At 37.1% G+C, this 144,179-nt stretch overlaps 1 pseudogene; it reads right to left on the reverse strand.

Annotated features, from left to right (window-relative positions):
- Positions 1 to 140,288: 140,288 nt before the first annotated feature.
- On the reverse strand, positions 140,289 to 143,557 carry LOC100734639 (probable ATP-dependent RNA helicase DDX23; annotated as a pseudogene).
- Between the last annotated feature and the right edge of the window lie 622 nt (positions 143,558 to 144,179).

Below are 144,179 nucleotides of genomic sequence, written 5' to 3' on the forward strand. Positions count from 1 at the left end.
ATTTGATAGGAAAATAGAAGGTCCACATTTTGAGCGAGTTTGAGAGGCTGGAGAAACTTGTAGGGAGAAGGTGAAAACCTGAGAGATTAAAGGGGGAGCATGGCAAAGCACAGACGGAATGAAAAAGGTAACCTGAAAACTCCAAAAAACACTCATTGCGGTGTACATAAAGACTAAGAGGTTATTTTTTTTTAAACTAATAGAATGCCATGCCTTCATGTACAGTAGTGAGACAGAAGGCAGGTAAAGATATTTAGTGGAAAACAAAATCATAGTGAAAACCTTAGCTCTAGTTCGTACTCTGTTGTCACCAGGGACCTTGGGAATCATGTATTCTTCAACTTTTCTGTAAAACGTGGAAGTCACACTTTACCTCTATATCACATAAAGTTGTTCTGTGTGGGTTCTTGTAGTCAGGGTCTGTGCCACTGTTTTCCATGTAATTCATTTCCTGCTTGTCTCAGAGAATGAAAGCAGTCTCCTACGGTGGTGAGGGCAGTGGGGTGAGCTATTATGTGCAAATAAGCACACTGTAGATCGAAGTCCTCTAGCTTCTTCCCAATAGAACCAGGAGAAGAATAGCTGAAATGGAATCTAGCAGTTGTCTTCCATTCACTGACACATCATCACACCATGTCCTAGAGGTGGCCATGTGGCCTCAGCTTACAGCTTTTGGCATCAGCAACCATTACTTTAGCATTTTCTGGGAGTTGTCCTGATCTCACTGTGCATGGCTGACCTCACCTAGGCCTGGGGTGCATTTACACTTAGCTAGCAGGTTGGTGAGAAGAATTATGACCTCACTGTATCACCCAGGAACTCTGCTCAAGGCGATTCCTGAAGGGAGTTGTGAAACTTTCTGTGCCCAGGCTGTTTTTATAATTTTCTGCATCCTCAGCCTTTTGCACTTTATTAAAATCCTTTTATTTTTAAGCAGCATTCTAAATGTGTATGTTGTTAATTTTGTTGTTTTACAAACTGAGTAACTACTTTCTTAGACTACTTGCTTATTTATGAATAGGATATTGATTACCAAAACAATGTCCAAGTAAACCACGGTATATAAAGAGTACATTGGGAGGAAATTTATGATGATTTGATTTCATTATAATGCTTCAATGACTGCCATTCTTTAAAAAAACATAAATAGAATGTAATAAAATAAAATCAGTTTTTTTATTGAATACAAAGAAAGAAATGTAGTTGCAAATGTTCGCCATCCATAATATTATATAAAAGTAACAAAATAAAAAAATCTTATAGGAATATTTGCATTACCTCAGTCTCAAAGACTACATTACATTTGGTTTAATTAAAAGTCTGAACTATTTGATAAAATCTTATTTTAAAAGAACTAAAATATGTTGTTGTCTATATATAATAAAACTGGAGTTTTAATATTGATAACTATATCTTAAAATATAGGGTTTGATATGCTATGGCATTCTATCTTGCTTATGTCACTACCTGTTGTATTTTTCTACCTTCATACCTTGTTTCTAACTTTAATTTGGTGATAAAAAGACTTAGTCATATGTCTCTTTCTTGGGTACTGTAGCAGAGAACCATAGACTGGGCGGCTTAGAAACAACAGACAGTTACGCTTTCTGATTCCAGAGGCTGGACATTCAAGATCAAGGAGTTCATAGGTTGGTATCTGGCAAATTGTTATTCCTTTTAGCTGGTTGCTTCTAATTGTGTCTTACTGTGGTAGAAGAGGTACAATACCTCTGGGAGGAGCAGTGTTTTAATTATTATTGTTGAGACCAAATACTCAAAACCCACAGTTAAAGTATGAAAAGTTTTTTTTTTTAGACAGAGTCTAACTATGCAGTTCAAGGGTTGAGTTTGAACTAACTGTGTAGCCCAGGCTGGCCTGGAATTTATGGTGATCCTTCTGTCTCAGTTTCCCAAATCCTAGGGTTATAGGTGTGCACCACCATGCCTGGTAGGAAAAGTTTCAGTCCATCATCAGCTAGCTCCAAGGCAGGGTAGTGTGGCAGAGGGCATCACAGAGGAGAACCAGTTCATGGCAAAGCAGGCTAGTCAGAAGCAGCAAGTAGCAAGCCAGAAAGAGACAACTGGTAAGTGACATGAGGAGACTCTTTCTGTTCTTTATATGTCTTATCCAGGTTTCCTGCCCTACGCACTCACAACCTTAATTCTAGCATTTTGATCCCACTGCCACACACCCTAGATCCAGCCATCTCCAAGAAGCCCCACCTGTGACTGCATGAAGCTATGGGGTGACGTCTTGATACAAGTCATAACAAGGTTTTTTATTTTATCTTTTAATAAAGTCATCTAGAGAGCCTCATCACAGTCCAGAGGAGTTTACATCTGTAATTGCAGGGAAAAGTTATTGGAATTCTTATGAGTAAATTCCAGTCTACCATTTCCAGTGCAACCCATGGTTATGACAAAGAGACAAACATATATCTGTAGTTGGTGACTCAAAGGGGTACTAAATCTAGTCAGAACAAAGGCTAACTCTAACAAAGGCCCTGACCCAGGGCTGAACAGTCACCTGGTTGACATGGCTCTTGAAATGGTGAGAAGTTGGCTGGTGTACATAACTCAACCTATGGCAGAAAGACGACTTACTTGGTGGACGGGTTCTCAGTTTTGAGCTGTCCTCCGAGTAGCCACTTCCAAACTCCTTTTCATACTAGGTTAGAAATACCTGTCAAGTGAAAAAGAAAAACTTGACTCATATTTGGATGAAATGTCCTCCTAGCTTAGAAATAAGATGTCATTCTCGTTCAATTGCAGAGTGATCAGTCAACTAGTAAAGCAATCATTACCCACCAAAACATAAATAGAACTGCCCAACTCTTAGACGGTCAGCCACACTTACGTTGTGTTGTTTTGACTTTTCTGCACCAAGTACAGTCTCTGTGTGGAGAGCACCAATTGGGCCATAATGAGTGATAGAGGACAGGCCATCATTACATGCCAAGAACTTCAGCACAAATGTAAAACTTTTTATGTGAAATTAATTCTTTACGTGGGCAATAATATTTTTTAATGAATATGCAGAAGCTTTTTAGGGGAATTTTGTTTTGTAATACTTGCAAAAAGTTTCAAGTTAATCTTCTAAGCAGAAAAATCTTGATAGATGAACTAGCTCCAAAGTTATTACCCATAATCTTCCTTTTGAAACTTTAACAAGAATGAAAGTAATTTAAGTTTTATTAACAAAAGGACACAAAAAGTTAAATAGAAATGTTTACAGAAAGATTCACGTTATTTCTGCTGCAGAGCAGAGCATTGCAAATACTCTTGTACATGATCAGGTTGCCTGCATCCTTGGCCTTTCCACTCTTGAACAAATCATCAAATAAATTGGATAGGTTTAGACTTGTTTTTCAGGGCAGACTTGCCCTCAAATGAATTTTAAGTTGCTCTGAAAGATCTGGTAAAAGTTTGAAAGTGTCAAGCTTTGGATTAAAATGTGATAAAAGTTAGCCGCAATTTCTTTGTCCAACAAAACCAGTGAATAGGTTAATGAGAAACCAAATAAGATACAGCAAGAATTCTGAGTTCATCAGCTACCATGATGAATTGCTAAAAGATTTTGCATTTTCACAGTGTAAATTTACCATGGTAACAAATAAGAATGCACCCCAAAACATGGCAGTTGCCAAACTTTATAATTTCAGGAAAGTGGAGATAACCTGGTTGGAGTGATGTTTAGTTCATGATATAAATTAACAGTGCTCAATAAAAGCCTCTCATCTGATAGTGTTGATTCAGGAGAAACGAAACTCCCAACCTGCTAGATGTTAGCTGTGCTGAGCTCATGTCCCCCTAAATTAAAGAATGAATTCTAAAGAACAATGGAGGTTAAGAGTAGGAAAGACTTATTGGGACATAGCCCTTCAGAGACAGGAACAGTCCCCAAACTGGGTCAGTTGGCACTGAGGCTCTTTCTCAGGGGTAATGTATACAGCAAAGTTACAATGTGAGTACAATGCAGGTCAAACTGTAATGAAACTATAGGATTGCATGCTCAGCTGCTTAGGTAATATTCATCCAATAGGGAAGCAGGTCACCTAACAAGGGTATATGGGAACAGCAAAGGCATTTGGGGAAGGGATGGGTCCAGATGTGCTGGTGATCCACCTGGGTGGCTGATGCCCAGGTGGTGGTAATTATAGTGTAATTCTAAGTTATCATTATCTCTTAGGGATGCACGAAGGCCTGGCCATGGGATCTTTATCTTGAGGCCTGGCCTTTTTCAGATGCACCTCCAGCCACATTTCTGATGTCTTTATTTTTTTCTGCTGATTTCCTTAAGAGCCCAGTCCCTCTCTGACTGTATATTAATTTCTATATTATTGAGCTGCCTATGATGGTATTAAGTATCAGATATTTTTTCCGAAAGAGAATCCTTTCTTTTCCAAAAGATGCTTTCCCTATGGGAGAGGTACAGGGAAGGAAATGAAATGGTTTGTAATTGTTAGAGCTGTATAGTACACTTGTTGAACTACAGAATAATATATTTTTCTTCACATACTTTAACTATATTTTATTTATCACTTATCCAACATTTAATTATCTTATGTTAATGACTAAATGGTGTGCTCTTAAGGTTTTTGATGAAGCCCAATGTGCCTGCATTTGAAGGTGGAGCTTTTATGAGGAAGTTAAGGTTGAGTTAAAAAGTATTAAGATCTCAAACTGAGAGGTCAGTGATTTTGAAGAAGAAGAAGGAGGAGGAGGAGGAAGAAATAGATATGGAGAAGGGGGTAGAGGAGGAGAAGAAGGAGAAGGAGGAGAAGTAGTAATAGCAGCAGCAGCGGTATGTAGTGTGTATGCATCATCTGGGAAGAGGTGGAGATATTATTGGAGAGGAAGCCGGTGTTATATACATACTGCAGTGCTCTCATGATCTTGATAAGAACACAAATACTCTGGTTGGGAAGCCTCCTCAGGCTTAGATTGTAAGCACATGGGTTTGTCTGGCAGGCATGCGTAGAGCAGATCTGAGACAATCCAGATGAGTCAGGGAAGGAAAAGCTGCAGTAGTGCCCACAGAGAAGGTGGAAGCTTAAACAGAGACAGTGAGAACCGGATCCGGAGAAATTCTGCTTAAATGGTTATGTTTTGATCTGCGCTGTTTTGCTGTTATGCCCTCTTTTTTCTCAATCTCCACTCCATTATTTACTTTTTTATTTTTATCCATTTAATTAAAGGGAAAAAATAGCAGGATATAATATAGTAACCCACTTTGACTTTCTATTATCTCGATTTGAAGCCCTGTATTACTCTCACCATCTTGTTTTTGACTGATGTTCCCCTATTCTGTTTTGATGGATAGTATCAGGTTCGAAAGTTTAGGCATCAGCTGAGAAGATAATGAGATTCATTATAATGCCCATTCTCGTTGACTTTTATCTACTTTTGAAGACCTACAATGTCTCCAATGTTTTGGTTTTGTCAGTTTTGTTCTTTACTATTTTGTTCAATTGTATTATAACTAATGATATAGGCAATTCTATTAGAGATAGCGGGAGGCATTATGGTAACCATTGTTGATCACCTTGTATTATGTTTTTATATTATCTATTATGTCCACCCTTTTGACTTGACCGATTCTGTCCTGTTATGTCTCATTTGGTTTTACTCTCTTCCAAAAAAGCAATAAGAACCGTGGGAGCAATGAAACCCAAAATGTGTAATAGTCATTGTACAAAAGAGAGGAAAAGAAAGTGATCTAAACTATATAACTGCATGTATATTTAAGTGTATAAGATAGAAAATGATATCACAGAGTTTTATTGGATCATTGAACAGAACTGTTTGCAGTATCATTGTTGGAATGTCCACTCTACAAGCTTTAATTTTGTGACTTGAACAATTATTTTTAAGATGGCAATATGTAATCCATTAACTAGTGATTTCCTACTGTTCATTTTTTTCTTCTGTAAATCTGTATAACTTGTACCCTTTCACTGTTTTTTTCTTTTCTCCTTAAATAAAAAAAAATTCATAGGCAGGTAATTGAATGGATTTAGATGGAAAGAGAAAAGAGATAGGCATGAATGCTTAGTTCTTAATTTGGGAAAACGGGAAGGGTGGCAGAAATATCAAAGGAGGGAAGGGGTAAAGAGTGTGAGAGCAGGGCAGCTCTGTCACTCAGGTGTCCCCTCAAGGGTCCTGTTGCAGGGAATGTAGTGACTGCAGCCTCCACTGTGGTGCTTTTGGATCTGTCACAGCAAGGGATCCCTCAGCTGCTGTCAGCCAGTCCTGACCACTCTGGCAGGGCTAGAGCAGGACATTCCAACCAGCTGTGAACCGTCCATGAACAGTTTTTTCTAAGAGTTTCCCATCAATTTGACCAAGACTGCTCTGCCATACGAGGCTTTTCCTGTGCAATCCTTTTTCCATCTTTTTGTTTCACAGGAATCAGGCCCACACTGTGGTCTCAAGGTCTCACTGGCTGTGCCACCTCCCTCCCCTTTTATCCTTCATAGATAGTTCTTCTGCAAATCCCTTTCACATTTGATCCACTGTGTGGAGGACCTCCCCTCCACTCATGGAGGTTAGGCATGGGTGGGATTAAAGGGGTGAAGCCCAAGAAGATCAGTTACAGAAATACGGAGTTTGATGTGACTGAATGACATCTGATTGCAAATGTCCTGTAGATGGCTAGGTGAAGAAGTTGGATGAGCAGAAGTAGAAAAGGGCTTGACATAGATTTGAGATGTAATGTGTTATCAAAAGCAATGGGTGATCAAAACCGTAAGTGTGAGGGAAAGCACTCAACGAACATAATTCATGGAAAAAGTGCAAATTTTTACATTAATCTGCTATAGTCTGAGTGTTTATATTCCCATCCCCCAAATTCACATGTTGAAACCCTAATCCCCAACATGATGATAAGAGGAGGTGAGGCCTTTGGAAATGGGATTAAAGTCCATTATAAAAGATCTGTGGCCCTTCTGCCATATGAGGGCAGTTTGTATGTTTGGAAAGGGGTCTCACCAGAACCTGACCATGCTGGCATCCTGATCCTGGAGTTTTACAACTGTAATCAGTAAATTTCTATTTGTTACAAGCAACTCATTTATGGTGAATTATTACAGCAGCCCAATGGACTAAGACACGAACAAAATAAGGCACGTTGGCGCACACACACATTAGACCGGGGACACTCACCTCGTGCTTGCCCATCCCACCCTATCTACATTCCCTCTCTTCTTGCTCATGCTGTCTGTGTCATTTAGCTCATATGAGCCTTCAGTGTACTTCAGGCTCTTTGCTGCCAAGATTCACACTCAACTTGTGGTGTTGTGCTTTATGCCTCCATCTTTTCTAGAAAAGTGGCAATTCTTAATTGTCTTCTGGAGGTCACTGCTCTAGGATTCTACTTACAGGCAATTGATAAAGGTCTGATGTCCTTACCTCTCAAACATTTTATTCACTGATTTCATTCCTTTTTGCTTTGATTTTGTAGAGTTTCTAACTTTATTTTCATCACATGGGGTAAGAATTTCCATGTATTCACTGCTAGTGATTACCCTGGCTTTATAGTCAGCCTGGTCTCCGAGTGTGGCCAGATCTTCTGTCTCGGGCTGAAGTTTCTGACAGAGAGCTCATTTGTCACAGCTCTGTTTGATATCCTCAGTGGTTTTCTGGGAAGAAGTCTCAGCTTCTACTCTTGTACGGTGAGCCTTTTATAGTTCTTTGAGCCACTGTGGCTCCTCCTGTGTTCCTACTACTTAGTGTTCCAAAGGTTCTTGTCTTGCTTAAGCATAGGAAGTGTGATGTGAACCCTGTATCTCATTTGTGGCAGAATTATAGGCATTCAGCAAGACATATGTCTGAATTCACTTGCCTTCTGGTCTGGCCTTATGTTCTTGGCATGTTTTCCAGCATAATTAAAAGTCTGACTACAGATGTACCAGGAATGGGTGGGAGGTTAGAAACATACAGTGTCTTTCTTTATGAACTTGGGAAACTCGTTTTCAAAATTTCACAGTGAACAGAGTAGATTCTTAGCCAGGTTAATCCCAAATAAGGAAGGGTCCTGAAGTTGTTTTTGGTTTTGAGTTCCTGTATAATAAACTACAGCCTAACAACCCTATGGTCAAATAAAGTTTGATACTAGTTATAGCCAATCAAGTGATTTCTCTTCTTCCATGTTCTGCTTATGAAAGCTTACTTATCTTTCTGGTTGGAGCTTTCTCAGCATCTGGTTCTGAATGCTACCTGATTCATGAGTCATTCTTTGCTCAACTAAACTCTGTCTAGCGTAATTTGTCCACCTCAGGGAATACATAAACTAGAAATAATATGATCACAATATTCTTTCAATGTTGGCTGACTTCTAAGGGTTGGGATAGCAAAATAATTACTTAGTTCTCATTAATATAGTATATATTTTTGATGACCAGGGATAAATGAAATATGCATACCAATTCTAGAGACTTATCTCTTGCCACCTTCTTTGAGTGAGATGATTTAATTTGCAATACAGTCAGTTGCACACTAATTTCAATTTTGTTTACATTTATCTATTTTTCATTTTAGGGCTAACAGAATCTCTTCTGCACACTGCATATAATCTACTCAAATGCAGTTCATTTAAACTTGAAATGTTGTACAAATTCCCTTATGTAGTTAACTTTGTGGAGCACTGATCAGTTCTTTATTTCTTGTTGTGAGGATTTCTGTCAATATGTGAACTAGAAAGTAAATATTCTTATTAGAATATTATATTAAAGTACTAATCAGTATGGAAAGTCATATCACATTCTATGTAAAATATTGACCTCGTGGTAGGGAGCCAATGGAGAATTTGAATAATAAGTGACCAGATTAGAGTAACTAAGATGAATTTCAGAAAATAAAAACGTGAATTATTTTGAGTGAGAATCAGTGAAATAGCTTCAAGAGACTGAAGCCTAAACAGTGTCATATTCAGGTAGTTTGGAAGCAAGTTACAGGCAAACAACTGATATTCAGCAACCAGGAGTGATATGACACAGGTGGCCTCAGGCACAATACAGTTTCATGTGGAAGTATTTTGGTGAAAACATAGACCTCTAGCTTTTTAATGTATCTTTGTACTTAAGTAATGGCCATAATAAATACTGTTATTTCTGAAACTAATAAATAATAACTCTAACGCTTTCTAGGCTAAAATTTACAAGCATCATGATTTAGAGATATTTTTACCTGTGCTGATAGCTACATTTTAATCGTAATTATTTATTTATTTAACTGATGACCCTGGCTCTTAGGTCTCTGTTAGTAAATTAGAATGGTCTGTCAACATGAGAAATTGCTCTCGTGTTTACTTTCCATCTGACTGCTTTTCTCTCCTTTCCTGCCACCTGTGAAGATAATTGCTAGGTTTTTAAATACCCCATGAAAATAGTTAAACAGAACTCCAAGTTAAGGAAAAAAAGTTAGCATGTATATCACCCAATAATTTGCTCACTATTGATGGTCATCAGCTAGGTGATTAACTTTATATCATATGTGCTCTGAATAGAATTATTTTAATATTATCTAAATGCTCACCCATTTTCAGGGGTTTTTTTTGTTTGTGAGAATGAGGCTTTATGACTCATAATTAGATCACCTTTTTAAAACCTGGATTAGTTTAATCATCTCTTTGTCCCAAATCATCTTATGGTAAATTAAACTAATGGAAACTAACTGGAGAATTTGAAGGAGTGTGAATTTGGTAATGAGAGGTAAAAGGATTAAACACACACTTTTTTCTCTTGGTCTCTTCCAATGTTTTCTGTAGTTGTAGCAATAACATTGACCTAGGCAACCCTGGGAGCTTTCCAAAACCCAGAGACACAACAGGAAGTGCAACAAGAGGAACTGTTGGTATCTATGTGTTTTCTCATGAACAAAATGAGGTTAGAATCAAGTAGGTGACTTCCCTGCAGTTGTGTGGATCTATGGTATTAGGAACAAAGATTCCTTGGAAGATTGGTGGATTTATTCGTTTAAAATTATGAGCACAGTAGAATCTTTCCTATGTCAGCCTCATGTCTTTCACCAACGAAAATAAAAGCCTCTTTACTTAAAATTATTACTTTTCAAATCTATGCTCAGTTCTGCACAACTTCTTTGGATTTTGATAATACAGAGAAGGCATCTGAAAAGTATCACCATGGCTTAGCTGATTTGACACTTGCTTTGTTAAAGCAGCCTTTCAATGAGTCTTTATTCTTACACTTTATGTCTGCAAGTTGAGTGTGTTTCTATTAATGAACGTATTTCATTGAGTTCTTTCACCAGTGCCATTTGTCATCTGCATGAACAAGTGGAATACAGACTAAATCAAGTTACTTCCAGTTCCTATCAACACACACTCACTAAAAAGGGGACTATTACTCAACTGGAGAAATGACATGGAATATCATATAAAAATATCACTTCCTCATATGGTATACTCAAATATAGAGGGTCCCTATTAAATGTTTGTCTGTATTTCCATCTTTAAAGAGAGAGCCTATAGTCTTTCTTGGATAAATAAATGACATTGTGACCATCCCAGGTGTTGAGAATTACTGCTGGAGAATATAAGAAATATAAAGAAAATTTTAAGAAATTATAATGAAATTTAGTTCTATATTAAGTATTATTAATACACTTCAATGTTTAATCTGAATTTTTACTCTGAAGTCCTGCTGTCATTCAGATGTATAACATTTAACGGTGTATTATATTACATAAAGTTCTAAAATAATGGTGTTCAAAGGTTGCTGTGTTTGAGATATTAATTTTATATGCTCAAATTGAACAAATAGAATTATTTTGTTGATATTCTCTGGGGGAAAATCCACAGGAGAAAAATCCACGAATTAAATTTCACCTTTCTCTTATGAAAAAGAAACACAAATCAGCTTATAAGAATGAACCTAAGAAACTCTTAAATTTTATATGTGATTAAAGTATTGAATTAATTTTTAATTATTCAAAGCAAGACAAACATTTTTTCAACTCATCTTTTGAATATTGTCTTAATATAACATGGTCTTTAAAACTTGGCACTCGAAATAATTTACTGTATTTTCAAGTCTCACGTGCAATACTTACTGTCCATGTAAACTTTAGTCAAACAGGCTAAACTCTGTTGAATAAATGAGGTAATGCACACAAAACCTCTGCCAAGTGCCTGGTAAATGTCACGGAGGTAGTATTTCTTAGACAGGGCACAGAGGCTTTATAAATAGTAATAAGTATAGTATTCTTCCTTAAAGAGAGTGCAGAGGGGCTTGGCGTGTACGAGAGATTAGTTGCCAGGGGTTATAAAGGGGTCCTAGAGAGGCTGAGTCACCTAGGAATATAAATGAGGCTTTAAAACAGCAAGCTGGCAGACATCCTCCGGAAACATTCTCTGTTTAGCGGTAACTACATCGAAATAGGTATCTTTATTTGATATCTTCCCAGGGCTGAATAAAGAAGATAGGACGAAAGACTGAAATGACAAATTGTGACTGTGCATGAATTTAGATTAATGACAAGTTATCAGTGAACAATCATGAAAAGATCTCAGATACAGTACAGAATCTTCTGAAGATGGCTGTGAAACATGGCTATTGAGCAACACTGTTGATAACATAATTCATAATCCACATAGGCACATATTTTGTGAGACAATGCAAAGTTGTGTGACTATATTTGTGTTTAAAATTGTTTTCCATATTATTTTTATAGGTGAGAGAATTCCCCCTTTAAGATCATTATGAATATACACTAGAGGCATGGTTGCTATACTTACATACTCTATTATTTTTGTGTTTGGGGTATCCATTGAAAAAGATACCCTTATTTAAAACATACTTTGATGATAACTCAAAAGTTGCTGTCCCTTCCCTGTATCTGTACATGTACAGGTAGGTTTTTATTAAATATTTTGGGCCTTTCTGGTATCTGTCATGGAGTTAGTATTGATTAGAGCCAATTATTCAATGCTTCTCATGTGGGCACTAAGAGTTATACCAGGATTATTTTGCTTAATCTTTTCAATAAACTTGTAAGATGGAAACTTCTGTTATTTCTACATCATAAATGAAGGAACTAGATCTTAGGAAGGGCATTTATTTTGCTAAACTCACATAGTTAGTAAATGGCAAAACCAATATTCAAACTCCTGTGTGATCCCAAAGTCCATATGCTACAACACAATATTAACCTCAGGAGTGAAAGTGATGTTTGCGAACACATTCATTGGCTACAGAATTTTGTACCAGTAAGGATCACTTGCACCTGTGTACCCTGGAGCCACTTATAAAAAGATTTTGCCAAAAGTTAGCAAGAATACTGTTAGGTCTCAAGTCCATTATGTGCCACATGGATTCTCTCCAAACTTGAATATTTGTAAATCACAACATCCTCACCATCAGAAAAAATACAGTTCATTCATTGACTTCACCTCTATTGGATGTCTGTAGAGCCCAGCAGTGTTCTTGCCAGTTGGGATTCATTTATTCCTGAATGAAGCATGCAAGACAAAGAAACAAATAAAAATAGAACAAAATAAACTTTACTGTATTGAAATAGTAATTTGTGGGATTCAAAGTAAGGAAATTAACTGCACCTTGGGAAAAAAGAACTTTTAGCAAACAAGCACAAACTGAATAATCATTAGTGGGCCTATGATCACAGTTCATTTCCTACATGTTGTGATATCTGAAGTTAAATACTCCTGGATAAGAATTTCTTCCTTTTTGATTTCACAGGTTATCATCATTTTTTCACAGGTTTTACCTTTTCACCTATGAAATGGTTTTACTACAGTGAAACTGTATTTTCTTCTTAGCATATTTAGTCTTTGTCTTTTCTATATTCTGACACATTGCCTTAGATTTGTGGTGGAAATGGGAACAATCAGTAAACAAAATTGTTAGTTTGAAAATGTCAAGTGAAGCTTCAGCCCTGTAGACACAGCTCTTTGGTCTGTGCATAAATGCAAGATGCCACAAGACACTGCACATATGAGAAAAGGCAGACTAGGGGCCCTTCAAGCCAGAATGGCTGGATCTTTTACAAATCTGTCAATGATAGTTCTGCTCTTTATCACAGTATATGAGTGTTATGATGTGATTGGATGACTAAACCATGAAGAGAACTGAGAAACTTTGTAATGACAGGACTTTCTCTGCAAAATCATGTGGTCAAAAAATTATGCATGGTTTGAGTCTCCCATAACTTTGTATAAGGTTGTACAAATGCATATTAATACATTTTTAAAATTTGCATGACTAAGTATGGTTCTGTCTCTTCTGCCTAAAATGAAAATTTTGGCTACAATAACTCATTAAAGGGTAATAATCTTTATGAGCACTGGGAAGAGAAAAATGAACAGCTAACCTATAGCAACTTGGTATTTCTTTCTTTGAGTTACATTCTGGTATTTGTACACCTGAACTTTTGAAGAATTTCTTATGCCTTTATAAAAAGACTCACTGTACTTTATTGAACCCTTAAAAGCTTGTGCACAATACACAATGAAAGCCTATGACTATACTCAGTATTATTAGGTATATGTGCAACAGTGAGCCATTTCTCCACTTTGTGGTTAGCAAAACTTTGTTCCAACAAGACAGTGTGACCTAGGGCTTGAAATTGAAAGCATTTTAACTGGGCACATAGAAGGTAAGGGGAAATATAGGGCAGTGAGCACCAGAGGTTCTGGAAAAAATTGAATCCTAAGAAAGATTTCACATTTTAAATCAATGAATATTACTGCTTAATAATTCAAACATATGGCACAGGTAAAGATGGTGCATCTCATATTTATTAATTGATCAATCAACTTAATTATTTCAACAACACTAAGGTTAGGTTCCCTTACTACCCACGGTATACTGATGAGGAAATGGAGGTATACAGAATTGAGGTTATTTGGTGAATCATATACATGATGGGTATTGTAGTCAGGATTTGAGTCCAGGCATCCTTACGTCAGAGTTCATACTTTTAACCACTAGATACACTATTTCTTAGCAGGTTACCTATTTTTGTTTGCAGATTAGATTGTTCATTAATAGCCTACATCAATATCTGTCCTAGTGTAAGTATTATGCAGTTATGTTGAAAATAGATGTTTCCTATTTTTGATGACGTAGTTAAAGAAGCTGGTAGATTAATTGCTTACTTACAACCAGGTTTATAGTAGCAGGTACGAGGGTTGGGCAATGTCTGAGTTTTAGCTGCAAATCAAAATTCTTGCTTGTTGCTCTAAGAGATGTGGCTACTTTTTTGCGACATGAGTTATTTTGGAAAGTAGCTTAACTTACGATTACCATGTTATACATTACAATTTTGGAAAATAGTTTACTTTAGCAGGAAGCATAACATGGTTAAACTTGGAAACTTTGGGGCATATTTTTAATGGTATAAAGGATAAAGAAAATTGAGAGTAGTTTCTGATCTGAACATGGTGTTTAGGAAGGATATGCAAGGACAGTAAAAGTATTCAGCTATATACTGAAGCCTTTCAGCTAATAATAGAAACTCTGGAGTCAAGTCTAATCACTTGTACGCATTTGGTGGTACACGAAGGTGAGAGTGGAGAATCTGCCTCACTGAGCATGTTTCTCCAAGGGTGGTTTAGCAGTATTGGCATCACCTTTAGAAACACAGAATCTCATTCTCCATCTAGATCTACTGTGTTCATCACTTCCTGTTACTGTAACATTATACCTTATACAATCAACTTAAAAGGAGCAAAGGTTCATTTTGACTCTTGGTTTCAGTGGTTTCAGTCCAATATTACTTGGCTGTTGTTTGGGGGCTGTGGCATAACAATATATCATGGCATCAATGTGTAGTGGATTAGGTATATACTCCTCAGAGGGACCTACAGGGCAGCAGTGAAAAAGTGATGGAGACAGATTCCCCTTTGAAGGATGCATCCCCAGTGTCCTAACGTCTTATACTAAGTTTCACCACCTAAAGCTTCTATAGTTTCTTAGGATGTAGTGTCACTGGCTGGAGATCCAACATTCAACACATGAGTCTGTGGTGCATCCAACACCCAAACTATGGCACCTACTACACTAGAGCCTGCATTCTAACAAGACTTCCATGTGATTATTTTGCACATTAAAATTTGATAAACATTGTAATAGAAAGGAAAAGATAATTTTTAGGTTCCTGTTCTGTCTTGGAAGAAAAAGATGATCTTAAGAACATTTTAGCATAAATCTCATGTGTTTGAAGAATATTCTGTTTAGCTGGCTGATTTCATTTGCACTCAAAATTCCCTCCTTTTGATTCTCTAAATAATAATGATGACACTAACATTGATGATGACACAAATAATAGCTAGGATTTATTGCGTGTATATGGTGTGCCACCCAGTGTTCTGCTTTATGGTTGTTTTAATCTTGTAGTTAACTAGTGAATTTAATATTTTTATCTGTTATATTTCATACATGAAGAAATAGAGGCATGAAAGTTTAAATAACTTGAACATGATCATAAAGGCAACTGAATCTAAACCCAAATCTGAATCTTGCCCAAATGGCATCCTTTGGCAGCTGTTATGGTTGACACATTGGTCAATTTGAGTTTAGAAGTTTAACTGAGAGACTCAGCAGGGAGCCAGGATCCTTACTTTGTAAATATCCTCATCTTGTGCAAGAGGAGGGCACAGAGATTTTGTGAGTGCTGCATCTTCCCTGAGGGGGTGGCCTACATACACTATAAGGGACGAAAAGAGGCTAATGTTCTCCTCCATTTTGCTCCTGCTTTTTCTACATGCTGCTTTGAAGCATGGCCCCTCAGCTATGCAACCCTGCCTTCAAGCCAGGTGTATGGACTGAAACCTCCACAAATAGTAAGCTAAATAAACCTTTCCTTCATTAATGTTTGGTGTCAAGTATTTTGTTCAAGCAATGAGACAAAAGTAACCAAGACATCAGCCCAAACTGGCTTTCACTAATGAGTTCTACTCTACTTTTCCTGCAGGAATTTAATTTCTCATCTGATTCTACTATTTAAAAGGGAAACTGTATAGAAACCCTATATAGACACTCTTTCTCTAGCAAAAGATTCCAAGCAGTGTATGAATGTTTTCAACCAAACTTTAGAAAATCCCTTATTGATCTATGGCTGGCACATTTGCTTGGCATAGATGAAGACATACATTTGCACTATAGAAAATATTTTAGAAAAAAGGTAGAATTTTACATTTAACATCAAACATTAAGGCAATATTTCAAGCATTAGCACATGTGTTTTATTTCTTTGATATAATTTTGGTCTTCTGAAGAGGAGCAGCACTGTTCTGGTGTTCTGGTGGAAGTCTCTGACAGAAGCATGCACACCCATCTCAATGGGTAACAGAGGAATCATTTCCGAATGAAATGCACACTCTCCTCTGCTAGGAGAATTCACTCATTAACTTCAGAATGCCTTTTTATCTAATTTTGATAAGTTTTCCAAACTGTGGATTCAACTTAGTGAAAGTCATTTCTTTTTTTGTCTCTCTCACTTTTTTATTATATGTATTTATTTTTAAATTTTTTTATTTTAAAGAGAAAAAGTAGAACAAAATTTCAAAACAAGATAATTAGAGGATAACAATCATAAATACATTGTGTATCGTTATCTTTAAATTGGTTACTCAGAGTACAAATATCTATTTAATTGTCCAAACAATATTAGCACTAACTTATCAATGAACTAAGAGAAATTAGTAGTCTATCTTTTTTTTTTTTTTGTACTAGGACTTGAAGTCAGGATCTTGTGTTTGCCAGACAGGGGCTTATGCCACTGAGTTATATTCCCAGTCCCAGTAGTATAACTATCTGTCTATCTATCTATCTATCTATCTATCATCTATCTATCTATCTATCTATCTATCTATCTATCATATAATTTCTCTCAGCTTCTCACACTAGGGAGACAATATGATGCTTATACATGTGGGTCTGATTTATTTTACTTGTAAGTATGGTCTCAAGTAACATCCAACTATAAAAGTCTCCAGTTTATCTTTCTTTATGGATGAGTAGTACTCCATTGTATAACAAAACCACATCTTTTTTATTCATTCTTTGTTTGATGGTCATTTAGATTGTTTCCAAAATCTAGGTATTATTACAAATTGTGCTGCCATAAACATGGGTGCACATATGATTCACTGTGGTATGATGTCTGTAATTCTTTTGGGAAAATACTCAGAAGGGGAATGGCTGGGTTAAATGGAACCTCAAATTCTAATTTTTTGAGGAATCTTCACACTGATTTCCACAGCGGCTGTACCAGTCTACACTCCCACCAACAGTGGAGAAGTGTTCCTTTTTTACCCACAGCCACTCCAGAATTTGTTATTAGTGGATTTTTTGATGATAGCTATTCTTTCACGGGTGAGGTGGAATCTGAGTGTTATTTTAATTTGCATCTCTCAAATGACCAGTAATGTTGGGCATTTTTTCATGTATTAACTTGTTTGTATTTCTTCATCTGAATAATGTGTATGCATCTCAGATGCCCATTTTTAGATAGATTTTTTGAGTTCTTTGTATGTTCTTAATAGTAATTCTTTGTCTGAGACATGTCTGGCAAACATTTTTCTTACATTGTGGGTTGTTTCTTCATTCTGTTCATGTGTTTCTCTTGTTGTGCAACAACTTTTGATCAAGAGGAGATCCCAGCCATTGATTCTTTCTAATAGTTTCTGTGCAATTGGGGTTTTATTCATAAAGTCTTGCCTACACCAGTGTCCTCAAGATTTTTATGTATTCTATCTTCCAGCTGATTTAGTGTTTCTGTTTTAATATTTATATTTTTGATCCATTTAGACTTTAGTATATGGTGAAAGATATGGGTCCAATTTTAATCTTTGACATGTGCAAAGCCTGTTTTTCCAGCACTATTTATTAAAGAGGCTCTATTTCTTCCAGTAAATGTGTTTGGCACTTTTGTCAAAAATAAGATGACTTACTATGTTTGGAATTCTTTCTGCATCTTAATCTTTTCCATTGATCGTTGGGCTTATTTTTTTTTGCATTACTATGTTGTTTGAATCACAATAGCTGTATAGTATGATTTCAAGTCAGGGATTGGGATGCCCCCTGTCTTGATGTTGCCCTGAATTGTCTTTGCTATTCTAGGTCTCTTCTGGTTCTAGGTGAATTTTAGAATTGTTTTCTCCAATTCTATGAAATATGATATTGGAATTTTGATTGTATTATTGTATTACAGTTTTGGAACTATGACCTTTTTCACTATATTGGTTCTTCCTACCCAAGAGCAAGGGATGTCTTTCAATTTTCTAATAAGCTCTTCAATCTCTTTTTTTCAGAGTACTGTAGTTTTCAATTTAGAGGTCTTTTACATTCTTTGTTAGATTAATTCTGAGGTATTTCATTTTTTGGATGCTGGGATGAAAGGTGTTGTTTCCGTGATTTTCTCTCAGTGAATTTGTTATTCATATACAGAAATTCATATGATTTTAGCTAGATAGATTTTTAGATAGCTAGATAGATGATAGATAGATAGTTAAAGTTAAGATAAATTCTTATGATTTTTGAGTGTTGACTTTGTATCCAGCTATGCTACTGAATTTGCTTATTAAATCTACCAGTTTTTTTAGTGGAACTCTTGGGGTCTTCCATGCAGAGTATCATGTCATCTGCAAATAATGAAAATTTAACTTTTTCCTTTACTATCTTTATTCCTTTTATTTCTTAACAAAAGACATTGCTAATGTTCTTCAAATAATATGATTTTTATTTCCTCAAGAGACAATGCAGCAGCCACAATTCCTTACTAGCTACAATTCTTCCCTATTTTATTGCAGTTTCCCTCTAAATATTCAGTGTTTTATAATATATTTTTTCCTCATAAAGTCTTAACTCAAAGCATTCAAACACCTTAGCCTTGCACATTAAATACTATCATCAATAAATTCAAATGAGGTTAACCTTGGAGTGACATCTTCATTTCTATTGTAATAGACAATCTGTGAATTATTTTGTATCATTGGCCAAGGCCTAATCATGCTCTCATATGTAAAGACCTTGGAACTGTAAATAAATTACTTCTTTATCATCAACCAATTGAATTCATTTATTTATAAATGGTTATTTCAGTTGGTTGAAACTGTTGATTGATGCTTTATGCAGCCATTTCCCTTTTTGGAAAGTGTGATGATAGCTGGGACATAACTTCTCAGTAGCCCTTTAATATGAAAGCCTATTTTGTGTATGAGTCTTTCTGTAACCACTTGTGCATGACTGAGCTTAAGTGGGTTGTAGACCTTGTTGATGCATTATAGAATGGAAGTGCTGAACTGGCAGGTCTTTTATAAGGGAGAAGATGCTGCATTGTGGTGAACTGTGCATAATGTCCCTCATTTCATTTTTTCCTAGGTGCTGTTTGGTGATTAATTTTATGGGATATAATGTGGAATCTCCTAGATGAGCATAAGGCAAATGGTACCTTCTGGTGGAAATGACGTTCTTGCCCAGTGGTGAGGGGACTGGTGTAGTTGTTGACGGAGGAAGGGATGAAGAGCTCAGTTAGGGAAGAGGGAGCTGCATGCCATTTCAGCCTTTAATAGGTTCGTGGAGTTCCATGGGGACTGCAGCCTGACTGGGGTCCACAAACCATGCCATGGCAAAATCTCAGCAGCAAGAAAATTTGTTTCACTGTCATGCCCTTTTGACGGTATTTTTTTGTTTTATGTTGTCTGGTGATTTATTGGTGAAAAAGTACTGTTAGAAGTTTGTGTAGCACAAGAATTGATCATAATCTGAGTTGCTTATCTCAAAGCTGTGATTGATCACAGGGGACTCAGATTTTTGTTATGTTACAGGAAAGAAAAAAGATTTTTAATGAAGAAAAGATACATATTTTGTTTACATCCCCAAAAATAAACAATCAGGCAATTTTCGAATTCAATTCTATTTTAGCTTTTTAAAATGTATGAAGAAAAAAAGGGTAGTAAAGGGAGACAGACCAGCACTAAAAAATCAAGGAAGAAAGAGAAAAATAAAAATAAGTATGTGTAGATGAGACAGTTAAGATAGCTGTGCAGCTAACTTCTCTCTTTTCCTTGGGAGGACTGTTTTGTGCTGATATTGTTTAGACAATGTACCATGGCTACGTCCTGTACTCCGAATAATTGTTAGCAAGACAATAATACTCAGTGTATCGACTGTTGTAATTGTCCAACTAACCTGCTTTGTAAATCAATTTCATTGTTTGTTTATCTTTTTTCCCCCTTAAAAAAAAGAAATAATGAACAAAGATAGCTGTTTTACTTTTGGTTGAGAAAGTATACTGACAGGCTTCAGAGTCTGGGTACTTGATGTTAAAGCCGAGGCAAGCTCTCTAAACATTCTTGAAAAATGGAGATAATAAGACACCTACCTAATGAATTTGTGGTGAAGTATGAGTGAAATGTAAATTAATAAACATAGTACACAGTAAGTTGTTTTAGAATGTTGGCTACTATTTTAAGTGCCTAAAGCCATGTCAAGAAGACTTTATATAGCTTTATTTTTTTCATTTTATACCTGTAAAAACTCAGATACTTTGAAAAGTCAAGTAAAAATGTACAAAGTCATGGCTAATGGGCCCGGGCTACCTCATACACAATTTTATGTGCCATTTTTCCCATAATTTTATCAGGAAACTCAGACTCACAGGGTGCATACACTAGGTGAAAGATCACTAAGTTATTAGGTTGCAGAGCTGGGATTTAAATGTGCCTCTGCCCCCACTTCAGATGTTCTGTGCTCTCACTCTGCTGCTCTGAATACCACACGGGATTATAGTATTTGAGAAAGGCCTTACGTGTGTACACAACACTTTTCCTTTCTCCCCTCCTTCCTTATTACATGTTCGTATCCAGTAGTTCTTCCAGTGATGCTAAAAAAGCAAATTTTAAAGTACACAGGCAAATATAGTAATGAAATGCTACCATATTACCAGAACATCCAGAAATAAGACAGATAACATGAAAGGCTGGCAAGGAAGTGAGTAACCTGAACTTTCAGATTTTATTGAAGTAGAAATGATATAACCTTTTTGGAAACAGCCCTGACAATTGCTTTTAAATATACACCTACCCTATGACCTGGCAATTCTAGTTATAGGTATTTACCAAGAAAAATGAAAATATATTGGATTGTCACATGGTAGAATATTACTTAACAATGAAACTGAGTATTATATGTGGCTAGATGCGTGACTTTCAAAAATGTGGTAAGTGAAAGACACCTTGCATGAAAGCACCTTTGTTTGATTACATTATATGATTTTCTAGAACAGGAATGGCCTCCCCTCCCCAAATACAATAACCTGATTCTTCTAGGTGGTTCTGCAAGTGTTTATGAAAACACCGGTAGCTCATTTAACACTCAGATAATCATGATGGTTTTCATAAATGAAACTACCTTTGGTTACTCTAGGACACTTTGAAGAATGGTGACATTATTTATGTTCATCCTGTGGGAAGTTTTCTCTGTAACTCAAGTTAACCGATTAGACAAGCAGAAAAGAAATTTGTCTTATATTTTGCTAAAAGGACCAGTGACATCACTTTGGCCCTGAAGATGTGTAGATCAGCTTGAATTCACTAGCTTGGGGATTTATTTATTGCAGTACTAAAGATTGAACCTGGGGTCTCTGCACTGAACTATGTCTCCAACCTGGTTTTTTTTTTTTTTTTTTTTTTTTTTTTTTAGTTTTGAGGGAATATCTCACTAAGTCAGTAAGTTCCCCAGACTATGGTCAAACTTACAAATCCTCCTGCCTTAGCCTCCCAGAGTACTGTGACTATGTGTGGGTTACTACATCCAGCTCTCCGTAGTCTTGAATGATGGAATTATTCTTTGATTTCTTTCTTATGTTCCAAAGGCAGAATGTTCTATGCAATCACTAATCATCCTTCTGTACATGGATTAGTGACTTGGGACAAGCATAAATGTCAATACCAAGAGTTGAAAAGAAAGCCACTTGGATTCTAAGGCAATACGTTACATTACATTTGTTTGGACGTGGGGTCTTTACTCAGGGATGGTTGAGTTCTTTTGATAGGAGATTTAGGTAAATGCTGAGACAATCTAAATTTAGTCTGGGCTTTGAATTAGTGACTGACAGAGAGGTGGAATCCTAGGATAATTTATCAGAAGCCAAGACATCATAGAAATGAGGAGTAGAGATTGCTGTGGGACAATTCTCCACATGTCCATGTCTTCAGAGTAACACAAGAAGTTCCTTTGTACCAGATTATTTTTTTCAAGGATGTAAATGTGCATTTTGGTTGCTTCTTATAAAAGATTCAGGTTTTTAAAGGAACCAGCATGAATCTTGATGCTATTTGTTGCAATGGGGCAGCATTAGGGCTGGTGGTCAGGAAGTCATTCCACCTAAGGAGAGCTGGCACCAACCAGGGCACTGTTCAGGCAGTGTGAAACCCTTTTTGACAGCTGCTCTTCTACCGTCTCCCCATTTGCTCTCCCTGTACTGAACAGTGCGTTGGAGGCTGTTTGATATCCATAGACTAAAACATTAAAACTCTAGATGTTTGCTACAAATTTGCATAGTCTTGCCTCATATTTTGTTAAATATCTACATCATTCCTCTTAGAAACTTGTTTTTTAGTGCTGCATTACCATTTCCCAGACTGACAAGAACATAAAGGGTTTGAGCTTATTTGCAAGTTAATGTGTTAACTTGGTAGTTTCATCCCTGCTAATAGAAGATCTGAAACCCCTGAGATAAGAGACATTTTATTACCTACAGCAATAGCACTCACCAAAGCATTACCATTTCCCCTGGTTTTCCTGATGAAGAAGGCCAGACGATACCTGAAAATGGAGTAGGTTGGATATTAGAAGGAAAGCTCAGAGGTTAAGTCCTTGCATCTTTTATAAGAGGAAGGTAACATGCTTGCCTGTTGCTCCAGAGGGAGATGCTATCTATGTCCTTAAGGGCTGTTTATGCTATAAACATCCTCAGAAAGATATCACAGAATAAAGAGTAGTTGGTGCATAAGTCAGAATAAATATAAGAATGTGAGTACCCCAGAAATTCTTTCCAGCACAAGTTTTTATGGTTCACAGCATGACCTGTTCACAGCAAGAATGTCCAATCTGTTTGGCTTCACTTTCCTCTTCTTAGGACTTTGCCCTTGGTCTTGTCTTCATCCGGAAGTATCTTTCTGTAAGATCTTAAAAGTATGAAATGTCAAATGGACTCAAATATCCCATCTCTCTGTCTCTGTCTCTATCTCTGTCTCTCTCCCTGTCTCCCTCCCTGTCCCTTTATCCCTCTGCCTAAATACTTTCTGAAATTGTATTAGATTTCTCTCCTATAAACTCGGAACCCCTTATTTTTTGTGCTTTGTACTTTACTTTTCCTTTCTGGCTTTGTTCCCTTCCTGTATCAGGCTAACCCCAGCTATTCTCTCTCATTGCATCTTGAGTGGTTTTGTCCCTTGTCTGATTCTTCAAAGTACTATGATTATCTACTATTGGCTTTCTCTTTTTTGATGCTAGACTTTCAGACGCGGTGAACATTGAATGACCTTATTGACGAAAGCATTAAAAACAGTGATTTACAAATTTATCAGCTTCAGTCTGTCTCCCTAGTTCATGATTCTTACTTGTAAAATGTTTTGGAGTGATGGGGTGCTAAGTATCATAGCAATCGTCCTCAGATAATGGTCACAATAAAATGCTTATTGTAACACTAGTAATAGTTATAAGAGGCATGTGTCTATCTCACATACACCTGGGTAATGGTGGTTAAAAATGACCAAAATGAAAACAATTAATCCTTTCTTTAAGGCAGATTAAAATGTAACTGTTAGGTCTGAGAAGAAGAAGGAGGAGGAAGAAGGGAAGGGAAGAGGAAGAGGTCCGAGGTCCGTGGAAGGAATGGAGTGGAGTGGACGGCCGTGAAAGTAGTGGGCAGCAGTGGCTTTATTTCGGGAATGCGGGGAGAGGCTCCCCCCCCCCCCACCGCCGGCCCCAGGGCGCAGCATCTCCGCTGCACCCAGGGGCTGGTGGTCTCTCCTGGAACACGGGGAGAGGAGACTGGAGCACTGGCTGCTGGAATCTGGCGATCTCTCTGGGACACGTGGCGTGGGGGAATATAAATAGCCTAAGCTTAGGGCAGTGCCCTAAGGCCATTAGAGATGTACAGGTATTTCATTGGCGCACAGGTTCTTAGGGATGGGGGTATAGGGTTACAGTCAAGTCTATAAGGGGCGGAGGAGGCAGGAGTCCCGTAACTTGGCTGCAGCTTTTCCTGGTTAAAGGGTCCGGTTTGGGCCAGCAACTCTTTCATATGTTTCATAGATTCATATTGCAATTTATCTTAACTGAATTTCAGTCCAAATTCACAGAAGTAGCCTTCCAAGGTGACTTTACATTTTTCTGGTTTTTATTTTACTTTCTTTCAGACAACTAACGCCATTACTGAGTGTCAAAAGCTTTTGCCATTAAGGTGGATGATAAGCATACAACAGTGAATACTCTGATGATGGTTTTAGTTTATGTTGCTTTTCAAGCTGTGCCTCTCCAACAGTTAATTCCTACAGCACTTTCAGTGGGATGAACCATTGTATGCTTAAAAAACTTAAGTACTTTTGTTTCAAAGAGAGAAAAATAAAGTCTAATTTCACTTGGTAAAGGAATAAGAGATTATACTGGGTTTTTAGCAAGACCTGGGTTTGAACAATGTAAAAGCATTTTGATATTTTTCCTGATGATGTTTCCTCTCTCTGGAAAGTTTTTGTTCAAAGTTGAATTTGTTCTAACACTTCCAATGTCTACATTCAAGATAATAATTGAAGAGGAAAATTCAAAGGTAATACACATTATTCTACATGGGGGTAAAGAGGAGAGGAAACCACAAGGCAGAATGAAGATAAGAACATCTGTATCATTAAAACACAAGAATAAAGCTGAATACTGATGTTATGAAGGGTTTCTTTGCTAGTAAGTTTTCTTAAAATTTAGAAACTATTTTTTTCCTATGAAATATGGTAGATCCATTTCTGATAAGTCTATTCAACTTGCCATGAATATGAACCATAGAAACTATGGCACCGCTAACATAACAAGAAACCTTACAGTAATGGAGCCACCTATCGATGATGGGGTGAGTTTTAGACTTGATTGTTATTCCTGGCTCCTCTGTGAATTTAGATGAACTGGTTAATCTTTAAGCCTCTTGAAATAAAGAGAGTAGATTACATAATCTATGAATTAACTTCCACTTCTAAAATCCTTTGTTTTCCTATCCCTATTAATTGTTTTCTTTCCTTTCTAAAAACAGGCCTTACATAATTCTCTAAAAGCAATGTGCGTGTGTGTGTGTGTGTGTGTGTGTGTAGACTGGCATTAGGAAAAAAAATATTAACTCAGTCTCTTTCTCTTTTTTTCACTTCTCTCTCATCCAAATAGAGCTCAGCTCTCATTTCATGTGCTGTTGTGTATTGGGTGGTATTCACTTCCTTTATGCTTTTGGAGTAATGGCAATGCTGTATTTGTGCTCACTTTCTTTTGACAAGGATAAAAGCATATCACAGAATGTAGTGATCATCTCAGTGACATTCTCTGCGAATTTTTTTAAAACAGTAATTTATTTAAAAAAAAAAACCTCAGTGATTTAATGTACATTAACTCACTGCCACCCACATGGGTCTGCCTAGGGAGAGGGGAAGGCTGGTATTTTAGCATTATGTGCTCCTGCAGGTGGGCACAGAGGAGCTACTGAGGTGGACTGGCATGAAATCACCTGACTGAAAGGCACCCCCTCCTCTGCAGGGCCTAGGAGAACACCCAGGGCCAGTGCCACCACACAGCACTTAGTGCATTGCTCTGTATTTACTTATTTATGATCTTTTCTCATCCACTGGGCTTTGAGCTTCTCCAGAGCACTGCCTAAAACATCGTGTCATTTCCCGAAATGATGTGAATTTACCTTCGGTGTGATGCAGGTTCATGTCCCTGGCCACCTAGTTAGAGAGGCAGTTTTTCCAGATCTTTGATATTTACCAAGGTAGATTCTTGAGACCTTCTAAACCCCCCATTTCAGAGAACATGAAAGTTAATACAAGTGATTAATGTCTGTAAGTCTTGGGCAGTGAGAACACCTACAAGTAGGATGAAACAGTTAAGGTTGAGATGCAAACTGTATACATCAAACTTTATAGTTCCTGTAGTGGTATCAGAAATACTTAATGCTTCATTAGAGAATGCTTATTTGTGCGTTATTGTGTTTTGCATGCATTATTACTTATTTACTTCTTAAAATAACCCAGTGAGATATACAACAGCTTTATTCTTTATAAGAAAATTATAAACAGAAATTTAACATAATTTTGTACAAAATCAACAGCTAATTGGAAGTAACAGGCTTCAAACTGGAATATTTTTCATTTGGAGTCTATCATCAACTGTTTCTTGGATGGAAATAAATTTCAATATTTTTTATTTTAATTGATTTGATGCAAGGAAAATAATCAAAATTTTAACAGAGATATCAGAGGATTTTGGTAATTGCTTAGTCCTGTGTCAGGAGCTCTAATGAAGAAGACAAAGTTTAATTGGAGGTTACCATTTCACCACCAATGACTTACTGTACATTTTTGTATTTGAAATTTTAACATGTGCTGTGTTGATTATTTGACTGTTCACTCATAGAGGGTTGATACATAATTCTTGTTATGTGTTTGAAGCAAGAATTTGAGCCTTCCTTGCTTTGACGTCCTATGTGGGAAGGAAGCAATTGCTGAGGAAACATTTGAGCTTCAGGGGAACCATGATTGCAGTTTAAGAGAAGCAGCTGAACTTATTCAAGAGATGGAAAATGTAACTGAGGTTCTTCCAATCAGTCATCTTTTCCGTTACAAACAGTGGTTAATGAGGAGCATTGCACCCCCTACTGTGGACTTCACAGCTCAAGCAGGCTCTCATGCTACCCTGCTTATGTTGCCCTTGACACTAGTGTACTTAGAAGGCTAGAGGAGAGAAAACAGTTGCTAGTGAAGTGGAATTAGACTTCCTTGACCCTGCCAAGATTTCTACATAGCAAGAGAATAGCAATAGCTGAGGCACAAAGAGATCCAGGTAAAAATATCACATATATAAAAGTTAAAACAGTTGATCCCAAGAAAGAAGAGGGTAGAATTGGGATTATGGAGGACTGAGATGGGGGAGAGCACTGGAGAGAAGCTGATAAGTACCAAAATACACTTAAATTCTAGTGTTGCATAATACAGTAAGGTGATAGGGATTATAACAACCTATTTGGTAGTTTTTGAGGAACTAGAATAGAGAAGATTGAAGACTCCAAACACAGAAATAAGGAGATGCAAATGTTAATTATCCTGATTTGATGGTTACTCATTATACACAAGTATCTCATTAATGAAATACACTCTATCAATACTGTATGAATAATTATTATGTCAATTAAAAATAAAAAAGATCCATATTGCATACAGGAAGCCATACTGATGATAACCAAAATCTTTTTGTTTTTTTTTAATCCACAGGCTTATTTTCAAGGAAGAAATATCAGAGAAGTACTTGCATTCAGAAGAGCCTAAGGCATGGTAGTTGTACCAGGTACTTAGCTTGAGTTCATAGCTTTTCCAAGCTTGTATGTAATTTGATAATCTGGGGGATAATTTTTATTGTAAACAAGCAGTGTTGTCTAGTAGTGCACTTGGCCTTCAGAAAGTGAAGATTACTAGGTTAAATTTATGCAACAGGACACTCATGTAGGAAGCAGAAGACCCAATGTTGGGGGAGGGGGCAGAGCAAGGAGCCAAGGGCCTGAATCTGGGGACCCTCTGGGTTTGTTCATCTGTGCACTATCAAGAGTCTGAGAGAGGCCTACAGAAGTGGGGAAACATCCCAGTTTTTTCAGTTTCAAAGGCCAAATTGAAAAGGCTGCTATTTGTGATCTTTCTTCCTTCCTCAGTGCACAGCAGCAAAACACTTCAATTTATAGGAAGGGTAGAACAAAAGCCAGAAAATGTACATATGTTGATTTCACCAGAAGGCCCAGGAAATGGAAGTCTGGTTCTATTGAAGCCTCACTGGTGTCCAGGCTGATGGGGGCTGTGTGCCCTCACGGAATGAGGAAGCTAGAAAGACAGCTTAAATTTGAAACCTTTTCTAATTGTTAAAGCTCCCTTTTAATCTCTTGGAACAATGAACACACATCCTAGTCAGAGAACAGAGGAAGATGAGATTCCCAGCTCAATCCAACAAGCCGAACAAAGAGGGTGACTTCCTGCTCACGCAGACTTGGGGCTCCTAAAGGATTTGGCAATCCTCCCTCATTGTTGGGGGAGGGCGATGTCCTGAGATCAGAGACATACATATGCAGAAAGATTGTTGAGTCTAGGCACCCCGTGGCCCATGAGGTAGACAGAAAAAATTGGTCATGTGGGGAAAAGAGATCATGTGTGTGAACCTTCTGGCTGTGGTGTCCATGTGCATGGTCCTGTTGTGCCTCTGCCTGGCCCAGCTACTTTTCATCCATCATGTCTACTAACCAGTGCTGAAACTATTCTTTGGATGAGATAGAACAAGAAAGCAATTTTATTTTAGTCTTCTTTAGTCCTTTCAAATTCATTCAGTGGGAATAATTTCCTGCACCTTGCAGAAAGTGTGGGGGATACTGAATTCTTGATTTTAAGTAAAAGCTTCTTTCCCCGACTCAAGCTTTCTGACAGCTGGCTGATTGCAGTTACAAAGGGAGTCTACTGACAGCTGCTGCTCCCTTTCCATGCTTAATGTTTTCGGGGTCTGTGCCCCACTAACAATGTTGTCTGGGTCCCCCAGGATCAGAACTTGATGGAGGTGGGGTCAAGATCTAAGGGAAAGCAGGACAGTTTTTTTCCTTCAGGAGTACTACAAAACCTGCCCTCATCTTCCTTGAGTTTGGTTAATGTTTAAAAGTGATTTTTTTTCAACTATGGGACTCATTTGTGGGTACTTTGGGGATCATTTAGCCCCTGGAGACCTCTTGTTTAGAGCTTCCTAGACGAGGGAAGTTGCTCTTCTGTGGCACTTTGTCTTACATAGCTGCTGTTAAACCTCCTGAGAATTAATTTCACCATTGATGCTAGTGACTTCCTGCTGAGGACTCTGCATGGTTCCAGCCTATTCTCTTGGACAAGACCTAAAATGACTCCATTCTAGTGCTCCCAGAAAACCTTCTAAGATCCTTTCTTTTAATGCATCTATGAGATCAGGATAATTAGCAAATTGTCAGCTCACATTTGCTCAACTACCAAGGCTGGTTAGTTTGTGACCTCAGATTTTTCAAGTGTGAATCAGGCAATTCAGTGTCTCTCCCACTGGCATGGCAGTTATGAGGTTTTTTGAGTAGTCCTGCTGAGGCTTTTTCACTAGATTCAGAGAAATGAAAGGTATACTCTTCCGTGCTTTTTGGAAAACTTGGGGTCCACAGGATTCCAGAAGCTCCATCAAAAAAAGTTAATAAAATAATTGTCTTGACCTTTTATATCCTGTATGGTACTAAGTAGCCTCTTTTTAAAAACTGATTTCATCAAGGTTTCTTAATATATTTTTGAAAAAACAATATTGTCTTGGTTACTTTTCTCTTGCTGCTGAGACAAAATACCTGATGCCCAGATTAGAGAGGGAAAGGTTTATTTAGCTCACAGTTTGTGGAGGATTCAGTCCATGATCAGTTGGCTCCAAAGCAGGTTGGCATGACTGAGGGGCAATTGTTCATCACAGTGAAAGACAGCAAAAGTGACAGGAGCAAAAGCAAAGAACAAGCCTGTTTTCCTCCCTAATATTGTATGCAGGCTACCTGCCCTCAGGTGGGTATAGCATTCACACCATCTCTGCGCCCTCCTCCTGCATAGAACAGGAAGTTAAAGAAGTGAGGACTCTGATCCCTGAGTCCCTTAAACTTTTAAACTTCTCAAGTTGGCACAATGTAGCAAACATTAAAAAATACAATAAATGTATCATTTTAAATGTAAAGTTTAGTGAATGATTAAAAAATGGCTGCACTCATGTAAGCCCTATCATAATTATTGGAACATTTTCATCACCTCCAAAAAAGTTTCCTGTACCTCTGTGCAGTTAGTTCACCTCCTACCCTGGGACTAAATAATTTCTCATCTATTTCTCCAATTATAAATTAGATTGTGTTGGAATTTCACATATCTGAAATCATACAATATATAATCTTGTATGCCTGACATCTCTTGCTGATCATGATATTCTTGATGGTTAACAATGTTCTTTGTGCTTCAGTGGCTCATTGCTCTTTTTTTTTTTTTCAGAATAGGTGTTTATTGCATGATTATGCAATAAAATGAATTTGTTTAATTATATATTGTTTATGGGTATGTAGGTTGTTTCTAGTTTTTAACTATTACAAATTCAGTGGCTATGGCACGATCTGGTGATATGGTTATCTATATGGTACACATTTGCATTTATCTTTGCTTTAAGCTTTTATTTTTGTTTAAACTTGTGTACTTTTTATATTACCAAAGAAAAACTGTACATAAGATTTATCATTTAAGAAATTTGTCTTGCTTACTCCTCTGCTGTCATGTTTCATAGCCCCTTGCAGGCCGTACAAGTATGTCAGCTGCCTGTGTGATACTGGGCCATTCGTAGTAAACAGGTTCTTTAGGATCTTGTGTCAGGCTCCAGGGTGTGTACCTCTCTGTCTTCGTGAGGAGTTTGGTATTAGTTAATAAAGACAAACCACCAATACACTCATTGCAAGATACATTCCTAAGTGTCATCAATCTGCATTTGTGTTTGCCTGCCATGGATCTAGGCTCTGTTTCTTATTAATCTTGCTCCTGCCATCCTAGACTTAATTCTCCTTTGAGGATTTCGCTTACATACAGTCACCTCAGGGAGGTCATTGCCCCTTGGCTCTGTGTAAAATCTAATTCCCAGTTAGTCCCTAAAGAGGAAGAAGTTTAGACGTAGACACTTCAACTCATAAAAGTCTGGAAAAAACTAGGTCTATTTTGCACAACAGAGTAAAGACTAAACATAAGTAAGATGGTTGTCTTCAAATATTTGAATGCCTCTTGAAAATAATAAATCACTTATTTTTCTTGGGAACTGGGATAGGCTGCAAGACATAGGAAGATGGTTGAGTTGAAGATTTGAGAATTGCATGTTTTCAATTTTGTGTAGTCAAACACATTCAGAAGTTAAAAGAAAGTGAACTAACCTCACTGCAGGTATTTTAAGGTTAGCTATTTGGGTACTAGAAAAGTGCTTGGATTAAGAATCCTTTAAAGTTCCTTCTCCTTCTGAGAATTTGTGACTATGAAACGTATTTGAGGGTCTGCTTATGGAAATGTTCTAAAACATATGTGGGTAGTATAATCTGTTAAGTTCTACAGTTGTATAGTAAAATACTACTAGAATTTAAGAACTAAGAAGGTTAAGAGTTGGAAGGTGAAAACAAGTACATGAATAGCACCTTAAGATCCAAAGAGGCTATGAGTAAATTATTTGTCACCTTAAAGTGATGAGATGGAAAGTCCAAAAGCAGCCAACTGAATAAAGTTAGAATAAAAATAAACAGATTTCTCACTGCAGACCTGCATAGTCTCTTCTTCTAAGTTTTATTTTATTTTGTTAAATGAAGATCACTCTTTTTTATTAAAATTCAAAGTGGAGTTTCTGTTATTAGATGACCTATAAAATTTTTATAGCAACAATGAAAATAAATTTTATCTCTTTACTAAATGAGCTCCAGGCTAATCAGATTCTAGAGAAATGCTGTAATAACTTTGACTTGGTAATCAAGATTCAATGACTGAATAAAGTAGATGAAAAACAGGAGTTTTTTGCTTTCCTATACTTTTGGATCAATGTTTTTGAAGCTTCATTAACCAATTTTACACTGTTAGTCACTTGACACAGAGTTAATATACAAATGCTTTTTTAAACAGCACAGTGCAGTTTAGCAATATGCTCTTAAAATTGCCTTCCAAGATACATGTTGTACTGTTTTAATTTTAGAAAATCAATAGCAATAATACTGTTTAGTGATCACCGGTGACATTTATTTTTTCAGTTAAGCCAATTGTGCTCTCTTTCTAAAAGCTTCTTTGTGAGTATTTTTTCTTCCCTTTTTACTATGATAATTTCTTCCTGATCAGCTGAGTTTGGAATTTCATAGTTTATATATGTCTCAGCACAATTTTGTAGGCATGGCTAATTAATAAAATAGTAATTGGGCTTCATAATTCTGATACTTTACAAGAGGATGCATTTCATTTCATTGGCAGTATATCTTCAAGCATGGTACATGAAGAGTCCTGCCAAATGATGCATTAGAATTGAGTAATAGTCAAGAGATCAACCTTTGGACCTCAGCATCATGTAGACTGAAGGTGGAGAGACACCCTGGGCAAGCACACTGGAGTAGCGGGGTTTACTGTCAGCAGAAAAAGGTGGAAACCACTCTGAGCACTGGGGACAGTGTAGTTAGGGTAGTTTGAAGCTGTTCTTGGACTTTACCTAATTGATTAAAGCATAGCAGCAGTAGAAGTGTGATAACTGTGCACATACAAGTATTAATGTTGGATGATCATGATGAAAACATGTTAGATTTATATTGCCAACTTAAAAACATATATTAAAGAATAACATTTAGTCATAAATAGTGATACAAACTTCTACTTTAGAGTTGTTTTTGGTGCCAACTTTAATCACTTTTTCCGTAAGCCCCACAGTAAATGGATAATGAATTATCCAGACCAGGTCAAGGTCTCCGCTATGGTGTTAGAAACTCATGTGCTCAGGCTTATGTCTTTTCAGTTCCGGGAAAGAAAGAGAAAGAGGAAAGAGAGAAAAAGAGGCAGAAAGAAAGGAAAGGGAGGAGGAGGAGGAAGAGGAAGAAGAGGAGGAGGAGGAGGAGGAGGAGGAGGAGGAGGAGGAGGAGGGAGTTTTCATGGAAATCAGACTGGATCCCAGATGGTGGCTGGAGGATGACTGCTTGGTAAACCTAGGCAGGTATAGAGGAGAAAGCTCTTTTAAAGTAGAGATTGTAAGTACCTGTAAGTCTGAATAGATATGGCCATGGGTGAGATGAAATCACCCAGTGAAAATAAAAGTTAGGCATCTGACTTATGCTGTTATATTTCATTTACCATTATTTTAATTATCACAAAAATTTACTACAGGAATAATTTTCATGTGTTGAAAATAGAACTAAATATAGTCAAGTGTTGCTTTCTTTGATTCTTAGGTGATTCTTCCATTTGGTAGCAAAATGTTTTGGCGATTCTTTGCTTTAATGCTAAAGAGTTAGGTTTGGTTAGTACAGAGCTTGTTCAGTGTGTGTATGCAGGAGTCATTGCTATAGTCTCAGTAGAAATACATGAAATGTAGTGAAAAAGGAAGGAAAAAGGAAATCACTTTTGTGTTTTACAAAAGCATTTGCTCTTCATTTGGAGATTAATAAATGTACTCTAGTTCAAAAGCTGGAATCATGTATTTTGTTCATTGTTTAGTTTAAAAGTCCATATTTTAAAGGGAATTAATCTTCCAGTTTTTCATTCTGTAGTACCTGTGAAGCACTTAATCTTTGATGAACAAAATGCTTTTTGATTTTTTTCACCTAATATTAATCCTTCTAAAAATTACAATACACTTTGTGTCGAGTCATCTAACTGGAATTCCTAGCAAGTCATGATTCTGATGGACTTTAACTATGACAAAAGTATTTTTCTGAGAAGCATATTACATTTCACACGATGAGATATTATTTCAGAAATAACTTCATGAAGTTTGAATTACATGTTTTTAATTATCCTCTGTGTGGGACAGGGTTTATGTCTAATTTATCTGAGAGTGTCTACACTGGAAGTAAGAAATTTTCTTGTTTTGTTGTTTAGGGACTTTATCAATGCAAATTATGCTAATAATAACAAATTTTTTCTGGAAATCCTTCATGCATAAAAGACTGATTTAGTATCAAAAAGTCATTAAAAAACCTGAGGTGTACAATAACTTTATCTAGTCCAATGTTAGAATACATATAAAGGGTATCTGGTATAGCAAAGGCATGTTCTTTAGTAGACATTTCTATCGACAGGAGGATAGCTGAAGAATATTTTACCTAATATGATATAAAAACATTTTGATCTTATTATCAGATGCAATATGCTCCAAACCAACTGTATTAGTCAGCTTTTACTGCTGTGACCAAAATATTTGCCAAACACAGTTTAAGGTTATTTGGCTCATGTTTTCAGAGGTTTCAGTTCATGCTCTTCTAGCTTCAAGGCAGAAACAACATGGTAGAAGATCACAGCAGAGAAAAGTTATTCACTTCACAGCATCTCAGACGCAGAGAAAAATAAGAGCCAAAAAGAGAGAAGGGCCTTCGGGCAGAACATATCCATCAAGTGCACACCCCAGTAGTCTACTTCTCCCAACGGGGCCCCATCTCCTAATAAACCTGTTCAGCTATGTAGTATTTAATGGATTAAGCCATAGCTGATGTCAGCACCCTCATGATCCAATTACCTCCTTAGCCCAATCTCCAAACATTGCTGACTTGGGAATCAAGTATTTGATACCTGAGTCTTTGCACACTTTATGCTATCAGGACAGTGGGCTGTGTTCTAAAATTACATTTATGTCTGTGGCTGAAGTGGCATTTTTAACTTGTGTCATTATCAGCTGAGAGAAAATCCTTACTTCTCTTATTTTTCCTCTCTTCAACTTTCTTTCAGATTTAGAACTAATTCTGCATTATGTTGTATGAAAGAACATAAGATGATTGGGCTCAGAGATGTTACCAGAAAGCCTGAGATTCTTGACTTGTAGTTCTCCAGTAGAGAAAAGTCTGTATATAGCACCTAAACATATTTGGTTTGAAATAATTTTAACTTTTTGGCTTTTGGTGAGTTATGCTTTTTTGTTTGTTTGTTTTGGTACTGGAAATTGAACTCAGGACCTTGCATTTGGCAGAAAGGTGCTTATGCTACTGAGCTATATCTCCAGTCCCTTGGCTTTAGATGAGAATCCCTGAGAATTTTAGTAGATTTGGTTTGGGTTAATAGCTAGGAGGAAGGGATAGGGGAGTTGTTCCCAAAATCTGATTCTCAGGGAATGCTCGAATGAATGCCTTTGGTTCTTATGGCTAATGGATCTGAAGGGAGAAGATAATGTTTTTAGGAGAGGACAAAGTTTTGTTGTTTAGTGTTGATGTGGAATGGGAAAGTTCCAGTGTACATATTGAATACCAAAGACTGAAGGGGGAAGAGATGCAACACAACACCGTAGGAAGAAAATTATGTGGTTCCTGCATTGGCTCAATCTTTTAACTAACTACATAGCCATGAAAGTATACCAGCCCCAAGTTCCTTTCTTGTTAAAGAAGACCGGTCTATATCACTGGTTTGACTGCCCTGCAGGTATTTTGAAAACATGTGGGGATGTTTTTAATTGTAGAAATGATTGGAAAAGCTCAGATCATATTTCTAAAGTGGAAATCACAAGTGCCCAATGTCTTGAAATGGGTAAAGAGTTTTACATCACAAAAGTTACCCTTCCTGAAGCATGGCTTTTGAATGTCCCACTGAATATTCATATAAGCAGAAGAAACCTGTTTATAATTTTCTGAGCCCAAGTACCTAAGTGCTTTTACATACACAACAGTGTGTTTTATGTACGGTTTTATGAAATACAGGTAAGAAATTTAATAGATGTTCTATTTTACAGGAATCAGTATGTGTACCTTGGGAGAAAGTTTTAATTTTTTTCTTTGGGACTTAGAAAGAGTTGCTCACCAGTGGGAAAATGATGTTCTAACAGCATTCTCCTTATGGAATTTGTGTTGCCAATGGTGTTGTGTCAGTTTGCATTTGTAACAGTGGCAGTTTTGGTAATTTATGAAGAGTTTGAGTGTCTGACTACTTTATCACGCGCGCGTGTGTGTATGTGTGTGTGTGCAAAAGAGAGAGGGGGGCTTGAAAGTACATCTTTCATCCTTTAAAGTGAGCCCTATAATTTATTTTTTACTTTGTATTTTTAAGTACTTTATTTACAGTCTCACAAAACTGCTAAACTTCCTAGGCTGGGCTTGAGCTTGTGATATTCCTGCCTCAGCTTCCGAATGCTGGAGTAATGGGCATGTATCATCATTCTCAGCTTTTGTTTTTCTTAGTATAGTTCACTTATTTTGTTTGAAATTAACTTATTAATCATTCTCCTCTTTATTATAGTATATAATTATGACTACATGTTTGAAATTGTATGCCAGTTGGTTATGTTATTTTGGAATTTCAACTGCAAGATAGTAAGGGGGACTCTTGCTAAATATTTGTCACCAAAAGAAATATTAGCTTTGATGGGGTTAGGAACCATTGGATTACATGATCTTCAAAATCACTCCCACTGTCATCAGTCTATGTCACTAAAAATCTGACTTTAATGCTATCAGATCACTAGATGTCTACATTTACTCCTCCCATTTCAATGAGAAGAGATAATATCATGAAAAAAACAAAAGGTATATTGAGGAAATTATTGGAAAAGGGTGTGAATAGAGGAACTAGAGGTGAGTTTAACATCTTTTATTACATTTCAAGCATTGTAAAAATCACTGTGGTGAGCTTGGTACTTATCACTAAGTAGAATTTAAGAGAAACTAACACAGGTTTATTGAATATATAATTAAGAAAACAGATATTTCTGGAACATTTATTGTCTTCTCACATACATATTCATGCAAGCCCACAATTTTCTACTTCTTTTATCATGTGAAAATTACTACTGATGATATAGCACATCTTCTCATGTGCTTATGGGCCATTTGTATTAGATATACTATTCCTAATCTGTTAACCTATTGCTATAAATCCTAATGCAGTTATGGGAATGATTCTCTGAAATTTAAAATGAAATGTAATATAAAATATTGTATTATAAATTATTTTTGAGTTATAAAATTTTCACAGTAGAGATAGCCTGGATTAGACAAGTTAGCACTCTCTCATGTTTTGTGTCTCTGTTTAAATGTCATTTTCTGGGAAAGGCCTTCCCTTCCCTTGCAATTTTATCTAAATTAGTTCTTTCCTGACACACTTTAAAAAAATTTTTATTTTGAGCTAATGCTAGACTGGCCAATGAGTCATGTGTATTTTGGTCAATATTCACTTATTTTGGACTTGATCTTTTTATGTTCTGCAGTGAAGAAATTGTTTGTTTATCCTTACATGAAATTTCCAGATTGCTCAGTGATTGCCTGACTGACTAAACATAGAGCAGATCATATTTATCTACTGTTGTCCCACCTTTTTGTAATTCTTTTCTTCATTTATGTATTAAATTTTGCAATCATATTCACTCATTAAAGCATTTAGTGTTCTAGGGGCTAGAAATAACAAAAGCACATGCTAGAGAAAAGTTTCTGCTCTCAAAGAGTTCCCATTACAGTGAGGAGCTTTCTTTAAAATCAAAACCTAAACCTATTTTTCCATAGAGAGCATATGTAAGTATAATATATTCTTGTCTTGAAAGTACCAGGATCATAAGTACCAGTATCATAAATGCCCCTGAAACTGACCACTAAGAAGTATCATCCTGTTAGTGACTAATGATGTAAATGCTACTAAGTACGAAACAATGTAAATATCATGTGTTTTAAATGAACATACTCCTATCTGTTCCCAGGGTTCCTTTGGGTGATGATGTTACTGGATATGATACAAGTACGAAAATATTGTATCTCCCAAACTGTTAGATGTCTGACAGGCCAATTTTGTGTTCTCTAAAAATCAAAGAATGAATTTGAGGAACAGCAGAGGTTAAAAGTACAAAATATTTATTGAGAGGGAGAGACACAGCTCCTGAGAGGAAGGAGGGGTCCTGAACAGTTAGCCAAAGACCCCACTTTATGGGGAAATTTTATAAAGCAATAGCCATGTGGGTACAGTGTGGGTTACAGCTATGATTAACTAAAAAGAGCACAAGTACAGTCACTTAGGTGATAGTGATTCAGTGGGAAACAAGTCACATTACAAGGGGGTATGAAAAGAATGAAGCCTTTTCTAGGAACTGATGGGTCTAGAGGTCTTAGTCACCTGCTGGGGTGGCTGATACCTCTCTAGGCTTCATTAGGCCTGGATTTTGTCCTTCGAGGAAGTGTAAGGCCTGATCATCTCAACTTTATCTTGAGGCCTGGTCCCCAATGTGTGTGTCTCCTGCCACAGCTGAAATGTGTTTTTCCTTGTTCTCTCAAGGGCCTATCCATATCTGATTGCCTACAATATTTCTGTCTAGCTTAGCTGTCTATAATGGTGGCACTGAGGGCTGTGTTCCCCAGGTGTGTCTGTAAGATGCTAGAACAGGGTCATACATTTTGCCAGAGATAAATGAGACAAATTTTGCCTCATGTAGGGCTAAGTACATATGTATGAAAGGAGGAAAGGATGGCCCATGTCCCCTTCAAAATCCCAAAGGAATATACAGCAACACTACTGAGATTTGATAGTTCTGTCATAAATACAGGAGACCAACAAACAAATCATGAAACCATTTTAACTGTATTATGTTTATGTGTCTCCTTGTTTTATATAATTGCGATATTTTGTGCTAATTTTATAGCTTGAGAGAAAAGCCTTTCCTGTGTTTATTAAACATATTTGTATTCCATGACATAGTATATTCAAATTGTTTGGTTCTTTAGAAGAATATATTGATATATATGTTATGAATAAATTTATGTTCATTTCCACATTTGGTAATTATCTATGACTTTCATAATCAATTTCTTACGTATTCTTTCATTACTGTGAGCAATCAAATTATAGACTGCACAGGAAAAATGAGGAGTGATCAGTTTCTATTACACCACAAAATAGTTGCTTTTCCTTTTGTGAGGAAGTCCGTGCCCTGCCAGTTCACATTGATTCAATAAACCAATTAGCCAAGCAGTAATGAGCACGTAGCAATGGAGACAGCGCCAGGTGATTATTATTTGGTTCTTAAATTCTGATGTGTTAATGGCTCACAGCGTGGGGGGGGGGGTTCTGGAAAAGGAAGGAGGCCTGTATCGTTTGAAAGTCTTACTGTAAATTAGCATTCGGAGCATGCTACAGGCTGGGGAAAGGCAGTGAGTATTTAGCTGAAGCCGTTACTTCTGTCTACAGCTGTTGTTCTGGAATTGCTTAATATTTTATTTAAATAAAGCTTTCTGCATGGAAAGGGCTTTAAATCTCTCCTATTTATGTGCTTATGTTTTATCAACAGGAGATTATATATAAGATTTTTAAAAGAACTACCCTACAGTTGGTGATAAACTTGAAGGTTCACGCTTCTCTTTGAGGGGTAGTCATGGACATTTCTGCAGGGAAAATGTGTTCTTCTGCTTGTTATCTGTTTACTTCAGGAACTGTGACTTTTCCAATGATCTTTCTCTTGGCCTGTCAGTCTTCTGTGCAACCCAGGGCTAGAATACAATGATGCTGAGAGGAGTGAGATCGGGCTGACTTTTATTGTTAGCAAGGACAGCACAGCGCTCGTTGTGAAGGACAGAGTGTTAGGAAGCGTGGGTTGGGTAATAGATGACCTTGTACTCTGGGGTTGTGGCTATCTAGGCTCATAGTAATACACTGGATTGGATGTGTTAATTTAGTTTTCTTCTGGCTTTAGAGTTCTTTGGTTTCTGCTGCTCCTGACTCCATTGATTTTCTTTCTTTCATTCTCGCTTTCTTTCACTGGTATATATTTACAAAATAGCAGAATTGCATTCATTTTGGGGAATCAATGCATATTGTTACTGGGATGTTTTTGAGTAATACTATGTAATGTGTGTTCATCATATTCAAACTGCTAAGCCTAGTATCTTCTTGCCTTTTAAGGATTTCGCTAATTTTATTTTTTCTGTAAGTGATAAGCTGATATGTTTGGAGTTTGAGGGAGACTTTGAAAAGGCTGTTTTGAGAGTCTGCTGATCTCTGGATTCTCTTTAGAACACCGAATTTAGAGGAAAATCCAAAAACCGGTACTCAATTGGCAAATGGCCAATGGAAAAGAGAATTGAAAGTCCTGGACATTTCCCATTGCTATCTCAGTGGCACTGAAGTTTATTCTTGACCATTTAGATCAAGGCCACTAGCTGTGTCACTGAAATTCAGAGTCCCTCTCTTACATAGCTCTGCCACTTGGTTTGACTTTGCTTTAATACTGACCACAAGTCACCTTCAGGCCAAAGGATTCAGTAGCAACCAGCTGTACTAATCCTCGGGCACTGCATTCTCTCTTGTGGCTCCTTATCCTCTGGCCAGTCCCTTTATTTAGCTGTCCTCAAATTGATCCATTTGATTATGTCATCTGTCCCACAGACACTGTTATGGGTCATAGTGAGATTGAAAAACCTTAGCAACCAGAAAGCAGAGAGAGAGAGAGAGAGAGAGAGAGAGAGAGAGAGAGAGAGAGAAAGAGAGAGACAGAGAGAGAGAGACAGAGAGAGAGAGAGAGAGAGAGAGAGAGAGAGTGCAGGATCTAGAGGAAGAACATACCCTTCTTCTAGGTCACATCCTCAGTTACCCATATGCCAGGTCTCACCTGGCATATTTATCCATGAACTTATCAATGGACAAACCCACTAATGAGCACAGTACCCCCATGATTCCATCATCTTCCAAAAGCTTCACCTTTCAACATGACACTTTTGAAGATATTTTAGATCTCTACCATAACAATGATTGTCACTCAGAGGCTGCACATCCTCAGATGAGACATTGATGTTGATGAGACTCACACCATGGGAGTTGGTAGTATATGAGTAGGTATTGTAGCTAAGGGACACCAAAGATGTCCAGGTACTAGTTCCTATAACCTGTGACTATTATATTGTGAAAGGAACTTTACAGATGTGATTCAGTAAACAGTCTTAAAATGGGAAGATTGTCCTGGATTATACAGATGAGTCCAAGGTAATCAGCAGAGTTTTTAGCTGTAAGTGGGAAGGTCAGAGTTTGAGAATATATGACAACAGAAGTGGAGGATACAGCACTGTCACTATAGAGACCTAAGCCTAATTTGAAGGATGCAAGCAGTCTCTAAATGCTGGAAGAGACAAGGAAACGGAGCGTTCTTGATCCTTTGGAACCCACCTGTTGGTTTTAGAACTGCTAACCTCTAGAGCCATAGATTATAAATCATGTTGTTTTAAGCTAGTAAATTTTCAGTACATTGTTATATTTAGCAGTTGGAAACTAGTGAGCCAGGGATTAGGATCGATAATTAGTTTTTATAGATGTGCTAGTTTATATTGTAAAAATATCTTTTGATCTCATAAAAATAGAAGTGTAATCAATTATCTCAGTGATGATTATTTAAAAACCTCAGTTCAGCTTCTTTTTACTTGCAGTGCGTATTTACATTTTTTAAATAAAATGTTGGTTCCTTAACATCTGAACCGCTTAAGTTTTGAGGAATTTAGCATCATATGAGTTCTTGGTTGGGGCAAGAGTACCAAGTCTAACCCCCAGTATCACAGATGAAAATCCTTGCTACTTAACTTCAAAACATTCCTTGCTTCTGGGCTACAAACCTCAGAGTTGAACCCAATTAAGTGACATACCGTGCCATTCTTCAGAATTGTGGGCGTAGGGACAGAGCAGTCGCATGTGGAGTTCCCAGCACAGAAAGGGAGTGGACACAAGCAGCAGGTCTGAGTTTCTCAACAGTTGTGCGTGTGATATGAGGTTTGGCTGATGGTTATAAGGCTTTGAGCCTAATTTGCAGATGCAGAATGATTTTAACAAATCGTATTTGACCTTAAATTAGCTAGAGTTTTGTGTTTGTTAAATCTAAGAAGTATAGCCAGACACATTTTCCATTCTGTCATATTTATTGTGTTCAGATCTCAGGCAAATTTCTCTCTTGACCTCATGATAGCTGTACTTGTCATAGAAGACATAATACCCAGAGGCACACACACACGCACACACACACACAAACACACACATGCACACATTTCTCTTTTTGGAATGAATGCCCCTTTGTTCCATGATTTTTAGAAGATTTTCTATTAACACTCACTGGCTGCAATATGTAGCATCTTGGGGTAGTACATAACCCCAGTCACTAGTCAGAGGATAGAGACCACCACAATCAATAGAGTCCTAAGTTTTCAGTTACATGGCTTCATGCAGGAGGGCAAATGCCTGCAGAAAACAAGTTTTACTTCAAAATAAGAAGAGTGAGGATGTTTGAAGTATAATTTATTGATACCATTCATTACAAATGAAGTTTCTAGAAAAAAGAAAGGGAATAATAGGTCTAAGGTTTTTCACAATGCATCTAGCATATTTGAAAACACTTGGAAAACTTGCTGTATTTAAGAAAAAAAAAACCCATAGGAAATTCTACAGAATGCTAAGAACTCAGACTTCACCCAGACCTACTGAAATAAAACATTTAGATGCAGGACCTTCGCAGCAGTATTTCTAAAACTTCCACAGGAGATTCTCAATATGGCATTGGTTAAGAATCATCAAAGAGGGATGATTGTAGCATTTAAATGACACAGAATAGTTTTCCCAGCGGGGTAGTTTCTCAGAGCAGAATGAGCAAGAGATCTATTTATTAACTATGTCAATATACCACAAATGGATGGTGACAAACAAAACCGAGAAGATGTGACTCTATTATCCTTCATTTTAGGCACGAATTTCAGAGTTATTTGACCTGAGTTGTTTTATCAGAGGAACTTTCTATCTAGGTGAAATTTCCTACTGTTTCTTTCTCTTAGGTCAGGACTTACTATCAAATGGTTGACAACTTAAAGACTAAATAGTAAACGGTATCTTCTCCATAAAGAGCTATTGAAACTATAGAAAATAAAGGCTTGAAGTGCCCCCAGGCTAGGCTATTTGCCATGTTCCTGTGATAGCTGGATGGGTTTTCTGCCTCTTCTGAGTTACTCAGCCCAGTGGTTTTTAATTTAACTGCCATCTTTTTAATTGGCTGGCATTATTGTTCAGAGTTGCACCTGGAGGTCTAGTGCAGGAAACTGGTAGGAGCTATATCAGCAGCAACAAGAAGGAAAACATTTAACCTTATGTACTTTGGATGTGGATAAAAACTGTGCTTTTCGCTGGTCAGGAATAAAAACTGAAAAAGTGGTGATAAAAGTAGTTGCACTTTTGGTGCAAAATATAGTAAATTAAAATGGATACAGAGAAGAAATAACTAGATGTCTGAGGGCCAGTAAGTGTTCACACAGGACTTTGAGGGTGCAGGATGTAAACTAGGTTGCAGGTTGTTGACTAGTGGGTTAAGAGTTAGTAGGAAGAAGCCGACCCACGAGCAAACTAGCTAGCCTTTCTGGTAAGCCATGCAAGTCATATTGGGCCCGGGAAGAAAAGTCAGACAGTGCCTCCTGTGAGCCTACCAACTTCCTGCCTCAAGCAATTGGCTGATTCAGAGGACAGGCTGAGTTGATAGCAACTGAGGTACAAAAAGGAACTGAATGCTTATACTATTTGGTTGACTTTGCAAACCTAAGGCTGGTAGTCTGAGCATCAGTTAGGAGGATGACAATATGCAAGGTAGCAAACAGGGAATTTCCTTCTGTCTTGTTTTTGAAATCCAGCATTATTCTCACTGTATTGTTCTGATTGTTTTGCTTTATTCAATATTTTGTTCTGATTGATTTTATTCTGGTTTGATTTTGCTATATCTGATGGAATGGACAACTATTGTGAAGATAACAAGATATACTATGGTAGCTTTTGTTGTTTATCCTATTATCCTGCTTTGAGTCTCTGTACCAATGTCACTGCTTTGTTTTGACTGGATTTATTCTGTTTTGTTTTGTTGTTTTTTTTTTTTATTTAAAGAGAAAAAAAGAGAAAGGAAATAAAATTAAAAAAGCAATAAAAGGGTACAAATAATACAGAATTTCAAGGAAAAAAATACAGTAAGATATCACTAGTTAATAGGTTACATACTGCCATCTTTGAAATAGTTGTCCAAATTATAAAATTAAACCATGTAAAGTGAACATTCATACAATGAGATTGCAGACAGTGCCGATCAATGATCCAACCAAAGTTCAGTAATATGGATTTCCATCCTATACACTCAAACATACATGCAGTTATATCCCTTAGACCACCTTCCTTTCCTCTCTTTTTAATAACAATTACACTTTTTGGGTTTTTTTACTCCCACAATTCTTATTTTTTTGGGGAGAATAAAACCTAATGTGGCTAAACAAAACAGAGTCGGTTAGAACAAAAGGATGGGAATAGTACATGATGTAAAAATAGAATATCAGGTGATCTAAAATGGTTACCATTGTGCCTCTTGCTATTTTTTTAAAAAGTTTCCTATATCATCAGGTATAATAGAATTGATCAAAGCAGTACAGAACAAGACCAATAAAACCTACACTGGAGACCTTACAGAATTTCAAAAAAAGATAATAGTCAAACCATAATGGGCATCTTAGTGAATCTTATTGCCTTCAAAGTGGTTGCCTTATACCCTCAAAACTGATACTATCAAACAAAATGGAATATAGTAAAATCTGACAGAACAAGATGGGGAGAGCAATACTGGGAATCATCTCAGGTTAATAGGAAAACAAAAAAGTTACTATAATATATCCTGCTGTTTTTTAATTTAGTTTTCCCTTAATTGAAAAAAAGTAAGAAAAAATAGATTAATTTTAAAAAAGGGTGGGATTGAGGTAAAAGAGGACACTGTATTAGAACAACATAGGTCAGAACCGAACAATTTAAGCATCATTGTGTTTCACCCCCAGATAATCTAACATGATAGTAATCACCATAGTGCCTCCTTCGTTGAATTATTTGAGTATAACTTCATATACTATAGCATCAAGCATATCAAGTCAGTCTGAAGCTATTCAAGAGAATGAAGAAATTACAGGGTATTTAGAACCAGTTAACAGAAAACGAACAATGGTTTCTATATTATCTCTTTGCCTATAAAAAATTTTGTTTATACTATCACATATAGTAAAATATAGTAAGATGCCACATGTTAAAACCAGTGGAAACAAGTGTACAACAGCTTTATGGGACTTCAAAACAAGATGATATTAAATCAGCACTAGCTTTTATGATGTGTTTTTTTCTTCAGAATAGCTATTTGCACTATCACTGATACTAAAATAGAAAAACCCATGTTAAAACCATTGCAATTAATGAGTGATAACATTATATGGATTCAAACCAATATGATTGGGAATCATGATTACCACATACTTTTATGTATTCTTATCATTTCTTACACTAGGGAAACTATTCGGTATTTATACATGTGAGTTTGATTTATTTCACTTATGAGTATGGTATCAAGCTACATCCATTGATTTATAAATATCTCAATGTGATCATTCTTTATAGCTGAGTAGTACTCCATTATATAAAAATATCACAACTTTTTTATCCATTCCTCAGTTGATGGACACTTAGGTTGTTTCCAGGATCTGGCTATTACAAATTGTGCTGCTATAAACATGAGTGCACATATATCACTGTGGTATGATGCTTTCAGGTCTTCTGGTAATATGCCTAGAAGTGGAATAGTTGAGTCAAATGGGGCTTCCAGTCCCAGCTTTTTGAAAAATCTCCAGACTGACCTCCACAATGGTTGTACTAGTCTATACTCCCACCAAGGAGAGTTCCTTTTTCCCCACAGCCTCTCCAGCATTTATTGTTGGTGGTTTTCTTGATCTTGGCCATTCTTTCAGGAGTGAGATGAAATCTTAGTGTGGTTTTAATTTGCATTTCTCTAATGACCAGTGATGTTGAACATTTTTTCATGTATTTATTTGCTATTTGAATTTCTTCATCTGAAAATTGTTTATTCATCTCAGATGCCCATTTTTGGATTGGGTCTTTGAATTTTGGGTGTCTGATTTCTTTTAATTCTTTATATGTTTTAGACAGAAGTCCTTTGTCTGAGGGGCAGTTCACTAAGATTTTTCCCAGTTTGTGGGTTTTCTTTTCACTATGCTGGAGATTTCTTTTGACATGCAGAAACTTTTTAATAAGAGGCGATCCCAGTTATTGACTCTGGGAAGTATTTCCCGTGCGGTTTGAGTCCTGTTCATGAATTCTTTACCTACTCCTATGTCTTCAACGTTTTTACCCAATTTGTTTTCCAATAGATGTGGTGTTTCTGTTTTAATATTAAGATCTTTGATCCAGTTAGATTTTATTTTAGTACATGGTGATAGGCATGGGTCTAGTTTTAGTTTTCAGCATATGAAGAACCAGTTTTTCCAACACCATTTATTAAAGAGACTGTCGTTCTTCCAGTGAAAATGTTTGGCCCCTTTATCAAAGATAAGGTGGTTGAGTGTGTTTGTAGTTGTGGTTGTATCTTCTAATCTATTCCACTGATCTTCGGCTCTGTTTTGGTTCCAGTACCATGTTGATTTTACTACTGTTGCTTTGTAGTATAACTTCAAGTCAGGGATTGTGATACCTCCTGCCTTGCCTTTGCTGCTTAGAACTGTCCTTGTTATTGTAGGTCTCTTCTCGCTCCAGATGAATTTTAGGAGTGATTTCTCAAGTTCTATGGGGTATGTTGATGGTATTTTTATTGGGACTACATTGAATCTGTATAAAAGTTGTGGGAGAATGGCCATTTTCACAATATTTATTCTTTCTATCCATGAGCAAGGGATGTCTTTCCATTTTCTGAGATCATCTTCAATTTCATTTTTCAGTGTATTATAATTTTCTCTGTATCGCTCTTTCACTTCTTTCGTGAGAGTAATTCCTAAATATTTCATTTTTTGGTTGCTAGTGTGAAGGGTGTTGCCTCTCTTATTTCTCTCTCTCTGACTTCGTTGTTAGTGTATAAGAATGCTATTGATTTTTGAGTATTGATTCTGTATCCAGCTACATTACTTAATTTATTTATTATATCTAGGAGTCTTTCAAAGAAGTTTTGGGATCTTCTATATAGAGTAACATGTCATCTGCAAATAATGATAATTTAACTTCTTCTTTTCCTATCTTTACACCTTTTATTTCTCTCTCTTGTTTAATTGCTCTGGCTAGTATTTCCAGTACTATATTAAATAGGAGTGGTGATAAGGGACATCCTTGTCTTGTGCCTGACTTTAAAGTAAAGGCCTTCAATTTTTGGCCATTTAGTATGATATTGGCTGTTGGTTTGTCATAGATGGCCTTAATTATATTGAGGTAAAGGCCATCTATTCCAATTTTCTGTAAGGTTCTTATCATGAATGAATGTTGGACCTTATCAAAGGCTTTTTCTGCATCTATAGAAATGATCATATGATTCTTACTTTTGGATTTATTGATATGGTGGATTACATTTATTGATTTACATATGTTGAACCATCCCTGCATGCCTGGGATGAATCCCACTTGGTCGGGGTGTATGATCTTCTTGATGATTTGCTACATCCTATTTGCCAATATTTTATTGAGGATTTTTGCATCTGTGTTCATTAGGGAGATTGGTCTTTAGTTCTCTTTTTCAGTTGGGTCCTTCTCTGGTTTGGGTACGAGAGTAATATTTGCTTCTAGGAACGATTTAGGAAGGATTGCTTCCCTTCGAATTTCATTGAAGAGTTTGAGGAGTGTTGGCATTAGGTAATCTTTGTATTTCTTGTAGAATTCTGCAGTGAATCCGTCTGGGCCTGGGCTCTTCTTTGTAGGTAAAGATTTAATTGTGTTTTCAATTTCATTAATAAAAATTGGGTTATTCAGTAGTTTTACATCTTCATGACCTAGCTTTGGTACTTCCTATGCTTCTAGGAATCTGTTTATTTCCTCTGTTATCAAACCTTTGAGAGTAGAGGTGTTTGAAATAGGTGTTGATGATCTTCTGTATTTCTATAGGGTCTGTAGTAATTTTGCCTCTTTCACTCTTTATTGCATGAATTTGAGCTTTTTCTTCCCTTTTTAAAATAAGGTTGGCTAGGGGTTTGTCGATTTTATTTATTCTTTCAATGAACTAGCTCTTTGATTCGTTGATTTTTTGGATTTTTTTTGGTCTCTATTGCATTGATTTCTTCTCTGATTTTTATAATTTCTTCTCTTGGCTTTGGACTTGACTTGCTCTTCTTTTTCTAGATGTTTGAGGTGTAACATCAGGTTATTTATTTGTATTCATTTTGTTTTCATAATGTGTGTACTAGGTGCAATAAATTTTATTCTGAGGACAGCTTTCATTGCATCCCATAGATTCCGGTAAGTTGTATTTGTGTTTTTATTTGTTTGTAGATATTAATTTCTTCTTTAACTTCCTCTGTGACCCACTGATTATTCAAGAGTGTGTTATTCAGTTTCCATGTGTTTGTGGTATTTTTGCAGTAGCTTTTATCATTAATTTCCAATTTCATAGCGCTATGGTCCGATAGCATGCAAGGGATAATTTCGACCCTTTCGCATTTATTTAAATATGTTCTGTGAATTAATATATGGTCTATTTTAGATAATGACCCATGTACTGCTGATAAGAATGTGTATTCTCTTGTTAATGGGTGATATACTCTGTATATGTCTATTAAGTTCATTTGTTCATTGGTGCAATTCAGTTCTTTTATTTCTTTGTTGATTTTCTGTCTGGTTGATCTGTCAATTGGAGTCAATGATGTGTTAAGATCTCCTGTTAGAATTGTGTTACTGCTAATTTGGTTTTTCATTTCTGTTAGTACTTGTTTAATATAACAGGGTGCTCTGGAGTTTGGTTCATATATATTTAAGATAGTTATCTCTTCCTCTTGAAGTTTTTCCCTAACCAGTATGTAGTGTCCTTCTTTATCCCTTTTGATCATTATTGGTTTGAAATTCAGATTGTCTGCAAACAGAATAGCTACCTCCACTTTTTTTGGGCTCCTGTTGCATGAAGTATTGTTTTCCATCCTTTGACTTTTAGTCTGTGAGTATCCCTTTGGGTTAGATGGATTTCTTGTAGACAGCATATGGTTGGATTCTGTTTCTTGATCCTTTCTGTCAGCCTGTTTCTTTTAATTGGTGCATTGAGACCATTTATATTAATGGTTAGAACTGTTATATATTGGTTTGTTGTTGACTTGTTATCTTTTTGCTGTTGCATCTTTATCTTTCCACTCTATTTAACTGTCTGCTTTGTTTGGTGGTTTTTTCCTAAATGTATCTAGGCTGTCTTTCAGTATTCTTTGCTGGGTTAGCTTGGTGATCATGAAGTTTTTCAGCTGTTCTTTGTCATGGAAGTATCTTATTTCTCCATCGATTTTGAAGGACAGTTTTGCAGGGTACATCAGCCTAGTTTGGAAATCATTTTCCTTTAGGATCTGAAATACTTCACTCCATGCTCTTCTTGACTTTATTGTTTGTGCTGAGAAGTCTTCTGTGATTCTGATAGGTTTTCCTCTATAGGTGATCTGTCTCTTCTCTCTGACAGCTTTTAATATTCTATTCTTTTGTTAGATTTCTGGGATGTTCATTATTATATGTCTGGGTATAGATTTATTTTGGTTATGGATATTTGGAGTTCTGTATGCTTCATTGATCTTAATATCAGTTTCTAATCTCGTGTTTGGGAAATTTTCAGCTATTACTTCTCTAAATATCCTCTTGACATCCTTTATGTTGTCTCCTTCTTTTTCATTTATCCCTATCAACCTTATGTTGTTCCACTTTGCAACCTCTTGCAGGTGTTGAATTGTTATTTCCTGATTTCTTGTTATTTTTAAAAGATCTTTCCTTTCCTGTTCGCTAGCTGCAATCTTGTCTTTGAGGTCTGAGATTCTATCTTCACATTCATTGAGGCGGTTTTTACAACTTTCAGTGGAGTTTTTGATTTCCTGTATATCTCTTTGCATCTGCTTTATGTATTCTGTTTGTTTCTTATATTGTTCATCCAGGGATTCTATCTTTTTGTTTAGGCCCTCCAATTTTTAAACTGTGTCTTCTTTAGATATGTTCAGCATCTCCTTCATTTCTTTTTTTACCTGAGAGATTATTTCTAGTTTGAATTCCTTTAAGATTTCTCAGAGTTGCTTCTTTATTTCAGTTACTATTATTTCAGGTATTTCAGGTATGTGCAATGTGTTTTCTTCTCTGCATGTGATTCCTAGGCTTTCTTGGGATGGGCTGGATGTTTGATGTTGCCTTTTGGTCTTTCATTTTGTCATTTTCCTATATTTTTGAGCATCAAGTGTTATTCCAAGTGAGGGAGAGAGTTCCCCCAGACTGTATCTAGGCCTGACTGGCTGGACCCACAGGGAACCGCGGCCTGGCCCCTCAGGCGAGGAAGAGTGTTCCCCGAGACTGGGATGGGATTCTGTGCCTAGGTCCCACTTGCTGGTCCTGGCAGGAAACTGCGCGCTGGTCCCTAGCCGACAAAGAGAGTTCCCCTGTTTTGTTGTTTTCTTATCTTTAATATAAAATTTAAAAAAATTTTTAAAGTTAGTAGGAAATGAGAAAATGACTACAGCAATCCTAAATTGGTCTAAGAAGTTTGGCCAAATAAAACAATAAAGAAGCCTAAGGTGATTATTGAAGAAGAGGAGGTTTTGTTTAGAAAATAGCAAATTTTGTTGTGTTTTGAGGACAGTCAGTTTCTTGGTATGCTTATGGATGAACTGTCACTAAAGATGAGGTAGTTAAGAAAACAAGTAGTCACAGTGTTGTGTCTGAAAGTCTGCCAGGATTATGCAAAGACTGGGATGAAAGAAGTGAGGACAGCTGGACACGATATTACTCTTTACGAAACTTTTGTGCAAAGATTTGACTATTTAATAAACTTTTGTCTGAAGGCTCCTGACAAGGACTCACTAGCAGGCGGTGATGTGAGTAGATGGCAGATGCAGGATATTAAGAGCTATTAGAGTGAAAGTTCTTCCTGTGGTATAAATATTTATGTGTCCTGAAAATTCTTATGTTGAAATCTTAACCCTCAAAGGTAAAAACATTAGGAGACTGGTATATTTGGGAGTGATGAGGTCATGAAAGTGGCCCTTCATGAATGAGATTTGTGTTCTTATTTCAGAGGTCTCAGGGAGAGTCCCTCTCCTCTTCTACTGTGTGATGACAGAGCTGCCTGTCATTATCTATAAACTAGAAAGTGGGCTCTCATCAAACACTGAATGTGCTAGAGTCTTGATTTTCTCCAGAACTGTGTGAAATACATTCAGATGTATAAGTACACAGCTCAGAATATTTTGTTATAGAGCCTGTCACTTTCTGATTACAGGGACAAAATATCTCATACCTATGACTTGAAAGAGGAGAGGTTTATGTTGGCTTAGGGTTCAGTCCATGGCCAGCAGGCTTCAAGGCAGAGACAGCATGGTGGAAGGGTGAGGCAGGAAGGAGCGAGCGGAGGGAGGAGCCAGCAAGGAGACATGTCCTATGCGACTGGCCATGCCCTCAGTGACTCAGTCCACCTCCTCTGACAAGACCCCTCCTTTGACAAGCAACACATTCGGCTCTGAATCCCACTGGTAAGTAAAGCACCCTGTGATCCAGTCACCTTCACCATGATTAGAATGTGCAGAGGCAGAGCTCATGAACCATAATAGAGCCCAAGTGCAAAGTTGGTTCTAGAAAAGGCTGGTGTAGCAAGGCTGTAGAATATATTTGTAAGAACATGTCTCAGCTAGGAAGGTCAGAAAGTTCTCTTCCCTAGAGAATTGCATAGATTTTTCTCTTTTCTAACATGAAATTAAGGGAATGTTTATGGATTTGTTTAAAATACTTTCTTGGGGGCGTTGGGGATTAAATCCAGCGCCTTTACGTTAAGCTGCTTCCCTAGTCCTTTCTTAAAATTTTGAGACAGGTCTTGCTAAGTTCCTAAATTGCTCAAGCTTGTCTGTGACTTATGATTCCCCAGCCTTGCCCTCCAAGAGTGCTGAGATTACAGGAATGTTGCACTAGGGCCAGCTGAGAGAATGTTTGCATGATAATGTGTTTTCTGATGAGGCAGAGTGAAAGGTCATTTGGGAGTGGTAGGGAAATTTCAGAATTGAAGACCCTAAAGAAAGGTTGGAAAATCTTTAGGATGATGGGAAAAATGCTAACCATAACAGGTGGTAAAATTTAAAGAAAACTTAAGTGATTTGGAGCCCACAGAGTTATAGCGAGGTCACTGTTCTGTCATATTTTGTGTTTCTTCCAGCAGTACGCAGATTCTTGGAGATAGGTGAGTAAGAAATGCATATTTAGGGTCACGCAGATGAGAGTTTTTACTACATAGGCTTGAGGAAGAAGTCAAAGGTCAAAAAGTGTAGGATATTGAAATGACAGGGTATCAAGGGGATAGGGCGGGGGTTGAAAAGTGAGGCAGCAGGAAGAAGGAGGAGGTACTAATATGGTTCAAGGGGACAGATGCAGCTCAAAAAAGAGAGATAACTGGAAGATGATGGATGGAGAACAAAATGCTTGAAGCTGTGGCTTTGTGTAACCAGATTTGGAATCTCCTGATGAGTGAGCTGCCACTAAAGGTGATCAAGAAATCAACCAGTCACTGTCATACCTTAAATAATGTAAGATCTGGGATAGAAGTGAAGGTTTCTAGACAAGGTATGACTCAAACTTCAAAAAATGAGGGAAGTAGGTAAATGCAACAATAAAGATGGCTGGATGATATTATAATCAAAAACTCTGAGGCTTAAAGGAGCAAGAGTCTTAATAGAAGTCAGGGAGTAGTGATCAAAATAACATAGGTGATTCTGAATCATTGCTAGACCCGAGTTACAGAAATCTATGGAATAAAGAGCTTCCCCTTGACAGTGCTGCAAGGGCATTCCTGCCTTCCTAGAGAGCCAGGTTTTAGTGCAGACCAGGAGGCAGAATGTCCTTTTTCTGCCCCTCTGGACGTTATGGCTGAGCTTTCATATTTTCGCCTCTATGGATACAGTTGTAACGTAAGTGATGAGTTCCAGTACCGAATCCTAGCTCACGGCTAGCTAAGCTGTTGCCACGTTTCTAAAGCTAAATTTGTTCCTGTCTTTTCTTTGTACATTACCAACCTCATTGTCCAAAGCAAAACTTAACATCGCTTTCACTCCTACATCCAATCTTCACCACACTTTGTCAATTTTATTTTGTGAATCTATTTCATTGCACTGATGCCATTTCTAATAAGAAAAAAATTGCATTTGTTTCTGATTATTTTAGCAGCTTTCTCATTGCTGGCTGGATTTAGATTGTTCTCAAATTTCTTCTCTACACTCCAGCCAGGTTGCTATTCCAAACAGACAAATCTGATCACATTACTACCTTACTTAAAACTTTCTGTGGCTTTCTATCATCTTTAGATAAAATCTAAATGAGCATTGTCTAACAGAAATATAATGAGAGCCACATATGCAATTTAAAATTTTCTAGTAGTCACATTAAAAAGCAAAGAAACAGGCAAATTGACTTAATATTTTGTTTAACCTCGTCTATCAAAATATTACTATTTTGTTACATAATCACTACTAAAAATTGAACTATTTCATTACATGCTGTTTTAAGTCTTTGAAATCTGGTGTATATTTCATCCTTACATCTCCCATCAATTTGAACTGCTTGTATTTCAACTGCTCAATAGCTGGAGGTATTTAAAGGCTACCCTATAGGAGAGTGTATCTAATCTGTTTAAAATTGACATACCAAGTCTCTTCCCTGGCTCCTCACATGTAAGGCTGCTTGTTTTATTTCCTTACTCTTTGTTTGACCATATTATATTTTAGGTTTTCAGAACTCTAGATTTTAAAGTTGCATTTCTTTCATTTGGAATACAATTTCTTAAGTTTGCTAGAATATATTTGCTTCAGTTTCCTAGAAAGTAAATTGGAGTCAAAGGTTAATGGGCTTCTGTTTTAACAGAAGGCCTAACTCCAGGGGACAGGAATGAAGGACAAGGAGAGTGTAGCAGGGACACAGGAAGATACAAACGGGTGTCCTGGAGTCTCTGTTCTGGGAGATGGATGGCTCAGTTTTGCTGGAGAATTTGCCGTGTCTGAGAATATGAGATGTGAATGCTCCCAAGACAGTTTTGGAGTGGGAAGGTGGATGGCTTTCTCCTCCTGTTTTACGGGGTAAAGTTTCAGTCCCCATGGTCTTCAGTCTGCCACACTTCAAAATGCATATATATTGTCACCAAGTGAAAGAAAGGCAGGCGAGCCCCAGGGTGGGCAGGAGAGAGACGCATCCCTGAGGGGAGGCAGTCAGGTTGGGATAGCTTGAAGGTATCCACATCTGCTAAAAAAACTTGTCTTTGTGGCAGAAGAGTGAAGGGTGAGATTTGAGCATGTGAGATGGTGGGTGACTGCTGGGTGACTTCTGTTTATCCACAGGGGTCAGCTCATATATGACTTTCTCCAGGAAGTCATCACCAACCCTAAAATAAATGAAACCTTCTAGTATGTTCTTGTGTCCATCTGCACTCTCAGATAATAAACCTATCCCGTTTTATTGTTGTAATTTGTACAGATGGTTTGCCTTCCCCTACAACTGTGAATCAGGCCTTTGGGGGCAGATTCAAGACTGCTCTTTACTAGGATGTTGCCCTCCCTCATGCCCTGACTTGCTTCCCGGAGCTCGGCTAGATGCTCTGTTGATGTTCAGTAAATGCTTGCAGTGTGAATGGAGGGGAGCTTGAGTTAGTAAAACATAACATCTTTCTTTTTTCTTTCTTTTTTTTTTTTTTCGCAAAGCCAGCCTCTTTGGCAGAGTTGCTTTCAGAATATAAACTGATTACTAAGGTTAGTATGCCTTGTTAAGCCTTTCATGGGCTGTCAGGCCACAACCTGGAATAATGATCCAAGGTGGAATAAAGTCCTGACCAATGAGGGTCTGTGTTCCTGTAGGTTCACTTGTCTTGCAAATTAGATTGGTCAGGTTAGCAGTTCAAAGGAGAGCTCTTTTTTCACCAGGCTCTTTGACACATTCTAATGAGAGCCTTAGCTCCTGAGCAGTTGCTTCAGCATTCACATCTAATGTGAAAGAAATTGAAAGCTAAAAGGAAACCTCGGGCTCCAGAGCAGCAGGTCTGTCAGGCAGCAAGCAGCCTCAGCCCTGTTCTTAGGCTGCATCTTCAATGAGAAAATGTTCTGATTCGTGCGTTGTGCCCTTGAGAGGAGAGCTGGGGAAAGGAGATGTCACAAAGGGAATTGATGTCAACTTTCATTCCGAGCTCTTCCTGTGCCATCTTCAGTCAACCTGTGTCATAAGGAAGTCATGCTGCCTGCTAATGATATTCCCACCTGGGGACTTCATTGTTGAGTTACATCCTTGATGCCAACTCACACATTCCAGCTAATTCCAACCCTATTAAATATTCAGTATCTTTTTTGGAACCAATTAAACTAATGGGAGAAACAAAATACAACTCACTTTACCAAGGAGTCATTCCACCCGAATTTTTATGACAAAGAAAGGACTGGAAGCTGAGTATAATATTAAAAGCCTTAAAATGGACATAAAAATGATTCAAATTTGAAACAGCATGTAGTGACTCACCTTATCCTAGAGAAGCTCAGATTAGTGACCTTTATATGTTTAGTGAGGGCACTGAATTTTATCCTTCTTCTATTTGAAACCTCAGATAAAAACATTAAAAACAATTTTGTAAAACTTGATCCGAGCAATTATAATAAAGACGGGTTATCGTGTTAATCTATTTTGTTTTGGAATAACAAAATGTCTGAGTTTTTTAATAGACAAGGTTTATTTGGCTCATGATTCTGGTAGCTGAAAAATCTAAAGAACATAGTTGGGCTGATGTCCTAGTGAGAGCTCCCTTGTCTGTGTCACAACTAAGAAAGAGAAGGAGATTGGCCCTGTGCAGAAGGGACAGGGCTTGTGGGATGGCTTCACTTTATAACTAACATTCCACTAGCTAGCGAAAACATGTTCCTGTGAGACTCAATCCACTCTGAACACCCGGCACTAATCTATTCATGAGGGTCCATGATCTAATCCCTTTCCACTAGGCTCCACTTTCTAAAGTTTCTGCCACCTCAACACGACCACACTTGGGGCCAAGCCTCCAGCATGTAAGCCTTTGAGGGAAAGATGACATCAAACCTACGTCAGTTACTCTAACCCCACAGGAAACTGGAATTGTAAAGGAAGAGCTTAGTGCTACTTTATGGATGGGAAGAGACTAAAAACAACAGGAACCATAAAAAGAAAATGTAGGCTCTTGGACTTGATATAATGAAATTTTTATTATCAGATGCTGAGTAACTAAGTGGGAAAAGCTTTTTACTATGAAATCTAACCACAGACTCCTGAACAGTTATGCCCTCCTGATACATTGAATTAACAGATGCCCAATAAATATTATTGACCTATTTACTGGCCTGAAGATCTTGTTCATAAAAACCTGAAAATTCTCAGTTAATAAGTTTCAGTTAGTAAAGAGTTTTTTTCTCTGCAATAGTATGTGTGAGACCTTAATCAAGACAGCATTAATAATAAGCTTTCTATTCAAGATTGTCTCGTGGACTCCAAATTAGAATGTATGAAGTCTACAAAATCAATTGTTATGCCGAAAGATCTTACCTTTGAGAATTTCAGAGAAAAATTTTTCACAAGGAAAGTATGTTTTGTTTTTAAAACATAAAGTATTCATTACGTAGTAAAGTTTTGGGACATAAACACATTTTTTTTTGGATTCACAGGCAGTTGATTGGCTCAGACTCTTGTATCTGGGTGAAAAGAACAACTTTGTCATTTTCTATCTATGAATTTTACTTTGAGAGTTTATCACACCAGGTTGTAGTTTTCTTCACTGTGCAGTGGACATAATGCTGAATTTATTGTAAAGATATTATGACTTATAAAGAATTTATTTTTGACTGTTTGGCATGATTGGCCTTTAATAAAATAATAAGGTTTTTAAGTATTCATTATTGATTGGTAATTATTTTTCCTAGGTAGGAAGAGTACCAAATATTCTATGCTCTCATGAGGTCTGTCTATGTGACAGTTTGTGAACTATAAGCCCCCATTTCCTTTGCAAAAAGAAGGCAAACACAATGGTGTGTGCTTTGCACACACGATCGTTGCATCCTCCCTCCTCCTTCTTGGGGTGCTGGATCCACTGCTCTGTGAGTGAGAGCCAAGGGTAGAGGAGTCACGAGACATGCCCAAGGCCATAGGGCAAATAAATAGCACAACCCAAGCTGACTTCAGATAATTATCTATGTAAAATTCTATGTGTCCTTTTTATTCATGTTTTCGAACTCAAATGTGTGTAAGAATCACCTAGGAAACTTGTTTCCAGTGTCAGGAATCTTCGCCTGGAGAGTTTTGTGGTAGGTGTAGCTCTGGGATCCAGTGTATTTTTAATAAGCTCCATTGCTAGTTTTTGAACTGCTCTGGTAAAGCTGAATTAGGGTATTAAACCACTTGTGTCTAATTATTTGCTAATTTATCCATCTATTCACTAGATACTATAAACTTTCTACTTGGTAAGCATATAGAGTGCAAAAACTAGAATACCCTGGGTTTTTCAATGATCCTTTCTTGGTATTTTTAGGCCTGGAATCTCCAAATGAAAGAAAAAATTGCCTCAAACTAGTTACATTCTGTTAGAATCCAAAGTATTAATAGTAATATCAGGTGTAGTGACCTGATTTTTTATATCTTTAAACTACATCTGGATGATTTTTTAAAAATGAAGATTATATATAACTACATTGATAATCATTTTATGAATATGTATATATGAATCATTTATGAACTGGACAGGATTCATGTCCAATTTCTACTTTTCAAGTGTCTTTTCACTGAGTAATCTGTTGCATTTGTAGTTAAATGAATTAGATAGTTAATCCAGGTCTGCCAGGAGGAGTATTCAATTGACCTAAATTTTACTTTCCATTTTTTTCTTTATCCAGTGAGCTGTCATAGATTTTTCATTGGTCACTGAATCAGTTTATACATTTATTTACTTTACATTTCCCCACTGCATTTTCTAGAAAGGTTTACACATCAAAGATGCTCACGAACTTTATTGACCCACAGACTGATGTTTTAGAATGCGACGGTCTAGCAAATGTTTTACCAGCCATTGAGGGATTGCATACCATTGGTAGAAACTATGAACTTGCAAAATTCAATACTGGAGTATGCAGGAGCATTGCTTTCAGATATGGTTTGTATAGAAAGGAATATCATGAATTTATTTCAGAGTGAGGAATGATTTACTTTTATTTATTTTGTAAACATGAACCGTATACATTTTATCATTGTCTCTTCAATACTTTAAAACATGATTTATGTACCACTAACAGAAAATTAACTAATAGCCAGTCACCTAGCACTTTAAAGTAAAATGAAATTGAGGTGGCTGGTGAAGTCTTCTGATCTCTTCTTCAAATTCTTCTCTGTAAAAAACAAAAGTAGTATTAGATGAATGAAGAGAGAGAAATGATTTTCAATTTTTCTGAGGGGATAATATTTCTATGAAATATTATAAAGTCTATGAGACTAAATTATTATAGATCATTCATCATTTTTGAATTAATGATTAAAGAAATGGTAGGTGAGCAAAGCGAACACAAACTTCTAGGAGTAGATATAAAATCTAAGCAAGACCTAAATCACAAAATGAAAGAGAGAGAAAGTTCTAATGCAAGTAGGGGAAATGTACATTTTGGGCTAGATGTTATTGTAATTTTAGATAAGCACTGTTTGTGGAACACTGCCTAATAGTGTCCCATTTTACTTATTTGTTGAAGTATGCAGATATCCATCAGTGATTTAAAGACTGGCACTATTTTTGGTTGAATATAACCAAACTTTCAAATTTTTAGAGCAGATTTGGCAACTCTTTCACAAATTTTCTGACCAAGAAGTCTAAGAGTAATGTGGTGATGGTATAATATTCTACATTTATTTGACACACTGTTATACGTATACTATACACACACTAACTTATGTAAAAATTCTCCCATGTGCATATTTAGGCAGACAGTGAAAGTGAGGTTAAATGATGGCCTGAAGTTTCATTACTAGTAAGGGGCAGAGTAAGAACCAAAAATCTTATTCTTCTCACCTCACCTTCAATACCTTTTCTTTCATTACAATAATAGTTTCAGATGTCAGCTATTTTATCAGTGCAAAGCTACTTTTCTCTATGGTTGGAGAAAATTGCCTTTCCCTTTTGCAGTGTCTTTTTGCTTTATTGTGAAGTATATTTGTAGAACAATGCCAGCTTTGAAATGTCATGTTCTTCACATTCAGGAATTATGCCCAACTTGAAGTAATGGGATGATGTTTGCCCGAGGCTGGGGATGTCACTGCTTGGGTTCTGAGCCATGAGTTGAGCTGGACCAGGTAGGCTCCACAGAGGCTGGACAGACAGGTGAAAGCTGCTAGACTTTCTGGGGATGAGAGAGTCGGTATTGCAAGAACATTTCATAAAACCCCAACATGAGTGGGTCCAGAAGGCGCATCAGTGGGCATGAGGATAGCCTGCTGTATCTGGGACATCTGGCAGCAGCTATAAAATCTAATCATAGGGACTATGATTCAGAGGCATATTCTGGTCTATTGTCAAGCATATTACTGGTGGGACTCAGACAATGCAGATGGGACAGGGAATCTTTAAATTCAGTGAATACTGTCTTTTCAAGGTCACTGAATTCCCTAAGGCCCTAAACTTCCTACTATCTGTGAGATTGTGACTCCCTAAGCCATACACCAGTTGTGGTAGATTGACAACTGGTGGTCAACCTGTAATGCTCAGTTGTACTGAATCAGCATGGTCCAGGGGTATGGAAGGCCCACCTGAGAATTTTTGCCAACAGTGTAAAAAGGAGAACAGGAGAGAGAGAAGTGATGCTGTTGGATCTCCTGGAGAAGCTTGTCATTCTGGCTTTCCTGATATGAACTTGTCTGTTTCGTCATCAGAGGAGCTCAAGACCTTATCACTGAGGACACCTGTGGTACTTTTGGGACAGCCAGGAGCATCGCTTTCTGGCTCCAGTACAGATTTTTCAGCCTGCTGGCACAGATCCTTCATCCTGCTGGCACAGAGTTTCTAGCTTCCACTGGCCTTAGGGCCTTGCCAGAGTAGATCCATGAAACAGACTTGCACAAGTCATTGTCATGGGTTCTAGGCTGCAGCTGGACTCATGGAGGGCATTGTCATGGGCTGTAGTTCTTCAGCTGGACTTAGGCAGGAAACTATCATAGAGTCCAGGTCCTCACCTAGATTCTTTGATCTCTAGTGTGTAGAAAGATTTTCTGGACTCTTTTGTATTTGACTCTTTGGGTGAATATTATAAATAAACCTATAAATTATGTGTCCTGTATTAAATTATTTCCCTTGCACATTTGGAACCAGGGAATTTGGATCATTTTTGTGACTATATCTGATCATGTGGTTCAAGAGCCTTTGGGAATGGCTTGTGGAAAGAGTTTGGAAAGGTTGAGATGTCACTTGAAAAATGAAGAGTTGGAATGCCTCAGGCTGTTCTGTATGGGAGATCCTGGTCAGAGCTCTGAAAACCAGAAGGCTGATACAAATTCTACCATTAAAGACCAGGTTCAGAAGGTTTCATCTGGGAATAAGGACTGCATCAGCTGCTGGACTCCAGGTGATGTGTTTTATAGCTTAGCAGAAAGTCTGTCCACTTTTTCTTATGTCCAGAGACTTTATCTGAGACTAAGGATGGTAGACTAATTAATCTGGAAAAAATTTTAAGGCAGCTGACTATTGAAGTAGTGGCATGGGTACTTTTTTAGTCAGATTTATGTTGAGAATCAAGAGCAATGAGCCAAGCAAAATGATTTAAAATGTTGTGAGTTTGGCCAGAAAGGAAGCTTTAGTAAAGTTGCGCACTGCAAAGATAGAGAAGTAGAAATCTTGATTATTGAGATGGAACAGGAGAATATAAAACATGGCCTTAGGGCATCATAAGAAGCAGCAATTCTCCACCTTTTTGCATCCTCAAAACTGCAAAAGTGAAAGTCTTTGCTTTGAGGCAAAAGCCGCAGAGCATCATGTTCTAGAAAAGCGGCAGGCATACTGTTTTCTGGAGTGGTGGCAACAGCCTGCACCAGGTTATGAAATGGAAGCAGCATAGAGAATTTGCTTCTCAGAATTGGATTCAGAGTGCTCAGTGATCCAGGTACTCACCCCCTTGCACCCAAGAGAGAAAAGCCTAGTTATTGCTCCAACTGGCAGCAAATCCTGACATCATCTACATAGTACAGGTTTTAAGTGCATGCAAAATGCAAGAGTTCTGAAGTTATGAAGTCTTCGACTCAGATTTCAGAAGAAGGCTTAATTTTGTGCATCAGGTATTTTGTCTCAGCAATAAGAGAAACGTGAGAGCTCCAGAGTTCCAGCCATGGAGGGATTCCGGCAGCCTATTCACCCGCCCTGTCGTTAAGCATCTGCAACGCGGGCCAGGAGGAGAACAGAGCTCCAGAGTTCTGGCCATGGAGGGATTCGAGCAACTTATTCACCCTCCCTCTTGATAAGCACCTGCAGTTTGGGCCTGGAGGAGAACCATTACCTGTGAACCAACTTCCACGGGAGCTGAAAATCAAGCACCCTTCTCCCACCTGCCCCCTCCCCCCTTACCTACAGGGGATAGATATTTCAACATCTCTTGGGAGGATAACCATAAGCAGTATAGCAAATATGGGGGATTTCCTTCTATCTTCTGTTTGAAGGCATAGGTTGTTTTCACTTTTGGTTATATTCTTTTGCTCTATTCAGTATTCTCAATTCATTTTATTCAAAAATAGTGTTAAATTAAAGTGATATACCATAGTACTTAGTACTACTATCCCAGTATCCTACTGTGAAATCCTGTACCAATTTCACAGCATTGTCTCGATTGGCTTTGTTCTGTCTTACGCTGTTGCACAATTGCTACTTTCAAAATTAAAAAAAAAAATGCATGTTAAGACCCATTCATGTGTAGAATCTATCAACAGTTTATGAGAACTGATTTTATGACAATTGATGAAATGAACAGATACTTTGAAGAAAAGGAGACACTAAAATACCCAGTGCTGATCCTGGAGTGTCATAATGTGAAACCCAGCAACAGTGTTATTCTTTGTTCAGAGTGATATTAGCCTGCTTGGGTTTATTGAAAGTCAACATAATTGAAGATATGGGTAATTGCATATATGTTTAAGCGTAGAGGATTGATAACCATATTTCTGAGTTTTTGTTGGATAGTTGAACAGAACTGGTTGCAGTCTCACTGTTTGAATCCCCATTTTATATGCTCCAATTTAGTATCTTGAATAACTATTTGTAAGAAGACAATCTGTAATCATCAACTAGTGATTTCTTACTGTTTATTTTTCTTTGAAAATATGTATTATTACTACCCATTTTCTGTTTTTTTAGTCTTTCTTTAAATTCAGTTTTAAAAAGAAGACACTACAGTACTCAGTGCTGATCATGGAGTGTCATGAAGTGAAATCCAGCAATACTATTATTCTTTGTTCAAAATGATTTTAACTTGCTTTAGTTTGTTTAATCTAAACAAAAATGAAGATATGGATAACTGCATGTATGTTTAAATGTATAGGATTGACAACCATGTTAACTAGGTTTTTGTTGGACAGTTGATTAGAACTTTTTGCAGTCTCTCTGTTTGAATTCCCACTTTACATGTTCCATTTTTGTACCTTAAACAACTATTTGTAAAACGACAACATCAACTAGTGATTTCTTTTTTTTTTCTCTGAATGTATGTACTATTTCTACCTATTTTTTGTTTTGTTTAATATTTCTTTAAATAAAAAAAAAAGGAAAAGAAAACAAGAGAAATGTAACCAAGACACTGGTTTAATTTTCCTGGGTCAGCTTTGTTGATATTGACTCTACATATAGGACCAATCCTTTTTTCCTAACAATGGACATGTTGCATATAATTAAGAGTTCCAAATATGACATTTAAGGAATGATCTTTGAAGCATAGTTTATTTTTCAAGGTTATCCTTCAAAAGAGGAAGACAAATTATAGAATCATGCAAATAATTATTAATGGCAACCCAAGGAGAATCAGCACAAGTATTTCTGAATTCTCAAAGGTCAGTGAAAATCAGATACTACTGAAATGGTTTCACTTCACTTTAAAATAATATAACTGAGGATTATAAATAGATTAAGAAGGAAAAGAAAGCTCATGTATCTAAACAACTGAGAAGTTAACATAATACCAATAATATCTTAAGCTAATAATCATGATTAAATTTCCCTTATCAGTTCATTTGGCCCTATGTAATTAGCTTTTATTTAGGTCAGCTCTGTTTTCAGAAAGTCACCTTCTAAGATTAAAAGATGTTCTGGAAATCCTCGCTGTCCACTGATTTGAAATTGTTCAAGTGAGTTCAAGTGAGTAAGTTCAAGTGAGTCAGTCTGAAGATGATAGTCAAGACTGTTTTTTACATTCTCAGTAATTAGACCACAAGGAGAGTATTCGCTATGAAGTTCCAAGAATGCCTTTTTTACTGAAGGCACAAATTCTAGTTTGTAGAAGAATCTTCAAGCAAATATGACAGAAAACAGAAGTAACTTTTGGGTGACAAAGGTTGAAGAGCATGGTTAATCTTATTACAATAGCAAATAACAAAAGAATGGAGGGAAGTAAAATTTGCTTTTAGAGTATGATGAATAATAAAGTCATAAGGATTTCATCAGTGTTTACCCAAGTGCAAGAATATACTATGGAGAGTGAGCACATTAAAGAATATTAGTGGTCTTTCCATAAAATATACACTTTCTGAAATATTTATCTTAGTAACAGTTGCCTATTATGTTTGCGATGATCAAAATATACAGTGAATGTTTAAATCAAAGCAATTTATTACATAAAAGATGCATTACCATTAATATACCTTAGAACCCATCCCCTTCCCTTTGTACATATTTACCCAGTTGTTGCCAATTTCTGGAGCAATTCTGGAAGTCCTCTGTATGAATGTCTTCTTCACAAGGTATGATAAAAAAATTTTTGGTGAATACTGCTGCTACCTGCCAACCATAGAAGAGGCAGGACTATAAAAACATTACAGCATGTTCTCATCAACCTTATTCCCAGTGTCTGCAATTGTGCTACTTCTGGCTCTTCCTTAAAGCTAGAATGACCATGAAAAAATGTTTTCAGTCAACTCAGGACATCCAGAGAGCCACAACTATGTGACTAAAGACCCCCAGGAAAGAGGACATGTGGAACTACTTCAGGAAGTGTAAGGAATGATGGGAGATGTGTTTGAAAAAGGGAGGATCTTCTGAGGGGTTTTAATAGCAATGTGTCTTCTACTGAAATAATTATACTGTAATTTTAAAAATGTAAACATTTACTGTGTACTTTTATCACATCTCATATACTTAGCCCAGGGGAAGCTGAGTTTGTCTTCTGACTTGATAATGTTTCTCTTACAATTAGTTGAGCTAATTAAAAAATACTGTATGGAAGACATCAATATTTTTAGCATTACTCTTTTTTATAAGATAAAATTTCAAATGTTTGTGCTTCTCCGGGGACCCTTGGAGAAATTTCTAAGATTATTTTAGGTATAAGGGATATCCAGAAATTTTTTACAATATTTGTTTATTCTAATTTTTAAAAAAAAATTTATTTAAAAGGAAAAAGAGAAAAAACAAAACAAAGTGGTGTAAGGGTATAAGTAATACAGAACTACAAAACAAAATCAGTAAGAAATCACCAGTTAATAGATTACATATTATCTTCTTAGAGATAGTTGCTCAAGTCACAGTAACAAAGCATACAAAGTGGACATTCAAACAGTGAGACTGCAAACAGTTGTGTTCAATGATCCAACCAAAAACATTAATATGGTCATCTATTTAACACCCCTAAACACACTTGCAGTTGTATCTGTTAGAGCACTTTTTCCCCTCTCTTTTTTACAACAAAATTTACACATTTTGGGTTTTATTACTCCTTAGTTCTTGTTACTTTTTTTTTGTAAGAGAATAAAGTCAAATATGGCAAAACAAAGCTGTCAGTCAAAACCAAGGATAGACATAGCACATGATGTAAAAACAGAGTACAAGGTTATCAACAATGGTTACCATAATGCCTCTTGCTTCCTTAAAAAGAATTGTCTATCTCATTAAAAAGTTGAACAAAACAGTAGAGAACAAGACCAATAAAACCTAAACATTGTAAATAATACAGGACTTCCAAAGGAGATAATAGTCAAACCAGGCATCATAGTGAATCTTATTGCCTTCAAAGTAGTTGACTATACCCTCAAACTTGATACTATCATACAGAACGGAATAGAATCTAATCAGTCAAAACAAGATAGTGGGAGTATTACAGGACTTCAAATCAAGTTAATAGGAAATTTAAAAAGTGACTATAATATATCCTGCTAATTTTAAAAATTTTTTTTATGATTTTTTAATTAAGGGGAAAAATATTCTAAAGTTTTTATCTGATCTTTGGAAGGTGAAATCATGAGCTACTGAAAAACAGTTATCAAATTGAGATATAATCATGAAGACTGGCAAAAGTTGCCTAAGTAGTCATAATAACTATAAAATATTTTAAAATTAACCAGAATAATATAATAGATTTTTAATGAGACCTTAGTCATTCACAAATAAAGTATTTGATTTTCTTGAGTTTTTAAGACAATGGCAGGTTTATAATAAAGTCGACCCAAAACATACAGGGTTATTCTGATAAAACATAGCATTTATGCTAATGAGTATAATTAAGGGTAAAATATAGAACACTTTACTAGCTTTTCTTAAAGGTCTAATACCAATTTATCATTTTAACAGAGAGAAAATCTAATTTTTGCTTTGCTCTGATATATAATGCTTGGTTATACATTTTTATGAGTCAGTCCTATAGTTATTTATTATCTCCTCATCAAAACTATGTGGACTCATCAAACTCTTACAACATTTTAAGGTTTCTTCTCACATGTAGGTATTATAAACCAAGGTAAATAAAATTTACTTGCTTTAAAATTTTTTATAACTTTCTATTCTCCCTCAAATTTTGTCTTGTGTTACTGTCCTTCAGCATGTGGAACCAAGTGAGATTCTGGTCCCTTTGAAAAGCAGTAGCACGTACACAGGTGTATTATATTACTATTGCCCCTACTGTCATCTCAGCAGCCTGTGTTGGTGATAATTTTTCACAAATGTAACTAAATTTGATTTAAAAGAAAGAGCTGGGATAGACGTAGAGATGGTGCTTTGTTGAAATGATCATATCTGCCTTAGTGACTTTGTTCTTGTTGCTGAGACAAAACAATACCCAACGTTAAAGGAGGAAAGGGTTATTTAGTGCACATTTTAGGAGTTTCAGCTATAATCAGCTGGCTCCAAGGCAAAGTGGCACATGGCAGAGAGGCAGCCGTTCGTGGCAGTGGAAGACAGCAAAAGCAACAGAGAGAGCAAGACAAGCCTCTTTCTGTCCCTTACATTGCATCCAGCCTACCAGAATTAGTGCCAATCCAATCAGTGGACTAATCCAGCAATCAGCTATCCTTAATCCCAGTACCCTTAATTCCAGCATTGCACTATGAAACAATCCCACAGTCTAGATTCAGCCATCTCTGAAAAAATTCTACAACCACAAGAGGCTTTGGGAGCACATTTAGACAAATCATAACAATATCCACAAATTTTACCAAACCAACAAACTCATGAATATGAATAACATAATTTTCTACAGCTATACTCATGGCTTTCATAATTTAAACTAATAAAAAAGGAGCATTTCATAAGAATCAAAGATATTCTATAGGCTATGAAAATGAGTAAAAATTATAAATCTAAATTAGTAATATTTTAGTGTTTTATACAAGAATTTTGTATCTATCCTAAGAATTACTTACTAACCAAGTATAATGTTAGCTATAAGTTTTTAGCTACTTATGGATCATGGAAATTATGTTTTAAAATTTTATACTATAATATTTTATTATTGATGAAAAGTTTATCAGAATGATTTAACTTGTTAAACAAAAATTATATTTTTGTTAAACATTTCTAGGGGTAATGATAAACTTATTTAATTAGTAAACCAGAATAAGAAGTTATATAAACATTATGAAAACAAAGTAATAATTTTTATTTTACCATGTACAATCATAAGCTATAGAAAAGCCTTGTTTTTGTTTACCTTTAGAGAAAGCTTATAAGCTAACATCTAAAGACTGATTTTATTTATGTGAATGGACTTTGACATAGGAAAACTCAGTTGGAGGAACTTTAAAAAGTTTTAAGGAAGAAGAGCTATAATTTATTCATGCCTTTTAGAGGTAAAAGCTTATCTATCTGTGGACACATAGGCAGAGGCCTCTAGCTTCTGATTTACAGTGTCAACCACAGATCTCAAGTTCATCTGCCCTATCTCAGAGCTGTAAGCACAAAATTTCTTCTGAATGAATTAGAGCTCACAACTGTGGTACAGTCAGCGTCTTAATCAGTGCTCTGACCGACACAGAATAGTTATTATCATCCAAGCCTGAAGAGCACAACGAAAAATCCACAAAGAAACAGGAAGAAAAAAACCCCCAAGAAACCAAGGTGGAGTCAGCACATTTAGGGTTCTTTTGGCTCCTGAGATTTGCTCCTGGAGCAAGGAGGAGGCCTGCTGGCTTAGGCAGTTTTAGAGGTGCACCCGGCAGTGCAGGGTAATGATGAGAGTGGGCATACTGAGTATTTCAGGGCATCTTCCGAGACGCTGGTAGGAAATAGCTTTTAAGAAAATAGTGACTCTCAAAATTGTCTTGTTTGATTGTATTTTGTCTGATGGGATATGCAGCTATTTTGAAGCTATCAAGAGGCATTATGGTAGCCATTGTTGATTTCATATTGTCTTGAAGTCTTATGTTGTGTTCATTATTTTATTTTGATTGGCTCTATTCTGTTTTGTTTTATTTGGTCTTATTATCTTCAAAATAAAAAAATTATACTTTGGGTTTCTCATACAAGAGAAACTTAAAAGAAAATAGTGACTCTCATATAATTTTAAAGTGAACACAAATGAATATTTTAATCAACCCCTTGATTGATGAAAGAGTTAGGGAAATATTACAGCTGGATATCCAGCCTGATTTTTGACTTCTTTTTCATTCATTTACTTTTACTTTTTTTTATTTATTCATTTGGTTACTTGTAATTTTAGTTTATAAGGTATATTGCATGTAATCATCACTAGATATCACAATAAAATTTTCCTGTATATGCCTAGAAAAGTGATACTTTCCCAAACTTTTATGAGAAATGGGCAATTTTCTATTTAGTTCTTGAGGACTGGGGGCAGAAAGGAGGTTAAAGGTCTCGGCCTTTCAAGTATTATGGATGTGCCACAGGCCTGCAAGTTGTTCACTGGTAGTTGCAGTGTAGGTCATCATCCAAGTAGTGACTATTAAAAACCTTTAATAGTTACTTGACTCCTAAAATAAATTTTAATTTTAATATTTTAATTCTCTTTCTGTAAACCCCATAAGGACAGCAGAAATATTTAATGAAGTATAAAATATTCTGATTGTATTTTGATTGTTTTGACATAAATTTTTAAACAAGTATATAAACAATATGAGAATCAATAAAATAGTTTTTTTTGGCCAGCCTCAGTGTTCAAAGGCAGTATTTGAATATTTACGAGATGCATGGTTTTTCTTACTCTAAGAGTATTGATCCCAGAAGTCAGTGTGTGTGTGTGTGTGTGTGTGTGTGTGTGTGTATCTGTCTGTCTGTTTGTCTGTCTGTCTGTCTGTCTTTGGAAAGGTAATATTGGGAATATTTTTAATGGTTCAGAAAATAGGTTTATACTTCAAATAATTTATTAAAAGAAAAGAGAGATAAAGCAACATCATTTATTAAAATAATTATTAAGTAAGGCAAAAAAAATAAAAAGTTTAATTTGAAAATATTATTAAAAGTTATTCTTAAGAGTTGTAAGTTTTTAAAATGTAGTTTCAAGACTCTTTTTAAAGCAAATCAAAAATTTAAATTAAAAAAAATAAATAAAGCAAAGCAAGACAAAACCCATTTTCCCTGTACTATGAAGTCAGAGTAGGGTACACTTTATGTGCAGTATGAAAGAAGCCATGAGGTGACCTTTAGTCTAAAGAATGAAAATATACAGAGATGTATGAAGTGAGCTGTGCATGACGATAGAGTTGCACTCGTCACCCCTGGAAAGGTACCATTTGCACTGTTCCCACACCAAAAGGCCCCAGTATGCTGTCAATCAGTAGTTGAGTCCTTCCACTGGCCGGGACCATCACCCGATAATGAAATCTGACCAGTGTCAGGCATGCCCAAGACTCCTTTATCCAGCTTAGCCTGTGCTCTTTTGTCGGTGTCGCTCCCGGCCGGCAGGAAAGACACACGACAAAGTCTGGCGGTGTGCAACCTTGCCTTTATTTGTCTCCGCGTGGGCCCCGCGAGGCCTCCTCTCTGCCACCAGCCCTCTCTCGCCGGTGGACTTTCTCTATCTCTCTCTGTGCTTCTCTTGCTCGTGGCGGGAGAGGCATTTACTTTTATAGGGTAACAGTGGCCAATCAGTTCAAAGCGCGCGATGCGGGCTGATTGGCTAACATCAGTTGTTGCTAGGCAGACTATCTTACAGAGCGGGTTGTTTAAGTCGCCAGGGCAATCAGGGGGCAGGAAGCAGGCGCCAACTTGGCTCACTCGATGGGAGGGGTAATTTAGCTCAGGCTTTGCCTTTTTTACAGGCCTCACGTCTGCCAAGTAAGGCGACCGGGCTCGGCCGCGGCTCCCAACATCTCCCCCTATTTTATTTACTTTGAATGAATGTATGCATCGCAGCCCGCCCTGGATTGAGTGCAGAGGCTTATGCCCTGTGTTGAGGCCCACCGTAGGCCCTTGGCTTGGACCCTGGTCGGCCGTCCCCAGGTCCACCAAGGCCTTGAGACCCTCGTCCTTTTTCCAGGGCCAGGAGTGAACTGGACGGAACCTGGATGCACATAGGCATGCACTCATGCCCCTCCGTGTGATCCCCTCGGAGAGACATCTAGATCTGGGCAGATTCTAGTAATCCAGCGGCTTTCGTGCAGTATGGGGTAGGGCCTGGCTTAGGTCGAGTCGTGCTGGGGAGGCACGCTCTTACCCGTCATTGACTCACCTACCCTGCTGTGTGGTGTCAATAGGGAAGGAGTGCGGAAGACCCGCCACATCTAGACCCGGTCGTAGGCCAGTCGAGCGAGCCATGCGTAAGCCTGGGGGTCATTGTGCCCATCACGGGCTGCTGCCAGGGCCGCATGGGCAACCAGGCGTACTTGACGCCGGGCCGCCGCAAGGCGCCCATTAATAAATGATGTAACCCATCAGAGCAAGAATGGTCCTACAAGTAAGAGCAGAAGCAAGGAGCACAGGGGACCTAACAATGGTAAAATATAGGGGAGCAAGCCGTTCCAGGCCCCCAAAAAGGGATTGTCCTGCAGTTCTTTTAGGGCTCATCTTGTTGTTGGGTCTGCGGTTGGCCTCTGGTGGAACAGGCCTGATCTTCAGTCGAGGGACTTGTCGCGTCAACCTCTCTGGGACCCACAGTGGTTCTCGCCCCGGTTCCTGCGGAAAAACACAAACCGCGCCTCGGTTCCAGCTAACCACCGGATCCGGGCCCATCCATTGTCATGCCATAGATAACCGCGCCTTTGGAGGCAGGCCTTGGCTTACTCCCCCTTTTTGTTTTTTATTTTATTTTATTTATTTTATTTTATTTTATTTTTTTTTTATCGGTACCAGGGATCGAACTCGCGATTGCCTGCTTACAAGGCAGGCGCTTATGCCGCTGAGCTAAATCCCCAGCTCCCGTTTCTCGACCAGCGTTTCTCTCAGCCTGCTCGGCAGAGAACTCTGCGTACCATGCTCGCCAATCAAGATAACTACCCGAAGGAAGGCATGCCTTGGCCAGCTGCATCCAATCACCCGGTGTAAGAGGCTGGGAGGCAAGATTTTCTAGCATAGCTATGGTATAAGGAGCTGTGGGCCCGAAGGTCGTGACAGCGCTTTTTAATTTTCTAATCTGTTTTATTTTAAACGGTTCCCCAACATTGCGCCCTTTGCCTGGGGCCATTTGCACAGGGTATACTCCATAAGGACCGTAATCTAGTCCTTGCATCGGTGGATCCCCTCTGGACCATCGTTCACCCTTCCATAACCGCCCATGAAAATACCGTCCGCCCCGCAGCGCGACGTCATAGGACGGCGGTCGCGACAGAGTGGAACGGGGCGTCACTTCCTGTGCCGGCTGAGAGAAGGGAGGGTCCCCTGTAGCGGCCTCTCGGCGGTGAACCGCTTCTGGAAAAGAGCTCCAGGGCGGAGCGGATGGCTCTCTATCTCCTCCCCGCCAGAGAGCGCTCGGGGGTCCTTTCTCCTCTCTCTGCTTTTTTCGAGCGGCGCACGCACACAATTCGCGGCGCAACTCGGCATAGGGGTTTTGGGCCTCTCGGCTTTTTGCCCCACCTTCTAGTTTCTCCTCGCTATCTGAGTCGGAGGACTCCAGAGCTTGGGTGTCCTCTATCTTTTTCTGGATCTTCTCCCCCTGGACGGATCCCTCCCGAGAGCATTTCGATTTTGCCTGCTCAAAAGCCTTGCGTGCGTCCATGATTTCCGCGTCTCTAACTGCCGACGGGAACCCCTTTCCCTCCCCTTCAAGGCACGCATGTATCATTTCCCACAGGGGGCGAATAGCCGGCGAAATATCGCCTCCCAATTCCGCCGAGGCGAGGTCCTCGCCTAACTTCTCCCATGACGGCAGGTTTAAATGCCCTGTGGGTAAAAACCAGGGAGCCACCCTATCTACCTCTGCTATGAATAGTTCCAGTGTTTTTTGACCTACCCTGAGGTCTCTAGCTTTTAAAAGCTTCCTAAGGGCCTTTACCAAGGGCTGTGCCTCCGTGCTCGGTAAATTACCCATCCTCAACCTCTGAGGGCTGTAACTCACCGCGTGTGACTTAGAGAACCCGTCACCTACGCGTGAGCCTGAGGGGAGTCTAAAAGCCCTGTAGGTGCGCGCCACCCAGAGCCCAGGTTTATCCCCCACTCACCTGTCCGGCAGCACCACGCTGGAGCGTTGCACACCATCGAGGGGAGTGATCAGATCCCCGTACGGGCCACCAGATGTCGGGGTCGCTCCCGGCCGGCAGGAAAGACACACGACAAAGTCTGGCGGTGTGCAACCTTGCCTTTATTTGTCTCTGCGTGGGCCCCGCGAGGCCTCCTCTCTGCCACCAGCCCTCTCTCGCCGGTGGACTTTCTCTATCTCTCTCTGTGCTTCTCTTGCTCGTGGCGGGAGAGGCATTTACTTTTATAGGGTAACAGTGGCCAATCAGTTCAAAGCGCGCGATGCGGGCTGATTGGCTAACATCAGTTGTTGCTAGGCAGACTATCTTACAGAGCGGGTTGTTTAAGTCGCCAGGGCAATCAGGGGGCAGGAAGCAGGCGCCAACTTGGCTCACTCGATGGGAGGGGTAATTTAGCTCAGGCTTTGCCTTTTTTACAGGCCTCACGTCTGCCAAGTAAGGCGACCGGGCTCGGCCGCGGCTCCCAACACTCTTTTTTTTTTTTTTTTTTTTTTTGACAGTTCCAGAATGGAGTTTATTTCCTGCATTTATTGGATTTGTCATAAACCTTAATTGAATCTTCCAGATAAAAGAAATTTAGTACAACTTCAATAGTCTGGCTTGTAGAGTCCTGCTACACTCCTCAAGACCTGAATATCAATCCAGGTACTCTGAGGATGGACTTGGATAATTGCAAATCATCCTTATCAGGCCCAAAGCATAAATCCTGTTTTGGTTTTTCTAAAGGTTCAGACTTATGACTTTAGGAAGGAGAAAATATTTCAGGAAAATATATTTGTACTTGGAGTTTCTCAGATACTTTTTAATAATCATACTTACTAATGGGGCATATACTCCTTAGACAAAACATATTTTGGGAGTACAATGTTAAGTACTTTTTTAAGTGGCATCCAATCAATTTAATTTACTTATATTTTAAGGATAGGTAAAATAAACAAATGATATATTCAATATGCTATGTTCCTAATAATATCAAACTTGAAACTTGGGCAGGATATTTAAAATTAACTACTATTAAAACATGTGTATAACATTGCTCAGAATCAAGCATCTGATGAAATATCTTTATAAACTGACTGAAGATTTTATTTCATATAGTAGATATAGAAATGCATTTTAAAGAACAAGAAAAAGCATCCTAAAACCAAATACAACCTATTATTTCTTTCCCATGGTCAATATTTTTCCTATTATGTCAGAAAAAAGTAGAAAAAATCAGAGTTTCTAAAAATTCATTTCCACCAAGTGTTTTGTTTAGTCAGTTTTAGAAATCTTGGGTATCATCAAATCCCTTTTTGACAGTTGTTTCTGAAGCCATATTATGCAAACCAAAATTTCTGGGGAATGGGAAAAACATTACAGAGTAGTGCTAGCTTTTTTACAAAACAGGTGATTGATGTGGAAAATTGATAACTAAGGATATAGGGATATTTTGCTCTTATTGATGACTTCTTGAATAGGCAATTTCGTTAGTGCCCTTTGCTTCAAATAGAACAGAAGTATAAAACATTCAGTTTTGAGGTCTTCCCTTGATGCTTAAAATAACCCATATATCAAAGTTTCAGTGCTTTTATATATTCTTTGAAATTAGGTTCCTACCTTTACAATTGAGGTATTTCATTTCCATCCTTTATTCCTTTTGAACACCTAGCTTCTGTTTTATTTTACTTTTCTATTTTCCTACTAAAAATGTTGATTTTTTAATAAACTAAGATGCTTGAAGATTTAAGAAAAGAACGAAAGCCTTCACTGTTTTGTAAAATCAGCTTAGTAGTCTCTGATAATTAATCCTATGCTATTGCAATTATCTGTTCATATAACTGTTTCTCCTTCTAAACTGTGACCTTCTCAAGAATAGATAATATGTTTTAAAACTTCTATATTCCATCAAGAGCAGAGTATCTGTTTCATAGAAAATGCTTAGGGTTTGTTGACTGACTTACTGAATAAATACAGGATGATAAGGACACAAGGTTACTTAGGAAATTTTGGGGGCTACTTTGCTTATTAAAGTTTTAGGTGTTAGGCTGCACTAGATGGGCATAGTGGAATAACCTCAGAAGAAATGACTTATCTCTAATTTTTCATTCAACTTCAGAGAAAATTCCAAATAAAATAAATTCTAATATATTTCTAAGATCTGGAAACTGTTGGTAACAATGGTGTAATTAATCTTGAGCAGTAATATTGAAACCTGAGGTTACATTTAAGGTGCTTCCAAGAATATCTGGTCACACAATATAAAATATAATCATTAGTGTCACATCCTAGGTCAGCAAGGATGATTTGAGTACCATTAATAATTAACTCTGACTCACATAAGTTTCCAAAATAAGGAATTTTATTACTTCTCATAGATGGAAATCCAGAGACCAGAACTCAGATATCAAAGAGGCCATCAAGTCCCCATTTCCTTAAACCTTTCCATTCTGCTGTCTTCAACACTAACTGTACCTGAAAGCTGGTTTCTTTTAGGATCCCAACATACCTGCTACAGTTCCATGTGCCAATTTTAGATGATAATGTCCAAAAGAAAGGAACTTCACCTTTCCTTGGCTTCTATTAAGAACCAGGAAAAACTTCCCAGAATTGCTCCAAAAATACGGTGTCGGGTTTCATTGGCATCATGCCTATTTCTTACACAGTAATTGGCAATTGCAACAGCCGTATCTTGATTGGGCTGCATTAGTGATTCTCAAACTTATAATTCAGCGCTTGGAGATTTTAAAAGTAATAGCATTTGGGCAATACCAAGAATTAATCTAGGATCTCTGGACATATCTTAAATATCCACATTTTATAAAATCCCCAAGGCTGCTGTCATACAGAGTGAATCTGCGATCAAGGGACATGGAGATACCTGTAAGGTAGATGAGGGACCGTGACAGCCACGGTTACCTCTGTTCACAGGAAGGCTTTCACCTCCTTTAGCTGTGCACTGAGATGGGCGATGAGTCATTAGTATTCACTGCCTCACCCAGCTCCCTGGTGAATATGAGCACACATTCATGACAGCTGACCAGAGTTAGAGTCCGTGAACTGTGAAGATGATTGGATTGAGCAAGAATTAAATCTAGGTCTGCGCTCTTCTTAGCAAAAAACACTAAATTGAACCAGTCAGTCAAGGTTGTCCCCAACAGGTTTCCTAAAAGTTTATGCTCTCTTCCCTCTTTGGCATGTTCTGAGCACTTAGGCCAGCTCTTCCGATAATCTCATTAGTCCCTCTTATTAGACCTTCTCTTCCTGTAGGGACGAGTGCCTTATGTGGGTTTAGGTTTGGGATACCTAGGGCCACTTTCATACATTTTCTAAGCTTCATTTTTACTTAGATATAAAACTGGCATAGTAATTCCTCTATCAGAAATTCATTTCAAAGATTAGTTTATGGAGGAAAAGCACTTAGCACAGGGAGAGCTCAGAAAATGCACTGGTGATGATCTGATCTGTATTTTACAAGCATCACTCTCCCGTTGCCAGTGGGAACTTTAGACCTTCTTGGCTCCCGGGACATTCTGGTCAGGAGTCTCCCTACCCCTCTATCAGGTGTGGCTCTCCTTTCTTCCTCCTTTTCCTGTGGCACCTTTGTTGATCCATGTGATTTCTTTTTTATATCGACAGTAAATTCATATCACATTTAGACTATGAAATTCTCCCCTGATGCAATTTTACTTTCAAAATATAAATTTAATATACAGATTTGATTTGCAGACTTCTCTTTCCTTACTCTTTGATCATCCAATAAGACATTCTTGGTGATTTCTACCTCTCTCCCCTTTTGGGCTTCTCTGTGAATTGCTTATATATGCTTAAAATCAGCATATCTATTTTTTCTTCTGTTTTGTTTAATGGTTTAATATTTTCTGCCTGGTTGAAGTATTTTCAGGTTAATGTTTCTGTTTCCCTGTTATATTCTAGGTAGCTCCAATGCAAAAACAAAATGTGGCTAACTTTTCATTCATATAAAGATGACACAGTGACAGTTTGAAAAATCTGCAGAAATGCAGAAATGCCATTTTCCAGAACAACCAGTGTTCCCTGGAAATGCTGAACACAATTTGTTCCTCTGAGCCTCTGCTTTCTGGATTCTGGACCTTCTCAGGCTGTGCCCTCATCCTTGACTGATTACTCCGTGGCTCCTGCTGCCTGCTCGCTGTTTCTATTCCCCTTGTCTTCTGCTTCCCAGTCTGAACAGCCTCCCAGACCCTCACGTCTGGTGCAGCACGTGTTCTACGCCACACACTTAGAAAGCTGTGTCTGGTACATGGCATTATGCAGATGCAAACCCACAGTAAATGAAAACCCAGTTTCCTCCCATGATGACAGGTGGGGTAAGGGCCTGTAGAATTAAAGGTAAGAGATCATGCATCTTTAGCATGTCATGTCGCTTTTAGATTTCTTTACCAAGGACGCTTACAACAGCACATAGCCAACTAATTTTATTTAATCACTGCTATAAACCTTGTACTTTGGTTTTTAGTATAGCTAGTAGATTTTCTCTCATTGTTTCAGGAGGCATCTGTCTCCCGACCATGGTTGGGGAAGTTGTATGTCTTCTTTTTTCAGCACTTTTATTTTAACTCTAGATCTGTTTCTTTGCTGAATGATGTTTTTTGAACCTGAGGTGCAGTAACTCTGTTTTGAGCTTTCAAATAGAGAGTTTCAATCTTATGCAATGGGCTTAGTAGTATGACCCCATAATATTTTAGCCAGCCTTTAATGCCTGTCTTTTTTCTGCTCCTTTTTGTTTTCTTTTGTTTTTGTTGAAGGCACTTACAAACACATCAGATCTTTGAACACAATCATCCTAGCAAGAATTCTCTGGGATGTACTTGAGATGTGATCATTTGGATTAATGTAATAGGTTCTTTGTTGCTATTAACTTAAAACTGCCACAACTATACTTTAAAGTGTACCATTAACTTTATTTTATAAATACTTCACACTTCATCTTTCCTTTCCCACAAATTCTTTTAATTTTTTAGTGTCCAGAGGACTGGAATATTAAGCCTATTTTCACCTTCTTTCTCTACTATTCCTCATGTCTAATTCATTTTATCTAATTCTTTCACATATTATTCTCATCAAAAATACCCTCAGTTTCATAGTAAGTGAAGATTTCTTCATGTATAAATATCTGTAAATACTTTCTAGCAATTTCTCCTCCTCGAATTGTCATCCACCCTTTACTCTCTCTTAATCTTTTGTGTAACATTTTGCTTGCCCACCAGAGTACGAGGTAGAAACGCTTGCTGCAGTCTAATTATTTGGAGCCATTTATTGTTCCTCTAATCCTGTTGAAATGACCAAAAAAATCATTTGTGCATGTGTTTTTGTGTGTGTTAAAATTGCTGTCAGTACTATAACAGAAGTGATTTTTGCAATTTGTGGAAAGTATAGTAAAACGTTAAGGAATCTGGGAAAAAATGTAGCGGAACATTTTCTTGGAACAAAAGAACCACTTAGCCTATAATTCACCTGCAGTAAAGGCCCAGGGAAAGTATCTGGGTTTTTCTACAAGGAAGCACAGTGAACCTCACAAACCAGAACAAAGATTGGGAGAAGGCGGTTGGGAAAGCAGGCAGCAAAGGAAAGACTTTGGGCGAACACCAGAGACTGATTCATGGGGTACGGAGGGGGCTCACTGTGATGCTTTGTTTCATAGTAATAAGGACAAGGGGCACTTAGTGAGAGGAGGGTGTCTCCACCGCCTTCACACATGCGGTGATTTCTGGCAGTACATCAGGAGTAACTGGAACAATATAGTTCCAATGATGTGAGAGACAGGACAGCAAACAACTATGTCACCTGCTTAGTCTACGTAGTGAGAAACAGAATGTGGGTTAAACAGCTGACAATGGCTGTCCTTACAGACTAATGCAATGCCAGTGAAGGACGTTGAGAGCTGTGTCCAAGAACCAAGCCTCTGAGAGACATTTAAAGAAGTAAGATAACTTCACAACATATCAGCGTCTTCTAACATATATAGAAATAATGGAGAGATTTCTAATTTATTTTATGAAACCTAATGAAGAGCAGAAAATAGAAGACTATATATATATATATATATACATATATATATATAATTTATTAAGGGGAAAGTTAAAAGTAAAATATTGACAAATGGAGTTTTACTGTATATTAAAATATACTGTAATAAAATCAAATTCAGTGTGTGTGATCCTGTTCAATATTTCTGCAGAAAATTTCTAAGGACTTGAAGGTAGACTTGAATAAATGTACACATCATAAAATGCCTAAAATAAACTTTATCCCATGTCTCTTTTTAAAGATGAGGAAAGGGAAGGTGAGAAAGGTTAATCAACCTTGCATTCGAGGTTTTCTTGTTGGAAATTACTAAATTAGCTTGTCAGAGTTTCATGGTTGATGTTCAAGATATGAAACTTGAAGGTTAGAGACCAAAGACCTAGTTACTCATGGTGTATGAGCATTGGGTATTTACACAAATTCCATTCTTTGTAGTAGTTTTGTGGAGGGGGGTGTAGTGGGTCCAGATGAACTGAAAACAGTAAGTTTTATAAATGAGGAAAAGTGAGGGCTGGAATCCGCCATTTTAAATCAAGAGTATGCAGTCCTACCTTTGTCAGAGTTGTGCAGAGGAAGATACCAAAGTTAACCAGGAAGATATCAAAGTTCAGCTATCAAAGTTAACCAGCTGTGTAACAACCCTGGGTAATGAATTGGGTGGAGGAGCAATAAGTTCATTACTTGCCATTGCATAATATCTAAAAAGCAAAAGTTTAAAAAATACTCTTGTTGTAAAAACCTTCACTTCCAAATTAAGTTACCTTACTTAACATTCTTAGTTCTTTGATCAACATTTGGTGCCTGTGGTGAAAATGACTTGTTTAATACATTGATTTTCTTTTTTTAAAAGTTCTTTTTCATGAATTTACATAATGTTTGGCTATACTAATGTGTAAAGAGAAATTTTAAATATTTAGAAAATAAAAAATTGACATTTCTAGAAACTCAATCTGAAAGAGGCATCTAGACTTTAATAACTATGATAGTGCTCATTTCAAAGAAAAAAACACTTGGAATAAAAGTACAATAATGAGGTACAAACTCCAAATCAATGGTTATTATTAGTGCTTGAAAATAAGTGGGCATTGAACTGGTGTGGTGGCACAGGCCTGTAATCCTAACACTTGGGAGGCTGGGACAGGATGCTTGCTGGGGAGTTCATGGCCAGCCTGGGCTACATAGTGAATTCAAGGCCTCCTATGTGGTTGATTAACAATTAGTGGTCAGTTTGTAACACCTCGATGAACTGAATCAGCGTGGTGCTGGGTGTGGAAGGCCCCTTGAGGACTGTTGCCAACCATGTGAAAAGAGAACTGGAGGGAAAATAGTATGCTGTTGATTCTCCTGGAGAAGCTTGTCACACTAGCTTTCCTCATATGAACGTGGCTGTTCTCATCATTGGACCTTGGGACCTCACTGTCACTGAGGATGGCTACAGTTGTTTCCAAGGGAGCTCTGGTCCTTACGTTGAGCATCACTTCCTGGCTCCAGTGCAGATCCCTCAGCCTGCTGACACAGATCCTTCCTCCTGCTGGTACAGACTTTCTCGCTTCCATCATTGACCTTTGGACCTTCCTACTGCAGATCCTTGATACAGACCTGCATAAGAGACATTGCTGTGAGCAGTAGACCTCATGAACTAGTTGGACTCATGGAGGACACTGCTGTGGGATCTAGGCCTCCAGCTAAATTCTTTGGGTCTCTCATTTGGACAGATCTCCTGGACTCTTTTGCATTTGACCCTTTGAGTCAATATTATACAATAATCCTTAAAATTATGTGTCCTATATTATATCTTTTCTCTTGCAAACTCTGATTACAACAACCCTGAACTACATAGCAAGACCCTATCTCAAAAAACTTAGAAAAAAAAAAGGGCATTGATATTGTATAGATTTAGCATAATTCAGACAAAGAAGGCATCTATTGATGACTGTAAGAAATACACTCTTGATACCATTCTTAATTTCATGTCTAACAAACTTTTCAGATCCAGGCCTTCCATATGTCCAAATCAATCCTATACCTTTTAAAATTTATCTTATCAAGGAAAACAGAATTAAGGAAGGGCTATGGGGGGGATGACTGAGTGACAGTTAACAGTTAGATATACTTAGATAAGAGTTAGAGGTACTGGTGTGATACTGTATAGTAGGGTGATACTGGGAACAATAATGTACTGTATACTTCAGAAATATAGAAGAAAGACTTTTCATTATTCAGAAATAAGATGTTTATTTATCTTAACTATATCTTCTATCTCTCTTGATTTAAACATTATATATATATATATATATATAGTATATATAGTATCAGGATATCACAGAGTATTCCACAAATACATATGATTATTATGTATAAGTTAAAAATTTTAAATTAAAAAACCTTTTCCTTCCTTTTGAAAGAAAGTGTCAAATTAGCAATTCCTAGAACTTGTATTGCCAGGGAATAACATGTAGATTGGAAACTACACCAAATAAGACTTTGAGCTGAGATTTACTCACTGGGAGGGTTTTGGGAAAGATGTGTGTTCGGAGTGCTTCTTAGTGGTGTGTGAGAAGCAGTGACATCCGTCTTGCTCTCGGGCCCAGTGGCTGTCGTACGACTGACTTTGTACACTGAGCCCCTTTTGCTGAGGCACACATTTCCTTGTCAGGGCTCTTCTGTTACTAACATTAGTCCTTTACCTAATCTTCTCTTTCTAGTTACTGGCTCTTGATGGTTCGGGTAACAACTCTAATGCAATTTCTGAGTTGCTGTTTGCATTTAATAGGTATTAAATTAAATGTGCAATTGGTCGACTGGAGATAAAAGTATCACTGAGCTTTTGGCAAAAAAGCTGAAACATATATTACATTCCAATAGGAAAACCATTAGCTTTAATAACTGAATATGAATTGTTGGCATTTATTATTCTTGTCAGTATGCTAATGCTCATTTGATTTTTAATGAGAGGATGGCAATAAAAACATGGCATAGAGTTAAAAATGGATATTAATTAGGGTATTTAAATGTCCTTATTTATGTAGTTGTGAAGAAGAAAGCTGGTAATTGAACACTGGTACTGGAAACCTTTTCTCACTTCATTTCTTTCCCTTTTAGCCTTAGTTTTAACATAATATACAAACAGAGAAAAAGAACAAGGGTTAACAATATATCCATGGAAGGCTGTCTAATTTTATACATGAGAAAACATACAGATTGTTAGTGCTTTTTAAGAGATGGCATAGCATAGGCTTAAGGTAATTAAATAATGATAAAATTACTGGTCTTAAAATCCCGTCTCATTATTCACTGACATGTTACATAAACTCTCTGAACCTCAACTTCCTTATCAACAAAACAAGAATTAAAGTTAAGTGCAATTTTCCTTGTAAAGTATTTAGTATTTTCCTTAACACACAATCGAGAGGCGTAATGTTACGTTATTGTTGCTAGCCAGGTAATCTGAGGAAGATGACATGTTCAAAAACATCTTGTATTTAGGTCTTCTGACTGCTTTTGGCAAATGTGTTCACTGAGGCATATTTTGCTAAAATTTCTGGATCCTGGCACCCACATTTCATGAATATCTCTGCAGTGTTCCTCTGAATAAATTAAACCACACGACCTTTATTAAGTGCCATACCTGAAGGCTTACATTAGGTATATGGGATAAACATCTAAATAAAAAATAGCCTCTGTCATCAAGGAAACAGTGTAAACACAAGAAATTTAGTAATTGGCATGTTGCTGTGGATTGTGTTTTTGTGGCTCTGCCCCAAGCACCACGCAGTCATAGCCAGCACCAAATCTAGTGCTTGTGATCCGTTCCTTGTCTAGTGCTAGGATTGGTGGTGTGAATGTTCCACCCGCCCGGGGATGGGGCCAGGATAAATGTAGGCGAGAAGAAGGAATGTCTCTCTCTTTTGCTTGCCCTTTTGTGGTTTGCAGGCCATGAAGGGCTGCTCCGCCATGCCATGCTTCCTTGGAGCTGAGTATGGACTAAAACTTCCAACAACTGTAAGAAATATACCTTTCCTTCCCTAACATTGATCTGATATTTTGTCGGAACAAGGAGTAAAAAGTAACTAAGACACATATTGTTCAATTTTTACTGAAAATTAGGATATTTTGTTCAGATGAGAGGTGTCTTTAATGTATCAATCACTATTGCCTAGTTATGTAGGCAATAGTGTATGTAAAGTATATATGCTTACATTTCCTAAAGTGATTTAGGATTATTTCCCTTGCAGATTATTGTAGATTTTCAAAAGGCAAAGGTATAAATATAAATACAATGAAAATTTTCTCATTCATGACAATAGAATGATGAATGGGGGAATTTTGAGTGCTTATATAGCTATACGTTGGTTAACAGCTTTAGCTTAAGCAAAATTTTAGCTAGAGTATACATCCAGATTGTTGGCTTTTTTTATTTTATTAGGATATTGGACAAATTGCCAAACTTGGGGTAGTCATTGGTTTTTGCATCTAAAAAATGGGCATAGTGATACCTCACAAAGTCTGTATTAGAAATCAATAAGATTATGTACAAAGTTCTTTGCAAGTTCTGGCACATAGTAAGTACTATAAAAATTCATTTAAAGGGTTGGGGATTTAGCTCAGTGGCATAAGTACCTTCCTGGCAAGCACAAAGTCCCCCAAAAAACAAAACAACAACAACAACAAAAAAACCAAAACAAAACAAAAACCATTTTAAAATAAAATTATTTTCTTCATTTTTTTTGAAAAGTAAAGTTTCCATGTGTGAAGAATCCTGCTTAGAAAAAAAATCTTTAATTCCTTATCATTTTAAGGCCAATTTAGAGAACCTAAAGGTAAATAGTATGTTAATATGAGACACAAAATTACAGGAGGCAAATAGGATGATCAGGGATTGAACTTTTGCAAATGTGGATTATTCTAAACTTTCCGAGTTGAATTGTATTGAGGATTTTCAAATATAGATTATAAGGGTACCCAGTATCTTTGTGTTTAATGTTGGTTCCCTTTTCCTTAGCATGGACTTATTCACAAAAAATAATCAGCCAATAGTTACTGCATGATTAAATTAACAAAATTAGCAGATTTATATTGGTTTGGACTTTTGAGCCTAATGATTGATTATATTAAAAATTAGAAAATCTTTGCAGAATGAAGGCATTTCTTATATTTGTAGAAACCAACTCAGCAAAGATGAAAATTTGTGTTTCAAAGAGAAATGAAAGAACAGGAATCAAAGACAAAATCCTTAATTTTATTCAGCCAAACACACACTAATGAATATTATCAAACTCATGTTTAGGCTTGTACATTTTATTTGATGATTAAAAAGTTGATAAGCAGATCTTTAATCTCTTTATTTCATTGAATATACTAAGGAAATAATAGTCAAAGGGATAGCAAGCAACTTTTCGGATTTTAGCTATTGCAAAACTGTCTTTGTGTGGGTTGTTTATAACAAAGTAGCATAAACTGGTGACTCATACACAGCATGTATTCATTTCTCACAGTTCTGGAGGTTGCCAGAACAGTCAGATTCTGGTGAGAGCCATTTTCCAGGTTGCAGATAGCTGAGTTCTCATTGTTTCTTTCTCTGAATAAAAGACAGCGAGACAATACTTTCAGGTCTCTATTCATAACAGCACTAATTCTATTTATGAAGTCTCCCTGCATCCCACTTCTTTACTTCCCAAAGTCATCTAATGCTATCACACTGAGGGTTTAGGATTTTTAATTTATGACTTTTGGGGACATACAACCATTCAATCTATAACATAAACTAAATAGATTTGTAGAGCTGTCTTAGTAACTTGTTATCTAGACAAAATCTCAACATTTACAATATAAAAGAGAAGAAGTTTATTTTGGCTCACAGTTTCAGAAGGTTCCTTCCGTGGTCAGCTGGTCGCAAGGCAAGATCAATATGATGGAAAAGCCTGCTGGAGAAAGTGCTCATTTCATCTCAGTTAGGAAGCAGACAGTAAAGGTGTGAGCTGGGGAGGCCAAATAATGTCTCCAGCAACCTGTCTCTTAAGTCTAAGCCTAGCTCCTGACAGCACACTAAGCTACTGAATATGTCAGTGAATGTATAGAGTGCCAATCACCTCCAAACATGTGAGAATTTTGGTGGTGTTATTGATGTAAACTATAATGTGGGGAGCAGCAGAAGTGAAGGCTCACTCAAATGAAAGTTGAAAAGTCTTGGTTTTACTTCATATTTTTTTTTACTGTGTTCATATTTTTTTTTACTGACTTATGACCTAGGGCCAATAACAATCTAAACTATTGACTTCCTACCTTAGTCAAAATGTAAAGAAAACATAACATTTAATTTTACACTCTCTTTATCATAAGAATAACTATCAAACTAGATGTATGAAAAAGATGTTGACTAAAATGTGTCTGAGGATATAGTAAGTTCCCAGGTGAGGTGTACATTTTAGCAAATTTGTATAGTCTTTTAGCCTTCAAGACCTAAGCCACGATATACTTTGGGAAATTAACAGCAGACTGCCTGAAAGAAAATAATAAACAAGGAGGGGAAAGCTGTGTTCTAACTCCAATATCAGCTGGATTCTAAAAATTTTCAGTCAGTTGTGAAAGATCTATGGAAATCTTGATCAAAACCTAAAGTATGAATTAGAGAACAAGGTACAGAGAAGTGGTCAGGGACCTATGCAAAAAAACTGAATATGTCTATTGACCTCACTGATGTTGAGTTTGGTGGTATAATTTACTTTGACCAATGAAATGTCAATGGAAGAGACCCAAGCAGAGGCTTTCAAAAGTTCTTGCCCCGTTCTGTGCTCTATGGCCCCCTCATAAGATCCCCATGTGATAGCTACATGCATTACATGGCAAATATGTATTGTATATCTGAGCCTAATTCACAGCACTGGTCAAGACTAATAACCCCCAGCCTTAAACAGAGCTTCCAGCCAGAAAAGGCCGAACCTAGTTGCCTCGGACCTGTTGGCAAGGGAATGCATTACTGTGATTGAAAATCATTGAGTTATGGAGGGCCTTTTTGTACCATAGATCACAACAGATGACTGATACAATTATCAGAGTATGTGTGGAGGAGGTAGGTAAATCCACAATTTTCACATTATCTCTTACTAGTAATGAGATTTTTCAGTAAGAAATTGTAATCATTATCTGCTCAGCCTTTGGCTTTATTCCTAAAGATTCTCAACTTTATTTTACCTAGCAAAATCACCAGGAAAAAATGTAGTTGCCCTTTAGTTAAATCTTCTTAGTATTTCTAAAATATTTCATCCAAACATAAATGCACTTAATCGCTGAATGGATCTCAAATGTGATGTTCATGTACATATTTTTTTTAGATAGGACTAATCAGTTCACATGGATTAGTAAAAGTACTGATAAATGTATTTTTTTCTTCAAGAACATCTGCTAAGCAATCTTGCTGCCAAGTGATATATGCCCTGAAGACATTTTTACCTTTTTATATCATTATAAGAAACAATTATATACTGTGAAAAAAAGAGTAATAATAAACATTGTTCAGCATGATCTAAAGGTCTTTTCAATCTGTGGACCTCTGGTACATTCGTGAAGTTAAAAACACTGTTTGATATGCAGATATGTTTTTACTTTCTTATTATAGTACCACTGATTCTGAACTGTAAAAATTTGTAAAATATGAATAATATCTCTGAAGGTGAGGGAAAGGTGAATTCTAAATCAGCTTGGAAATTGTTGTAGTAAATTAAATATCTACCTAAAGTGGGATTTAAAACTCTTTTAACAGCAAGGTAGTTAACTGTACCACTTTTTAAATATTAAAATGGTGACCTTTCAATTCCCAGTATATATATTATGATGAAGGTACATTACTCTCTCTCTCTCTCTCTCTCTCTATATATATATATATATATATATATATATATATACAAATATATTTGTATATATATTTATTTTAAAGATATATATATATATATATATATTTATTTTAAAGATAGTAAAATCCAACAAAACAAAATAGAAAAAAAGCCAATCAAAAAAAGGAGTGTAACTGGTACAGAACTTCAAAGCAGGATACTAGGAAACAGCAATAGCTAACATAGTGTATCTTGCTGTCTTCTCAATAGTTGTCCATTCATCAGGTATAGCAAAATCAAACCAAAGACAAAACATAATAAAGACAATCAAAACAGGATATTGAATAAAGAAAAACAACTAATCAGAACAAAGCAAAACAGTGAGAACAATATTAGATTTCAAAGACAACATAGAAGGAAATCCCCCATATTTGCTCTATTGCATACTGTCACCCTTCCAAGAGATACTAAGACCTCTCTCCCCAGGCCTGCAGAATCAACCAGACAGTACAAGCATTCAGTTGCTTTATGTGCCTTAGTTGCTATCAACTCAGCCTGTCCTCCAAACCCGCAGGTTGCTTGGGGGTAGGATGTGTGTGGGGGTGTTTTATTCTCAGCCCTCGCATTGGTAGGCTCACGGAAGCACTGACTTTTCTCTTCCTGGAACCTGCATGGTTTGTGCAGCTTACCAGAAAGGCTGGCTTCTTGACTTCTTGTTGGGTCCTCCCATCCCAGCATATACTGTCTATATATTTAACCCTAAATTAAACTATATCTGGTTTACATTAGTTTTCCATAAAAACATTTCATTTGAACTAATTTTGTAATTAAACTTGTTCTCTTTTTTCATTACTAGGAAAACATAATTTAATCATTAGACAGAACATTAAGGATTCCATAGAAATTATGGTGATATTGCTAATAAAACACTGAGAATCTACTATATATTATGCATTTTTCTAAGAGGTTTACATGAATTAATTCAATTATTCCTCACAGTGCCCTTTGATATGCATACTATTATTATCACTGAATTATAGATAAGAAAAATAAGAGTTTAATTTTCCAATGTCGTTCAGAGAGTAAGTGATAAAAGCAAGATTTCAGGCAATCAGGCTTTAAAGCCTGCATTCTTAACCATTTATATTGCTCAATTACTAATGTTGTAACTCCAAAGATAAAGCCAGGTAGACTACTACTGAGTCATAATCTCCCTTTCAAGGCACTGAAACTACTAAAGTTCATCTTCAGTAACTGACAAAGATCATATGGCATAGTAAGAGGTCAGACTATCAGCAGGTAAAGCAATTCTATGCACAGAAGTTGTGAACTTAAATTTTAAGATGTCTAACTTGGAACCTAATTGTTTTTTCCAATACCATTTGGGGAGAAATACTCAGAATAGTGGCAAATAATTCATTTGAGTGTTTTAGGTAAAATATTTTAAAATTGGGTACTTTCCTATATCATAATATTTTTTTCACTAAGCAATCAAATTTTAAATTTGATGATCAAAGGAACTGGATGATCAATTCACAAAAGCAAGATTAGAAATAAAAGTTTGATATACAGTGAAAGTAAATTTCATATAACTTTGAAATGTACTAAAATAAGTATTGTTTACGTACGTGGGTTATCAAATGTTTTTCTGCAAAGAAACATGCAAATATTTCTAGGCTCTTGATTTCATAGTGTCAGCTACTATGGTGGCTGTTCAACATAATTGATTGACTAGAAAAGCAGCTGGGGAAACTAGATCCAGTTATCAGCTGTGGTTGTTTGTAAATATTTTAGAAGTCAGTACCTTTAAGTCCTTTCCTGGAAGGACAGATCTTGTCACTTTTTTTTGAAGCACATACTGTGCTCCATAAAGATCTGAATTCAACTTGAAATGATGATACTAGTTTCCTCTGTAGGGCTTTAAAATTTTGCAGAGCAAAATAATGAAATCTGAGAAGTCTATTTATGATAAGAGCTTGAAATAAAATAGGATGCTTTGAACAAGATGAAATTGCACCAGAGGTTAAACAAAAGTATGGTTATCTTTTCTCAGAATTAGATACCCTCACTTAATATACAGGAAAGAAAATCACAGAACTAGTTGCTTCAGAATAATCAAGTTAGGTAAAGGAGAGACCTGAAAGTTAATTCAATGGTAAATAATGTTGTACGTCCCATCGTCTCACAGGATGACCAGCCGTCGCAGTTTGCTGAATTAGAGGTTAGAGATTGCTGGGATGTGAACGTTTTCATTATATGTTACATTGCATAATGTCCATGAAAACACTGAAAAGTCATGTGTCATATTTTCTGTTGATTGTATGAAATAGACGGAGAATATACTTTTAGTAATGTGCCTCTCTGTGTGTATGTGTATGTGTGTTTGGAAGGTCTAATATTTAATAATAAAGACAGCTAATTTCCTGTTAAAATGCTTAAAATATAGATTAGTTGAAAAAGTCAAAAATAATTCTGAAATAAGCTAAATGAAGATGTGAAGTTATACTTATTTAACTCTGAATATAAAATTATATGATGTTGGCTATTGAAATTTTTAAAAAACATAATCTTCCTTGACTTTTTTCTGTAGGTTATTGGAAAATAGCGCAATAGGTTTTAACCACTATTTTTGGTGTTTAGTTACCTCAGACTCTTAGTGAATTTATTTCACTTACTTAGCTTTCCAGATTTAATTTTCCATGTAATTCAGTGATTCTTTAGCTGCCTTGTTTTGTTTTAATGGAGTTTTATCCTGTAAAAGGATCTCTGACAGCTTTTCACTAACTTATTTTAGAGTTTTATCTACCTGAGCATGGTAAATGCTGTTATGATTACGGAAATAGTTATAGGTAAGGTTATTAATAAAAGGTTGTGTTTGAAGAAAAAACAAAATGAAAAAAAAAAAAAAAAAGAACCTCCAAAACACCAGCAAATGCACTAGCAGTTGCACAACCATCAGGACGCATCCTGGGAAAGGCTTCCAGCTGGACCTGATGGGACAGATGACTACGGAGGCTGAAGCAAACCCACTCCACCAAGGCTGTTGTTTTGATTGCTTGCTTGCTTTCTAACTACCCACTGTTCTTTGAGTGCTATTGCTATTAATGCTTCACAGTTTACTTTTCATGAGAAGATTATATCACAGAACATAAATCAATGTTCAGGGAGTACTTGTCATCAGTTCACTAATATACTTCTTTTTTGGTTTTATAAGGTAGAAATAAATTTAATTGTATTTGTGACCCTTCGGGAGAGAGTGACACATTTTCCTATGCCTCGTATTTTCTCTGATGATAAACATTTTTAACCCAACTGAAGCATGTTAGTTTTCTGTTTGCCTGAATTAAGTTTGGGATGTTTTCAGCACACACTGTGGAACTTTCTATAGGTCACTGCAGCCTGATTCAGAAGTGTGGTTTAGTAACAAGTGTATATGTACTTCACCCTTGTCCCTGCTTCCAGACGCAGATCTGAAAGCTACTTTAGTGACAAGCATGGTTGGAATGTCTTTTTTTCTAATAAGCACAGTGGTGTCTTTGTTCAGGAACTCTATTCTTTCCATGATTCTGGTTGCAAACTGAATTGGATGAGAATCAAATCCAATTCGCTGGTTTGGTTCAATGTCGATCTTATGGAGAAATTCAATTTGGTTCTCCAGTGTGGTTTGTGACCAGAATCCTGGAGTAAATTGAGATTGTAAGGGAGATATCACTGTGTTTGTCCCTAGGAGTTATTAACTAAGAACCCCTAAATTCTTTGAGAGTTCTTTGTTCTTCTAAGAAGGCAGCTGTTGTCTTCTAAGAAGATAGTAGCTTCAAGTTGGGGGCTGGTCACCAGAAGGTCTAAGCCTTGATTAGATCCCTAGAACTTTCAGCCCTACCTGCCCCGACCTCTGAAAAAAGAGACTGGAAGTTGAATTAAAAACGGATTATGCTTGCTTACATAATGTAGTCTCCAAAGAAACCCCTCAATGAGGACTGAGTGCCTCTGCATTTGTGCATTCACCCATATGCTGGGAAGGGATTCATCTTCCTAAATTCCTAAGTGTGCTGGGAAGGTGATATCCCATGCCTCAATAGGCAGAAGGTACTTTCTTGGATATTTCATCTGGTAATTCATTTGTATCCTATATGATAAATCAGCAACCATAAATAAAGCAAGTTTCTGAGACACACTAGCAAATTACTGGACATGAGGAGGAGGTTTGGGAGTCTCAGAGGTATAGCTAGTGATTTAGAAGTATAGAATTGGCCTAGCACCTGGAGTTGGCATCTGAAATAGGAGACAATCTTAAGGCCGCGCCCTTAAACTGAAGGGGCTGGGTTAATGCTAGGTAGCCAGTACCAGAACTGAATTGAATTACTGAACACACATTTGGTGCTCAGAGAATCAGATTATTGATTGTTGATATTGAGAAACAACCTTAGAATAAGGAAATTTGAGTAGATTCTTTCATACTCTATGTTGATTATTCTCCCCAAGGGAATTCAGAGACATGCAAATATATTAGAGCTGTGCTAAAAACTACATTTTTTAAAAAAAAAATTCAACTAAGAATTAGATGGTAATTATGATAACAAGGATTATGTGGACAATGAGAATAATAGCCATAATTTATTGAGTACTTACTAAATGTCATTTGTTGACCAAAGAGTTTTATAGGCATTACTGCGTTTAATTGTAAATCCAGTGTAGGAGATAGCTATCATTAGCTTTTCTACTCTGCGAATGAGAAACTGAGTTTTGTCAATATTAAGTAACCCTCGTAGGGCTACATTTCTACTGTAGACTAGACTGGATGTCCAGGTAGATGAAGGAGACTCAGCAACCAAATTCCAAGCAGATGTGGATAGGGAAGGAGCAGCTTCCTTTGGTGAGGTGCTGAGGAGCAGTATCCTCAGCTTGCCTGCCTGCCCAGCAGATGAGAGCCACATTCACTAAAATGTAAACACTGGCTACCAAGTAAGTCCTTCATGAGTACCAAGGGGTAATTTAAGGTGTTGATTAGGAAGAGGTTGAATTGAGGGGCTAGGCGTAGAACTCAAAGTACTTTGTAGATGTGGATACTTAAGGGTATTGAGTCAGAGCAGATGATATTTTGTTGAGCCCAAGTCTTACAAAAGAAGTGTGTAGTGGAAATGAAAAGGAAGACTTAAAAATTTCCAAGCTTTGGCCTGGTATGTGCTGCTGGACCCTAAACTGTAAAATCTGGACAGAGGCTTGATTTTCAGTGGTGTAGCTGGCTGAAGGAGGCCTCGGGTGTCAGAATTTGAACTTCTGGAGGCAATAGATTGTGGCATGAATTCTGAAAATCATTGTTGGAGGTGTCTCTGAGTAGCAGTATCCAGGAGACACGGTCTTTGTTGTGTGCTGGAGGTTGTATATTTAGGAATGATGAGTTACCTGGTATATTGTTAATCTAAAAGTAAGATTAGCTTCTCATTCCTACACTAGGGATTGGAAAAAGGAATGATTTATCTTAGTCTCAAAACATTGTGCTCATCTGATATTATTATTTCCATTTTACAGATAAGAATAAAATGTTGAGCTTGGATAGATTTTGCAAAACTACCCCAAGTAAACAAAGTGAGCAGATCTCAGACTAAAACCCAGCTCAATGGACTGCAGGTTCTTTACATTTTTACATTAATAGCAGATGACAAGTAATACTTTTAGTATGTGGAAGTCTCTTGTGTGGTCTTCTACTAGGATCTTTTAACATGTTCCTATCAGAATCTTGTCTAGGATTTTTGCCAAGACATAGAGTCACCTCTATGACCCATGAAGTTTCTCTCAATATTTTAAAAAATTTAGGATTGTACATTTATAGCAGCTTTTGTTCTGGATTTCCCACTATCACTACAAATAATTCTGATAGATGATGGGAGGATAGGGTTGAAATGAAGATTCTGTTACTCTAAGGCAGTAATAACAAACCTATGGCATGCCTGTTACTGAGCTTTTCTTTTAAGAAAAGAGATGTTAATGCATGAGGTGTTTTTTCTAAACTAAAACCTCAGTACTTAGGTTTAACTGCAGTGTTGGCTTTTTGCAATAATAAGTGGGTTTGGGATTAAAGTTTGGCATTCAGTCTCTAGAAAATTTGCCATCACTGCTCTAAGGGAAGATGATTTAAGAGGCATTCCTCAGTCCTGTCCACCCAAGTCACCAACACAGCCTCATTAAAGCCCTTTAAAGTGGAATCAGTAATTAAGGCGGAAGATTTCAGTCTCGCATATTATCCCAGGGCCTGGGAGGACTCTCTGAGTCTCCAGTAATGCTGCCCTGCAGTCATAATTTCCACACGGACTTAGCATAGCTCTTTATATACCATATATACCAGTCAGTATTTACTAGAGAAACATATAATACAGGGTATACAAATACAAGTTTGGCTCACAATGGCCGCCCACAGTGTTGGATGTGGAAGTGTGTAGAGGATCTGTCTGCACACTGGAGATGAAGGATCCAGTTGAAACCCTGGAGCTCACTGCAGTGCCCTGTGTGAGTCCGTACAAGGCCAATGGCGCTGTAATAAAGGCTGAAGAGTCTGCACTGGAAGCCAGAAGATGATGTTTAAGATGAAAGTGAAGACTGGAGGTCCTCCAAAGAAACAGAGAGTAATCAGTCTCCCTTCATTTCCCTTTTATACCATCCAGGCGACTAGCTGCCCCAGGGTGGATCTTCTACTCCCTGGGGTGTGGAATCACTGAGCCAGTTGAGTTGAGCCTCTCTTGCTCAAATTGACACACAGTCAACCATCACTGAGTTATAGCTGTTTTAGCCCCAGGAGAAAACAAGAACCTAAAGCAGGAGTGGGGCCTTCATCCCTATGCACTGCTCCTGTGTTTATTAGTACGTGATTGTGGTACATAATGATTACATTCATCTTGGGGAGGTGGAATATGCCGCCTCTTTCTTAACATTTCTTGGTCCCTTCTCCTTTGCAAGCATTCTGTCTGTAAGTACTACTTCATTTTTGTTGCAGTGAACATGCAGAGATCAAAAGATGATTAGTTTTTCAGGAAGGCCAACTCAAGGGCTCTTTCATTGGGTGGGTGTTTCACTCTGATGAGAGTGATAAGTTCCTGACTAGAAACTTGAAGTGTGGACAGGAGCAGCACTTGGCTGAGAATATTGCACATAACATTTGAGGGTTTTATTCTCAAGTAGGGTGCTGATTTCAGGGTCTAGGTATTCGTTTTACCTCTGTCATTCTCAGTGTATTTTCACAAATCCCTAGACTCACCTGCTTAGGTTATTATTTATTAAATAGCCAAGTAACATTTGCTAATCTTAGAGTTATTTATATCTTAAAAATTGTTTGATTTTTTGAATAGCCACATGAACAGTGGATATATTTCTTTCTTACAAAGTAGTCTATCTTACAAACTCAAACCTAAATAACTTAAATCATTAATGACCAAATGGAAACAATAAGAATATTGGAAATCCATTTTCTTAAGTGGTAATACAGATTAAAAAATTAACATCAATGGTATGTTGCTTTAAGATGTTATTAAAATCTTCACACCATATAATTTTGAATACTTGATGGATTCTAATGAAATAAACTGTGATGTTTCTTTTGAGAATTTGTTCCTGAAGAGATATCCTTTGAAATAAACATAGTTATTTAGATGCTTAATAAGGTTACTGTCTTTTTGTGTCTAGAAAAACTAGAGGAGAATAGAGAGAAGAGAAATAAGAATTGAATAAGATTATTCAGCAGGATCTGTACAACATCTTTCATTCTTGTCTAAGCATTCCTTTCGCCTGGTCCTCTGATGAGTTATAGCTGAACTTAGATACCCTGGGCTTTGAATCCTGGTTTTGCCATTCATTAGTGAGTAATATTGCAAGTTGTTTACTTCCTAAGTATCAATTCTTCTGAACATGTTAAAGAGAAAAAGAAAAAAAAAGAAGCATTTAAATTTTTTTTGGTTATTTTATAATCATCAAAGACACACCATTACTAAAGCAAGTGATATGTTCACATTTTAGGTTGTTGATTATTTAAATATGATGTGAAATATTAAGAAAGGTGAAACAGAACAAATAATAACTATATTGTGGCACTGACCTGTAGTTTCTGTTGCTGTGGGTTATGAGTTTTCTTATTGTCTGAGAGTAAGATAGTAACCATCTTACTATTCCAATTAAAGATTTTAGAAATGAATTTAGTTTTCTGAAATGATGTAATTGCTTTCTAATGATTTCTTCTCTAAATCTTTTGGATATACTTTGAGAACCATCTTAAACTTATATCAGAGTGACTGATTTTATAGCAGTTTCCATAAGAGTGGTTTTTCAGGTTTTATTTTTGAATGTTACTACCATACCCAAACTCCTAGCTACTCCTTGTCTCTAGCTACTCACACAGTTCCTTTGACATGCAAATTTTTTATTGTATAAGCAAGAGCTTTCTGCTGCATGGCTTGGGTTGGAGTGGCGGTAATGTGCATCCTTCCACAGATCGTGATGTCACAGACTGAGTGACATCCTGAGGATAAGGTGCCTGCAGAGTTGCTGCTCATTTAGGAGACAGGCTTGTCCCCCAGATCAGAAGCTAGAACAGAGCAGGAGAGCAGTGGTTGGACATTAGATTATGAATCCTTTTGTGACATGGAGACTTAGAGGCTGCTGGGTTCTCAAATCCCCTCCACACAAGGCTGCCTGGATGTGGTATGGAGCTTGTGGTTCTGAGCCAGCCGTTGATACTAAGATCTGAATGTCATCTTTTTTTCTGGGATTGAAATAAGCATGGAATGGGCTAGATTTTTAACAGCAGCCTAGTTAAAGCAATCCTACAACTACAACAATTCACATTTCTTTAAGCTGAGCTGTTTTATATCTTTGACTGACTTTTACTCCCCTTCCTTTACCATTTGTTAGTGACTGACTATATCAACCATGCCCCCTCTCCCAGTCCCTGTGTTGAAGCCTGCACCTCAAAGAGTGATATATTTGGAGATGAGGCCTTTAAGGAGATGATTGAGTTAGAATGAGACCAATGGGCAGAGCTAATCTAATTGAACAGGTACCATTATAAGAAGAAGAGATTTGGGCATGTGAAGAGACAGCAGGCACATGTGTGCGCTCACAGAGGACAGCACATGAGGACTGAGCAAGTGGGCAACTATTTGCCAGCCAAGGAGAGAGACCACAGGAGAAACCAGACTGCTGACATGGTGATGTTGGACTTCTAATTGCCAGAAGTGAAAGAAATAGATTTCTGTTGTTGAAGTAACATGGCCTGTGGTATTTTTATTGTCATCTAGGCAGACTAGTCTAGCATCTTAATAGACTATCTCTTTTAAACACCAATGGATTCCTCAGAACTGTGGAGAAACCGTGAGAGGGATTTTCCCCAGCACCCACAGATTTCTTCAGTGTGGAAATAGGACCGATCAGGGTGCAGAAAATGAAGGGAAAGATAACAGAAGGACGAGATAAATTCCTGACTCCAAGTACTGTTGCTTTCTCTCACAAGACATGGAGATTCTAATTTATTTTTTGAGTGAAGGTTATTTCTCTACAATTACCAATTGTAAACTGAGCTATGAAGAGAAGTTGGAGGATTAAAGTGAATTTTATGGAGCCAATCTGTCTCATGTGGCTTTAAATAGAGTGGTATAAAATACACTTATTATTGTTTTTAAAAACCTGATTTTGAATCCAGTCCAAATCCAAACTGTCATAGTTCTTGTGAAAATCAGCAGGAACTGAAACAAAGAAATGGTTCAGGCAGCCATGGAGCCCCACATAGATCATATGAATTGGATACTTATTTCCCATGGCTAAAATGACAAATCATACTATTCAAGTGTTAATAGTATCAGAATTTAAGAAGAACTTAAAATGGAAGGACCCATGTTGTTATTTTGTATTCATAAAAGTGTCACATTTCTGCACTTCCAGTTGTTATTAGAAGATAGTCTCTGAGTGTGCTTTTCTTATACTTACTAATGGCTGTTCTGTATCCACATATAATTCTTCTCTATCCTCTGAATTATTATATCCCTTTATTATAATAAACTAAGTTGTTAGGTAATAAAGAAATTACAAATGTCTTCTCTTCCATACAAGCCTTGATTTTCAAATTTTTGCAATTATGGAAAAGGGAAACACAATGAAGAAAACTTGTATTTTCTTTATCATATTTTTTCCCTTCAAATCAGGAGAAAGGCCATCATATTCTAGAGGGAAACACTTTTTTTGGTGCTTTAAGAAAATGTCTGCTACTGGTTTAGGCTGGTTGACCCTGGCATTTCCATCCTGTCTTTTCTACTGTATTAATTTCCCATTGCTGATGTAACAAATAACCACAAATTTAATGGCTTACAACATACTATTCTCTCACAGTTCTGACTGGAATGAAGGTGTTGTTGGCCTGTGTTCCTTCTGGAATACATCTTCCAGCATTTCTCAAGATCTAGAGGCTGCCTGTGTCTCTTGGCTTCTGAGTCCTTCCTCCATGCTTACAGCCAGCAGGAGAGTTGCTAACTAATTGAATGGTTCCCTTGGAACTGATTTATGTCACTTCGGCTATAACTCATTGTTCAAAAAGTAATCATGGGGAGCCTCCAAACCCCAAGGAGGCTGGGAAATGCACTCCTGTCATGTCTTCAGAAGGCAGCAGAACAGGAATATTTGGTAAAGACATCAGTGATGATAAGGCACTTCTTAGACAAGCTGACATATTTAGAAGTATTCTCTGAAGGAGCAATAATAGAAAACTTGGGGCTCAATCTCCGGTTCCTGGAGATTTCAGTTTTACCAACACGTTATGCTATGTCTATGCAGCCTCTGTTCCTCTGATCAACTCCTGTTGCTGCTTACTGCCCTGCTTCTCAGAGTGGTTCAGGCTAGTGGTACCAGCAGTCCAGAAATAGAAGCTTATTCTGATTCCTGCCTAGGTAACTTGCACATTGGGTGAAAAACAGTCCAAAAATCCAAAAGACCCAAGAGTCAAAGGTTTGAAGGGGCAATTTATCCACTGACAAGGGGATGTGGAACTTGATTGCCCTCACTACTGAAGTGCTTGGTTGAGCAGTTCTTCAATCGCAAGTGTCCCTGCAACTTCTGCTGGGCAGTCTTTTCTCTCAATGTGTCCTGTGCCTGGACCACTACACACACCTGCATAATACATAGATGTCTCTAGACATTACAGAAATCAAGTTCATAGGTGCACAGGTGCCTGAGCTTTGCCGCTTTGTTGCACTCCAAACTATAAAATTACACAGCTCGGGACAACTTCCTCTCTTCACTTTTATAAATAAACACGAAGATTCATTGTGTTGAGAGTGGTTGAAGTTGTCTGTATTTTGTTCTTCTTTTGATTGCTGAATGTGAGTGCTATGGAACTGCTTATAACAAGCAAAGGCAAATGTAAATATTTTTTTCTTGCAAATGTATTAACTTTAAACAGTTCACTTCACATGCAAGGAAATACATAAGCTGTGCAGTGTCCCAAGTTTATTTAACAGTGAGACTCTATGTGGTTGGAGTCAAATGTTAATTGGTGAAATAAAGTGTCATTATTTTCTCACCATATTCAAGTGGTATTGATTAATGTACTGCTACTGCAAATTTTCTTGTAATAGATGTTCACAAAATATCTCCTTTGCTGTTATCACTGTTCTTATGTTATCATCTGTAGGAGAGAAATTCTTCTGTTCCTGCATTGAGATTGTGTAAAGTACTTCATCTCAGTCTGGTAAGACAAATGTGACTTTTTAGAGATGAATGCTGAAAATGCCACATTACACCATTTGCTGTTTCCCATGATTTTGGTATTAAGTAACTTAATACTTTGGTCAATCATTCCTTTTGCAAATAGTTATCTCATACACTGTATTTTCAACTTACCAGTTTTATTATACAAATACATTTGGGTTTCAATAAGTATTTATATCAGAGTAAGTATACTTATGGTCAGATGGTGAGGACACTGAGTTAAGTTCCAGATCTTTTACGAGGTACTTCAAGTCTTTACTCTTGTTAAGCCTTCATGAACCCATTATTATCTATAAAATCAGTATCTCAATAATTCCAAGATTCATTTTAGTTTGAAAATGATCTGGTTTGATACATTCACTTCTAGTTGAGTATAGTTTGATATTACTGTAATTATATGGAATCTAACTTTTAGTCATTTACATTTTTTATTTTCAGCTCAAATAATTGATATTTGTATTCTACTTATAGGATTAATAGTTATATATTCATCTATATGACAGTATTACATATAATAAGCAACAGATTTATATAACTTTATTTTGGCTTATATTTTCATATATAAGATATACTTTTTGCTTAGTTATAATATACTAATATATAAAATACGAATTAATAATTTATATTAGTATGTAGAATAAGTTGAAGACAGGTATAATACTTTACTGTAGAATTTTTTGGGGGGTGCCAGGGATTCAACTCACAACCTCAGGCTTTTCAGGCAGGTGCTTATGCCACTGAGCTAAATCCCCAGCCTCCACTGTAGAATTTTTGATCCTTCTATTCCCCTTCTTGGTATCTTCCTGAAAAAATTTAAAGCTTCACACTACAGCAATATATGAATACTCATGTTTATAGCAGCACAATTTGTAATAGGTAAATCTTAGAAACAGCCCAAATGCTCATCAGTGGATGAATAGGTAAAGAAGATGTGGTCTTTTTTTAAAATAAATAGAGTACTACTCCACAAAGAAGAATAAATTTGAGATAGTTTTATGTTAATGGATGAACCTAGAGACCATACTTTTAAGTAAAATAAATTCGGCACATGTTTAAATGTCACGTTGTTTTCTCTAAACAGAAGCCAACAGTGTAAATAAGGACCAAAATGTATAATCGATATTTTAAAATAGGAAGTAAATGCTCAAATGGGAAGGAACAAGGGAGATGGGAAGGGGAAAGGAAGGAAGGGAAAAGGACACAAAAAAGAATAGATAGAAAAAATGGAGACAAAGGTTTTGTAAATAGGGAGGGGAAGTGGGGTTGAAGGGAGGAGAGGGGATTGGGGAAAAAAGAAACAAGATATAGTATGTGCAGGTATAATTCTCTTGAGATGAATGTACTTATTATGTATATTTAAAATTTACCAATGAAATTAATGCAAAAACATTTAAACATATTTCTTCACTGAATTTTTTGCCTACAGTCCATTGACTGGATTTTAACACAAAAGCTGGGAGGGAGGAAGAATACACAAGAAAATTTCAGTGTTGAGATTCATTCCCTAATAATATCTGACCAGATCTGAAGGACAGGGTGAAAATCTATGACTTTCTTTTATATTACTTAAAGGGTTGTTGTGTAGAAAAACAAGATTATTCAGCCTGGCTCTAGAGGACAAAGCCAATCCTGCTTACTGGTTCTTTTGTTCCCTGAATACTCACTGAATGCCTGCTCTGCAGACCTGCGGTGGATGCAGGACTGCTAGCTCCCTGCTTTCTACGGTGCTTGCTGGACTGGGAACCCACAGGCAGGTGATGTTTTACAGCATGAAGAAAAACTGTAACTTTTGAAGCTGCGTAGCTCATGGTTGCCCCATCACTGGTAACTACTTAGAGAAAGAATGGATGAAAACTTGTTGAGGATGTTATAGATGATTCTTAGCTCTTGAAGGAGGAGTGAGTCATTGATTAGCTTCTGTAAAGGTTCCCTGGAGGGAATAGGTATTTTTATTCAATTGATATAAAATTCAATTCAAAGAATGTCTTCTCAGTGAATTCTGCAGGCAGGCCCTGAATGGGATATGATATAAATTATCATACTTCCTTTTACTATCAACTGATTCTAAAACCTCCTCATGACTGGCCGACACATATAGGACAAGAACTCTCATTTGTTGAAATGACACTCTGTGGCCTTTTTGGCCTATGGTAAGAAGTTACATGGTTACTATGTCAATAAAGAATATGAAAATAATGAGGATGCAAAACAAAGCTCGTTAACTCAAGTTTTTGTAAATACTTTTTAAACTTCAAAAAAATGTCCAAAAATGCCCTGTGTTTGTTTTAAATTATGCTTTTGAAATGTTGGTTTAAAAATATGCTTTATGGGAAAGAATACATGTTTTGTACACTTTTCCATTAATAACATTAAAGTATTTGTTATGTAGATGCTTGCCACTTACATTAATCACAGCTATTATAAAAGTTTGCTCAAAAATAGCACAAGAATGGCGCTTCTTTTGTGCTTCTGATTGTTGAATTATGCAAACTCTGGGTAATAATACTCACCCCATACTATTTTTATAAGGTTTAAGTCATGGTTTATTAGTGTACACTTCTACACAAAAGGGCTTTTTTATTTTAAAGAATTGCCTTACAATTTTTGTAAATATCATTTTAATACTATATCAACTTAAGGAGTCACTTTAAACCAACTACTTACTTAAAATACTTTGAATATTTAATTTTAATTTTGTCTGTTTATATATGAGAAAATCTTCCAGCCACCTAAAAGCACTCATGAACCTATGCAAAAGAAACATATCAAGTACAGTTGGGTGACTAGCGTGTGTTCTGGTGAACAGTAGAGAAGTCTTTCGTGTTTATGAAATGACTGACAGTGGCAGCTGAGGTAGGAAGAGGTGGTGGTGAAGAGCTTAGGTTGTGAGGTGAGGAAGGCGAGGAAGCATAAGATGTTGGTTCCAGCATCGCTATTTATAAATAACAATGCCTCTGCTAATTCCTTGAGTCTGTTTCCTCATTTATAAAATGGCAAAACACAATTTCTTCATAGTCTTCCTTGAGAATCAAGTGAGATAATGTTTGTAACCTGCTTGATAATTAGACGATGCCATTACAGGTGGTAATAGTAGAGTATGTTGGGCAGACACAGTTATGTATCTTACAGAACAGGGTGAATTTAAGAAATCAGCTTTTCCTAAAAATGCATGAAATTTATTTACAGCTTCCTTTCTCATCTCTTATCTGGACTTTTCACTCCTTCCTTATTGATTGTACCAGTGTGCTAAAGGGAGTTAGCAGCACTATAGTGTGGGAAGTCGCTTCTCGATCACAGAAGTCCCCACTCTACCCATGCGCTGTTACTCTGATTACTCCCTCCTTGGTGTTGAGTCACTGTCCGCAACTTCTGGGTGGCTACTGGGGCACAGGGCACTGAGCATGTCCATGGTTCCACCTGCCCTGGGATCTCTCACTTCCTTTCTTGAGTTGTGTATTGAAGCTCACTTGGCTTCAAGCAAAAAGCTCCTTTTGTAGACCACTCAGCCTCTGCCGCATGTTCTGTCCTCCTCCTTTCTCCCAAGGGTTTTAGGGATGTTTATTCTTCAATCCAGGCAATGCTGAGCAATGTGTCTTATGTGTGCTGAGTGCAAAACATAGTTCTACATTTCACATTTATCTTTATCACAATTCTTGCATCTGTAGATTTAAGGTTTTCAAAAAATGAATTCTAGAAACACTCTTAAGCAGTTTTGCAATTCTCCATAGGAATGAGGGAGCAGGAGAAGAAATATATTGGAAAAAGTACTGTTCATACATCGTCAAAAACGTGGGCCTTATACTTGCCTCTGATGTTTATTAGTGTTATGGTTTGTGTTGGTGGCCCCCAGGCCTCATGCATTTGCATTATGCATTTGTAATTGGTTCACTGTCTAGTGCTTGGATTGATGGTGTCAATGCTACAGGCATAGGGGTGGAGCCAGGATGTAATGTAATGGCAGGAAGAAGGTGTGTCTTGCTGGTTTTGCCGGTTTCTGTCTTGCTGTTTGCAGCCGCCATGAACTGCAGCCCTGCCATGCCAGCCTGCCTTGGAGCCAACTGAGTATGCACTGAAACCTCCAAAAACTATAAGAAATAAAACCTTTCCTTTCCCAACTTTGGGCATCAGGTATTTTGTCTCAGCAATGAGTAAAAGTAACTAAGACAATTAGCATTACTGTATACCTCACTGCTATGTCTGCAACACAATGTAGTTTGTTTGTAGGGGAACTATGGTTACAGAATGATTTACGAAAGACAGAAGCTTTAGCTACTAGAGTTTGGACTTTGAGAGGAGATAAGGCACATACATAAGGAAAAATCTGACACAATGAAATATGAATTTAAAATTGTACATTGAACACAAAGTGCTGTCCCAGGAGGAAATGGTGGCTTATATAATCTGATAAGTTGTTTGGAGATTCTCTTTGACATCTTCTACCTTTTCCTTCATTTTAGAATTACTGTATAAAAGGCTAATTTAGATTTCGCTGATTCTGGTAAGGTGATGGCTTCTTCTTAATGAGGAATAGCTGGAGATGTCATTGAGTTTCAAGCCAAGGGATAGAATGTAGTAACTTAGAATTACTGGGCACCAGTGCCCTACACAGAATGCAATGGGAAGAGAAGACATAGGGCTTTGCGTAGACCGGATACTGGCAGTTACAGGTATGAGGAGAAGAAGGAAGGATTGGCAGTGGTGGAGTGGTCAAGAAAAGGGAATGAAGCCTAAAGGTTAGTTGTGAGAGCCACTGGTTTTACAGATTTTATTACGTGGCAGGCACTATTCCAAGTACTTCTCTCAGATTCCTCACAAATCTGCAAAGTGAATACTCTTGCCCTTATTTTATAAGTAAGGAAACACAGTTACGTGGTTAGTTACCCAAGTAAAATAGGCCAAAGCAGTGGGGACAGGATTTGAACTTGGGTAAACTTCACAGCTTATGCTCTTGACTACTTTTCAAGTAATTCCAGGGTGAAGAAAAATAACCCAGAACAGATTAAATCTTGGTAAAGAAGCAGATGTCAAAGCTGGGTTCCTGAGATTAATCCCGGATAACTACAAGATCTAGTATAATAATAACACACAAAAAGCAGACTGATCATCATTAGGCACATATAAACATATATGGATACATATACATATATCACATAATGTATATCATATTACAAAGAATGGTGTAAATTTTTGTTGTTTTGTGTGATTTACTTTGCATATAGATTTTTTGAAAGCTCTCATTGTGTAGGGATTTCTTCTTCTCTTACCATTCATTTCCAATCTTATGAAATATGCAGTCTATAAGGAGGGTCTTGTGAGAAAGCAGTTTTTCTGAGGTATTTAAGGAAATAGAGCATATGTTTCTTGTTGTAGTGTCTATGTGCTTATGGATGACATTTAATTTTGTTGTGCTCAGGAAAAAACTTTTGACTTCTCTCCTAACCATTTTGTTGGTGGGGAGTTAATCTAAAAATAAATAACCTGTACTAAGATTTCATGAAATAGTTGGTAAGGAGTGTTCTTTCTATCCATTAGCCTCAAGATTGTGAAATTTAAGGTGAATGTATTTCACTGTATTCTTTGGTTCTATTTTGTTTCTACCATTTTGCTGAACTTCAGATGATTGATGGCAGCATTTGGAGTTTCCTATAATGGTATTCTAATAATAGCAGAGTTTTAAATTACTTTAATGAAAAAGATTCATCGAGTGCTTAAAATTGGTTATTTGGATACGCAGGATAATAGGTACATATTCAGTGAGAGCCACTTGTAGCAGAATTTTCTTTGCTAAAATGACCCATTTTGGCTACTCTCCTGAAATCAATACCACTTGGAAATGTCATTTAGGTGGGCTCAGGCCATTTAAAAAAGTGCATTATTCAGTGAGTCTTTAATTGCCTAATAGTGATACAGAAGTACACAGTGCTTTATTCGTATTGACAAATATACTGGTATGCAATTGTCCAAGAGGATGAAGATCACAATTCTTTGTTCTTTGTTACATATGAGTGTCTGAAAAAAGCACAAAGATGCTTTTGAATACTTTAATCATTTGCAGGCCTGGGTTGCATAACTAAGATGAAATTGCTTTTCTATTATAATTTAATTAAAGCTATAAATCAACAAGTTTGATGTAAAAGTTGTGACACTCTAAGCCCAATAAGGCAGAGACAATTTGTCTCATGTTTCTTGAGCCAGGTTACCATGACTGGCAGAATGAGAAATTCAATAAATATCGAGTGAGCTACACTGCAGATAAATCTGGAGAAAAATTGTGAATTAAATAAGGAGTCATAAATGTGCTAAAGCCTCTTATAAATAACAGAATCTCACCCATTAAATCTGGCCTCTAACTTGTGAATTTTCTTAATATATAGTATGACCATCAGGTTATATTATAGAGAATGTCGGGTTTTAAGAAATTGTGCTTTTTGCCACATGGTGGCATAGTTGCAGTTATGATGGTGTTTAAAACTCCAATCTAAGGAATGAATTTTTGACAGATTCCATTAAATGCTCATTTTTGGATAGGGTGTACATGAGGCATTATGAAAGTGGCCTATAAAAGTATGAAAAAATGTTAACGATGCACTTTCCTGTGAAAATCTAAGAATAATTCTAAATTTAAAAATAATTCTAACATTCATGATTAGTCCTTTCTCAGTACCATACAGCTTCTACAATCAAATGCAAACATTGGTGAAAAATAAATCTGGGTTATTAACAATGATTCAGGTAAACTGGAAAGGAAAAGTTGACCTTAAATTATTACATTTTAAGAGATGTTATTTCTCATAATCACTGGAGATTTGTGGTTATATGAACTACTCTGAAATTTTCAATAATTGAGATGAAAATAAGTACTTTCTACGTGGACTGGCATTTTCTTCATATGCCCTTCATATTTACCTTTGTCAATCATTTAGAGTGAATCTTGTCGTGGATAGATCTATCATTACCCTAAAAGAGGCTGGATATTCAAATTTCATCTGAGATTAAGGTGCTTTAACCTTGCTGTAGCTCAGCACTGTATTCCCAGGAAGCCATGTGAGGTGGAGAGGCTGACTCTGCCACCTCTGGTCATTTCTTCATGCTTCTGAAGATGAGCCACGAGGCACTGTCTTACGTTAGACCCTTGCCTGAACTTGGAAGAAAAGACACTGATTATTTTCATCAAATTCCTCTCCTATTTTTCCACTTTGAGTTCAACCTTCTATTTGATGAAGTAAATAATTATCTTCAAAGGTAGATTAAATGTCCACTGCTGGGAAAGCATCAACTAGTGTCTTCTTTAGGAAAGATGTGGGTTTTGGGGGCAAGAGATCTTATATTCTAATTCCTCTTTTTGTTGATATGGTAATGTATTTAAAATTGCTCTATTAAGTCATAGATAGTAAACTGTGGGTCTGAGTCAAAATATATCTTGTTTTTAGTATATCTTCAATATATGCCTTGCCGGCAATATATATTGTTGTAACATTTCTCTATATTATAGTAATTTATTTAGCTTTGTATTGTGTGTTAAGTGTTGAATATTCATTTAGAGACTCTTGTATAATCTAAATGTAATTAAATTAAACTTGCATTTTCTTTTTACATACATTCATTAACACATTCGAAGACATTAGTTAAATACTTGGAATCCAATAACTCTTTAGATTATATATTGCAGATTCACATTTCAATTTTTTGTAGAACATTTGTATTTTATCCAGAAAACAAGTAAAAGAGGTAAACACATTAATTAAGAAGGTATGTGGAATCTTGGGCTAGTGGCCCTGAGAGAATTAAATGGATTATAGTGTCATTGTTTTTCCTGGAGCGGCTCTGAAATATATGTTAGTCTTTGTACAAACAATTTGTGACTTTGGCCAAAAAAGATGCTTTCCTGAGTAGGCACAGAAGAAAGTTGGAAGTGGACTATGAATTCTACTAGAGGGGAAAAATAAATCTTAGCCATTTGCCTCAGAAATTTTCCAGAGCTCAGAAAAAAAGTTAGATATTAATTTTAGCCCCACAAAGTGTGAGTTGATCACACCTTATAATTAATTGTCAGTTGATTCTCCAAGCATAAATGTGTGTCCTGGAAGTCAGAGATCCAACTTATTTGTTGCTCACAAGTGAAATAAAATAGTCAGTCCCATGCTTAAATATGAGTTAGAAGTGTATGTTCTTCTGGGCTACTAAAATCTACCTTAGAATTGGAGTAATGTAGTTAGTGCGAGATTGCATTGGAGAGAAAGGTTAACTATCACTTTAAAGTCTCATCACCAAGAAAAATTCAGAATTATGAATATTTGGCCATGTTTCCTGGGTAGGTCAGGTAAAGTTGTTATTGAGGTTATCATAATTAATCTTCACATAATTGTAAAGACCACATTTTCTGATTTCTATCCGTAGGCTAGTCACACTCTTTAGTAAAAATGCTATATGAATAACTAATGTTTATTATAAGAAAGAAGTACAGTAAGGAGCCAATTTCAGGTGTGTTTTTCATATTTTGTTCCATCATTAAAAAATAATGCATATTTCTTCAACTCTCTTCACTTCAAAATTCTAGATTTCAGCTAAAAGTAATGCTAGGCTTTACAGTAACCCAACAAAATTATCAAAGTAGATCAGAGAGGATAGTCATTAGATGATAGTTTAGGTAGGATGTTTTGTTTTGGGATAAAAATATTATCTATCGTTGACTATGGTCACTGTTGTACAACTCTGTCAATGTGCTAAAATCTATTGAATCTTTTAAGTTTGTAAATTGTGGGGTGTGCAAGTTTTAGTGCAATAAAACTGTTACCTTAAATATTAAAAATATACTTTCATTTCTCTTCTAAGTTCTATCTTTCATTTTTCATTATCTTTTGACTGAAATGAAGCAGCTCTGTCTTAGAAGACAATAGTCAGGGCATCAATTTAACACGATCACAGCAGACCTGTGATTTGTATGTCTGGCTGGCTGGAGGTCCTGAGCCACCATTGGTTCATGCACAACTGTCCCCCTGGGCAGCATGGGACAGTTGCATTGGCTAATACAAGCCTGCGATAGGACTGCATGCATATACCACTGGTAGTTCAAGATTGTGGGAATGTGCTAATGAACATTCTGCTAATAAGTATATCTGGAGAAACTGATTGGTTTCTTATAATTTTTCTTCTGTATTAAAGGAACACTTTTTGAAAACAACTTGTCTGTATTTTTGGATGTCTAAGGTGGAGTTCACTAGAAGCAGCTCTGGAGGGAACTTGGGCTGACATGAGAGACAGGTTGACATTGAAAGTTTGTTTGCTACAGATGGGGAAGAAATCTGGCAGAGATAACTACTGATGAATGAAATTTCGAATAGATTTCTAAGTGTCATTAAGGGTTTACTATCAATTATATATTTATCATTAGTCTTCCATTGGTGATGCCTCTGTGCTTTCAATTTTTCTTGAATGGTTAAAATGAACAGTGTAAAGAAATTAATGTAAATGATTGGTAGAGATTTGCTGTATTCTAGGGCTAATGGCAGGGGAGATTAGATGACAATAAGGGAGAAGTGTTTGAAATACAAGGTCAAGAATAGACAAAAAATGATGGCAGACATTTGAAATAATCCAAAAGATTTAAACTAATAGTGAGTATTTGACAATCTAAGTATATTTATTGGTTTAGTTCTTTTGGTTTGTTTGTTTTTTAGTACAGGGACTTTAGTAAAGTCTTTGGCTCTGCACTCAAATACCTTTTGAGATCTGATTCTAATTCTGTAATAACATCTACTTTAACCTTGCACATGTGGTCCTTGAAAATGTTCAGCTGATAAAAGACTCACCAGGACACCCAAATGCTTGTCTCAGGCTCTTGAGGGACTGCCTCCATGCGAAGAAGTCCCCATTGTTTGTACTGGCTAGCAGGAGCCAGGTAGTCAAGGTCACTTGATGTGATCAGGGTGATTCAGCTGGACCAGAAGTCTCAACTCTTTTTATCTTTCCATGTGCAATGAAAAAAAAAATATGTGGATGAAGAAAAACAGAGTGTTAAAGCAAATATTACTCTTTGGCCAGTTAAATCAAGGACAGTCCAAAAAGAGAACTAAAATAAGAGACATGCTTCTCTCATCTAGTATTGTACCATGGGCAGCTGTTTGCAGTAAGCTTATGCAACCTTGGCGCTGTGCTGTGCTTATAATTGAAGTTCATCTTTATGAGATTTCAGCAGAGCATGGTCAAAGAGGTTGGTCATTAAAGGCAAGAAGCACAGGAACTTTAGTAAATACAGTAGAAAGAAATGCAATTTTCTTTAGCTAGGTGTTAAGAGCACTTTTGAAACTTATCTTAATTTAGCCTTCGAAAGACATGTCCTTCCTCTTACATCTTTCTGTGGAGTTGCCTTTTGATGTTCTTACTTTACATACTAAGGGAGATGACTGTGTTACCTTAAATGAGTTTGTGTTCTTTTGCTTTCTTGGTAAATTCTATTTTAGTACCTTTACAAATTGCCCATAAAATTCATGCTAAACTGAAATTCCAGTGACCTAAAAGACAACTATTTCTTTTATTTAAAAAGACATTTATTTATGAGAGTCAAGGTCATTCAAGCATTAATTTTTCTTATTAATTCCTAGAGTTTATTTGTTTTCCTGCTTCGATTTCATAGTTTCCAATTTCCAATAAAAAAAAAAACCCACACCAGATCATTAGTTAGATAAGCATGGGATGTAGTGTATCAGTCACATCAGTCTGATTTTAGGAATGCAGGGAGCAGGGTAGTAGAGCCGGGAAACCTGAGGAGAGAGCAGTCTGTCAGCAGGTGAGCATGTCCTTGGGCAGGTAGCATATGGTGGGCACAGTTCTGTTAGACCTTTCATGAGAGGATTTTGTACAAAGAATTAAGATGTGCGATGTACCTGCACCAACCCCCCTGATAATCATCATGTACTACAGATGTGTACTAATAAAAAAATACATAAATACTCACACAGAGAGGATCCTGCAGTTGCTCTTGGCACTGCAGATGGTTATGATGTAAGGAGGGAAACCTGTCAACCTCAATTCAAGGGGTTCACTATGGTTTTTCTTTTTTTTTTTTTAATCTCCAATAACTTTTTGTTTGTAATTTGGGACTGTCGTAGGGCATGTGACTAGGAAGAACTTGTCTCATAAACACAGTTCCCCAAGTTAAAGGACTTTCTTCAGGTCTCTGACTCACTATTTTGTGGTCCTCTGGCTCTCCTTTTTTTGCTAAGGCATCAATTGGCTGAAGTGTACACCTGAATGTCTTGCTAATCAGTGGGACTAGTGGTAACCAAATGAAGATGAGACAGACAAAGCACGGGGTTCTATCTTGATGCTCAGGTATCTAAGCGCTGATCCTTGGATGGTTTTAAAAGGATGTTTGCTCTTGTTTCTTTTTATTTGCACTCCCCTCCCCATACACATATACCATTTTTTTCTCTAGGATTGTGATTTTCACAGTTGTACTATACAGTAGCTTGCAAGTATGTGAATTTAAACATCCTGACAGTGGATATACAGAAGGAAATCTGAGAGAAGGGGAACAAAGGCAATGGGAAGACAGATGTAGTGACCATAGCTCAAAGAATGTGGACATCTACCATAGACTGGGGGAGGCAAGAAAGGACTCCTTTAGAGCCACCAGCAAGTGTGTGCTTTTGCCTATACTTTGACTTTGGATTTTTGGCCTCAGGAACTGTTAGGAGAATAAAACTACATTTTACAAATCCTATTGGTGATCATTTGTTGTGGCAGCTAAAGGAAATTATACAGACTTTGCTATAAGAATGTCACTTGCTGCTATAACGTGTTTAAAAAGGTAGAAGTGGTTTTACAGTTAGATGATGGATGGAAGTGTGGAGGACTTTGAGGCCTGTGGTAGAAAAGTCCTGAATCTGATGATGCTCAGAAAGAAGTGAGGAACACAATGTGAAAAGTGTCTATCATTTTAGAAAATATACACAACGCCATGGATGGAATTGTTTCTGATAAAGGCACAGAGGGAATTAGGGAGCAAATGATTTTAAACTAGAAAATACATTATCCCAGCTGTGTAAGTGGAAGAAATTGCAATTTTGCAGTTGTTCAGAAAATAGAATTTGTAAGCAACAGACTTAGATATTTAGACATGAAGATTTTCTAAGCAAAGTGTTCAAATTTGGTCTTGTGTCTTTCTTTTGACTAGTAAATAAAAGAGGAAAGAGATTAAGGGAAGAACTATTAAGGCAAAAGAAAATAACAGTCAAGGATTTTAGAAGCTTATAGCCTATCCAAATTATAAAGCATGTCCTTATTGGGGATTCACTAGTAACACAGCCTTGAAACCTAATGGAATATCTCAATGCACTTTAACCCTTCTTGAGATAGGTGACCCCTTTATTCCTTTTAATATCTACTACATCACCATTGTGTCTAGAAGGCAGGTACATTATTCATTAGTTTCATAATCCATAGATGGAGTGGAATTTTTCTCCAGGATAAATCAACCTAAAGTTTCAGCCATACCTAATTTAGATGATGAAATGTATGATTTTTTTGCCACTCAGCAAAATCTGATGAGATTTTTGTGTTTACAGGAGATAGTATAATAGACTGACATTTTGGGTGATCTTGCGATGGGATAATGTGTTTTATACATGAAGCAGAGGTGAATTTTTGGACTGTGGTAGTTTGAGTTCCTCCTCCCCCACAAAAGGATACATTTGCATGTTAATTTTTAGCATTATCTTATTTGGAAAAAGTGTCTTTGAAGGCATAATCAAGTAAAGGATTTTGAGATACTCTCCTGGCTTAGCCAGGTGGGATTCTAAATCCAGTAACAAGGGTCTTTATAGAAATGGAAGAGATGCAGCATGAGGAAAAGGTAGGGTTTGAGTGATACGGCCAGGATGTGAGAGCAACAAGGGCAGCCAACACCCTCCACAGCCATGAGAGGCATGGAGGTGTTTCTCCCTGCAGGTTGCAGCACTGATATGGTCCTGCAGCTAGAGGAGAAACATGTAGACCTGATAGGTGTCAGATGTGCCGAGTTCATGTCCCCTGAAACTGAGGAACAAATTCCAAAGGACAATGGAAGTTAAGAATAGGAAATACATACATCCTGAGAGTCAGGCAAATCCTAAAAGTGGGTTGCCACTGAGGCCTTTTGTCAGGGTAATTTACACAGCAAAGTCACAATGCATGTACCATGTAGGTCAAACTATAATCTACCTATAGGATTACAAGTAGAACTGCTTAACTAATATTGGTCAATTAGAAAAGCAAGTCACATAACATGGGTACATGGAAAGAACAAAAGCATTATTGGGAAGGGATGGGTCCGAAGCTCAGATCACCTATGTGGGTGACTGATGCTTAGCTGGACCTCCTGGACCAGGGATGCTAATTATGGTATATTTCCAACTTACTGCTTATCCCTTAGGGAGACATGTAAGTCTGGCCATCGCATCTCTATCTTGAGTCCTGGCCTTCAACAGATGCATCTTCAGCCACAGTTTTGTTGTATTCTGTCTTTTGCACTGACTTTCTTGAGGGTCCATCTCTGTCTGACTGCCTATTAATTCCTATCTAATTTAACTGCCTATAATACTCCAATGGTGCTCTTTTGGCCTCAGGAACTATTAGGACCTTAGTTTTGAACCTTAGTTTTAGAACTACGAGAAAATAAGTATCTGTCTTTTTAAGCCTCACACTGTGGTATTACTGTCATAGCCCTAAAAACAATGCATATGGCGTATCACGTACAAGCTGCTTTTTTCTTAGAGAAACTGAGACTTGGCTGTGGTTCCAGCTCACTTTTCAGATTGCAGAGTGGCAGCAGACTGACATCTCGGTCATCTCTTCAAGTCAGCCAATACCCCCTGGCATTCCTAGAGATGCTAATTCCCTTGTAGAAGGGCTAGCCCTTTTCTGCTTATCAAGCCCCTGTCAAATAAATTTTTTTCTTTCCAGGCAGGTTGAGTATATTGTTGGCAGCTACTACTTTTTAAACGTTTTCTTCTTTTCCAGAGTGCACTGACCAAGTACAGCATCCACTACTATTGTCTAACCTCATTCGCATCACTGGACCACAAGCACCCCACTGTTCCTCCCACTGCACTGTGTAGCCCATTCTTAGTAATGTACCTCCGCAGGAGCACAAATGCATATTTGCATTTTAATGGAAGTATAATTGACTTTCACCAAGCATTTAAATAATTAAGACTTCACATTTACATTTTAATCCAGATACTTCATAGCTCCAGATACTTCATACTTTTGGGGAAAGATCTTTTCTGATACGTAACTAGTGGCATTGTAGTGAATTTCTACTCTGTGTCAAGCATCACATTCCTCACTTTGTAGGGTTCAGCGTTTCATCTTACAACGCTCTTCATATTTTCCTCTGTGTACAGATTGGAGATAGAGACAACAGTGAACTGCAAATTTACATGACTTATAAGGTGAGTAGACTGAGGGAGCCATGATTTTTTCCTTAATATTTTAGATTTTGTATTCTCTATTTTTATTATTTGTCACATACAGCTTTTATTAGTTTAATTTTTTTATGTTTTTGTTTAGGCAAGTTCTCACTCTACAGTTCAGGCCAGCCTTGAAGTACCATGCCCAAGTATAGTACATACAGATTTTTTTTAAAACACTGTTTTCTCCTGGTTGGGAGCATAACTATCTTAAAGACAGAAATAATAGCAATTCACACTTCATTTTACTTATGGTTTACTACTGTCCAGATTGCTAGATTTCTTCGTCATGTAGAATGTTAGCAATATTCTAATTAAATTCTGAGCAGCTTCCTGAGTACAAATGAAGAACTAAGGTTAGGGTAAACATCTGGCCCGAGTCACACAACTAGTTTGATGTAGAATTTATCTTTGAACACAGATATGCCTAATTTAGGCACAGAAGTTTTAACAGTTTAAGAATATAATAACTCAAGAACTTCAAAGATAAGTACATTGTTTTATTATGTGTAGGATTCCAAATTATGACACAGTAACATTGCTTTGTAGTAAACTGTTGCATTCAGCAGGTGCTTTCTGATCACGTCAGATTAATCAAAATAGATGTCAGAATGTTATTTATGTAGTATGACCTGAGAGTCATTTGAAGTAGCTTTCAATTAAAAGATCAAAAAGAACTCCTAAGACATGAATAATAAGAAAAGAACTGAAAATTTCAAAGCATAAATTGAAATGGAGACTGTCATATATGGAGATGTTTGGTTGGATAGTAACTATGCACAAATGTGATGTATCTTTATAGAAACTTCCCATGAGCTGTTCTTGGCCTGGAATAACCCTGTCTTCCTTGAGAGTACAGATTATATTTTGCAGCTATTTTCTCCCTGCTGGGCACCAATGCACAGACAGGAAACTGGTCAATCATTCTCTGTGACCAGAGTCCTTGTTCTGATCTTATCTCTTACTGATCCTTGGGGCTAGGGTGGGATGGGAATCAGTTCAGCCTTGCTGTACAGTACATAACTTCCATAGCAAGTTATCCTGCTATCAAATTTGAGAACTCTTGCTTCTCTTCAACTATGGGGAACCCCCACAACCTCCTTTTAAGTAAAGAGATGCTCATAAAGCTTAGCCACACCTGCTTGCATCTTTGGTTGCTTTTGCCTGTATGCCACACTCGTGATAGATCTAGCAACTTAGCAAATCATGACGAAGGCCACCACTTGCTACCCAATTGTAGAAAACTATTTGAATTTCTGTATTCTGTCCTTTGCTGAAGGGTGAGTTGAATGTTCTTTCTCCTCCATGTGAGATGAGGAGCAGAGGCAAGTGATGCTCTACATTTTATTTCACCAAGGGCAGTTTCTCTCAGGATTTCTAGTTTCTTTATATAGAAGGATACTTGTGTGTAGATTGATATTTAGAATTTACTGGAATACTTTGTTTTAGGGATCTCTGAGACAAGACTATGAGCAACACAGTAGTTTTATCTTCAGTGAAAACTATTCTTGTCTCCTTCATAACACACTCAATTGAACTCTTGATCTGAGAAGGCTGTGTGAACAGTTTTAGACGCCGACTGAACATTTGGACTTGTTTGGAAGCTTCTTCTGAAGCTACCACTCTTAGAATCCTCCCTAAACCAATAACCCAGAATTTGTGGAATTATAATCCTAACAGCAGTAGTTTTTAATTAGTCAAAAAAGGAAGCCTTGAGAAGATGAGGTTGCCCATCAGTTTATGGAAACCTCATTCTCTACAGGAAGACAATAGTAGCAAGAAGGTCCTAAGGTGTAGAAGCTGCACTAGTGGAGAAAAGGACAGTAGTCCTTAGCATCTAGGCAGAAAAACAGATTGTGCAACATAGGCCAATTAAAGAATGTGTCAATAGTTGTTTAGGGTTAAAATTCTCTCTTCACATAGATGGAAATGATTGCAAAAAAATTTAAGTGACTTTCAAAGACTTAATGATTTACATCTTAACTAATAATTTTCTATGTATAAAATTGTTTCCCTATGCTGCTGTTCCTTTTATTTTCAGTAAAAGCTGAGAAGCATTATATCATCATGGAAGAGCTGGTAGTGATGTGATGCTCTTAACCTTCGAATTTTCCTGTCAACTTAGTTTTTAATAACCATGTAAATATCCTTGTTGGGGAATGCAACACATAACCCACACTGGGTTGAACAATCTTAAAATCTGCATTTTCTCTTTTGGAAATCAGCATAGGTATATTGGTTGATGAGTTTTGGAACTTAACTCAAAAATTAAGTCAGCACCTGCTCCATAATTTGCTAGTTTGCTATTTTAGAAAAGTTTGATTTCAAGAAATTATTGTGAGGGTCAGCTGAGAAGTATGTACATGTAGACATGTTGGGATTATGTTCAGTACAAAGTACATGCTCCATAAATGTGGGAGGGGTTATTGCTATTTCAGCCAAACCCTTGTGAAGTTCCTTTGGCAAGTTGCATATATATGTGCTGCTGAGTATTTTGTTATGGATTCTGACACCAAGACTTTCTGATAAAGGAAATATCAGAGTGCAGAATAATGAGTTAAAAATCAAATGCTTTGTACTCTTATTTTTGTTTTGAGGTTGGTTTTCTTTTTCTTGGGTATATACGGAGCTTCACTTTTAATAAGAGCAAATCTTGAGTATTTCCCCCCCCTACACCCATGAAGCAAAGGCAAAATAAAATATGTCAAAGATACTTGCTCAGTTGACAATAGGGGCAGTCACTGGAGTATTAAGATTTTGATGTATTATACCAGTCTCTTGCATTATAGGGATTTCTTTGAAAAAAAAAAAAAACATTACTATCTGTTCATGGGTTTTTACTACTTTTCAATACACCAGCCTTGCCACAAACATCACAGCATTGTAACTTCAAATATATCGCTCCTTTGGAGCACAGCTCATACTTCTGTGGATTGCCCAGACTGCGTCTTTTATAGATTGTACTGCTGAGAGAGCATATATGTGGTTAAATTTTTCACAGCTCCATAGTACTAATACACATTCTGGTCATGCTTTGACTGGGGTTTGCATTCAAGGGATTTGGAAGTATTGCTTTTTTATTTTTCTCATTGTTTTTCAAAAATAGAAATAAGCACAGAAATTATATATATATATATATATATATATATATATATATATATATATATGCCTTGTTTGGCCATACTCATAGCAATCAATCAGCAGTGCCATAATATGTCTTCCAGTCTTCCCCAGTCTCTGTCTTCTTACAGGCAGGTTTTTATCTGTATAAATTTCTATTAACAAAAGTAGAAAAATCCATCCTACTCCTATGCTTCCCTAGTACTGATAACAAATTTAGACAAAGGAGTTACATGCCTGCTGAAATGTGATATTAAACATGAAAATACAATTAAGACACGTGAAGATGAAAAGCATTAGAAAATCTTCACATTGCAATAGCATCTTGATACAGCTTACAACCCAGCATCCATATTATTATATCATCTATAATGTGTATTCTCTACTAACATATGGTAACTGACTATGGGTATAAATCTGATTTTCTAGGAAAAACTAAACTCCAAAGGAAGCATCAATTTCATGTCTTCCTTTCCAAAGCTTCAGTGTACAGAAAATAATTTATAATTGTCACCAGTAAATCACCATAATTTGTTCTCTTGGGGCCTGTGAGCTGGCTTAACCTCTTTTGCTTTTGGATTTTATACTCACCTTTTCTTATTTCTTCTGGAGAGTGAGCAAAAGGATCTTATAAAATACATAATGTGCATCATCCTTCAACAAAAGATTTCTCCTGAGATGGTACTTCTGAGCGTAAATTGCCTTTTTCCCCTTCTGCTCAAACTAAGGACTGCAGGTTGTTTCTTCTGTCTGTGGCTTTGGCTCTTGTCCTATAATCTCTCTCTTTCTTTCTGTTAGTTTAGTGCATGGCAATTATGTATTGTTTCACTAGGTGCCAATTGTAACTTGCTATCACAGTTGTGGGAGGCAATTGTGTATCCTTTCTTTGTTGAGAAGAGTATATAAAATCAGTAATTCTCTCTATTACAATGGCAAGTGGGTGGTGTCTAGAATAGACTTTTGTTTTTCAAAATAAAATGATATATGTGTTAGATGTCCAGCTGCTAAGTGAACTAGAAACTTAAAAACAACAAAAACCTCAGAAAAAACAAATGATATATAGTGTTACTTATTTTAAAAACATTAAGCTGTTGACTATATATGGAAATTCTCATGAAGTATGAAGGCAAATATTACAGAAGTATTTTTTAAGATAAAGTTGGTATATATTTATTTTAAAAGGATACTTAAAATAGGAAATTGACCTTGAAGCTTTTTACTTATAGCTTGACAAGCATGTTTTGATGAATGTTTTTCTTTTATGGAGTTTGTTCATGTAAGAACAAAGTACCATACAGTGTATCATGACATGTTCAAAAAAAAAATTGTCCTATACTTAGCCATGTTTGTTGATTAGCAATAAACACTTTGGAAAAGGACATTCATAACATTTTTGTTGGTGGGCTACAAATATCACTTGCATTTTTTCAAATTTTTCACATTGGGGAAAGAGTAACACATATGGTTATTGGTATGATTAAGTTGGACCTGGACTGTTCAGTAGGTAGTCTGGTTCTTAGGATGCAGTCAACAGATGCAGTCAATCCCATGTCTGTAGCGGGGACAGTGGTGATGGAAAGTGAGAGGTAAAAAGGATGGCAAAAGATCACCTGTCTTAATTTCTTTATTTTATAGGAAGATCAGAGAGGTAAGGAAGGTGGAACAAAAGCAAATGTTACTATTGCTGCCTCTAACTTAGATCACCACTTAGGACACTTTACTATCTTGTAGGAGTTTCTGCACAAGCCTTCCATATTTTGTCACCATAGCACTGGTTTTATGACCACCTTATAAATAACAGCAGCTGTGGTTATAACATTTTATATTATAAGCAATAAGGGTAACAAGTGAGGATTCAAGGGGCAGTGGTCACTGCTACATTTCTTTCGGCTGATCTCTGAAAATTTATTCTGTGTTGTGCTCCAAAGCCTGCCATAAAGCAGATGCAACTTTAGGGGATGGAAAATACGCTTATTATACTGGCATGGGATCCTCTCTTTAGGAACTTATAATTTAATACCAATTCAAAGTATGATAATGACAGCATTTGATATTGTGTTAACTGTCTGTTTTCTGTAACAGAATATTTAAGAAAAACAATTTAAAGGAGGAGGAAAAGTTTATTTTTGTTCACAGTTTTGGGGTTTCATGATCACCACGATCACCTCACCTCATTGTTTTTAGGCTTGTAAGGAGGGGGAAGCATCATGGCAGAAGAGTGTAGCACAGGAAAGCTACTCACCTCATGGCATCCAAGAAGCACAGAATAAGTGTGAAAGAGCCAGAGGAAGGAACCAGAGAAGAAATGTGATCCTCAAGGGCACATCCTCAAAGGCTACTGCTTCTAACTAGGATTCACCTCTTAATAGACCACTCAGCTATGGACTCATTTGTGGGTTAATCCTGTAATACTAGTGCCTTCATTATCCAACCACTTTCTAAAGCCCATTAGATGGACTTTGAGGGACATTTTAGATCCAAATCATAACAAATGTAGTGTACTTTCTTTGTGCCTGGACATCTCATGTTACTCATGTATATATATATATATATATATATATATATATATGTATATATATTATATATCCTACAGAAAATTTAGTATAATAATGTTGGTGTCATTATAGGTTAAGCAATTTAGATATAGAAAGGCTAAATTACTTTCAGGTTCAGTAGAGAACTATCCAGTTTTTCAGCCTGATAACTAAAGTACACTATCTCTAATATGAAGCTAGTGAGACACACTTTATTCATATCATCTATACATTTTTTTATGTAGCATATCTAGAGAAGCATTTGTTTCCATTTAAAAAGAAATCATTTACTTGATTTATTGTTATTTATTTATTTTTGAACAGGGTATCTCTTTATAATTCAGGCTGGTCTTGAAGTCACTATATAGCTATTGTAGTCAGGGGTTGTACACAGAGAAAAACTAGGTTCAGGACATGGAATTTATAATATTTTTATAATAGCCACTGGAAGTTAACACAGGAAAATGCAGGAAATCTGTGCACAGCACCAAAGACATAGATTATTTAGTCAAGAGCCTAAACCCCACAGCAATGTCCCACATGAGTCCAGATAAAATCCAGAGCTCAGGACAATGCCTCCCACGAGTTCAACTGGAGGTCCAGAGCCCACAAAGACTCACCCCAGTCTCTTTTACGGATCTGTGCCGGGAAGACCCAAGGGTCAGTTTATGCCAGCAGGATGAAGGAGCTGTGCTAGTGGCATGAGGGTTTCTGCGCTGGAGCTGAGAAGTCACACTCACAACAAAGACCGGGGCTGTCCTGAAAGGCACCACAGCCGTCCTCAGCAACACGGAGGCCCAGAGCTCCTCCGACAACAAGCACAGTCGGGTACGTGCCAGGAAGCAGTGTGATGAGTTCATCCTGGAGACCAGGCAGCATATATCTTCACCTCCAGAGCCAGGAAGCAATGCTTGATGTGAGGACCAAAGCTTCTCCAGGAGAACCAACAGCTCAAACAGCAACTCATAGGAGAACCCACAATGCCTCCTTAATGCCTCAACCCTCTACACCTCCCTTCTTCTCCACCTATTTATCCTGGCAACCCTCCTCAGGTGGAGCATCTTCACTCAATGCCATGCTGATGTAATCCAGCTGGTGTTAAATTGATCACCAGTTCTCAATCCATAACAATAGCCCAGGATGGCCTGGAACTCACAGTGATCTTCCTGCTTCAGCCTCCTGAATGCTGGGATTACAGGTATGCACCACACATCTGGGTTCATTTTAAAAAATAAATTTCAGTTAATGTACTTGGGGTTTACAGTGTGGCATAGAATACATATTGATAGTAAAGTAGTTACTAAGGTAAAATAGGTTAATTTGTCATCTCATGTATTTGGATTTCTGTGACAAAAATACCTAAATTGACTTATTTAACATTTCTTATATAGTAAAATTTTATTAATTATCGTACCCATGTTGTACATAGATCTTAAGACTTATCCTACATATCTATCAAATTTTATTTTTTGGTTCCCACCTCCTTATATCTTTCCTATTCCAGCCCCCTGGAGTCACTTTAATTTTCTATACTTGTATGTTTCACCCTTTTCTTCTTATTTTATTTATTTATTTATTTATTTAAGATTCCACATGTAAGTGATGTCATGCAACATTTTTTAAATGTTTGGCTTATGTTACTTGGCACAATGTCCTCCAGTTCATTCATGTTGTGGTGCCATCTCTTTGTTTAAAGCCCAGTAATGTTCCATGTTATACAAGGCATGATAAAAATATGGTCAATGTTTAAGTGAAAACCTTTACTACCGCAAAAGACGTATTTCCACTGCCTCAAAATACTCCCTTTCACTTCGAACACACCTTTGTCATCATTCTCTCATTTTTTTTTTCTTTCTTTCTTTCTTTTTAGTACCCGGGATTCAACTCACAACCTTGCACTTGCCAGGCAGGCGCTAAATGCGGCTGAGCTGAATCACCGACCCATTCTTCCATTTTCTGAAGCCATCCTGGAATTCCTTTATCCTGAATGCCTTTATTTGCTTGGTTGTGACTGCTCCAGTGCCTGAACTCTTTCAAAACATTTACCTTCCAAGCTGAGGAGGAGCCAGGAGTTACAGAGTGCCACCCTGGATGAAGAGGGTGGAAGAGGAAACACTGTAACGTATTCATGCGCTGCCTTTCCAGTGGGTGCTGCTCAGCCCCAGAATGTACTGTGTTTTAATGGACCTTGCAAAGCTGCTCAGGAGAAAAGACCTCCAGAACTGTTTCTTAAAGTGGCCGGAATGACAGGCAAAGCACATTTAAAATAAAGGGGACTGTCTTGAAGCAGGTTAATGGCAATGATTCTTGTTTTAATATATTTTTAAAATTTAAACTCCCACTCTTTGCACATATGTGTATTATACAGTTTATCATGTTTCATATACACATATATTGTACAGTTTTCTTTTTCACGACATCTGCTTTTTCCATATCTTGGCCGTTGTGAATAATGCTACAATGAACATGAGAATGCAGATGTTTTTCAGAGCTGATTTAATCTTTGAGTGTATACCGGAAGGATTGTAACTGACTTTTGAAATCATTGATTTAATACAAATTTGCGTCATTATTTTTTCTCAATAGTAAAGTGTAAATAATATTTAATAGTAAATAATATTTTAAGACAAATTTATATCTCTGGGTTTGATTTCTCTTGATCATTTTTGATAGCTAATTTAATTGTGAGGTTGCTGGGACAAAATCCCTGACCCTCTGCAATTTAAAGAAGGAAAAGCTTATTTTGTCTCAGTTTCAGAGGTTTCAGTACCCAGCCTGCTGGCTTCAAGGCAGAAACACGGCAGAAGTGGGCAACAGAGCTGGGCTGCTCAACTCACAGAGACTAGGGTTAGAAATAACCACAGAGGAAGGGACCAAGGACTGGATATGGATCCCGAGTTTATGTCCATATTGATGGGGGTGATGCCCTCACAACCCAGTCACCTGTCCAGGAGTCCTTGAATCAAGTCAAATTGGCAATCATGATTCACTGGCACCAGCCTTGGTTGGCATTCCATGCTGCTGCTTTCTCTCTATTAAACACTGAGGAATTTGGTACACAACTGGATCTATCCAATTGTATCCTATAGGAGTTCACACGGAAGGAATATTTAGGTAAAGTGTAGTATTCGCTTTCATGCCTTCTGCTATCTACACACTGAGTAAAGTCCCAACTCCAACCAAAATTTAAATTAAACATGAATTTATTTTGTCATGTAGTGTAGGGGTGGCACAAGCTTAATTAGCAAGTGTAGTGAACTCATTAGGGATCTAATTTCCATCTGCATTGTCTGTCACGATCTCTTTTCCTTACAGTTCCAACATTGCTGCCATAGTCCCAGATGCCATATGTAGACACAACAAGATCCTGCAGAGTGTGATTGTATTTCTGTACCTCTGCTTATGACCATAATAAACTCCCAAAGTCTCTGCACGCCTGCCTAACTCTTCTGTCGCATTAGAAAAACTCCATCACGTGCTTATGCCAAGGGGGAATGAAACTACTGTAACTGGTACATGCCCAGGCTCCACTTGGGCTAGCGAGGGTGAGATCAGTGTTCTTGAGAAAACAAAGTGTCAATAGTTTTTGGATGGGTAACTAAGAGAGTCTGATACATAGAAGGGAACTGATAATAAGTGATGGCAAAACTGCGTAAGAAGGGAAATTAAGGGAAAACTCCAGAAACCATAAATAACCTTAATGCTAATCTTCTTAATTTATCTGGAAGAAAAAGTGAAGAAATGTAACTTATTTGTGCCATCTAAATGAACTCTTCTTCTGGTAAATTGTCCTCCTGCTGTTGATGAAGACAATTATTCCATTTGTGTATTAGAGTCCTGCCAGCTTAATAGACCCTGAGTGAAATTAGCAGAGAGTTTGCTTTTCATTATACAACTTTTACAGGCAAAAAGTGGTTATTACAAACATCTACAAGTGTTTTCATGCAATGTACTTACATATTTTGTTTTATATTATTATTATTATTATTATTATTATTATTATTAAATACTATTGGCTATAGGACTTTTAAGAGTCCTTCCCTTTAGCAAATTAAAAATAAGTGGTAGCTCATAGACATTTTCTAGCATTAATTTGGAATTATTTTCTGGAATTTGACATTAGTTTTTGAAGATGACTTTTATTTCTTTTTGGTGGCGTCATCATAATAGAAATAAAATTCATATTTTTAGTACGTTAAGTATAGTAATTTGGAATGTTGCTTAATTTCATGAACAATATGTATTACAATTTCATGACACAATTCAGTCTTCTTTCTGAGGCTTAAGAACGTGGAGGAGGAGCCCAAAGCCAGGAGAGTGATGTATAAATTCTGCTGAATCCTGGGAGTGAAAGAATGGACAGCCCTGAGACAGTGTGGTACATTCTCCATGAGAGTTACAGAGAACGTGGTGGATGTGGTGGTGATGGCTGGGATGTGAGCAAAACAGGTTGGAGCAGGGGATGGCAGGAAACCAAGAAACAGATGAAAGCACTTAATACTATAGACAGTGGCTCCAGGGAGCTCTCATATCATTAGGGTATAACAAAAGAAAAAGTTTCCAGATACTTCTTGTTGCATATATGTTCATCTTTTTCTTTCTAGACCTTCCTGTCTACTCATGCCACAAGATTTGCTTTAGATGTCATTTGAAAGATTTCTCTGATCCTAATGTACCTTGTACTGTACTGATTTATATATATATTGCTGGCTTCTATGTGTTCTCTGGATGGTGGATAGGAGTGTCGCCTCCCTGTTTTGCCTCCGGTGTCTAGCACATTACCATGCAAGCAGTCTGCACTCAAAAATGATGGAATTTCTAAGCCTCTACACACAGCTTCTAATTTGAAGAAAATAAAACTCAAATTTAATATTTCCTCAATTATTTCCTGCAAAAGGATTTGTGACCTAGAATGCATTCATCACTTTTTTGGGTCAGTTGGTAGCACTGATGACCTCAATCAATGGTTTTCTTTCAATCTTGTCCTCTGCAATATGACATGGAAGACTCCTTCCATCAAGAAGTGGAATCTATTTCACTTTCCTTGTATTTAGATGCCTTAGTAATTTTCTTTGGCTAATAGAATAAGGAAGAGAGGTATTAAGCCAGTTTTGATCTTGTTTCAAAATTCATTGATATTTTCAGTTCTTTCTTGGACTGTTGCACCCTGCTTGGGAATAAACCTGGGCTAAGATAAACTATCCCTTGATAAAGAACCCAGCAGTGCCATTTGAGGTCCTTCTGGACTAACCGTAATTGTCCACATCCAAAACAAGAACACTTTGCTGCACATCTATAATGCTTGACAAATACTGCATGTTTTTATTCTGTCTGTGTAAATCTTTATATCTGGAATTTCTTTTCTTGTTTGATGAAATACATTTTTTGGTGGTTACATATTATGTAATTCTCTTTTCTATCCCTGTCTCTTCTATGTGGATCTTTATAGGATTTGGTTGCTATCCTTCTAATGCAGCCCAAATATACATTTACCTCATAAAAATGCTTCAAGTTCATGATTTTAATCAAGTAAATTAAGTGCAATGTATAGATAACTTATCTATCCTCTATCTTCTGTTTATTCTCCCTCTGTCTACATATACAGGATGCGAGAGATACAATGTCTACTCAATGGACTACAATGTTGAATATCTGTTTTTGGTGTGCAGGTCTAGGAATTGAACCCAGAGACTTTGCACAGAGTTACATCTGTAGCCATTTTTTTCCTTAAGGTTTTGAGGCAGAATCCCACTAAGTTACCAAGTTGCCTGGCTTGGTCTTCAACTTCTGCTCTTCTTGCATCAGCCTCCCAGAGTGCTGAAATTATAGGAATATGGCACAATGTTCAACTTGACTACCCTTTCAACAGATGAAAATCAATGTGAACAATAATTCCTATCCCTTTTCCTTTTCAGGTAATCTTGCTCTTAAAGCTGATCATCCTATTGTTATTTTCTCTTCTCTCTTCCCTTTTCTTTGAGAAGCAAACATGAATTTCAATATAAAGCTTTTGATATTTGCACTGTCATCCTTCTATTTGTGATCAGTTTTCATCTTTTATGTACTTGCTTTCATTTCTTATACCTGTAATATATTTTATGTAACTTAGTATATTTGAGGCAGAAGTGAGGAAGAATGTGGGGATTAATAAACTTTGAAATTCATGGTCTGAAGGAGACACTGGGTTACAAGTTTCATTCATTCAAAAAGACTTTTAGTAACTGTCAGAGGCAAGTCATTCTAAGTGCTGATAATATGAATATATTGTATGAAATACACGCAGTTTGTGCCTTTAAAGAGCTAATAATTTAGGAAATAGAGAGATAGTATACATAAAAACGTGCAAACAGAAAAGGTCCACCATAAGATATAGGCATGAGCACATGTCCAAAACTCTCACGCCAAAGGGAATAAAACCAATAATATTCTTAGCCACTCTCCACAATAATAGAGTGAATCTTCCTTCAGCTGAAGACTGTGAAGCGGCCCAAGTAGTGTAAAGCAGGCAGAGACTTTTAAGATTAAAGATGACACTCAAATATAGCTGTAGAGAACCAACCCAGCCCAGCTGTGCGGTGACGACACAAAACCTACTCCATACTCTGGAAGAGTGTGATGTTGAAAATAACCTCATAGCTACAAATCTCCAGATACAGTGAAGATGGATGACAAGAGAGGGCAGTACAGAGTCTGGAAATAGATCTTGAGCTTAAGAAAAAAATGTATGAAAATATTAAAATTTAAAAGTATTTCTAAGAAGGCAGCCAGCTGGAAGACAGAGAGTTTGTGCTCTGAGCCCTTCCATTACATCTCAGAGGGTGGCCAGCAGGAAAGCAGTGAGCCTGCACTGAAAGAATGGAAGACTAGTGGGAAGGCCAAGACCCGGACAGCAGCCCAGCACACAGACTCATACACACTTCTGGAGGGCCGAGTAATAAGTTAGGCCAATAATGCAGAAGCACCTGAAGCAGCAGTGAGGAGATAGCAGCTGCACCCTGGAGAACTCCGCTGACAGAAGACCAGTCCAAAGCCACGCATCCAGAGGCCAAGACTGGCTGAGTACCCAGCACCTTTCTGGGATGCAGCATGGACATTATCACAGAACTGTAAACACTGGAAGAAGGTAGCTTCTTGGGACAGCTGTAAAGAACCAACTGCATCTGGAGAACATCCCTGAGGAATGGACATCTCACTTCCCCCTTGAGAGAGGCTTCAATGCTAGTGGTGAAGTTATCTGTCATGGGAGGTTGGTGGGCATCAACAAGGAAGGCAAAATAAAAGAAAAAGAGAAGGTGGATAATGGCAAGATGCAGAGCTAGGATATGGCCCCAGACTCCCAGCCCACAGAGGACAGGACTGGAACTCAAAGAGATGGATGAAGTTGGAAGTCAAACACTGGAACTTTCTGAAATGATAGCAATTGACGTGAAAAAAACAAGTGGAAAAGGCTATAGAGACAGTGACCTTTCAGGTACAAAAGCAAATGATGCTTAAAATCAAAGATATGCCTGGCATAGTAATGCATTCACGTAATCCCAGCATTTGGCAGGTTGAGGCAGGTGGATCGTTGCATTTTTAAGATCACTCTGGGCTACAAAGTGAGCCCAAGTGTCACTTGCCTCAAATGCATAGCAACACCGTGTCTCAAAAAAAAAAAAAAAAATTAAAGATATTTGAGAAGACACAAATGAAAGAAAAGTATGAGCTTAGAAACAGATGGAGACAAAAAATGACCAACACAAGAAAGAAATGGATTCCATGAAACAGATACAAAAAGAAATCCAGATTTAAACCTCAATTGAACTATATGCAACAGATTGAATGAAGGATAGAATTATATCGTGAAGGCAGAATTGCAGCTAGTGATCATGAAAAGAAAGATATTTTAAAAACAGCAAGAGACCATGAGAAATCAATCCAACAGCTACAAAATGAAGCAAAGAAGAATAACACAAGATTGAATGGGGCCAATGAGAAAGCTGGAGACAGAAGAAATGCTTTGACAATCATAAATATATATGCACCTAATACGGGAGCCCCCAGCTCTGCAAGACAGTTACTGGCAGACATGGAAAATCAAATGAGTAATAAAAAAGTTGTAATGGAAGATGTCAGTCTCCCATTGTCACAGAGAGCCAAATCAACTAGACAGAAAATCAGCAAAGAAATATCAGAGACAAACCAAACCTGTGAACAAATGGAGTTAATAGGAAGATGCCATGCCCCAGGGCCCTGCCACCATCAGAGTGAACACTGGTGAACCACTGCCCCATGCCTCTCCACCAGTCTGGGAAACTTCAGCTCACAGGAACCCAGGTGCCTCGTCCAATCCCCTGCATGAGGGACCAGCAGCAAGTGCAGGAAGCAGCCGGGATGCAGTAATGGGCTGATTTGGAGAAACCTAGGAAATGGACAAAGGAACGAAATACAGTCCCAGACCTCAGCCCATGCAGAACAAGTTCAGGAGACACAGACATCATAGAAATTAGAGATCACACACCTGGAATTTCTGGAAAGATAACAGCTGAAGAAGCAACTTAGTTCTTGTACTGACTGGTTAATATTACATATGTATGTCTGATGGTATGGACAGATTTTGAAGATACCAAGAGACATTATGATAGCCACGGTCAATTTCCTATTATCTTGTTTTGAAGTCCTGTATTGTTTTTATTGCTTTGCTTTGATTGGTTTTATTATGTTTTGTTTTGGTTGATTCTATTATGTCTGAAGACATGGGCAGCTATTTTGAAAATAACAAGATTCTTTATGGCAGCCATTGTCAATTTCCTATTATCCTGAATTCCTATTTCATGAATCACTTTCATTGTTTCCTTTTGATTGGCTTTATTCTGTTTCATTTTGTTTGGTATTATTCTCTTTAAAATAAAGTTTAAAGAGAGTAAAAGTATTTCTAAGTAATTTTATGAAATGATTGCTGTTGTGATTTTAAAATCACATAGAATACTACAAAGAAAAAAATAAAAATCATATTTTGTAGGTAAAATAATAATAAATCCCCAAATAACTGCAAATGGTGCACTAAGATCAAGCACAGATTTCCCAAGAATTAGAAGAATAAAAAAATCATGATAGTTTGTCACTTGATAGAAAAAAACATAAAAAATATCAGTGTTCCAGTAAGTTTGGGTAAAGCATTTGATAATATTTAGCCCCTATTTATTCATAGAAAAATGGACATACATTAGGAATAGAAGTGAAACTTCACATATCTACAAATATAGGAAAAGATACTCAAATTCATGAAACTGGAAAAGAGTTGAAAACATATTACTTGATGCTGACTAAATCAACAAAAATCAGAAAATGGGATGAACTGCAAGTATCAGTTGAAGCATCAGACACTGGGAAACCTCATTAGAATGCAGAGTGGAGCAGCCATTCTGGAGGGCAATTCGGCAGTATTTCATCAAGCAAATACTGACGTTTCCTTCAACCCATGGACTCTCGGACTTTTTTTTCTTCCAGAGAACATTTCCATAAAGCACCTGGGCGAACATATTTGTTATACACTTGGTAGTCTTCATGGAAATGGGATCTTACAGCAATCAGTGGGTTGAGTGCATGAAATACCACGTTGCCTTTTGAAACTATGGCTAGAGGGGCACAGAAGTATAGATATGCAAAACATGGAATGAAAAAGAGCAATAAAAAGAATGAGATCTACACGCCAATAAAAGCTATATGAATTATACTCATATGCCCAGGAAATCACACTACATATTTAAAAGAATATATACAAATAAAGATAAATAAAATAACCAAATGGTTGTATGAGGGTGAGCCAGGAAGTGAAGATGGACTACGTGAAGAAAAGAAATTAAAAAAATAAAAGATGTCACATAAACCAAAAAATAAGATACAGTATACGCGTGGTAAAGAGTCTTTCAGAGACAGAAGCAAATCATTACTTTCAAAAACTAAGAAAGAAATTAGAAAAATGAACCAATGAGAACTTCTTAATGTGAAGATGCCACATGAGATTGCGAAGTATTATGAAGGAAAGGAGATGTATGGTCACAGAAAACAGCAGTGGCAATACAGGGCACCAAGTCTCCTCAGACAGAGCAATTGGAACTGGGCTCTCTGAGCTGGTGACCTAATGCCAAGCCCTGTAGGAGGAGAAGCAGCCAGCATGTGACTATGCCTGCGAAGAGCCTTCCAGATACGGAGCATAACCTGTTCCAGGACTCAGAAGGAGGCCAGCACAGCAGGTGTGTGGCGAATGAGCAGAGAGAGGTCCAAGAGGAGATGCACTCATGGGGTAAGGCCCGAAAAGCCTTTGCAGCTCATTCCAGTTACAATGGGAAGCCCTGCAGCGTATTAAGCAGATGTTAACAAAATTTGATTTACATTTTCAATTTTTGAAAATTTATACTGCTGCTTTGCGTATATAATAGAACAGCAGAAGGCAACAGAAGGAGCAGGGAACTGACTGGAGGCATTCTGTGTGAAAGATCGCACTGCCGGGGACATAGTGGTGCTTACAGAGGTGGAGAGAAGTAGAGACAGGCTGTCATTTACAGGTAGAATTAGCAGGAGTTACAGGTGAACTGGCTTGGTAAGTAAGGGTGAAGGAGAGTAAAGTCTTTCAGGTCCTCAGTTTATCCGTGCAGGAGAGAGGACATGTAGGTATAAGTGAGGAACATGTTTTGAAATCAAGTCAAAAATGATCAGCCAGGCTTAATTTGTGAGCTGTCCAAGTAAATATATCAAATACGATATTAGGTGAAAGAGTAAAACTCAAAGGATAAGTCTAAGCTAGAGCAGCAAGTTGGGGAGATATCTTTGTATGAATCATGCTTAAGCCATGGGAAAGAGGTCAGACAGACAGTATGTGGACAGGGAGAAAAGATAGACACATGCGTGGAATCTCCAGGAACTCTGTCATTTAGGTGTCTGGGAAGCACAGAGGAGCTAATAAGCCTGAGTAAGAATGGCCAGGGTGGCAGAAGGAATATCAGTGTGGGTTTTTCCTAAGCAGAAGATGCATAGGGTGATTACAGAGCTTCCCAGGGAAGACTGATAATTAGCGTCCCATAAAACCAACATTGTTGAAGTACTGATTCAACAATATTATCAGTGGTGGAGTCTAAAACAAATAATTTTCTTAGTTTCTATTAGTTGCAACTCCTGTTATTTTTTTCTTCAGTGAGTGGAGGAAAATCTTTATGTTATTGAACATATTGGAAGTCGAAAGTGGAGATCTCAGTTCTCCATATCATATTTATGATTTAGTTTGCTGAATATTTAGTGACTTTTGTGGATTGACGCTATGACAGTGGCCTAGCTGGCTTATCAGTATAATACGGTGCTTCTACCTAGTTCTTTTGCTTATAGTAATAATATTCTCATATGTAAATTCTCTCCATGCCATACTCATTTATGTAATTTCTTACAGAAATAAGTTTTCTTCTTTGACGAAGGCTTTGATCTTCTCACCAACTTAGTTGTGTTTAACATATATTTAGCAGTTAACAATGTTTCATCTTTATCTGCAATTACATTTTAATCTTTTTATAAACCTAAATAAATATACTTGTTTGTGAATATAATAATCTATAATAAATATATTTGTACTTTTTCTTGTTTGTATTTTACATTAAAACATTCAAAATCGATTTATCTATTTTCCTGTGGCACCCAAACTATGTCCCAAGGACCTTATAGTAAAAATAAGCTTAATATAGTTTCAAAGATCTGAAGTCATGCAAGTCTGTACAGATGACAGTACAGATAATACAACTGGATTTCTGTCATTTAAAAATTATGCCATTGATGCCTTGTTACTTAATCTCTCTGATCCCTGTTTCTTATCAACTAGAAGTGAAAACTATTTCTTTGTGATGTATTAAAGGAATAAACGCAAAAAGCACCTAAACAGGGGTAACAAACCTGAATTGTTAATTACCAGAAAAATAGTAACAAAGCTAGAACAAAAATTTTGGTTGTCCAAGTTGATATGACACCAACAAGGGCTTTATGGCTATGATATAGTCAAGGTGATTTAAATCAGAGGAACTTTTTAACCTGTTTTTTTGACTTGGTTAGGAGTTTGCTCTCATTAGCAAACAGGGTGCTTTTCACCACTTGAAAAAATTCAATATGTTTCTATTGACCTGAATTTCAAGTGGGCACTTAGCCTGCAAATGCATATGTGTAACCTTAATTTCAGCATTCTACCCCCCTGCTTAGGCCCTTTCAAAGATGACTTCTGACTATGCTATTCAAGGCAAGTAGTTATTCGTATCATTCCCAGCTCTAAGCCAGCTCTGTGTTAGAATTGCATTTCCATGGTGTACTTTGATCTGACCTTGGGTAAAAAATGGATTTATGCTGGAAATTTCTCATAAATTTTCTACCATCACTTTTGCTCTTAAGATGCTCTCAATACTTTTGGATCTTAATGAAATGAATATGGGAAAGCTCCACTTCTCCTATCTCTCCTAGTTATAACTTACCACTTACCAAATCCATTTGGCTATTATAGTTTTTACTGGGGAGTTGAAGTACCTAATCAGGGCTACTATGTAAGGGACACAAAAATAAATATGCAGTCAAATCTGGAAGTATCACTGTACTCATAAAGAAGAGAACAAACAACTGAAATTTACTTCAGATCTCGTGGGTACCCTACAGACCCTGTCACTTTTAGAAATACCTATTTTACTTTGTTCTTCAAAACTGTTTCAGGGGAGGTTTTATTCCTCTTTAGAATATCTCTTCCTTCTCATGTGGTTCAGTCTTGCCAAGGATATATTCCTTCCTTCTATAATGAGACAGAAATTTTCTAACAGGATGCAAGGCTGGGTTCTGCTCTTTAAATCTAGTTCAGTTGGATGAATTCTTGCAGCAAGGTATAACTGTCCCTCTTGATTATTTGTTGATATCCACTTCATTATTCACATATGTGCAAATATAAACAATGAAGCCAAAATTCATGATAACATTGGAAACGTTTTTCTTCCTGTGGTTGTAATCTATGGAATCAGCATTCAACAAACTGGAGAAAGTGCCTCCTTCTGGTACTTATGCTGAGCAATACTGAAGTTTCTTTGTTTTTTTCCACTATGTTTAGATTATACCTAAGTTTTTCCAACACATAAACAAACATTAAGGGCCTTTATGGCATTGTACCTTATGCTGTGCACTTCTCCGTGAACAACTGTACAAAGATGCACAGTAGCTGGGCGTAGAGGTTTTGCTTTTGATTTTATGTCAGGTCAAATCTTGGGTCACTATAAATGAAGGAGGCCTGGATGATGAATCAGTGTTTGTGGAAAACATGAAAGATGTTTTAAAGGGAAATAATCAACTTAAATACTTACCAACTATAGACAGTAAAATTATTAAGGAAAAAGCTTAGGATTCATATGAATGTATTCCTAAAGAAAGAACAATGCCATTCCTTGTAGAAAATTCAAGAATTCAGTTTCTAGCCACATGAAAAAGAAACTAAAATCAAACTCACATTTAAGATATAAAAGCTGCTTTCAGTGTTCTGGTAACCACTTAAATCTAGCAAGGCATCTATAAATTTTTAATTTATTTTTCTAAACAAAACTGTTATCAAGTTACTTACAGTTATTTATGTATAAAAGTTACATATCCTTTATATATATTGTTTTATAGTTAAACTATGAATATAGACTACATATACTTTATATATTTCTTATAGTTATTTAATTTATGTATATAATAAATCATGATAAACATATTAAACATTTTTGAGGACATAACTTTGTGAATATAAGACATTATGTAATAAGTAAATATTATTTAATTAATTTAATCATCTAATATCAAATAATTAGAAAGTTTTCAAGACTTTTACTTTATGGAAGTGCATTTACTCTACTTTTAGTAGCAGTCAGTGCCGGGTGTGATAGTGCATACGCATAGCCCAGCACTTGGGAAGCAGAGGTGAGAGGATTGCTCTGAGTTTGAGGCCAGCCTGGCCCACACAGTGAACTCAAGGCCAGCCTAAACTACACAGTGATTATCTCACAAAATAAAAAACAAAACATGAACAAACAAGCAAACAAACCCCCCCAAAACCCAAAAGTCTATCTGTTCTCATGAGGCCATTTCTAGTGCTATTGAAAATTAGGATCTCAATGTTTTTAATTCTTTTTATTAGTAAATAAACTCATGATTAATTTTAAAAATCTAGGTTTATAGAAAAATTTGCAGATCTGTAATAAGTATTTGATAGCAAATTCAGTAGATTCTTAGGAACATTTATTAAAAGAATGTCTTTAAATGATTGTCAGTTTTTCCACTAGTAGTTTACCTGCTCAAGGTAAGGACTGAAAAGGACCTACTATTAAACATAAACTACCTTAAGAAGTGTGTGTGTGTGTGTGTGTGTGTGTGTGTTGTCGGGGCACCTTTAAATATAAATATTCCAAAGAAAATGTTCAGTGCTTTGATTTCAGGGTAGCAGAACATCAAATTTCATGTCTCATTAAGATGATCTGTTCTCTCTGTTGGGCACCTTGTTGGCCTTTCCAGTAGATGGCATTATTATACCAAGGAATCTAGCACCATACTACAAGCATCCTTTCAATAAATGCACATTGAAAGGAAGGAAAGAGGAGAAGACAGTGTTACTCACTGAAGACTGTTTGGTGCTAATGTGTTAGAAGTGTAATGGCACTTCATGCTCATAATGACCCAATAGATAGGTGTTATTTTAAGAATTAATAAACTAAGGCTGACGGAACTTAAGAAACTTAGTGTCCATAAAATAAGTGGCAAACAATATCATAATTGAGATCTACTTGACTCACAGATCTACTTGAGCCGGTGCGACTACTGAGTTGATAGTCTACGATATTACAGTAAACATTTTTGCTATAAGAAAGAAACATCAAACGAGTGAATTTGATATCTTCAAGTATTTTTAATGACTGATAAAAGAATGTTACCATGTTTCCATTAGTGAAAAATTATCACATTAAAAATAATGAACAGAAGCATTTCTGAAATGGTAGAGTAAAACTCTTTGAAAACCTCCTCTATGAAAGTAATAAGAACATTGACAAGAATATAAAAATCAACTTTCAGAAGATTGGGAATTAATTAAAGGTTGTAACAATCTGGAGAGTGTTTATACAACAAAAATGACTGAATGTTGATAAGATCAGCAAGATACGTAGCATTCTAGTTTCATTCTATTCCTGTACCCCTATCGTAGTAGCTCTAAAAATCAGCATTTCCTTAGTCCCACTACCTGTGAAAACCGGTAGTGTAGAGGGAATTAGAGAGTGGAAGAATGTGTTTGACTATCTACCAAAACCCCAATCCAAATGAATCATTTTTTGACCTATTTAGGCGATCTCTAGAAAATAGATTGGTTTATCTTTAATATAATTTTGAACTCAATGAGTAAACTCTTTTTTCCTGGGATTTGTCAAAAACTATCAGCATTGATTTTTTTGCATCATAGCTACCTGAAGAAATTATGTTTGTTAGACTTAGCAAAAGCAAAGATATAGTGCATTCATGGAATGGGTCTTTGAAAAGCTTACTGGGGACCATGAAGGCCATATGTATGTGCAGGGCTATGCACCTGCCCAGGAAAGAACTCAGAAAGCCCTAATATCTGCACAATCTGGAAACAACTTCCCAGCACTAAAAATTTTGTCCAAATACATACAGACCCTTAGCAAAGAGTGGGGTATTTTTGGCTCAAGGAATTTAAAGGCATCTTTGTCCAGTTAGCCTACAATTAATACTAGCCTAACAGATGTCACTGGTTACATGCACAAAAATAAAGACTGTAAGGCAATTCATGGCAGTCATTAAACAAACAACAAATACTATAGTGGCAAAAACAACAACAGAAGTAATAAAACAAACCCTGGGGAAGGGAGAATCTATTTTGAATTGCTATATTAAAATATTATAATGCCATAATATAAGGGTAGATGAATGAAATGGACTATAGACTCCAAAAATAAACTTTTGCCTTTATCAGTTGATTTATGACAAGGATGCCAAGACCACTCAACATGGAAATGATAGTTGTTTACATGAAGGGGGCTGGGCCATACAAAAAATTAACTCAAAGTAAATGGAAATCATAAATTTAACAGCTAAAATGATAAAGTTTTTCATGATTTAGCTTATGCCATTGTTTCCTGAATGTAATTGTCCAAAAGCACAATAAGCAAAAGAAATAAATAAATTATACTCCATAAAAATTAAGAAAAAGTTCTGTGCTTCAGAGGACAGCATAAAGAAAGTGAAAAGACAATGTGTAAAAATGGGTAAGAAATATTTGGAAATAGTGAATCAGATTTAGGAAAATTTGTGTCCTGAATATATGAAGAACTGTTGCAACTGAAAAATGAGAAGATCCCCCAATTAAGGATGGCCAAATGATATGAACAGAAGTTTCTCTAAAGCATATTTTATAACAATCCAGAAGAAATAGTCAACATCATTAATCATTAGAAAAACACAAATCAGAATCACAGAGAAATGCCATATAACATTTTCTGAAAGGTAAAATGAAATGAAGGATAGATAATAAGAGCTGGTGAAGATGTAGAAAGATTGTTGTCCTCATCTGTTGATGTTGGAATTGTTAATGATGTGTCTTGATTACTTCTCTTTGTTGCTAAGAAAAAAATACCCAAAACCAACAGTTAAGGAAGGAAAGGTTTATTTAACTTACAGTTCGTAGAGGTTTCAGTCCATCATCAGCTGGCTCTGAGGCAGGGTGGCAAGGCAGAAGGGTGACAGTACAAGGTGGTGGAAGATACCAAATGCAACAAGAGCACAGAGAGGAGAAGCAAGCTATTTTTCCTTCCTTACACTGTATGCAGACTCCAATCCAAGGATGGATGTAGCACTCATATCCCAGATAATGAACTAGTTGAAAACTTGAGATTCAGTCACTTCCAAAAAGCTTCCCCGCCAATGACTGTATACAGCTTTGGGAGAACATCCAGATGCAAACCATGACATGGTGCAATCACTGGCAAATAGTTTGGCAGTTCTTCCAAATGGTAAAAAGGGCTACCATGAATTGATTTAGTAATTTCACTCATCCAAATGAAAATCACCGAGTTACCATGAAGTGGACCCTGGAGTTCCACTGTTGGATATATCACCAAAAAGAATGAAAACACAAATCAACATAAATCCCTGTATGCTGATATATATATAGCAGAATTATTTATAATATCAAAAATGTAAACAACTCAATATCTATTAACTGATGAAAATAGTGTAACAATAGAGTATTATTCAATAATAAAAGTTTGAAGTATTGATATATGTTAGAGCATATATGAAACTTAAAAATATGCTAGGTAAAAGAAGCTAGTAGCAAAATACTATTATCTATCTATCTATCTACCAGTTTATTGATCTATCAATCATCTATCATCTAACACCATTGATGTATAATGTCCAGAAAGGGAAAATCTATAGATCTAGGAAGATTTGTGAATAAGAATGTGAAAGAGAACAGAAGTGACTACTAGTAGATGCAAAATATTTTTGGAGACTGATGAAAACACTTAAAAATAATAGTTTGGTGATGATTCATAATTCTGTGAATATACTCAAACCCATTGAAGTATACACTTTAAAAAGGTTAACTTTAACTGCCTCAATTTGAAGTGAAAAGCAGCCTTATCTTTTGAACACATTGTAAGAATATCTACCATAAATTGTCTTGTTTAGACTAAGGACTTTATAAACATTGTCTATCACATTTAAGACATCCTCCGTCATAGTTAGGCATTTTATTGTCATTCTATAGAAAAGGAATTGTGATTTGAAAGTCAACTACTGTGCATGACTCAACATCTGGCATGTACTAGAGCCCAGGTCTTTTTGAAAAGCCTTTCTACTTGTATTTCTCCATTTTGTGGTTGAGTGAAAAGATGCTGCATTAAACCAAGTTCATCCAGTTATGCTGCATTCCTGTTTTTCACTAGAAAGTGCCATAGGAAATGATTGCGCCCATTGTACCTTTGATTATTGGTAAGCCCAGTTTGGGAGAGGTATCCATTTTCTCTTCCAATAACACATATTGTTACTTGCTAATTTTGAATCTGATTTAATCTGTGACAGTCTTTTTACATAAGTGGAATTGAATACTGTTTGAACAAATCCTTTTTATCTGTCTACAAACAAAAATTTGAACTCAGAATAAGGAAGATGGTTATTTTTGGGAGGGTGATTTTTTCTGGTATAAAAATAAAGCGTTATTTTTTTACCTCAAGTTTAAGTTGGTAATATAGGTCTTTATCTCCATGAAAATAATTTAGAAAAGCAGCAAATATTCTTAGTTTTCAAATATCAGCATTAATTTTGGAGTTGGAGTTACACTGGAGTTGAGTTGGCTTTGAGAAAATTGTACGTGCACCTGAGAAAATTAGATATACAGTGGGTAGAATATGTTAATGTTTTTTCAAATATTAAAGAATTCCAGCTGCAATTCTTTTAAGAGGCAAACTATCTGAGTACATTGATAATGACTCTTTGTTCAGAACACTTCAGGAACAAGGTACTTATGCTCTCTGGTCTCTGTTTCCAGAAAGAGGCACTGTAGCAGAGTCCTGAAGACCAGTTACAGCTCTTTGATTATGTGACACTGACTGCTACACAGAGGCACACCTGCAATCCTACCATAGCAAGACTTCTGTGGCATCATTAATGACTATTCATGGCAAAGAAAGCTGAGCTAACATTGATTCTCGAAGCTGATCCTTCTCACAGCAGGAGTGCACTCTTGTGTTACAGTGTTTCTGCACCTGAGAAATGCCACCTGCCAGTCCTTACAGGTCTCTGAGCACAAGGATCTGCTCAACACCTTCACGTTAAAAATCCTCTACAAGCCCAGCACAATGAGCCTGTCATGAGGGGAATCCATGGATACTCACTTTGATGGAATCCACTTTGAGCTCGTCCTATACATATCCTGCCTTTGCTTTGTCTCTTGCTGCAAGATTCATGACAAATCCAGGACACTTTAAAAATTTTTTTTTAACTTTTTCAGTTTATGGGTTCTTTTTACTTTGAAAGAGAATTCTTTTGAAGTCCATATGTAGTTATAAAAGAACATTTTTTCAGGGCCTTCCTATGTATTTAGTGAGATTCGGCAGCAAAAGAAGAGTAGATTATTTGAAAGGGGAAAAATCTGTGCCAGTGTTAGCTCAATTAGAAAAATTTATAATGTTTCACAAGGTCACAGGAGCTTTTATTCTTGATCATTCTTTTTGCCATTGTAGACATAGTTATTTTAGCAATCTAAAATTATGTATGAGGTCTCTACTAGAATAATGCTTAGCAGCCTAAATTTGGACCAACATTTCTTTAAAATAGTAACAATACTTTATACTTAAGTAATAATATTAAAAATAATTAGAAAATTACTTTAAAATTTCATTGTTCACAATAACCAAGGTATAATGCCATCAAAATATGTACCAATCAATGAAGGGATAAAGCCAGTGTGGTACACACATGTAATATTTTCCCTAGGTCTCGTTTTTCAAAGATGTTACATACTATACATCATATATGTACAGTACTGGTCAACATTAAAAAAGGAACTAAGTTCTGTAATATCCAATAACATGGATTAATCTGAGGACATTATGTTATATGAAATCAGCCAGTCTTAGGGGGATGAGTACTACGTGATCCCACATATGTGAAGTATCTAAACTAATGAAACTCTGAAGCAGAAAATGGAATGGTGATTGAAAGTACCTGAGTGGCGGTACAGAATGGAGACTTATTCACTGGGTATGAAGTTTCAGTGATGCAGGGCAAATAATTCTGGAGATCTGGTGTATAACATAGAGCCTATAGTTAGCAATACTGTATTGTGAGCTTTAAAATTAAGAATCTAAATCTTGTAGTAGCAATCTTACTACAAAAAATAAAGGAAAATAACACATAATCCTAAACAAACTACAATGGGACACAAAACTTTTGAAAGTGATAGGTATATTTATCACCTTGATTTTAGTGTTGGCCATATTTGTATGTGTGCGGGTCTCCAGCCATATCAAATTGTGCTTCAGTTATATATTTTATAAATACATGCATATATCCAAATTAATCAAATCACAGTTATTTGAGTGTCAATCACTCTTCCATGACAAAAATAAAATTGTCTTGAAACCCTATTTTTAATGATGATTTTGGTAGAGAACTGGGAGGAGTCAAGGGTCTCATAATGAGCAACCATCTACTGGAAAATAGGTTTATAGGAGCTAATCATTTTTTTTTTTGCTAGGAGTACTCTGGACAATTATATTCTAGATTATTGCTGCTTATAACTTGAATGTCAAAAGAACTAGAAACCAATATTAATAACTTAAAGAACACCAGTTTAATCTTACAATTTCTTAGAAGACACAAAAATTTTTGTGTTTGTAATCATATGTTATATTTTTTACTACAAATTTTTAGAAATAAGAGTAATACACACTCATTGTAAAAATTTTTTGGAAAATACAAAATATACAGAGTAGAAGTTAAAAAATAATTCTTGATAATACTTGATATTTTCTATTATAAATGTGGTAGTCTGTTTTTCTCTTTTCTCATCAATTAAAGACTTGTTTCTCAAGCTTCATGTTTTCTTCTTTAATGAAAAATTGATACAGTGAAATAATTATAAACTATTAACAAACAAATTATTTATATAAAATATATAATTAATGCTATAGGCAAAACAATAAAAACTTTTAAGTTGTTGAACCTTCTGAGTTTGGAGTCTTTATAGGCTGAATTTTAGGGTTTTACATTAAAAAATAAAACTTGTATGCTTTTAATAATAATGGCATATACTTCTAGCCAAATGTGAATCAGAACATACATGTGTACGAAGAATGACCAAGTGTGAATAGTTCTGCAAGGCTCCCTAGAGTAATAATAAAATATTTTCCTTCTCAGGCATGCTCTCAATTTTCTTGTCTCTCATATAGTTTCTGAACATCCACAAACCAACCAAATAGAAATACTACCTTGATAGTAATCCAATGGATTATTCCAGTCTATGTAGTATGCCCCATTAGTCCCCAGGTTACAAACTACAGTCACATTTTAAATTCCGAGACACGTAGTATTGTCATCACTTTTCAAGGTCTTCGTAGGAGGCATTATGAATACAAAATTTTGTTCACTTACAAAGCACATTTAGAGGGCTTCATAAATATTGATTGAAATATTTCACGCTGTCCAAGAAAATTACAATTTTCATGGTTTGAACACATAATACTGTTCTGCAACAATGTTGATTCTTTTCACCAAATGTAAGTTCTAAACAGCTCTAGAAGCTTTTCTGTTTAGGTTAGACATTTGTGCCATATTTAATTGCCCAATTATCTTTAAATGGAATCATTGCTACTGGAGTATGTTGTATTGGGAAAAAGCAAATAGACATGATAAGCAAGTCTTTAATGCAAGAGTTTATTTTATTTTACTAAAACAACCTGCAACAATCTTACTTTTGGCCAACACTCTAAGTTAATTATGTTATACAATCAAATACACACAAAAACTCACGTGCACTACAAGTTCACTCGATTTTATAATACTTAGCCACTTGATCAATTGACAGAATTAAGATCAATTTTGCTGACAACTTTTGTGGCTATTGTAGAATATGATTTAGTGAAGTAATGGCAATTTAATAATGAAATACATTGGTTTTCACCAATATAGTTCTCCTCTGGTTCACAATTCACATGAATATTATGGAAATTTGTGTTTGATTAAGGGTCTGGCAAATGCCTCTTTATTAAGAAACAATATAAAGATAGTAAGTGAATAGACATTATATTTCTTCTCTCTTTAATATTCATTATTCTCATAGCATATAAACTCATCTTCTTGGAGAATAGAAAACAGAAGTTTCACTCAGTGACTTAAAGATGGATAAGCCAGTGTACCTTGTTCCCATATCTACTAAAATTATGCCCTGAAATAGGGTCACCTGGAGCACACAGAATACGTTGGCATGGGGCTGTATGCACTCCTAAAGGCTCTTGACCTGTTTTATGCTCTAAAAAGGAAAATGGTAGTCCAAGGCCCACAGCCCTCACAGTGCCAGATCCCCAACCCCCGAGGTCATCTAGAACGATGTTGGTGCAGCATACACACTTATGGCTTTGAGCCTGCACCAAAGGAGGACCCATGCAGGCAACTAGGTGTTTGTTTGGGCTAGGGTAATGACAACCAGCTGCCCATTTCCTGGCAAGAGCTGACATCTTGATACAATCTTAATGCCACACCCAAAGGGCAGAACAGGGCCAAAACCTGGTGATTTGCCCTCCTTGTCTCCTATGGCATCTTCCTGTGCTTTTACAATCTCACACTCAAGTCTCCAGACCTGAGGGCCAAGGCAAGAAAGACTTGCTGTTTTCCAAGGCCCGATAAGCCAAGAGAGAACCTAGAAAGAGGGACATGAAGGTGCTGAGGAACAGGCACTGGGCAGCATCAGAGAGTGCCCTTCAACCCACGAGAGAGTGCTGCCTCAGGTGAAGACAGTCTCCTCCCAGCACTTCTTGGTAAGGAGGGTGCCTGGCTTGTACTGGGCATTGGGGTGGTTGGCTAGCTCAGTGGAAGGGGGCAGGAAGACAGACCCTGGGTTCTTCAGGATGGCTTGCTTCAGCTTATAGAACACAGCAGAGACCTCTTTGATGAGGAAGGTGCTGGCCACACCACTCTTGCCTGCTTGTCCTGTATGGCCGGTGGGGTGGATACAATCTTCAACTTGTTTGTCCGTTTCATAGTTGACAACCATAGACACATTTGGATGTTGACACCATGGCCAGCCACATCTGCAGACACCAAAATATCCTTGGCTCTGGCCCGGAAATTTGACAGTACCTTTTCCACCACTCAGAGTACAAGCATCATACAGCATCTTCTCCAGGGATTTAGTCAACACATTGCACCCTTTCTTCTGGTTGACAAAAATGATGATAGATGGATTAAAACCTTGTTCCAAGATTGCCAGTAGCTTTTTCCTCTTCTCTGACTTGGACATGAGGAAAACCTTCTGTTCCACACACTCATGAGTTGCCTACAGAATCAATGTAAACCATGGCAGGTCGCCGAAGATAGCTCCTGGCCAGATGTTCCACCACTGGGCACATAGTGGCCAGGAGCATGACTATTTATTGGTATTTATACTTTCTTAACTCAGAGTTAGCCAGCATCTTTTCAGGATCCTCATCTGTGTCTGGCTTCTGGTTGCTGACAGGCATGTGCCCCAGGATCTTCTGGACATCTGGCTTAAAGCCCTCATCAATAATCCCATCTGCCTCATCCAGAAGCACATAGTAGTGCTCAGTACCAAGTAGTGGTTTTCCAGCACATCCATCAGATGCTCTGGGTAGCGATCACAGTCTCACAACTCATGCACAGTCTGAAGCCCTAGTCTTCTTTGGAGATGCCACCAATGATAGCCACAGTGTGGATGCCTAGTGGCTTCCCTAATTTGATGGTTCTTTCCTCACTCTGCTGAGCCAGCTCACAGGTGGGAGCCAGGATGATGGCATAAGGGCTCTGGTCTGACTCTTCAATCCTGAAAATTTTGGGAAGATAGTAATCCACACCAGCTGTGGGGTAAGGAAGGATGCTGTGTGGCCATTGCTGGTCTCAGCCACACCAGTGATGTCAGAAATCTGTAGTCCAGTGGGAACTGCCCGATGCTGGGTAGCTATAGGTTTCTTGTAGCCATACTTATCAATGGCCTCCAAGAGGCCTTCCCTTCCCTTCCCTTCCCTTCCCTTCCCTTCCCTTCCCTTCCCTTCCCTTCCCTTCCCTTCCCTTCCCTTCTCTTCCCAGATCTTCTGCTGCCCTCTCTCTTCCTCATTCCCATTGATCTCCAGCTCCACTCTCTCCCTATGCTCTGTCCACGTTCCTGAGGGTCTTTTAGCATCTCCCTGCCCAAGTCTTGAAACTGTTTCATGTTCTTCCTTTCCTCCTCAAGCACCTTCCTCTGATATTCCACCTCCTGCTGTCTCTGCTTCGCTTTTAGCCTCCAGGTCTGCTTTGCAGAGGAGCCTGGGCTTCGCCTCAGCTCCTTCCCCAGCCTGCTTTCTTCTGGGCAGTAGCTGCTCCTCCCAGGACATTGGCGAGGCCTTCAGCTTCTTATCATGCTCAGCATCTTCACCCTTCTTAGAGTCTCTGTCCTTTGGAGGTTTAAAATTTTTTCCTGGACCAGGAGACAAACCAGGTCCCTCCACGGAAGGAAGTGGATGTGGATGAGGCTCGGTACTTCTTGTCAACTGACCCTCTGTTCTCCCCCTGGTCTGAACAGCCCAGCGCGGCCTCAGTGTTGCCCAGCAGTCATGGTCTTTCCCGTTTCCTGGTTGCTGAGGTACCCTTTAATTGTAGTTTATAACAGTTATAAGTGATCAGATTAACTTGGTTGTTTTTGAGCTCACTTTTTGTCAATGCATACCCTTTCTTTAGTTGACAAAATTATCCAGGAACACAATGAAGAGCGAGCTGCTGAGAAAACACAGCTAAAGATTGCTGCTCTGCCCCAAAGGAAATGGTATCATTTCTCCGCTAAGTAGATGGACAGTTTTTAAAAAACAAAACACCTTGTGAAGCCTCTTTATGTTAGAAAGCAGGAGCCCTTCTGGGTATGCTTTTGAAGGAGACTGATGACTAGACTGCTCAGTATCAGAAATAAATGCTTATCTGAAGGTGAAAGCGAACCCAGGAAAAAAGAAAAAAAAAAAAAAAGAGAGACTCAAAAACAATAGCAAGTGGGGACAGCAGAGAAATAGCAAGAATGAGAAATTCCTGGGAGAGAGAGGATTAAAGAATTGTCCATAGTTAGTTTTTTTAATTAAAAAAATATTTCTGATTAGGAATCATCAGCATCTCACTCGACCACACAAATCATTAGTAGTATCTCTTCATAATTTGACTAAATGGTGTTTTGATAAATCAAAAAATAAAAAGCTCTAGGTTTGAGGCTGTGCTGAATGAAGATGAGAGAAAAAAAGCATGTTGGGTCAGACACAATCGACAGTGAGAAGTTAGACAAAATCGGAATTAGATGTGACAAACTGTAAGCCCGCAGGTTTTATCAAAATGTTGCTTTAGGGGATTTGCTTTGCCTTAACAGGAGACAGGGGTGAGAGGAACTCATAAAGCCAGTAAGTAAGGCCTTCCGCTGACATGCGATGGGACCTGCCTTTGACTCTCCACACAAAAGACGTTTCTTTTGTATTCAGAAATCTTAAACCACAGTTTCAGATGTAAAAGGCCTTGTTTTAAGTAGGTGAGTGGAAGCAGTTTGGCATTTTGGGGCCTCTTCCTTTGTCTCTGAGAGATTTCAAACATTTAAAAAGCCTAACAAAAATTGAAAAGCTTCTTGTGATAAGGTGACATGAGCTAAGTAATCTGTCAAATACCTGCTCTGTAACAGAATTACATCCACCTAGCTGATAATTCTGTAACAGCGTCTCATGCTGATCTGGAGCTCTGATTAGCAGTTAGATTTCTCTGATGGAAAGAGAGGGAGAAAACAATTATTAAACATTTTAATATCCATTTCTGCTCTTTTTTCCAGGGCTGAGGTGAACTCTCTCTTTTCAAAGCCATCTGTGTTCCCAGAGCAGTGCCTGAAACTTCAGAGTGGCAGGAATCCTGTTGATTCCTGAAGCTAAGTTGCTCACAGATGACTGCTTTACTATCCAATTAGTGGTCAAGGCTCAGCTGTCTTCGAACCACAGCCAGTGACACCCTGAGCAAAGTCACTTACAGAGTGGTGGCCATAGACACGGAGCCCTTGGAGATGTCTCATCTCTCTTGGTGAGCTTTGAAAGGGATCAAATATCTCCCACAGTCAGAGGTGGAGTAGCGTGAAAGATCTTCAGGTCTGTCCTTGTCTGTCCAGTGCAAGGAAAAGGAACTTGCAGCTGACATTCATGACTGGGATCATCCTGTAAATATTACCTTGGGAGCCATCTTAGTCTAAATCACAGATCTCAGCCAAACCTTGTTCAGCCTTCTCTCCCAGAAGGAGTATACGTTGTAGGTTGTCTTTGTGACAATCTGTGACTTTTTAAGTTTAATTTTCATTTTAAAAATATAGTCTAGAATCTCATTTCATGATTTTTAAAAAATAACAATTGTGCTCAGCTACTTTAAGTACCAAGAAGAGGAGTGTTTGGTCTATAAAAGATACCTGGTCCTGATTGCCAGCAACTAAGTCTTCTTTAAAATTTATATTAAATTTATTTTTAATTGTTACACAAAAACAAAATTGTATCATAGTAATGTGTAGCATATGTTGAAGAGTCAATATATGCATGATTGTGTAAATTTAAATCAGTATAAATATGTCTCTCTGTTCCAATATTCTTTTATTTTTTTATGGTGAAAATATTCCAAATCC

Source organism: Cavia porcellus, unplaced genomic scaffold (assembly GCF_034190915.1).
Source record: "Cavia porcellus strain 051 isolate PalLab524CR breed Dunkin Hartley unplaced genomic scaffold, mCavPor4.1 scaffold_1, whole genome shotgun sequence".
NCBI lineage: Eukaryota > Metazoa > Chordata > Mammalia > Rodentia > Caviidae > Cavia > Cavia porcellus.